Source organism: Choloepus didactylus, chromosome 7, assembly GCF_015220235.1.
Source record: "Choloepus didactylus isolate mChoDid1 chromosome 7, mChoDid1.pri, whole genome shotgun sequence".
In the NCBI taxonomy this organism is placed as follows: domain Eukaryota; kingdom Metazoa; phylum Chordata; class Mammalia; order Pilosa; family Megalonychidae; genus Choloepus; species Choloepus didactylus.
Window position 1 is genome coordinate 48067529 of NC_051313.1, and position 144179 is coordinate 48211707.

The following is a 144179-nucleotide window of genomic DNA, read 5'->3' on the forward strand; positions in this document are numbered from 1 at the left end:
AACAAGGTGGGGGGACAGAGGCATGTAGGAAATGTATCTGTGTATTTCATTGAAGTTTAATTGGTAGCAAACTAAATACTATCGTTATATATTTAGGGTGTTAAATTTTAACCTCACTGTAACTTCAAGGAAAATAGATGAAAAATATATCCAGATAAAAAAATTAAAGCAATAAGTATGGTAAAACACACAAAAATCAAATAAATATAAAAGTAGGCATTAATGAAGAATTGATTGATGAAAAATATTTAAGAAATACAAAGACAGAATAGCAAAATGGCTGAAGAAGCCTTGCATTATCAATAATGACTTTAAATGTAAATGGATTAAACTCTCCAGTCAAAAGGAAGAGGTGTGCAGAATGGATAAAAAAGCATGACACAATAATATGGTGTCTACAAGAGTCACCTTAAAGTCAAATATACAAGTAGGTTGAGGGAAAAAGGGTGTAAAAAATATGCTGTGCAAGTACTAACCAAAAGAGCTGGAGAGGCTATATTAATATCAGATAAAATAGACTTTAAATACAAAACAGTTATGAGGGACAAAGATGGCCATTGTACATGACAAAGGGGAAAATTCAACAAGGAGATGTAACAATTATAATTATATGTACACTATCAGTAGATTCCCAAAATATATGATGAAAATACTGACAGATTTGAAGGGAGAAACTGATGGTTCTTTATTAGTAGTAGGAGACTTTAATATGTCACTTTCAATTATAGGTAGAATATCAAGTCATAAGATCAGTAAGAAAATAAAAGACTTGAATGATACTGCAAACCAGCTAGACCTAACGTACATATATAGAACACTTTACCATACAAAAACAGAATACATACTCTTTTTGAGTGCACATTAATCATTCTCCAGTATAGACAACGTATTAGGTCAAAAAACAAGTTACAATAAATTCAAGAACACTGAAATCATACAGTGTATATTCCCTGACCACAACAGAATGAAGCTAGAAATCAATAACAGAGGGAGAAATGGAAAAATTCACAAATGTGCAAAACTTATGGGATGCAGCAAAGGCAGACCTGAGAGGAAAATTTATAGTTCTAAATGCTTACATTAGAAAAGAAGAAAGACTTCACATAAGAGTTCTAACTTACCAAAACTGGAACAGTTAGAAAAAGAAGAGGAAACTAACCCAAAGCTAGCAGAAGGAAAGAAATAACAAAGATTAGAGTGGAGATTAAATGATATAGAAAACAATAAATCAATAGAGAGAATCAACTAAACCAAAAGTTGGTTCTTTCAAAAGATCAATAAAATTGGCAAACCTTTATCTAGACTGACAAAGAAAAAACAGAATAAAATTAACCAAAATCAGAAAGGATAAAGGGAACATAACTACAGAACTCACTACAATTAAATGGTCTATAAAAGGATTTTATGACCAACTATATGCCAATAAATTAGAAAACCTAGATGAAATGGATCAATTCTTAAAAACATACAAACTATCTATATTGACTCAAGAAGAAATAGATGTCAAAAAGCCAATTACTAGTAAAGATAGATATTGAATCAGTAATCAAAAATGTGTCAACAAAGAAAAGCCCAGGACCAGGTGGCTTCACAGGGAAATTCTATCAAACATTTCAAGAATACTGAACTCCAAGTCTGCTCAAACTCATCCAAAAGATTGAAGAAGAAAGAACACTCCCTAATTCATTCTACAAGGCCAACATCACCCTCATACTAAGGCCAGATAAAATACCACATGAAAAGAAAACTACAAACTGATATCTCTTATGAATTTAGATGCAGAAATCTTCAACAAAACACTAACAAATTGAATTCAACAGCATATTAAAAGAATTATATACCAGGATCAAATGGAGTTTATCCCTAGTATGCAAGGTTGGTTCAATATAAAATATCAAATTAATGTAATATACCACATTAACAAAATAACATGAAAAAACACATGATCATCTCAATTGACACAGAAAAACCACTTAACAAAATCCAGCATCCTTTCATGATAAACCATTTAGAACACTAGGAGTAGAAGGCAATGTCTTCAAAATGATAAAGGGTATGAATGAAAAATAAACCACTGCTGGCATCATACTTAATTTTGAAAGACTGAAATTTTTCCTTCTAAGATCAGGTATAAGACTAGGATGCCCATTGTCACTATTGTGATCCAACATTTTATTGGAAGGTCTTTTCATAGCAACTAGGCAAGACAAAGAAATAAGAAGCACCCAAACTGGAAAGGAAGAAGTAAAATTTTCCCAATTTGCAGATATTATGCTATATACTGAAAACTCTGAAAAATCCACATCAAAGCTTTTAGAGCTAATAAATGAATTCAGAAAATAAGTGGGGTACAAGATCAACACCCAAATATCAGTAGTGTTTATATACACAAGCAATGAACCATCAGAGAAAAAGAAATTAGGAAAAATTCCATTCACAATAGCAACTAATAAAAACAAATACCTATGAAAAAATCTAACCAAGGATGTAAAGGATTTGTACACAGAAAATTACACAACAGTGCTAAAAGAACTCAAGATGAAGTAATGGAAGGACATTCCATATTCATGGATTAGAAGACTAAATATCATTAAGATGTCAACCTACACAAAGAAATTTATAGATTCAATGCAATCCCAATCAAAATTCCAACACCCTTCTTTGCAGAAATGGAAAATCTAATCATCTAATTTATATGGAAATGTAAGGCCCTGAATAGTGAAAGCCATCTTGAAAAAGTAGAAACAAGTTAGAATTCTCACAAATTTCTGATCTTAAAACTCATTACAAAGTCACAGTAATCCATACAGCATGACCTTACCTCATGCCATATACAAAATCAACTCAAAATGGATCAAAGACCTAAATATAATAGCTAGAACTATCAAATTCCTAGAAGAAAACATTGGGAAGCATTTTCAGGAATTTGTGTTAGGTAATGCTTTCTTAGAACTTTATCCCCAAAGCACAAGCAAATAAATAAATAAATAAATAAATAAATAAATAAATAAATGGGACCTCATCAAAATTAAAAACTTTTGTTCCTCATAGAACTTTATCATCAAAGTAAAAAGACAACATACACAATGGGAGAAAGTATATGGAAACCACATATCTGATAAAGGATTAATATCCAGGATATATAAAGAAGTTCTTAAACTTAAGAGTACAAACAACCCAATTGACAACCCAATGGACAAAAGGCTTGAACTGACATCTTTCCAAAGAAGATATACAAGTGGCCAGAAAGCACATGAAAAGATGCTCAATATTATTAGCCATTAGAGAAAAGCAAATCAAAACCACAATGAGATACTTTTTCTTACCCAGTAGAATGGCTGCTATTTAAAAAAATGTAAAATAACACGTGTTGGTGAGGATGAGAAGAAATAGGAACACTTATTCATTACTGGTGGCAGTGAAAAATTGTGCAACTACTGTAGAAGAGAGTTTTGTATTTCCTTAGAACTTGGAAAGCTAAGTATAGAACTAGCATATGACCCAGAAATCCCACTATTAGGTATTCACCCAAACAAAATCAAAAAGAGACTACAAGAGCTATTTGCACCCTGATGCTCAATCATGGCATTATTCACAATTACAAAAATGATGGAAGCTACCTAAGTGTCCATCAACTGATGAATGGTTAAATAAAATCTGGTATAAAAATAAAATGGAATATTATTCAGCCATTGAAAGGAATGAAGTCTTGATACATGTAACAACATGGTGAACCTAGAAGAAATCATCTTCAGGGAAATAAGCCAGACACAAAAGGACAAATAATGTATGATCTCTCTGATATGAATTTATTAGAATAAGCAAATTCATAGAGTCAGAATCTTGAATACAGGTTTCATTACCAGGGGATAGAATGGGGGTAGGGAATGGGAAGTTAAGGGTTAAAATATACAGCATTCCTATTTGGAATTATGGAAATGTTTTGGTAATGAGTGGTGGGAATGGATGGTAGCACAACCTATGAACATCATTAACAGTACTGAAATATATATCTGAATGTGATTAAAAAAGGAAATGTTAGATTGTACATATGGTATCAGTATAAAATTTTTAGAAATCATGGAATTATGTGACACAAACAATGAATCTGAAGTTAAATCATGGATCATAGTTAATAGTACAATTATAAAATTGGGCTATCATCATCTGTATCAGTTGTCCCACATCAATGTAAGGTGTTAATGATAGGGTGGTATTGGGAATCCTGTATTTTATGCATGATTGTCCACAACTTCTCTAATAAGGACAAAAATTCCTGACTACTTGAAACTCCATATAAATATAGAAAATAAAACATTAATCTTTTGACATCAAAAAGAATTGTGAAAACTGGAAAACAGTTGAACTGAATAAGAACTTTCGTTACTTTCCCACCCATTTCCAATTACTTGCTAACTTTAAGACCCAGGAATGAGTATGAATGGCTCTATTGGGACCTGTAGAAAGAACTGATGGGAACATACATGTGGGCTGAAGAACCATTCACTATAGAAGAGCCATAGAATCCAGGAGCTTGAACTGGTAACTGGTGTCCCTGGAAGAATTGGTATTTAGGGATTTATAGTTATTCAAGGATTAGGTTCCCTTTATCTCTGAAAAGTCACATTGTTGCTGACTGTGTGGCCTAAGTTTTTCCTGGCCCAAAGCTTTGATTGTGAGGGGAGACAAGTGTGAATGATGCTTAAGAAATGAAAAATTTCCAGTGATGCCAAAAGACCTGAGTCCCAACTGTTCCTTCCTTCCCCTCTTGATAAGTCCAAAATGCCCCTTAGCACAACTCTGTCCCCAGTCCTTCTATTACTATATTTTGTCCCATGATTAACACAACCTAAGTTTTCCCACACCTTTGATAAATATAACTCAGAAGAATTCTTGGAACAAAACCAAACTCTGACTTCCCCCAGTCTATCCCATGAATACTTTAGGCAGCTGGTTTCCTGTGGAACACTGATCCTGACCTTTTCTACATCACAACATTTTTAATAAAGCTTGAACTCATGGTTTTGGTTGGTTTGTCACCTTCCATACAAGAGAAGCTTTTGCAGCGGCCCAATAGCCCATTTTTACACCATAGGTCTGTAGGAGCAGAAATTATTTTGCCTTTCACAGCCTGTTGTATTCCTACTCTTAAGGGTGTCCAAACAACATGTATGCACTTCAAAAGCCAAAAGAGATAAACAATGTCTAGAGAGATCAAGTGAATTTCGAAATGCAAAACCCATGAAATATAATTATTGGGTAAAAAAGATGAACAGCTAAATGTTTGTGGGGGAGGGGTGCATATAAAGAGCAATTAAGAACGTTTACATGCAGGGGAAAAAGAAGTTGTGATTGTTAAAAACATATGCTCAAACTAAAAACTTCAATAACTGAAAAAAAACCATGAAACTAAAACTAATTACATGGAAGAGGAAATTAAAACAAACTTCAAAAATCAGAGAAAAAAGATGACGATTTATGAGAAGTGATATATGGCCAATAAAACCACTTGTGAAAAATAAGTTTTACAAAAGCAGAAAAAATAGAATATTAAGGTGAAGAAAACAATTAACAAATACTCAGAGGAAATATTCCTGGGCAGGGGACAAACCTGTGTTTGAAGAATTAAAAGGTTTATATAGTCGTAAAATATACATTAAAGAATTGACATTTATTTAGGCATCTTTTGGTTAAAATTCTTTATTTCTAAGAAAAAAAAATGAGATATAAACCTAAAGCCAGAGAAAGAGTTTTTGTATAATGAGAAAAACAGAAAGCATTGTACATTTCATATTAAATTTTGAAATCTGGAAGACAGCATAATAGAATCTACAGAGTATTGAGAAAAAGGACTGCAACACTATATTTAGTCAAGAATTCACTTATCTCTCAGGGAAAATGAAAGAAAAATGGATAATCAAAAAGAAAGAGTGCATATGGCTCTAGTAACTCCTTGGAAGAAAATATTTGAGCAAAGACTCAAATAAATCACAACAAATACATGAAGATGGTGGGGGTGGGGGGGATGATATGAAGGAGTCCATTTAGTTCCCAAATTGAAAACAGCTACTTCTCCCTAATTCTCTCACCTTGCAGCAAAGAGTGGACTAAAAGTAACTTAAAATTACTATTCTTTAGGGGCCCTTTTAAGACCAATTGGTCACCTCAGTTACAGATTTTCCTCTAGGCAACTTAGTTCCTAGGCTGCTCAAAGAAATACCATGAAATATTTCAGCTGAAACAATGAGAATTTATTTGCTCATGGTTAGAGTCTGGGAAAACGTCCAAATCAAGGCATCATCAAGGTGATGCTTCCTTTCCAAAGATCAGCTGCTGATGATCCTTGGCTCCTCCGCCACAAGGCAAGGCACATGGCAACATCCTTTGGTCTCTCCCTTCTCTTCTCCTAGACAAAAATTAAAATAAGTCAGTATATAAGGGGATTATGCATCCAAACTGTACTTGTGTCCTTGTGAATCACAAAGAAATACCCAGAGTAAATTGAGAGGAGGCCTTTCCCCTTTGAACCATAGTTGGCTCAGAAGTTGAGAAAAATAATTTTTAGAACTAGTAAAAACTCTTGCAGATGATTAGGAGATTGAATTTTCTACAAAGAAATATACATTTAAATTCAATCTGCTTCTTTCCTTAAGAGTTCATTTTTAAAATTTCTTTTTGATGCATAGAAACATTAATCTCCTATAGAGAAAAAATGCTTGTAGCATAGTTTGAATACTGAACTATTAGTATTGGTAGGAGCATGTCTTTCTGTCTTCCATACTCTTTTTTTCTCTTGGGCATCACAAATATAAACCATCTGGTATGCCAGATGCTTGCTTTTTCTTTTACACATGCAGAAAGTGTAGGTGGAAGGCCTCCAAAATCCCAGACACTATTATCCATTTTGCTTATCATCATCATAATTATCATCTTCCCAGCATTTTAATAAATGATGCGGCTTCTCTGGTTGGTAGTCAGTAAGATCTGTAGATACTGTTTACTTTCTTCCCCCTACAAGATGTCAGTGAAATTTTAGCAGGCCAGAAATCTGGAATATAGCTTATTATGGCTCTGTTGTTCGTAAGCTTCAACTTTATGGAGTATGTTCCATTTTAAACTAAGTGTTGACATAAATTTTATTGTAGTATTTATCAACCTGCCTCTGCATTACAGGGCTTACTTTTCTAAACCAAAAACAATTTGACTCAATTACAGATACTTTGGAGAACCTGTCAGCTTTTATTTTAAGTAGACATATTTTTCTAACTCCTTTAATTGTATCCAAATCTTTTGATCAAAAGACAAGAAGAATGTGTGTGTGTGTGTGTCTTCATGTCTGTGTCTTCATGTGTGTGAATGTGTGTGCAGACATGCAACAGGGAACTGCGTCCACATGTGGTGGGATATTGTCATTAAACAGGAACACTTAGCAGAGTAATTGCAGAGGGAAATACTAGGAACATGCTAAGCATATTTGTACAATGTTGGAATCCGGAATTAAAATATCCCTAGGCTAAGTAATTCATTTGTAATTGGACAATTTGTTGCAAGAGCTATTTAACAAAATATCCATAAAGGAGCACTGTGTTAATGAAGGTGCTATTTCCTTATAGTAGTTAGCCTAGGAAAGCCTCTTCTCAGTCATAAAGCAGCATAAGCACACTGAAGCCCAATAGTGGGCACCCACAGATTTTAATATGGAGTTAGAGTTTGAGGATGGTACAGTGACATCCAAAATGATAAATATGATTTTCAATGCCTTTGTTATATAGTGTTATGAATATTAAATGAAATAATATATATAAGGAGATTGTCCAGAATCCATGGAAAGCAGATCAATACATGCCTGTTGAATTTGAGATAACTTGAAGTTGGCTTTTCAAAGATTAGTAAAATACCTTATTTTAAAAATTGAGAAACTGAAATATCTATACCATTAGAATTATAATTACCAAAGTGTTAGAAGCAAGGAATAACACCTATATTTTAAGGACAATCCTCTGGAGGGTTATAGATGTATATAGAGAACAATGCAAATCAGTAGCCCTAATAGTGGGAAAAAATCAAGTCAATATAGGGTCAAAAGGAAACAGTAGGAATATGAGAACTATAAAGAGAATTTTAGTCAGAATGAACTTGTCTGCAATAGCTGCAAGAAGTGTGTCGTTTTATGTGGCTAGAGGGCGATGTAGTGGTGGTGGATATTTTATACCCCTAAAAGGAGTAATATCATCTTTCTCATTCTAAAAGTCATTTCAAATAAACATACCAACTTATTACAAAGTGTGTGTATGGTTCAGAATCACAGCTTTAGCACAAATCAACTAACTGCTCTGTCTTCCTTCTAAACACATTGCTGTCCTACATGGGAAATCTGGAGTTGCCAGAGCTTATCTAAAGGTGTTGCTAAAACATTAGTCAGAAGAATGTTTTCCTAATTAACCCAGTGTCACAGTCATTTATAAGTATATATCTATTGTAATTTACTTAACGTATAGATGCGTATGCAACTATATATCCCTAAGTTAACTAAAAGTAAATGCTATATTTCTCATTCTGAATATTTGTTAGGATTTTAATACTTCTTATTCTTAGATATTTTTGAGTTAAATTAACACTCTAAAATCTATAGAGACATCTGAATTACGTACTTCAGAGTGAATGATCTTATTTTTACTATTTCCCTCATGCAATAAAGCCCTTAAATGTATATTTTTTGCATGTGCCTGTGTGTTTCTGGCAGTGTGTGGCTGCAGGCAAACACAAACACATACATGTATATTGCCTTAACAACAGAGAAAAAATTCTTAATTTCAATCATTTTTATACTTCCTTTTTGAAGACCAATATTGAGTTAGCTGAATTCAACAGCAAAGTTGTTATTATAACCATATAACCACTCTGAAATGCAGGCATGTAAAATTCAAATGTTGTTCCATTACTTGGTCTAGTAATCCCTGAGGAATGTAATCCACCTCTCTGAAGCCTGGGGCTGCAGCACCCTTCCTGAACCACAGGTGGAAGATTGGTCTCTGCAAGCTCTGGGACATACTCACCCTTTCCACATCCATGGGTCATTCCACTCTCCTGGCCTGAGGTGTCTTTGCTCCAGATCTCAGCTTCCATGGTTCTGCCTTTGCAGTAATTTTTCCATCAATCTGTCCCTTTTCCATCCCTTTTAGTCCAGCCTGGCACTGTTTCCATTCATTCAGGTCTCACAAAGTACTTGTTGGTTTCACATGTAGTACATAGGGGTTCCAACAGTCACAGTAGAACTCTCCACAAATCTTTTCTGGATAACTCCATTTCCGAACCTGGATCACACTGAAATTGCTGACTGGTTAAATCCTCACAAGGGACACTATTCTCTGGGGACTCACTTTCCTGAAACTGATAATTTTCCAAATAATCAATTTCTGGTTTCTTTGCACCCAAGAGTTCAGTTCTCAGCTTATGCCTCTCATCTACAAGCTGCAAGGAGAAGCCAGGCTGTACTTTCCACATTTAATTTGTAAATCTCTTCAGCTAAGAATCCCAGCTCATTGCTTTCAAATTCTGTCTTCCAGCCAACACCAGTAATCAATTTGCCAAATTCACTGCCACTTTATAACAAAGATCACCTTCCTTCCATTTGGCAATAAAACATTCATCATCTCTGTCTAATGCCTCATTAGAAGTACCCTTAGCATCCACATTTCTACCAACATTCTCTTCAAAGCAACCTAAGTCTTTCCTATCAAGCATCTCTCAATTCTTCCAGAGTCTTCCCCTGACCCATTTATAAAGTCATTTCAGCATTTTTGGTATTTGCAATATCAGCACCCCACTTCCTGATACCAAAATCTGTTTTAATTAGCTAAAGTTGCCAAAATGCAGTATACCAGAAATTGTTTGGCTTTTACAAAGGGGATTTATGAACTTACAAGCTTACAGTTCTGAGACCATGAAAAGTCCAAATTAAGGCATGAACAGGCGATCCAGTGATCCCTCTGTTAGATGGCAAGGCACTTGGTGTCTGCCGGTCTCTTCCTTCTCTTCCACGTTTCATTGCTTTCAGCTTCTGGCTCCAGTGGCTTCCTTTCTGAACTTCTGTGTATGTCCTCTCTCAGCTTCTTTTCTTTCTCTTTTACCTCTGTGTCTTTTTCTCTGTTTCATCTTCTTATAAAGGATTCTAGTAAGAGTATTAAAATCCACCTGGGGCATGCTTCAACTGAAATAACCTCATCAAAAGTCCCACCCTCAATAGATCTACACCAATAGGAATGGATTAGCTTTAAGAACATGATCTTTTCTGGGGTCCATAAACCTCCAAACCATCACAACATGCTACCAAATACAGTAAGAAACAAGTACTACCATCATTATTCTGATTTTTTTTTAATAACCAAAAGGGTACACATGTATTTCTCTTAATTTCTTGCTTTTTTCCCTTTATGCTTATCCATTTTTCTCTTCCCTGTTTTTTTTTTTTGTTTGTTTGTTTTTTTGATGCTCCATCCCACATTTGGCACCCTAATTGTTATTGAACAATCAAGACCCTTAAGAAAACAGAAAGACAAAGGGACTTAATAATTAGAACTTTCATTTAATCAATAATTTAGGCTTTTACATACCACACAAAGGTCTTGCCACAATATCATCCTAGATAAACCCCTTATAACATCGTGTGGGTGGAAAAATAGTAGAGACAACCACCAGAATATAAAAGCTTTTAAATCAGCATATTGTACAAAAAGAATGCCATCTGAATGCTTTCCCAGATTCTTTTTTGAAACATCAGGATCCTGAAAATATGTTTTCTGTCAAAGAGTGGTAAAGTTTGCACAAAACAAACTATCTGTACTTTTATTTTATTTTATGTATTATTCTTATGAAAGTAAAGCAAGATTATTGTAGAACATTTATAATTTAATGAAAAGTATAAAGAATGTGAAATTATCGAAGATTCCATTACTTTTACACAGTCACTGTTAATTTTTTTCCAATTTCCATCCAGAAATGTTTATATCATATATTAGTACATTTTACAATTTTTGTGATCAATTTCTTTTTTTTCTAATTTTAAATAAAATATTCATTATACATTATTTGAAAAGAAAAATGAAAATTAGAACATTTAAAAGTAGCTTTAATTACACTGAACATCCATAACCATTATTAATATTATAATTAGTTTTCCCACACACTTTGCAATGAGTATATTTTTTTTTTAGTTCACTATACAAGTATTTACTGAGCATTTGTTTTCAAATGAATATATTCTCATTAATTCATTACACAGGCATTTACTGAGTAGACAGTAACAAGGTGTTAGACTCAGGGAATTTAATGCCAATCGAGACAAACATGATTTTATTCTCATTGAGATCACTGGATAGTGAAAGTTAAAACTAATTGGAAATTACAACACAAATTGAAAAGTAATATGATAAGTAGTTTATTGTTTAAAAAAGCAAACAAATCGTTTTTAAATCTTTCCTTCCATACCCAAAATCTTACTGAAAGGACAGAAAGGTTATTAACAATTCATTTAAGTATTAGAAAAGTACAAATGATGTCACCAATTAATGGTGGTAGTTATTTCTGGATGATAATAAATGGTTCTATTAAAAGGAAAGGAAGAACTAAAGAAAGAAACCCATAATCCACACACACACACACACACACACACACACACACATAATTTCTAGAGAATTGAACATCTTTCTCTACAAAGTCCCAGAAAAACCTCCAACATTAAAGTTAACAATAATAACAGCAGCAGAAAACAAACAAACAAACAAACAAACAAAAAAAAAACAACAATGTATGGAATTAAAACCATGGGAAAAATATTAGGCTTATTAAACTACTAACTGGAAAGCTGTGCCAATCATGCTTTCCTCATCAGAAACACAGAGAAGCAAAATAGAGATTTCTCCTGAAATCTATCTATCTATCTATCTATCTATCTATCTATCTATCTATCTATCTATCTATTTCTATCTACCTACCTATCATCTATCTATAAGGATGAATTGGAAACAATCTAAATATCCATCAAGTTGGAGAGTGAATAGACAAATTGTCTTATATTAAAACAGTGGAATGTTTCTCAGCAAAAAATATGTACAAACTTCTAAATACCTGTAGTAACCAGATTAATCTCAAAAAATATGTTGACAGAAAAAAACAAAGATGAAGAGTACATATGAAGTTCTAGACAAGTAAAATTAATCTACAGTGAAAAATATTAGTAGAGTAGTGTGCTGGTTTGGATGTATTATGTCCCCCAACATGCCATTATCTTTGATGCAGTCTTGTGTGGGCAGGAAATTATTGGTGTTGATTGGGTTGGAGACATTTGATTGGATGTTTCTGTGAAGACGTGATCATTCAACTGTGAATGAGATCTTTCATTGGATAATTTCCATGGAAGTTTGTCCCCACCCACTCAGCATGGGCCTTGATTAGTTTGCTAGCGTACTATATAAGCTCAGACAGAAGGCATGAGTTGCTACAGCCAAGAGGCCACTTGGAAGGATGCACAGGAGCTGAGAGAGTCGCTGCAGATGAGAGATGGTTTGAAGACTGCCACTGAAAGCAGACTTTTGCTCTGGAGAAGATAAGAGAGGAAAAACACCCCAAGAGTAACTAAGAGTGGCCTTTTTGAGGAACTGCAGCCTAGAGAGGAATGTCCTGGGAGAAAGCCATTTTGAAACCAGAACTCTGGAGCAGTCGCCATCCACATACCTTCCCAGCTAACAGAGGTTTTCCGGACACCATTGGCTATCCTCCAGAGAAAGTACACAATTGTTGATGCCTTATCTTGGACACTTTATGGCCTTAAGATGGTAACTTTGTAACCAAATAAAGCCCCTTTATAAATCCAATCCATTTCTGGTATTTTGCATAATGGGCAGCATTAGCAAACTGGAACAAGCAGTCACTTTGTAGGGGTGGGAAGCTTGAGGGGGAAGGAGCTGGAGGGCCATTATCAGAGTGATCTAAATGTTGATCAGTCACATGGGTACAAGCATTTTTACAAACTTATTGAATTGTGCACTTAAGATCTGCGTACAATGTATTTTAAAATGTGCAAAATTGGAAAGCATTCAATTTAATCATGATACTTAAAATTATTGATGGTATTTTCAGCAACATAAAAATGAATTCTAGAAAAAGTGTGGCATCAGATTTAAGAAGCAATAGCAAGGAAATTAATTCTGGATAAGTTTGAGTGAATTTTTAGTTCTCACTATAAGGAAAGATAGTAAACTAAGTCAAGTGATAAGCAATACAGTAGTAGGAGAAAAGTGAGAGAGGAGTGCAGATATATTGTCTGCACCAAAGACAAAGTATTTTATCAATAGCATATGACAAATTCCTGAAGACAAGTAAGAAATACAACAAGGAATAAAATAGGAACAAATGGTGAAAGGAATAAAAAAAAAATGCAAGGAAAAAAACAAATGTAAATGCATTATCAAAAGGTATACTTAAAAATGATTAATTTCATAACAAAAAAAACAAAAAACTATTGTTGACCCCTTAATCTGCCATGTTGGTTTTAGAACTAACTTGATGAGTTCCACAAATTATACATTTGGGGTTCAATTCAATTTATGGATAATTTAGGAAAACATGAAAGGAAATGATGCCCATTGTGATGGTTTGAAACTGGTATGTACCCCAGAAAAGATCATTTTCTTTTAATCCATTCCTGTGCATTTAGACCTATTGTAAGTGGGACTCTTTTGAATAGGTTATTCAACTGAGATGTGACCCACTTATTCAAGGTGAATCTTAATCCTCTTACTTTATAAGAGTCCTTTACAAAAGGATAAAACACAGAAAAATAAAGCCCCACACAGAAGCTGAAAAAGACAGAAACTAAGAGAGAGGAGCACATAGAGAAGCTGAGAGAAGAAGCTACTGAAGCTAGAAGCTGAAGCAACGAAACCCAGGAGAGAAGAACCAGCAGATGCCAGCCAGGTGCATCACCACGTGACACAAGTTCAGATATCACCTGATGATGCTTGATCTGGACATTTTTCACAGCCTAAGAACTGTAAGCTTGTAAGATAATAAATCTCCAGTGTAAAAGCCAACCCATTTCTGGTGTAAAGCTTTTCATCAGCTTTAGCAAACCAAATCATCCATATAATGTTGCGTATTTATATTATATTGATGATATGAGTCAAGTTTCTATTTTTGAAATCCCCAATGTCTTAAAGTAAATGTGAATATCATATTTTAATGTCATAACATTCAAATTTTGTAAACCTTATAATCAATTTTGAGGGTTAAAAAAAGTGGTTATTTAATTCATCAGAACAAAGAAAAGGTATATATTAACTTTTTAAATATTATAAACAATATAATTTTTGGATAATATATACTGTGGTGCCAGAAACATATGGTCTCAAGTTATATTATCCATCACTCAATGCATATTGTTTTGGAGTATAAAGGATTATGTTTTCAGATAACAGGTATCAATCAACTACAAGTGAGAAGTAATGTGTACTTAAAGCATAAAAGAGTGAATAAAAAGGTTTGAACATAAGAAAGGAAAATTTAATATAAACACCATTGCTTAAATGTATTGTATAGTACTATGCTGAAGACTTTATTAGTGGAAACAAATCTTATTAGGGGAGCAAAATTACTTATAGACTAAGAAGTGTATAAAATAAGACATTCTGATAAGTAAATTTGAATATAATGTATGCATTTTTAAATGGGTCAGAGAAATTAGAAAGGCAATTTATTGTTTCTCTATAGTATATATTTACTGAATTGTTAGTCCTTAATATTAAAATAAATATGCATCATCAAAGAAATATGTTTAAATGAGGAAAATGTATTTGATTCTTTGGATAAGAATGGTTGCTTATTAGTATAAAAGAACCAATGCAATCGTTCTTTTGCGTTGACACAGAGCATAAAACTGAAGGAAGATAGAGAAATAAAATGAGAAATACCATTGCCTTCTGTTTCTAGAGCTCCAAAAGACTGTCAACTCAATTCTCTTGATAAATGAACAAAGGCATGGTAGATTTATCTTTAAATGTGGAGTTCTATTTTCACTTGTAACTTTCAAATACCCTTTATGTAATCAGTACAAGAAACTATTACTATTTCTTTGTTACTAAAAAGAATCAGAATTCTCTCTCTTTGACCTACAGAATTGGCAGAATAGCCAAAACACAGGAAATCACAAGCTATTATTGGTAAATTTGTTTAATTAAAAGATGGCATAAATGAATAAATGAACTTAATTTTAATTTAGATTTAACAAAACTAGCTGTTAAATGGGTTTATTTAACAGAAAATAAATATATTTTCTAAGCCAGATGGAAGATAAATGCTTTCATAAAATGTCAAAGATCCACAATAGAAATTACAAATTTTGACTTAAATCAGTAAAGAAAGTAATTTACTGAAGGCATCTGTGCCAGTTTGGATATATTATGTCCCCTGGAAAGGCTGTATTCTTTAATGCAATCTTGTGGGGGCAAAACTGATTAGCCTGTTGATTAGGGTGGAAAATCTGATTAAATTATTTCCATGGAGGTGTGGACCCCACTCATTCAGAATGGGTCTTGATTAGTTCACCGGACTACTTAGGGGAGCTCTGGAGCTGGAGCAGAGAGAGACACTTAGAGATGCTTGGAGGTGTGGACAGAGAAACATTTGGAGATGCTAAGCTAAGAGAGGAAGCCCAGAGTTTGCCCTGGAGAAGCTAAGAGAGGAACCACAGATGCTTAGAGAGAAATGCCCTAGGAGAAAGAAGCAAGGGTACTCAGGAGGTGAGAGAGAGGGGCTAAGACAGATGCCCAGAGACTTTTGGAGAAAGCCATTTTGAAACACAACCTGGCAGCAAAAGAATAGCAGATGGCAGCCACATGCCTTCCCAGCTGACAGAGGTGTTCTTGATGCCATCAGCCATTCTTCAGTGAAGGTATCTTCTTTCTGATGCCTTAGTTTGGACACCTTTATGGCCATAGAACTGCAACTCTGTAGCCAAATAAACCCCCTTTATAAAAGCCAGTCCATTTCTGGTATTTTGCATAATGGCAGCATAAGCAAACTGGAACAAAGCTGCCCTCTCCTAGTTTCTGTGGAGCAAACTCTGGACTAGCATCTCAAAGTGTCAGCAGCATCTAGGTCTCCTGGCTTAGCATATTCCAATGCCTGTTCATCTCTCTGCTCTCTGTGTGAGCTCCCTTTAAAGGACTCCAGTAAACTAATCAAGACTTACCCTGAATAGTTGGGGTCAAATCTCCATAGAAACATTCAATCAAAAGGTCACACCCTAATCAGAAAGATTAATAAGTCTGCCCCCACAAGATTGTATTAAAGAATATGGCTTTTGGTGGAACATAATATACCCAAACCTGCATTACCATTCAAATGTCCTAACAGATTCACAGCATCCCAATTCTAAAATACTTTCTCTACAAATGGTTCAAACATTACTAAAGGGCAATGAAAGACTGATTACCTCCCTTTAGAGGCCTAAATGACAATATTCAATTTGAACTAAATTTGTGTAGCCCTCAACTACAATAGAGCTTCAGGACTGTTTGAGAAAATGAAGACAATCAAATAAAGAGCAGTATTATTTTATTTCTAACGAGTGTACTTCTCCAACTTTCATTTTGTTGGTTTCAAATAAGACTAAACAGTTTTTAAGGGTACTGATTAGGAAAAAGATCAATCATCTTATATAACAATAATACAATCTAAAAAATTATTTTGAGGAAATATTGTACAGAGAAGCCATACATTTAATACGATATTTTCTGCTGTTGCACTACTGCATATATTATTAAGTAGTGCTGTCTCATTTCTTAATCAAAAGACCTCACAGTGTAGAAAAGTAAAAGTTAAGAAACTGAATTTGTGAGATTTTGGTCTCTTCAGTAAGAAAAACTACAGTTGTATCTTTATTTTGCATTTGTCCCCTGAATTTTTTTTGTCCCATTGCAAGGCAGTGTGATATAGTAGAACAAGCATAGGGTGTGGAGTCAGAGAGGCCTTGGAGACTTCTGGCTTCTAGCATTTGCTATGTGACCATAGGCTGTCTACTTAAATGCTTTGAGCTTAAATCATGTATAAAGGTGATAATACAGAATGGCTATGAGGAATAAATGACTAGTAAATGTAGCAACAAAAGAGGTTCTCTAGAGGTGACTCCTAGGCATAATAATAGGTGTCCCTTGAATCTTTAGTAAAGTTTGGTGCTCTATAAAACTTGTTGCTTTGTCTAGTGAATCTGTTAGGACATTTGAATGGTAATGTAGGCATTATGGTGGAATAGGCAAAACATGGCCTTACAAAAAAGTAAAGTAAAATTTTTCATTACATCAAGCATATTTTTAACCATTGCTGAACTCAAGAAAAAAAAAGGGGAAATTCTAAGGGATTGAAAAATAAAGCAAAACAATAAAACTCTATGATCAGCTCAATACATAAAAAGTTAATAAAATCCAATACTCATTCATTATTAATAATCTTAATCTCTGAATAGAATTTCCTGTAATTAGCTACTTGAAAACCTATGAAAATTTACAAATTATTCAAATAAAAAAGAAAGTCTAGCAATGTGGGTTTGGATCTCTTAGCAGTGATTATTGCATAAAATGAAAATGCTGTTATTTGCAGGAGAAGCCAAGAGTTGGGAAAACAACTAGCTATGTGTAGATGTGTGTAATTTTTTCCACAGGAACATGAAGAAAATGATTTAAAGTAATTTCAAAGTTTAGTAAATAAACTTGCATTCATTAAAAAGCACTTTTTAGAAAGTTAAAAACAAGCCAAAACCTGAAGCAAACTAATAAAAATCATGGATATAAAAATCTAGTATTCAGAATGTATAGGAGACTACAATATCAAATGAAAAAGAAACATATAGCATTTTTATAATGGTCTAAAAGTGTAGAAAATTACATTATGAAGACAAGAAAATGAGAACTACACCATTCAGTAAACCTATTGCCACTAAGAGGAAGAAAATTGATGGGACTGGGGAGAAGACCACAGTTGCTTTCAATCATATTGATAATTTGGGGTGGACTCATGAGAGTTAATCATATGTGTTTCATTCGTAAGTTCCATGTAGGTTATATATGTATCAAATGATGCATGATAAAGCTTAAAATATTTTGTTGACTTGTTCATTATGAATGGTATTATTAATTTAAAATAGCATAATGTCTATTATTTTACTTTTTCCAGGTAAGCTATTTTGAAATATTCTCTTTTTTCTTTCAAAAAAGAAACCCAGGCTGATTAAAGATTAGCTCTACCAATACTAGGAAAAAAGAAAAGAAAACAAAAATCATCCATTCTTTTTGTGAAAACTGGCAGAAAACAAGACTAATTAAAGTTTATTTCATTTTAGCCAAAAGTTGTCAATTGCCATTAATAATTTATGAATTTAAGAAATAAATTAATTTAAATTTATAGAATAATATCAGAAAAGAGAACATGATATTGATCAATTGCTATGTGTATTCTTTACTGAATCAGTTGCTCTGGATAACTGTGCAACATCCAAAATCAGGGAAGATTTCTGCAAGGTCCTGAATGATGCCCAATTTCACTGTTTTAGGTGTGTCAGGATTGGGCAGTACCTGCACTGAAACAGGAGGCACAGAAGACAAAGAAAATGAGGAAAGAAGCTGCAGATTTCAGTTACAAACATTTTGAGTTTGAGGTTCCTGCCTTTTATCGAAGGGGACATGTCTCATATACAATTGAATATTCTACTCTGAAGTTTAAAATAGGCTAGGATATAAAGGCAGATTTGGGAGGAGTTAGCAAAAAAAGAAAGAAAGAAAGAAAATTGAAGCAATGGGGTCAATGAGACAGCCCAGGGAAAGTTTGTAGTATTAGAACATGTGAGTATCCAAGATAAAAAATTTAAGTAAGGATCACAGATGAAAGACTGGAAGAGCAAAGGGGGTCTACAAACAGGATTCTGTAAGAATGACCAGAGGTGAAAGAGCAAAAATAGGCACGTGGGTATTCTTGCCTAAAGCAAGGGAAAAGTATTCAAAATAGTCAGAGTAGTAAACTAAAATGCTGCTATGTGACTGAGTTGAAATGGGCAGAGAGGGCTTGCAGGCTGCCAGGAGGTGCTGAGGGATGGGCAATTCAGAGAGAGGCAGTATTTATATTTTTTAACACTGGGGCAACTTGAGTATTTTTAAATACTTGTGGAAATATCTAGGAGAGAGGAAGTGGCTAAAAATTGAGAGTCTGGGAAACTCTAAGAAGGCAGAAGTGCATATGAATCAGGGAATAGGTGAAGAAATTAGACTTTGGTTACAGAAAAAATATTTACCCATTTAAGTCAGAAGAAAAGGTTTAAAGACATAATATGTTTTATTATGTTTTTATCTATTAGAGGAAGCTAATTAACTGAAATTTATTTTTTCTGTGAATTAAAAAGAAAAATCATCTTCAGAGAGTGAGAGGATTAAATGTGATCGGAGAAGGAGTGAAGTTACTGGGGAGAAAAGGAAATGGACCTCAATAGGGAGCTTAAAAGGATTTTCAGGTATTAAGTCTAGTTTGATATCAAGGGTTCCCAAAAATGTAATGAAATAAGGCAGACCATAACCTTCACATATGTGAACAGGGACTGCTGAGAACTAAGAGCAGGGATCACTTTATTCAATTGGAATATGGTCCTGCATTCAACTTTACTCTGTTCATTTTTTAAAAATTATTCACCACATATACACTATACTCAATGGCATTGCCATCAGAAAGTAGTGAAAAAAATAAACCCCATTTCTATAAGTCAGGACATAGGTTAATGTTGCAAATTTTCCATTTCTCTTTAAATTCTCCTCCTACCATTTTACCATTTCCAGTCCTTAAATTATAGTTTTTATGTTTTGTTGTTTCCCTTACTATTCATTTAAAATTATGTGCTCATAAAGACATTAGGAGTCATATAATATATAAAAGGATAGAAGAACATATGTCAACAGATTACGTATATCAGAACCAAGCCTTATCTTCTTATATATTTAGACATTTAGAATTTTAGTATGCTTACAATTTCCAGCTTTTTAACAGTCTTTGTTGTAGGGTATATTTGCATAGTCTATATTTTTCCTGAATATTTTACCATTAGCAAGCTTTGTAATCTTAACATCTGTTTAATTAAAAAAACTCATACATATTACAATTTTCTGTACCTGTTCATCAAAACTACAGTATGTACAAAGGAATTTGCATAATTAGAAACAATTTGGCTTTTCTCTTAAACTATTGGAATGTGAGATTTCGACAGGTGATAAAAAGAACATCTTGCTATGTAAACATTTCCAGAAAATAAAGCACCTACTTTCTTGAACTTCAAGTGAAGATATTGGAATGAAACTTAAGAAACTTGAAGAGCTTGTAACTAATTTATAATTTATAGCTAACAAATGCAAATTTAAAATTTCCAGAAGATACAATTACATAAAATCCACAGTAAATAGAATCAATGAGTTATATTTTGAATGGAAAGATGAAGAATCATTGTTGTAAGCTAGTCATTGGAAATGCATAAGAACAGAAGAAATGTGTATACTACATTAGGAGATAAGTCCCAGTAAGCATGATCTTCAGAATTAATCTATTCAGATATACATTGCCAATTAAACAGCACAATGTTTTCTCAAATGTTTCCTGAGAAAATTTATTAGAAAATATATTTATTTGACTATTTTAGTGAGCTATAGAAGTAAAATACAATATCAGTGATTTTGAAGCCAAATTAAATATCTAGTAAAAGGACGATATTTAAAATATAATCATAAAAATGATTATCATAACTTCAAGATTTAATAATTCTACTTACCAATTAAACCAATGTCTAGATGAATCTGCAACAGAAAAAAATGAAAGAGGTTGTTATGTTAAAAACATTCCAATGACTTCCTCAATATGCTGATGCCAGATATACCCTGAAAAAACCTCCCCAACAGATTCAGCAAATATAAGGACAAATTCCACTTACTCAGAACTATGGAAGATGGTAGAGACTGGAAAAGGACTCCACAAATGCTGAATTGAAGAAAGAGAAAAATAATAATAGGAAACTTCCATCCCAGACCTGCTGGTCCTGTATCCTCCCTCTTCACACAGTCTTGCACAGCATGGAGTTCCCTAGAGATAGTGGTCAGGATCTCTCCCACTGGGAACACAGACTGTAGAAGAATTCATAGAAGTGACTTAAAACACCACTCATATCCAGGCACAGGGACACAAATCTGCAGAGACCTCAAGCAAAATGCAAGCTGCTGAGGAAAGCTGCATACAAAAGGGCTCTCAGGGGAAAAAGAGAGAGAAAGAAAGAGGGAGAGAGAGAAAGAGAGAGAGAGACTGAGGCAGAAGCTGGTGGCCAAGTGCATCACTCACTTAAGCCACTTACTGTTGGCAGTTCTCCAAAAATGCAAAATGGAAAAGCCTCACAGAGAAAACAAAAATAAAAAGGGAATTAATCTGAACTGCTGTAAGACTGGAGGGACTCAGAAAGTTTAAGGAAAATGGGGCACCGAGTGAGGAAAAGAATTTAAACAGATCATTGGAGCTCAGGAGAAGACTGTACAAAAACAAACAGAACAGATCAAGTTTCCTGGAGAAGGCGCAGAGGAAAGGAATTTCTGCTGCAGGTGAAACAATTACACAAAATGTGCAATCTGAAAAGTTGTACCACATATCTAGGTCAAGAATCAGATGAAGAAGAACTTAGAAAATCTGATCAGTTAAACTTGGACTTCTCTAAAGGTCCAGAATAAGTTGGACCAAGCATCAAAGAAAAGCTTTAACACAAATCAATAAACAATAAAATTCTAGACAAGGAGGAGAAGCTGACTTTCAGAGTAACTCATCAAGATAATCAGATGCCTAGACATCAGCAAAACATTATAAGCCATACTAAGAAACAGGAAGATATGGCTAAGTAAAGGGAACAAATTAAAAATTCAGAAGAGACACAGAATTTGGAACAACTAATCAAAGATATACAAACAAATCTCCTAAATCAATTCAAGGAAATGAAGGAAGATATACATAAAGAGATAAAGGAATATTAAGAAGACAATGAATGAGCAGAAAGAAGAATTTGAAAGTATAAAAGGAAGCATAACAGAAATTATGAAATCCAGTGAAAGTCACAATAGTAGAGATTTAAAATGCAGTAGAGGCATACAACAGAAGATTTGAACAGGAAGATTTCAGAAAACTAGAAGATTGGACTATTGAAATCATATAGTCAGAAGAACAAAGAAAAGTACAGAGAAAAGCAGTGTCTCAGGGGTTTGAGTGACAGCACAAAGTGCATAAAATACACATCATGGGTGTCCCAGAAGTAGAAGGGAAGGAAAAAGGGACAGAAAGAATATTTGAGGAAAAAATGGCCAAAATTTTCCCAACTCTTATGAAAGAAATAAATATACATGTCCAAGAAGCGCAATGCACTCCAAACAGAATAAATCCTAAGAGACCTACTCCAAGACACATGCTAATCAGACTGTCAAATGCCAGAGATACAGAATCCTGAAAGCAGCAAGAGAAAAGTGACTGATCACATACAAGGGAAATTGAATAAGACCCAGTGCCAATTTCTCATCACAAACCATGGAGGTGTGAAGGCATCACATACGATATATTTAAGGTACTGAAAGAGAAAAACTTCCAGCCCAAAATTCTTTATCCAGCAAAACTATCCTTCAAAAATGAGGGAGAGTTTAAAATATTCACAAATAAACAGAAACTGAGACAGTTTGTCAAAAAAAAGACTTGTCTTACAAGAATTACTAAAGGGATTTCCACAGGTTGAAAGAAAAAGACAGGAAACAGTGATTGGAGTAGTGTAAATAAATGAAAATTCAGAGAATATATATGCTATTGAAGTTAAGTTGATATCTTTTCAACTTAGTAGGTTATAGATTTAGGTTGTGCAATATAAACCCCAGGTTAACCACAAAGAAAATATTTCTAAAATATACAGAAACAGAAATAAAAACGGGATCAGTGAGATACATCATAAAAGATCAACTACAGAGAAAAGGTTGCAATAAAGGAAAAGAGAGACAGAAAGAGAGATGTGACACATAAAAACCAAAGGACAAAATGGCTGAAGTAAGTACTGCCTTTCAGTAATAACACTGAAAGTTGATGGAATAAACTCACCTCTTGAAAGACATGATTGTCAAAATTGATTTTAAAAAGAATGATTCAACTATATATTATTTATAAGAGACTCATCATAGACCCAAAGACACAAATAAATCAAAAGTGAAAGGTTAGAAAAATATTTTCTATGCAAATAGTAACCAAAAAAAGAGCTGAGGTAGCTGTACAAATATTAGACAAAATAGACTTTAAGTCAAAAGCTGTAATAATACACAAAGAAGGATACTATGTGTTAATAAAAGGGACAATCCATCAGAAGAAATAATGATCATAAATATTTCTGCACCTAACTGAAGTACCCCAAAATACATGAAGCAAACACTTGCCAAACTGAAGGGAGAAATAGATAACTCTACAATAATGTTTGGACATTTCAATACACAAGTCTCAGCAATATATAGAATATCTGGACAGAAGATCAATATGGAAACAGAGAACTTGAATAATATTCTATATTACTAGACTTAACAGACATATATAGAGCATTGCACCCTGTTCTGGTTTGCTAAAGCAGCTGTTATGCAAAACACTAGAAATGGATTGGCTTTTATAAGGGAGATTTATTTGGTTACAAATTTACAATTCTAAGGCCATAAAAGTGTCCAAACTAAGGCATCAACAAGAGGATGCCTTCATGGAAGAAAGGCCTATGGCATCTGGAATACCTCTGTCAGCTGGGAAGGCATGTGGCTGGTGTCCGCTTGTCCTTTGCTCCTGGATTGTGTTTCAAAATGGCTTTCTCCAAAATGTGTCCAGGCTTCTGTCTCTCTTAGCTTCTTTCTCTCAGCACCTGTGCATTCCTTGCTTAGTCTCCCAGGTGTTTCTCTCTAAGCATCTGGGTGTCCTCTCTTATCTTCTCTAGGGCAAACTCTGGGGCTTCATCTCTTAGCTTAGCATCTCTAAATTCTTCCTGTCTGCATCTCCAAGTGTCTGGGCCTGTGTCAGCCCCTGAGCTATCTTAAGGACTCCAGTAAACTAATCAAGACCCAAGTGCAATGGGTGAGGGTCACACCTCCATGGAAATAATCTAATCAAAAGGCTTCACCCACAGTTGGGTGGGTCACTTCTCCATAGAGACAACCTAATCAAAGGATCTCACCCATAATAAGTTGCTCCCACAAGATTGAATGAAAGCACTTAGTCTTTCCTGGGTACATAACTGTTTCAAACCAGCAGACACCGCAAAACAGTAGGATATACAGTCTTCTCAATTTCACATGGGCCATTATCCATGATAGACCACATTTTGGGAAATAAAACAAAATAAATTTTAAAAGATTGAAATTATACAATACATCTTTTCTGACTCTAGGAGAAATAGAAGACCTCAACAGACAAATCAGAGGTAAAGAGATTTAATCAGTCATCAATAACCCCCCAAAAAGGAAAAGCCCATATGCAGATGGCTTCCCAGGTGAGTTTTACCAATCATCCCAGGAAGAATTAATACTAATCCTCGTAAAACTCTTACAAAAAATTGAAGAGGAGAAAGCACTACCTAACTCATTCTACCAGGCTAATTAACTGATTAAGAAAATCAGTTAATGTAATAAACCACCTTAACAGGATGAAGAAAAAGAAACATGATATCTCAATTGATATAGAAAAGGCATTTGCCAAAATACAACACCCTTTCTTTATTAAAATATTTAGAACACCAGGAATAGAAATAAATTTCCTCATCATGATAAAAGGCATATATGGAAACCCACAGCTAATATCCTACTTAATGATGAAAGACTGAAAGTTTTCCCTCTGAGATCAGTAACAAGACAAAGATGTCACCACTGTTATTTACATTGTACTGGAAGTTCTTGCAAAGCAACTAGGCAAGAAAAAGAAATTAAAGACATCTACAATGGAAAGCAAGAAGTAAAAATTTACTTATTTTCAGATAATATGATCCTATATGCAGAGAATCCTGAAAACTCCACAGCAAAGCTACTAGAGCTGATCAGTGAATTCAGTATGGTGGCAGGGTACAGTATCAACACCACCAAATCAGAGTGTTCCTATACACAATGAACAATCAGAAGTAATCTAGAAAGAAATTCCATTCACAAAAGCACCTAAAATAATCATATATCTAGGAATAAATCTAACCAAGAATGTACATGGCTTGTACACAGAAAACTACAAAACATTGCTACAAGAAATCAAAGGAGACATAAATAAATGGAAGGAAATACCATGTTCATGGATTGGAAGATTAATTATCACTGATGTCAATTCTACCTGAAATGATCTACAGATTCAACACAATTCCAACCAAAATTCCAATAAGCTACTTTGCAGAAAAGGAAAAGCCAATTATCAAATTTATTTGGAAGAGTAAGTTGCCACAAATAGCCAAAATGATTTTGAAAATAATGAAGTAGGAGGGTACACGCTCTTGACTTCAAAACCTATTACAAAGCTACAGTGGTCAAAATAGTATGGAAATGACACAAGGATAGATATACTGACCAATGGAATTGAATGGAAATCTCAGATACAGACTCTCACATCTATGGCCAATTGATTTTTGAGAAGACTGCCAAACATACTCAATTGGGAAAGAATTGTCTCTTCAAGAAATGGTGCTGAGACAACTACATATCCAAATGCAAAAACTGCAAGAAGACCCCTATCTTACACCATGTACAAATATTAACTAAAATGGACAACAAACCTAAATATAAGAACTAGGACTCCTAGAATATACTGTAGGGAAGCTTTTTCAGGATATTGTGTTAGGAATGGTGTCTTATACTTTATACCCAAAGCACAAGCAATGAAAGAAAAAGTGGATAAATGGGATTTATTCAAAATTTAAAGCTTTTGTGCCTCAAAGGACTAGATAACCTACTCAATGGCAGGAAATATTTGGGAACCACATATCCAGTAATGGTTTAATATATAGAATATATAAAGAAATCTTACAACTCGATAATAAAAAAGACAGAATTTCTGTTTGGGTTGATTGTAAAGGTTTGCAAATGGATGGTGTTGATGTTAGACCCTTATTGTGAATAATTAAGAGCATAAATTATATGGGTGAATGTGGTTAAAAGGGGAAACTTTAGGTTATATATGCTACTAGAGTAAAAATTACAAGATAAAACAAACAGATGATGGACTATAATTAATAGTATATGTTTAAGAATATTCTTTCATGGATTATAACATATGTACAACACTAATACAAAGTCTTAATAATTGGATGGCATGTGGGGGAACATACAGCTAATGTAAACTATGGAAAATAGTTAATAGTACTACTCTAATATTCTTTCATCAATTTTAACAAAGGAATTACTGGTAAAAAAAAAAGTACAATTGTAAGAAAGTGCTATCTTCAATTGTAATAAATGTTGCACACCAATTCAAGGTGTTGCTGGTGGGGCAGTATATGGGAATCCTATATTACAAGTATGCTTATTCTGTAAACCCACAACTTCTCTAATAATAATAATAATAAAAGATTCCAGATCAATTTGCAAAACAAGGCCATTCGAAAATATTTTATTTTGTTTTCTCATTTATTTAATTCTTCATTATAAACTAATATTCATGAACTACAATTACAATGATTTTCCATGTGTCATGTGAGATGATTGAAATACTGAGAGCAGTTCTTACCCATACAATTCAGAAACACACTTGTAGGAACATACAATCTACAATAAAAAATGTTTTAGAACAGAGGTTTGCATGAAGGAACACATGAAATAGAGTGTGGGGAATTTCAGTTGCATATAGTAGATCTAGTGTTGGTCTAGGGGACTTCTGGGAAAACTTGATATTTTTATGAATGTTCAAGAGTTAACCATGTGCACAGATGGAAGGAGGAGAATATAAATACAATGTCTAGGGACAGCACATTCAGTTCATAATAATGTGCCCTTGGATAATTTTAAATATTTATGTCTGGAATATTAAATTTGAAAAGACATAGAACTTGAAATATGTGGAGACTTTTCACTAACTTGTTATGGAATAACACTAAATATCAAAGCCCAGGATATTGAAAATGGAAATTATACAAATCTAGAGGATATTTTTGGACACTTAAATTTTTTTGAATAATTCTAGACACACAAGAAGTTGCAAAAATAGTACAAATAGTCCTATTTACTCATCACCAAGCTTATCCCAATGGTGATATCTCACATAACTATACTGCAACATGAAACCAGGAAATTAACATTGGTACAATACTGTTAACTAGACTTCAGATTTTATTCAGATTTTACCAACTTATACAAGCAGTCATTGTGTGTGTGTGTGTGTGTGCGCGCATGTAATTCTAGTAATTTCATCACATATGGATTTGTTTGCTTGTGCTTTGGGTATAAAGTATAAGACACCATTTCCTAATACAGTATCCTGAAAAAGCTTTCATCACCAAAAAGAAACTCTCTCCTGCTAACCTTTCATATTGGCAGCCAACATACCATTCTTAGTCTCTGCAATAGCTCATCTGTTTTCCATCTCTGTAATTCTCTCATTTCAAGAATCTCATGTAAATGGAATCATACAATTTTGTGAGATTATAACTTAGCATAATATCCTTGAGATCAGTGGAGGTTGTTGGATGTATCATTCATTCATTCCTTTTCATTTCTGAGCAATATGCAGTGAAGTGGATATACCACAATTTGTTTAGCTATTTTTCCATTAAATGACATCTGTATTGTTTCCATATTTTGGCTATTTTATTCCAAAAAGCTTCCATGAATACTCATGCAGATGTTTTTGTGGGAATGTAAGGTTTAATTTTTCTGAGATAAATGCACAAGTGTATTTTAGTTTTATAAGATACTACAAAGTGGAGGCAGGGCAATATGGCAGTATAGGGAAGTGTAGAATTTAGTTAGCCCCCTAGAACAACTAGAAAATAGCCAGAAACAACTAGTAAATAGTCTGGAACAACTGTTTGGGTGACATCCATACCCTGACACACATCACATACCACCTGGATTGGGTGGAATGGCTAGGATCTCAACACAGAACTGCAAGAAAAGCTCCCAAACTGAGGAGCTGGCACCCCTACCCTTCTGGCATAGCAGGCTGAGTTGGAACAATTCTCTGTGGGAAAAAGAAGCAATTTCTTCTGGGAACAAAGGAAATTAGCTCAACTGTGCTCCAATTGCAGTTTTAATTAATGAGTTTGGACTACTGAATACAAGCTACAAGCACAGATAAACACAGAGCAAACAGGAAAGTAACCCTGACTTCTCTCCCACAGAAAGGAGGCAGGGTGATGAAAAAAAAAAATAACAATAATAAATAAATAAAAAGGCTTTTGGAGTTGGTTGAGCTCAGAATACTGGAAAAGGACTGTGTCCCCAGATAAGGGGCACAAAGAACTACGTATCAATTCATGTCAACACATGAAACTGGGTGGCTGTGGACTGGCTCTGAAAAGGGGATTTCTTTTTTCTTTTTTTCCTCTTTAATTCTAAGTACCTCATTAGATAAAGCCTCAGGTATTTTCAGTTGTCAGCACTGACCCAGTCAAGGGTGGAGTTAAGATACTTAGAGAGACAAAGGAAGAAGTCAAGTGAAGGAGATAATTTCCTAAAGGGCTTATCTCCATAAGAAAAGTGGGGGTGGGTCCCAGCACAAGTGCTGCCCTCCCTCAGAGATTTCAGACCACAAGGGCTGGGAAAAAAAAAAGCAAGAAAAGATACAGCTTAAGATTGGCTTCTGGTGCACCCTTAGTCCCTGGTAGTGACAGGATCAGCTGAGAATTAAAGACACCCTCCCCCTTTATGCCAGTGGGGAGCTGAGGGCTGACAAGTGCCACTGGCTGGGCAGGATAGAAAAAGTACAGAGTCTAGAGACCTCACAGGAGTGTCTGACAACCTGCTGGGTCTCATCCTTAGAGAAACTTGATAGTGATTACACCCTCTTCCTGAGATCTGGGTCCATCTGGTCTGGGAAAATCTGACTGGGGTAATTAAGGAAACCAGATGCCTAGACAACAAAAAATTATGAGTCACACTAAGAGAAATGAAGATATGGCCCAGTCAGAGGAAAAATCTTCCACTTCAAATGAGATACAGGAGTTGATACAACTAATTAAAGATGTTCAAAAAAATATGCTAAATCAACTCAAAAATCAAACTAAAGAGTTGAGAGAAGATATGGCAAAAGAGATGAAGTATGTAAAAAAGATATTGGGTGAACATAAGGAAGAAATCAAAAGTATTAAAAAAAAATCAGCAGCATGTATGGGAATGAAAGACAAAATAGAAGAGAGAAAAACTACAATGGAGACATACAATAAACAGCATATTTGAAGAGGCAGAAGAAAGGATTCATGAACTAGAGGACAGGACATTTGAAATCCTATACACAAGAGAACAGATAGGGAAAAGTATTGAAAAATGTGAGGAGGGTCTCAGGGAATTGTAGCATAACATGAAGTGCATGAATATATGCATCGTGGGTGTCCCAGAAGGAGAAGAAAAGGGAAAGAGGACTGTGCTGATTTGGATATATTATGCCCTGCCCCCAAAAGCCATATTCTTTAATGCAATCTTGTGGGGGCAGACTTATTAATTTTTCTGATTAGGGTGTGACCTCTTGATTGAATGTTTCCATGGAGATTTGAACCCACCCATTCAGGGTAGGTCTTGATTAGTTTACAGGAGTCCTTCAAAGGGAGCTCACACAGAGAGAGGAGAGACAAAAATGCCCCAGGATATGCTAAGCCAGAGGACCCAGATGCTTGCTGAAGCTTTGATATTCTAGCCCAGAGTTTGCTCTGGAGAAGCTAAGAGAGGACAAAATGCCCTAACAGCAGCTGAGAGAGACAATTAGAGAGACACTTGGAAGCTGATGCTTAGAGATGCTTAGAGATGCTTGGAGTTGTGGACAGAAGGACAATTGGAGATGCTAAGCTAAGGATGCACAGGAGCTGAAAGAGGAGCTGAAACACAGCCTGGTACCAGCAGATGTCAGCTACATGACTTCCCAGCCAACAGAGGTCTTCTGAATGCCCTCAGGTGTTCTTCAGTGAAGGTATCTTCTTGTTGATGCCTTAGTTTGGATACTTTTATGGCCTCAGAACTATAAATTTGTAACCAAATAAACCCCCTTTATAAAAGCCTATCCATTTCTGGTATTTTGCATAATTGCATTATTAACAAACTGGAACAGGAAAAGAAAGAATAATGAAGGAAATAATCACTGAAAATTTTGCGTTTTTTATGAAAGACATAAAATTACAGATCAAAGAAGCCCAGCATTTCCCAAACAAAATAGACACGAATAGACCTACTCCAGGACACTTAGTAAGCAGATTATCATTTGTCAAAGACAAAGAGAGAATTCTGAAATCAGCGAGAGAAAAGTGATCCATCACAGAATAAGGAAGCTCGAGAAATCTGTGTGGATTTCTCAGTAGAAACCGTGAAGGCGAGAAGGCAGTGTTATGATATATTTGAGATACTGAAAGAAAGAAACTACCAACCAAGAATTCTATATCTAGCAAAAGATTTCTTCAAAAATGAAGGAGAGGTAAAATGTTTTCAGACAAACAGACACTGGGAGTGTTTGTGATCAGGATACCTGTTCTACAAGAAATACTAAAGGGAGTACGACAGGCAGAAAGGAAAAGCAAGGAGAGAGAAGTTTGAGAAGAGTGTAGAAATGAAGACTATGAGTAAGGTACAAAGAGAGAGAGGGGAAAAATAAAATAAAATATGACATAAAATCCAAAAGACAAAATGGTAGAGTAAACATTATGTTGAGTGAAATTAGCTGAAACAGAAGAAAAGATACTGTATGGTCCCACTCTTAGGAACTAACATCGATGATCAAACTTTGAAAGTTCATGGACTATCAGGAACCTATAGTAAGAGGTTAGAGTTCAGGCATTTGATGCTGAATGAGTACAGAAGGTTCAAAAGGATTGATAGTATAGATCCAGAAATACATAGCACAGTATTGTGTGATGGTAGCACAATATTGTAAGTACTCTGAACAAAGGTGATTGTTAGTATGGTTGAAAGAGGAAGTCTAGGGGCATGTATGACCCCAGAAGGAAAGATGGAAGATAAAGAATGGGATTGAATAATTTAGCATAACCAAAAGTGGCCAATGGTGCTGATTAAATGCACAAATATAAGGATGTTTTTACATAAGGGAGAACAAATGAATGTCAACATTGGAAGGTGTTGAAAATTGGATGGTATAGGGGAAAATGCAATCAATGTAAACTAGAGTGTATAGTTAACAGTAACATTGTACAATGCCTCCATTAATTGGAACAAAGGCAATATACCAAAGCTAAATGTCTATAAGAGGGGCATATAAGGGAATGGTATGGGATCCTTGATAGTAGTGTGTTTTGTTGTCTGAACTTTTCAGTGTATTTTATTTCATTTTTATTTTCCTTCTATCTTTTATGTTTTTATTCTTCATTTTTTCCCCTTCTGCTCTTTATTTTTGGAAGAACTAGAAATATCCTCATTTAGATTGTGGTGAGTGCATAACTATGTGATTTTACCAGGAATCATTGATTGTTTACTTGGGATGGATTGTATGGTGTGTGAATAAAACTTTAAAAAATAAACAGAGGGACGCAAGTGGTGGAGAAAATGTGGGGAGATGTTGGTGGGTGGTAGAATGGTGAAGCCCATCTGGAGGGCAGTGTGGTAGTTCTACAGGAAGCTAAGAATGGGGTTGCCATATGTTTCTTCAACCCTATTATTTGGTATATACTTGGAAGAGCTGAGAGCAGGGATGCAAATGAACATTTTCACACTGGTGTTTATAGCAGCAGTATTCACAATTTTTAATGGAGGGAGGTGGCCTAAGGGTACATTGACTGATAAATAAAATGGTGAACTGTGGCATATACATACAATAGAATATTAAGCGGTGACAAGAAGTAATGAAATTGTTAGGTATGCAACTAGGTGAATGGACCAGAGGACAGTATATTGAGTGAAATAAGCCAGAAATTAAGAGACAAACATTATAATGCCTCAATAATATGGATTAAGTATAGTGTAAAAACTCAGAGAATTGAATCTGAGAGCATAGGTTAACAGGGGAAGGCTTATTGTAAAGGTTCCTAGATTGTAAGCTCTTACAGCGGTCACATACATTCATGGGTTGTAATGGTTGTTTCTAAATTCTGAGATGCTGAGCTGTTTGTGTATAACCTGGTTGGTCCCTGGAATTTCAGGTATCTGTATGACAGCTGAGACTCAGAGCCAGAATTTAGCAGCTAGGAATGTCAGCATTCCCTCATACAGCAACTATATAAAAAAGCTGAAAAAGAGATCAAACTTCTTCTGGGGATATGAATGAAATGGACTTGGTTGGGACTAAGGTGAATCAAACTAAAGAGTAAAGGATGATATTGACTGTGTTTTAAAACTTCAACTTTTATATGAGACCAAAGGAAGAGAAGTTTATTTGGTGCAAAAATCTACATTTTCTCTAGAATACTATATAATTTAATTTATGTGGTCAGTTTATTCAAACACCATAATTGCATGTAACCTTGCACAGGAGGTGCAATCTGGTTGGTTTGTACAGGTTAGCATGAAACTCCAATATATCACAGAGTAAATTGGGCAGAGAACAAAATGTATTTGTAAAAGCCCCTTGAGAGATTGGGGGAAAATATGGAAATATCAAACTTCCCAGCTGGGGAATTACTGATATTCTTGCAAGAATTGGGTAACACCAGTTTAGTAGCCTAAGCTACTAATCTTGGGGCTTGCCCTTACAAAGCTTGTTACTGCAAAGGAGAGGCTAAGCCTATTTATAATTGTGCCTCAGTGTCACCCATAGACAACCTCTTTTACTGCTCAGATATGGCTTCTCTCTCTAAGCCACCTCTGCTTGTAAACTCACTGCCATCTCCCCTATGTGGGACATGACTCCAAGGGATGTAAATCTCCCTGGAATGGGACATCACTCCTGGGGATGTGCCTGGATCCAGCATCATAGGATTGAGAAAGCCTTCTGGACCAAAAGAGGGAAGAGAAATGAAACAACAACGTTTCAGTGGCTGAGAGATTTCAAATGTTCATTTTGGAGGTTATTCTTATGCATTATATAGATATTCTTTTTAAGTTTTTAGTGTGTTAGAATAGCTAGAAGGAAATACCTGAAACTGTTGAACTGCAACCCAGTATCCTTGATTCTTGAAGACAGTTGTGTAACTATATAGCTTACACTGTGTGACTTTGTGATTGTGAAAACCTTGTGGCTCACACTCCCTTTATCCAGTGTATGGACAGATGAGTAGAAAAATGGGGACAAAAAGCAAATGAATAATGAGGGGAGGATGGGTATGAGATGTTTTGGGTGGTCTTTTTTGCTTTTATTTTTGTTTCAATTTTCATTTTTATTTTTTGGTATAATGAAAATGTTCAAAAATTGATTGTGTTGATGAATGCAGAACTCTATGGATGATCCTGTGAACAATTGATTGTACATTTTGGGTGATTGTATGGCATGTGACTGTATCTCAATAAAATTTCATTTAAAAAAAGAAAAAAGATACTAACAAGCTATTTTTCAGAATAGTTTTATCAGTGGACATTATCACTAGCAAAGCATGAGAGACAGTTTTTCCTTTACTCTAGATGGTATTATCACTATTTTATTAATTTAGTTATTCCCATAGGTATATAGTGATGTCACTTAGGTTGTGATTTTCATTTCTCTACTGACAACTGATGCTGACTATATTTTCAAATATGTTTTTTTCCCACCTATCTTAATTTATATGCTGTTAAGATAAATACCATACAATGGGTTGGCTTAATAACAGGAATTTACTGCTTCATGGTTTCAGAAGCTAGAAGACTTGCTTAGTCCCAGTATCAGTGGGTTTCCAGTTGGCCAGTAATCCTTGGGTTTTTTTGGCTTTCTCTTCATGTGCTGATGGTCTCTCCTTTCTCTCTGGGTTCCACTGACTTCAGCTTTTGCTCCTTCAAGTGGCTTTCTCTTCATAAAGCCTACAGTAATAGGATTAAAGACGAAACTCATTCAGTTGTTCCACACTTCAACTGAAAAGAACATAAAATGGGCTCACACCACAGGAAAGGATTAATTTAAATAGCAGTGTTTTCTGGGATACGTAATTCAACCTACCACACCATCTATATATACTTTTGAGTTAAATGTCTGTTCATGTTTTATGCCCATTTTTCTGCTTGAATTTCTTGTTTCCTACAGTTGAATTTTAAGAGTTTATATATTCTGTACATTAATCCTCTGCCAAGTATTTACTTTGCAAATGTTTTGTCACAGTTTGTAGCTGTTTTTTTTTTTTTCTTTCTGAATAGGCTTTTTCATGGAGCATACATTTTTAATTTTATAAAGTCAAATTTATCAGTATTTTATTTTATGGATTGTTTTTTTGGTATCCTGTTTAAGATCTCCACCTAGTTCTAGGATGGGAATTTTTCTTCTAAAAGTTTTATAGTTTTACATTACATATTTAAATATATGATCCATTTTGAGTTAATTCATTAATTTTTGTGTAAAGTGTGAGGTTTATATAAAGATGATTTTTTTTGCCCTCTGAATATCCAGTTATACCAGTTTGAAAATTCACCAATACTTCATTTAATTGTTGCTGAAAATTTGTCAAAATTCACTTGTGCATACTTGTTTGACACTATTTCTGGCTTGTCTGTCCTTTTCCATTGATCCATGTGTCTGTTCCTTTGCTGTATCACCCTGTCTTACTACAGATATATAGTGAATATTAAACTAGTAGAGTGACTCCTCACACTCTATTGTTTTTTTCAAAATTGTTTCTAGATACCCTAGTATCTTTTGTTTTCCATATAAATTTTAGAATAATTTTGTATATTTTTCCAAAAATCTATTGCTGGGATTTTAATAGGCATTGCAATAAAGCAAAGACTAGCTTAGGGAAGAATTGAGATCTTTTAAATATGACAAATCTTCTAAAACATGAAAAACTGTATGTCTCTCCATTTACGTATTTATTTCATCAGAGTTTTTGTAATTGTTCAGCACACACATCCTGTTCATGTTTGCTAGATTTATACAAAAACATTTCATTTTCTTTGGTACAATTTTAAATGATATGGTGTTTAAATCTTGCTTTCCACATATTTGTTGATAGTATATAGAAATACCGTGATCTTTGGATGTTTTCCTTGTATCTGTAGACTTGCTGAATTCAATAATTAGTTTTAGGACAATCAATTTAACTTTTGTATGCATTACTATTTGATTTTGTCCTCTGCAAATATAGACAGTTTTATTTATTTCATTTATAATCTGTTTTCCTTTTATTTTATTTTCTTGACTAAAACTTCTAGCACTGTATCGGATTAGAGTTACTAGGGCAGATATCCTTGCCACATTCTCAACCTTAAGGGAAAACATTTAGTCTTTCACTGTAGAGTATGATGTTAGCTGCAGGGTTTTTGTAAATATACTTTATCAGGTTGAAAAATTTTCCCTCCATTTCTACTTTGTTGAAAGTTTCTATCATCAATTTGTGTTGCATTCTGTTAAATTCTTTTCTGCATCAGTTTATATGAATATGTGATTTTTCTTCTTTAGATAGCTGATTATATATCTATAGATGGATTTGCTTTGCATGTATAATTTTTTGAGGGTCTTTGTGCTTATGTTTATGAGGGATATTGGTCTTTAGTTCCTGTTTGTGTGTGGTGTGTGTTTTAACTCTCCTTGTCTAGTTTTGGCATCAAAGTAATACTGGGCCCATAAAATTAGATTGGGAATATTCCCTGTTCTTTGATTTTCTGGATGGAATTGTGTAGAATTGGTACCAATTCATTTTAATGTTTGACAGAATTCCCCAGTGAAATCCTCTGGGTGTTGGACTTTCTCAAATATTTTTGTTGAATTACTTGAAAAAATTATATAGTGTTAACTCAGAAAGTACCCTGAAGGACTTTAATGGATTATTACAGAAGCCAGCAGATTCTTTCAGGCAGAGAATACCGCTAAAAAGAAAGAGAAATAACACACACATCAAGCTTTTTTCTTTTCACCACTGAAGCTGTGGAAACTTCATAATATGCTTATTGGTTTTCTTTTTTAAAAATATGTTTCAAATCAGAAATTACTTTAGAAAAATATCTTTTAACATAAAAGAATCTTAATTCATCTTTGTTGCATGGTTATCTCTGATGTAATTGGTGTTAGACAATAAGGGGTAGATATCATTATGTCCAGTTTTAAAAAGAGATAAGTAATGCACACAAAAGTTAAATTGATTGTCCATATATGCACAGGTAGTTACTGCTGAAATTTATAATTAAACCCAAATTTGTTACCTGTCTTTTTCATCTCTACATTCTATATTGAATAAAATATTTTATTTACTTTAACTGATTGCAACACAGTCAGCACATTTTAGAATGTTGTATCAATTATTTATTGCCAAAATAATGCTGTGTAACAAAGCATCCCACAACACAGAAATTTAAAGCAATAATTTATTGTTCTTTATGAGTTCCCAGAAAGGCTGGAGGAGAAGGAATTCTTCTTGCCTCAGCTGGTATCATTTATATGGCTGCTGGTTAACTAGGTGATTCTGCTATCGGAGTTTGTATGGTTCTTGACTGCACTGTCTTGGCTCTCTTCCATGTTGTGATGGTTAGATTCATGTGTCAACATGTCCAGGTGAGGTGCCCAGGTGTCTGGTCAAGCAAGCACTTGCTTAACCATTACTGCAAGGACATTTGTGTCTGGTTAATAAACCAGAAGGCTGGTTTATTAAATCATCAGTCTATTGATTGCATCTGTGGCTGATCACATCAATGAAGGGAGTGTCTTCCATAATGAGAGAATTCCCTCAGCTGGATTTATTCCAATCAGTTGAAGACTTTTATGGGAGAAGAGAGAGAGCTTTCACTTTCTCCTTCAGCCAGCCAGCCTCTCCTGGGGAATTCATTGAAGCCCTCATCAGAGTGCCATCTCACAGCCTACCCTTTGGAATTTCTCTTCTTCAGCTAGCCAGTTTCTCCTGGGGAGTTCATCCAAGACCTTCATCAGAGTTGCCAGTTTGCTGACTACCCTATTCAATTTGGTCTTGTGTGTCCTGCTCTACTGAATTTGGACTTAAGCTCCCCATAGCTGTGTGAGACACTTTTATAAAATCTCATATTTATGGATATCTCCTGTTGATTCTGTTTCCCTAGAGAACCCTAACTAATACACATGTGGGTTTCATTCTCTTGCAGGATAGTGCTGGCTTGTGGTCCAGGTAAGACAGAGGTCCAGGAGAGAGTTTGGAAGTGTTTCAAGTCCTTTGAGTCCTAGGTTCAGAACATTATGGTGATACTTCTGCCATATTCTATGGTAAAAATAAGTCATTTGACTATTTCAGATTAAAGGAGTGAAGAAATAGACTTCACCCTTGATGGGAGGAGCTTCAAAGTTGCATTGTAAGGACCTGAATATTGGGATGTGAAGAGAATTGGGGTAATCAGTCTATTATAACTGATATAATTATGCCATGCCTTAAGTTATTTATTTCCATGTTTTACTGTAATACTTTAAAATTATATAGTTAGTGGCACTCACATTTGTTAAAGTAGTCACACACTTTTATTAAAAGCAAAGACTAAGACAACAGTAAAAGTTTTCATACTGTGTTTTTATAAATTAGTGATTTTTATGTTTACATTTGGTTGGAGAAATTGGAATATTTCCATTTCTGACTTTTTATTAATACTGGTAATAATAATAATAATAGTACATTTTCTCTCCAATATGTATCTGGAAGTCATGCGCTATTTTTCCTCAATACAGTTACTTTCATAAAGTGCTCTCACATATACAGTATGTATTATCAGCATTAATTCTGTTCATCTTTAAGCTGTATGAGAGAGAAATAAAGCAAGAAAACATGGGCATCAGGGAAACCTCAGATCTGTAGTTGAATCTCAGCTTTCTTAAACTAGTTATCTCGAAGGCAACCTGAATCAATCTTTTCTTTATAATTTTCCAGGGTTGAATACTTAAATATAAAATCTCCAAATACACATTCCTGGAATATATGCTCTCTGCAGGATTTGAGCTGCATTTGGGAGTATATATATATTTTTCACTTTGTTTTCCAATCTGTACTACAGTGATGGACAAAGGTTTTACACCTCTCTCTTTATTCTGCTGAGAAATATGGAGTGCCAAATGCCAAAAAATTACCTGAGAATAATTTTCATCCGCAATTGTATCAGCAGCTTCCATTTTTACTGATTACCTATGCATTGCCTAGTATGTGCTGGCTATGTATGAATTTGTACAAATGAACCAAATAAGGAATTTTTTCCCCAGACTTAAGAAATGCTGTATACATTGGAATTATAATTGTTGGGGAGGAAAATAACATTGAAAGCTAAGGGTTTACATTTTTTCTCATGTAAAAAAGCCCAAGGTAGGGAATCCATAACTGCTACTGAAGTATCATGTCCTAGTTACCTTCTTTCACATCCATCATCTTTACTACATGGTTTCTACTGTCAAAGTCATACCATAGTTACATGTTTTCCATTGTGCTACAGATCTCATCTTTCCATTTCTAAAAGAAAGCAAGAGGAAAGACATGCTTCAAAATGGTTGTGAAACAAGCCTCTTTTTTTTTTTTTTTTTTTTTTTGTTAAAAAAGGAAAAAAAAAAGAGGAGCAACCTGATGATTCCCCTTATACTTCATTAGTCACACCAACCTGGAAGTAAAGCTGGGAAACTAAGCAAAGAGCTGTCAGAAGATAATCAGGATTCTGACTTTAGAGAAGTTAGGGAAATGGATTGTGCTCCAAATGCCAATTAACCAGTCTGTGTTCAGTAAAATCCAGCATCTGATGAATTATGACTACCCACACCAATGCTGAGGAAGTCATGGCATACTCAGCAGCCATCTCCCAGCTCTCACACAGTTTCCTTCCTTTTCTTGGTGTGTAGATGTTTCAATATGTTTCTAGTTTGCAGCCTGGCAGGTAGGGGGAGCTTAGGTCTAATGGAAGAGCCAGTCAGTATCTTGAACCCAAAACTGGATGCAAGCATCTCTAGCTGCTTTCCAGGGAGGGAACTCTGAACAAAAGTTCTTGATGCATTGTTTTTGCTCAGTGGCAGGGCCCCTTTCTTTTGGATTTATAATATTCCACACTGGGCAAAGTGGAGCATGCAGAGCTGCCATCTGTCTACCCTGACCTGAGAAGTTGGCCTCCCTAGGGGACTAGCCACTATGGGATCTCTTCCCTTTCTATTTTGGACCTTTTGTGCTAAAGCAATCATTTTCTGGAAGCCTTTGTTGTGCCTGTGTTTCCAGGATGAACCACACAGCAACTAGCTCTACAACCAATACCATGGAAACATGATTTTAGCCAGAACACCATCTATGTATGTAGAAATTACATATACCACAATTCTAGGGGGCACTATTAACTTAGACTATTGTGTATATAACAGATAGAAAGTTAGGCAGTACAGAAACTACACAACCATAGGTGGTATTTCCAAATTGATCTGGTTGATTTGACTGAAAATTCAAGTCAAAATCACTTTCACTCTCTCACTGAAGAAGTTTGTCACAGATGAAACAAAGATGATATGTGGGTGTTTGAGCAAAGCAGAGATTAAAAAGAGAAGAGGGAAGTTTGGAAGTTCAACTAGTTTTATAGAAAACATATCTGAAATGCAGTTAATTGTTGAGGATTATCAAATATTTGGGAGAGAAAAAAGAAATCCTCTTCAAATATTCGCCCTTAGGAAATTTCTGACATATTCTTAAATATATAAGACACTTAATTCTGATAAAATAAATAAAAAACACCACAACACATGCATATTCACAGTCATACAAATTTTATTTATTTGTTAGATAGTTTTAACACATCTATCACAGTTCTGAGTAGTTGAGCAGGTCAATTTTTTTATTGGCATTTTAGTTGAGATTGATTATTTGCAACTGCTGAAATTTTTGTAGTGAAAAACACAGTATGGGTGTCATGGATCAAACAAAGGCTGTCTCTGGCTTAATATTCTGCATTACTACTTCTGATCTGCTAACCATGGTGAGCATACACACTAAACAGTGAAACTAGGAACTGGCTTTGCTTTTAATTAGCTGTCTTTTTTATTTATTCTTCTAAGAGAGATATAGTCTGGTAGGTCTCTATAGGTCTGTTCTATAATCACTAAGCATTTCAAGGAGAAGTTGGTTTATTTTAAAAGTTCAATAGGGCATGACTATTTCTCTTCATTTTCTGAGGTAAAATAATTCACTCCTGTTCAAGTGTTATACGATACACCATTTCATTGAAAAGGCACAGAAAATTAATGAATTTGAAGGCACTTGAGCTATATTTTCAAACAGTAAAAGCAATGAACTATGCATACATTGTTTAGTTTCTGTTCAAAAGGTATTATAATTGTACCATATTTTGGTCTATGAATAAATAGAACCACATTATGGTGACCCTCAGTTCAATAAACATTTCAAACCACAAAAAAAATGGCAAGATGGCAGCATAGGGAAGAGTGGAATTTAGTTAGTCCCCTGGGACAACTATTGAACAACCAGGAATAACTGGTAAATAATTTGGAATAACTGCTGGGGTCAACAGTGCATACTGACACACTGTACACCAATCTGGATAGGGAGGAATGCCTGAGATCGCAGCATAAAATCTGTAAATAAAAACTGTGCAACTGTGCTGGGAGCCCCTCCCCCCATGGCAGGCTTACCTGCAAAACCTCATTGTGGTAAAGAGCAGCACTCTCTGAGCAAGTGAATATAGCTCAACTGAGTTCCGACTGCAGTTTTAATTAACAAATGTGGACTGCTGAATACCAGCTACAAACCCCCAACAAGCAGACAGAGGCTTTTAGTGATGACTGACCTTAAAGAACCAGAAGAATCATTTGCCCTGGGGGTATTACTTCTGGCTGATGAGTGAAACTGGGGGCCATATACTGGCTCTAAAAGGGGGCTCCCTTTTTCTCTCTCTCAACCTGAGGGTCTAGAGGAGAGAGCCACACCCATTTTCAGTTCTCATCCTCTGACCCAGACAAGGGTGGAGATAACAGAGTCAGAGAGACAATTCAAATGCAGAGGACAACTCCCTAGGGGGTGTATCTTCCCTAAGAATAAGGAGGTGTGACCCATCTTTCCCTTCGGAACCAGACCCCAGAGCCTGGGGGAAAACAGCCAAAACAGAAACTGAAGGGGCCACATCTCCTTACACCAGTTGGGGGCAACAGACTGACAAATGTCACCTGCTGGACAGGTTAGGAAAAGCATAGCAAACAGAAACCTCACAGGAAAGTGTCATTCTAAAAAAAACCCTGACTATAACACCATTCTGAGACCTGAACCTGTTCTAGTCTGGGAAAATCTGACTAGGGTAACCAAGGAAACAGATGCCTTGACAACAGAAAACTACAATCTATACTAGGAAAAACAAAGATACGGTCCAGTCAAGGGAACAAACTTACACCACAATCAAGATACAGTTGAGATATTATTTCACTTTAATGAAACAATCTATTAAATATTTTCAAAGAAATATGCTAAATCAAATAAAAAACCAGATAAACAAGTTCAAGGAAGATATAACAAAAGAGATGAAGGCTATAAAGAAAACACAGGGCAAACATAAGTTTGAAAAAGCTACTGGCAGAAACTATGGAAATGAAAGGCACACCACAAGAGATGAAAAACACAATGGAGGCATACAACAGCAGATCACCAGAGGCAGAAGAAAACACTCAGGAACTGGAGAACAAGACATGTGAAATCCTACACACAAAAGAACAGATAGGGTAAAGAATGGAAAAATATGAGCAACATCTCAGGGAATTGAATGACAACAAGAAATGCATGAATGTACCTGTCATGGGCGTTCCAGAAGAAGAAAAGGGAAAAGGGACAGAAGCAATAATAGAGGAAATAATCAATGAAAATTTCCCGTCTCTTATGAAAGACATAAAATTACAGATCCAAGGAGCACAGCATACCCCAAACAGAATAGATATGCATAGATCTATGCCAAGACAATTAATAATCAGATTTTCAAATGTCAAAGACAAAGAGAGAATTGTGAAAGCAGCAAGAGAAAAGCAATCCATCACATCGAAAGGAAGCTTGATAAGACTATGTGTGGATTTCTCAGTAGAAACCATGGAGGCAAGAAGGAAGCGGTATGATATATTTAAGATAGTGAAAAAGAAAAAAACTGCCAACCAAGAATCTTATATCCAGCAAAACTGTCTTTCAAATATGAGGGAGAGTTTAAAATATTCTCTGACAAACAGTGAGAGAGTTTGTGAACAGGATACCTACGCTAAGGGCAATACTAAGGGGAGCACTACAGACAAATAGGAAAAGACAATAGTGAGAGGTCTGGAACAGTTTTGGGCAATGGTAGCACAGCAATGTAAGTACACTGAACAAAGATGACTGTGAGTGTCATTGAAAGAGGAAGATTAGGAACATATAGTACACCAGAGGGAAGAGGAAAGGTAAAGACTGGAACTGTATAACTCAATGAAACCTAGAGTGCTCAACAATTGCAATAAAATGTACAAATATGTTTTTACATGAGGGAGAACAAATGAATGTCAACCTTGTGAGGTGTTAAAAATAGGGTGGTATTGGGGAAAAAATACAATCAATGCAAACTAGAGACTATACTTAACAAAAACTTTGTATTATGCTTCCTTTGATATAACAAAGGCAATATACCAAAGCTAAATGCATTTAAGAGGCAGACATAAGGGAGGGATATGGGACTCTTGGCATTGGTGATGTTGTCTGACTCTTTTATTTTACTTTAGGTTAACTCTATCTTTCCTTTCATTGCTTTTTAGCAGTCATGTTTTTTTTTTTTCTCTCTTTCTTTTTTTTTCTCTTTTGTCTCTCTGTCTTCTTTGACTCTTCCTCCTTCTTTGTGGAAGAACTGAAGATGTCCTGACATGGATAGTGGTGATAGTGGTGAATACATAAATATATGACTATACAGGGAACCATTGAATGTTTACTTAAGATGGAAAGTATGGTGGGTGAACAAAACCATCTTTAAAAAGAAGTGCATCAATGAAGAAACCTTGAGGGCCCTATATTGAATGATATAAGTCAAACACATAAGGACAAATATTGCATGGTCTCACTGAAATGAACTAATTATAATATATAAACTCATAGACATGAAATATTAGTTACCGGGATAGAGAACAAGGTTAAAGAATGGGGAGAAGTTGCTTATTATGAGCAGAACGTTCAACTAGATTGAACTTAAGTGTTTGGAAATGGACAGAGATGACAGTAGCAAGTTATTGTGAGAATAACTAAGAGTGCTGAATGGTGTATGAATGTGGTGGAAAGGGGAAGCTTAGAGTAACATATGTCACCAGAAGGAAAGTTAGAGTTTAAAAGACAGGAATGTGTAAAACAGTGACTCGTATGGTGAACAATGTCCATGATTAACTGTACAAATATTAGAAATCTCTTTCATGAACTAGAACAAATGTATGACACTGTAACTAGAAGTTAATAACAGAGGAATATATAGGGACAAAGATATACCTATTGCAAACTATGTATTACAGTTAGTAATATTTTAACATTCTTTTATCAATAGTAACAAATGTACTATACCAATACTACGAGTCAATAATGGGAGTGGAGGATGGCTAGGGGTATGGGAGGATTTGAGTTTTCTTTTTTTGTCTTTATTCCTTTTCTGGAGTAATGAAAATGTTCTAAAAATTGAAAAAAAATAATTGTGATGGATGCACAACTGTATGATGGTATCATGGGCAATTGATTGTGCACTTTGGATTTTTGGCTAATTGTATGTTATGTGAACAATCTCAATAAAATTAAATTAAAAAAAATATTGGAGAGAGTGTAGACTGCTTGGACCCAGAATTCACAGGTAGAGCCTATGGAGAACTAAGGATTTCCAAAGAAATAGAATGAACATATAAGTCTAAAGTTTAAGGCCTATTTTCTTTTAACTTAACAAAATAGAAGGGAAAAATAAATATCTCTAGAAGGTGCTTTTGAAAGCATTATTACATTGATTATATCCAGAGAGAATGCTGCCTAGAGGAAGGGAATATTTGGCTTGTTCAGAACATGAAAACTGAAATCTTTGTTAAACTTTACCAAGAGTAGTAATGCCCTATGAGTTTATTTTCTATGAAGAAAAATAAACCTTTTTTTTGAGGAAAAATGTGCAACAATGTATCTCCTTCTGCTCAGGTCTTTGGAATTAAGGTGAGTTTTATGTTTCTAACATTGAGTATTTAAATTAGATTAATTATACTAATTTTTCCAAACTCTTCTGCTGATTTTCATAATACATTTAATATTTTCTACTTGAATAAAATTTAGTAAAAAATACTCTCCAAAGTTTAAAGTCTTCTTTATTGTTGTACTTAGTTTATGTGCATGTGCTGTGTGGGGGTTGGGGGTGGGGGATGTGGGGGGTACTTCCAAATTCCTCTAAAGTTCTTTAGTAACTGCAATTTTCTAGAGGTACTTGAAATAATTTTTGTGGTTTAGAAAGTTCTTCAAATTATTTATTGTTTGCTTTCATTTTGTTGATAATGAAGAAAAAAATCTAGTAACATAGTAATAAATTAAATCAAAATTTCAATAAAAATGTTTTGGTTAATTTTTCTTTAAAATGGGTTTTATATTACTAATTTTGGAAAAAATAGGATGTAGTTTGGTGAAAATATTCAAATATTAATATCAGGTTTATTCTATTAATAATTTCTTATTTGTTTCTGTCAAAGATTATTTAAAACACTAAAGAGAGTGTTGCCCTATTTTGATGAAGTGCTAATTTCTAAAACCATGTAATTAGTAAATAACACAATTTGAATGTCACAATCAAGTTCACTAAATCCCACACAGAATTTATCCTGAGGAAATAATAATTAATTTTTATTAATAAAAAAATCTCCAATATAACCCTTATCAGCCTGGGATGCTGACTTCTATGGCTATGTCAAGCAGTTCCCTAACTCTGTTTCCTTTGAAGTTTGGTCAAGAGAAGACTCAGGCAGGAGATCCAAGGGTTACAGGTGAATGGGCGTTGCTCCATTGCATGACAATCTTCCTAAATCTTGCCCACATTTTTGCAAATAAATCATTTTTTTTTCTTTCAATTTCCCTTTATTTCCAGTTTTAGTCATCTGTTTACTGGTGAGGCCCTGACTGATAGAATTTGATTAAGTTTTATAGAAACAGATTTTTAATTTGTAGAAGTGAGAAACTGATCAGTCCAATTTGAGTGTTGTGCTTTATCTAATCAGGATAGATAGAATTATGGAGTTCTCCCCTACAACCCTGGCCAACTAAACTCACCCTTCATTAGTTTTGTTTGAGAGCAAATTATTAGTATAGATGGAGAAAAAGAGGCAATAATTGATATCTCTATTACAATATTTGTGACAAATTCTTAGTAATAAACTAGTATCAAATTGTTATTTGAATAAACAGCTTTAAAAATTTATGCCAGTATACCAGTTTACATTTCTGAAAGCAGTATAGACAAGTTCACAACTTTCCCTAGGCAAGCTTTGTCCGGTAAAACTTTCTGGGTTGATAGAAAGAACCATCACGTATCTGCACTATCCAATATGGTAGCCAGTAGCCATGTGTAGCTACTGAGCACTTGAAATGTGACTCCTGTGACTGAGGCAATGAATGTTTAAGTTTATTTCATTTTAATTGATATAAATAAAAATGTACACAGACATGTGGCTAATGGCTGCCATATTGGACAGTGTTTTTTGTTTTCTGTTTTTTTTTTTTAGTATCACCTTCTTTGAGGTGTGGTAAGCCAGATGCAATCATGAGAGAGAGACCAAAAAAGTTTGAAAATGTATATGCCCATGGTTTCCTGAGAGAGACAGAGGCAATGAGAGAGAGAGAGACAGACAGACAGAGACAGAGACAGGAAAATAGAGACTGAGTACACACCTTTATTGTGGTTTCTGTAGAGAGACTAAAGAAGAAGGATGAGGCAGGAGTAGCTAGTGTGGGACTATATATATTTGAAATGGTGCCCACCCTCTGGACCCACCTTGCTTCCTACCCCTCAGTTTGAGGTTATTTACTTGTAGGTAGGTAGGATTAGAATTGTCTAGGAGTAACAGATGTATAGGTGGCACTTGGCCATCTGGGGGCATCTTTAGGTGTTAAGCATCATCAATTTACAGAAGCCAGAGAGTAGGATAGTATAGCTCTAAGCAAACTTAATTTAAACATACAGTTAGAGTCAAATTAAATCCAACAAGAAAGACAAATCTTGTATATGTATACACATACACAAATACACACACGTATGCACAAAGTAAACTAATGCCTTTTTATTAAAAATCTTATTTAAATATATAGTAGAAGGCATATTCTTGATGTTTTTTAAAAATTGCAATATCCTTGGCTAAAATCTGGCATTTATTATTTAAATTATATTAAAGGCTAGCATATCCATGGCAATTGACATGAATTGTAGTGTTAGAGACATAGATATTTGTTGCTACTGTATTACGTCTAGATGTGTGTATGTTCTTTCATTAGTTACCTTTCTGTAAAATGTCATCAGTGAACTAGAAGAACTCTGAAGTTTCTTCCAAATTTCAAATTCCAGGTTTGTATTTCTCTTTTCTCTTCTTTTTCTCATACAATGCATTGTTAAAAGTATGAAGCCTCATAAAATTTTGTTTTATTGCTAGAATATATAAGGCTATTTCTGTGATTTCTATGTCTCTGATAAATGTTCTTTCAGGATATTGAGGAGAGGAAGCCCATTCTTTGCCATTTAAGAATAAGATTATAGAAAAGTTCTAGATTCCTTTAGAAATCTTCCTAGTTTACCCATCAATAAGTATTAACCTTTATGTTGCCCATAACACTTTGGTGGACACCTGTTTTAAGTATTCACCAAAAGAAAGGGTGTATACATTTCCATTCTTTATCTGAATTAATTGTTGCTTTTAAAATAATTGACAGAAAAAAATTGAGAACACCAAAAGATGGAAATATGGCCAATGAATATTTCTGTATTTCCTTTATTGTATGTGTTAGAGAATTTTCAGTCATTAGTTCTTTTCTAGAGATTTTTTTTCTTCATTTTTTATTTGAATGGTCAGGCATCAAAATGGTACTATGCCATATATTCTAACCAGGATGAAGTCAAGAAAAATTTTGCCCTTAGACAAGTGACTGAGGAGGACACTGTTAATTACTATTTATGTAATAAATAAGTACACAAAATATCAATTCTTTAAAGAAAATGGGAGTCCTGGCTCAAAGTGCTTTCTTAGCTTCAGTGTGTTTAAATTAGCCTGTGAACATGTTAATTCCATAACACCACATCTCTCACCCCCTAAAAAATGCTTACCCCATAATTCTGGGATTGAGTCTAGGCAATCCATATGGTTGCACTTTAAAACATAAATGTAAGAGATAGAACAGTGGTGGGTTGGGATCATAGTAAGACTACAGCTTCAGTCTCATTCTTTCAGGCTAGCTGGGTGATCTCGAACAAGGCCCTTAACCTATGTAGTTGATGCTATTTTGTTTATAAAGTGAAGGGAATTTGCTAATTGGTTCTAAAGTTTTATCGAGCTCTAGATTTTCTGTGATTCTCCAATGAGAGGAATCCAAAGATATTAGGGAAATGAAAGAGAGAAACATAGATTTTGGGAGAGAAAATGTTGCTGATATATATTCTTATTTCTTTAAATGTTGCTGAGATATTTATATGATCTCAGTATAACAGTTGCTACCATGTATTGAGGGTTTATAGTGTGCCAACTATTGCTTTAAATGTTTTATGTGAATTAATCTGTTTTATTTTCAAAAAAATGACATAAAAGAGATGCTATTTATCCACACATTATATTAATTAAAAAAAAAAACTAAAGAAGAGAGAAGTTAAGTAATGTGTCTAAAGAAATATTATGACTAAGGAAGAGAGCCAAGATTTTAACTCAGGCATTCTGGATCAAGATTTTTGCTTTGTACTCTAAAGCCCTGCACAAAAAAAATGCTCAATACAGGTTTGAGTTTATATTGTTTTCATTTTTCTTGATATGCTATAGTAATACTTATTGGCTTTGTAAGGCGTCTAAGAGTGGTTCAGAGATCAACTTTATACTACTAGATGTATAGATTCTGAAGTTTAACTGCTTTATCCTAGTTTTGCTCAGAAATATTTACCAGGGTCTGTTCTGATTAGACCTGTCTACTATACAAGAATATTTCTCAAAATTTTATCTATAGGTAGCCTACATTAATATGCATATGAACATTAAAATGAAGATCCTTGACCCCAACCTAGGTACATTGACTCATTATTTGAGAACTGAGATCCAGAAATGAGTATTTTAGCAGCCACTCTAGATAATTGTTATATACTCTAAAGTCTGAGCATCACTGCTGTAGAAGAATTTCAGAATTCCTAGTTTTCATTGTTCATTTTAGACTATCCAATAATAATTTCAAATATCAAGATACTGAAATATAAAGAAAGAAAATCAGTCACCAGCGAGGCAGGCAATAACATAGCTTTCCTCCATCCATCCAACTCCATTCACTCAAAAAAAATCTACACTGGCCATTTACTATTTCCCAGTTGTTACACCAGAAATTGGAGGTAAAGGTTCAGCCCAGTAGAGTTTACTATGAGATAATGACAACAAGGAGACAAGCAACCATTTTGAAAACATTTTGGTGAATGATATAGTTGAAGGAATAAGAAGATCTTCATTACTAAACATTAATTCTTCTAATTTTTCAATACCTGCTTGTGTCAGGTTCTGAATGGAGTGTAAAATAACTTTTATGAACAAGCCTAAACCATGTATGTTGGTTGAATCTGGTTGTTGCAGAAAACAAAACATTGGGCATGATTCTGATTCTGAATTTGATATACATTAGCAATGAGGTCTTGGACAAGTCAATTTCAACTGTAATACACATTTCCTATGTATTTCACAGATTTGCTGTGATGTTATGTAAGAAATATATATGAATGGATATTGGTAAAATGACATACTGAATATATTACCATTATCATCAGGAGTAGTACTCTATGAAACCCATTTCTCAAGTTCTGAAGGTCTTTGAAACGGAGCTCAACAACTGCAATTTTTTTGCTAGAATTTCTAGGGCTCAGAAGGAGTTATTTTAACTTTCACTCCTCACTATATCTATGGCAATAAGCTCCTCTAGGTTATCCAGCAACTTGAAATTCAGCATTAAACAGAGAATAGAACGTGTGCACAAGGATACTCTGTAAATCTATTAGAATCAAGCCTCGGTGCTGCCGGGTGGGCAATCATCAAAGAGTAGTGTCTTCAAAAATAAATTAGAGCAACATAGTATTGCTGCTTTTATTTATAGATGAATCGCTTCTCAACTGTGTTCTCTTAGCTCTTTGTGTTATCCTAAACTTGTTTCACTTTCTTTTCCCTAGTGAAGTTCAGTGTGATTTGGCTTTGTGAGAATTTTCTTCTTTCTTTCCATTGAGTCTGCTGAATTTAACTTCGCCCTAGTTACAGACTGATGAGGCCTCATGTGAGGGCGAGCTGTCTTTCTGTGGGTGGTGCCATGGCAAACTCATGGGAGAAAATAGTAGGTCAAATTTTCTATCCTAATACATAAAGTTAGTCTTTGTCGTCTTAATTTAATATCACTTTCCATTCTCCCTGGAATCTTAGTTTTTGTTTTTCTTTTCCATTCAACATCAACACTGCTAAAGCATCTTACATGAACTCCTATTACAGTGGTTTTGGTCATTTTATGTTGTGGAGATAGGTGAGTTTGCCTTTTGTAGATTTTTTTCTCTACCATAAGAGTTCATATTTTGGAAAGCAAAGTATTAAGTGTTCATTAGGCAACATCTATTTAGCAGAGAGGCAAAAATTTAGGATTTCCAGTATTAGTTGACTTTTCCAATTAATCAATACCCAATAGTAACTTTAATCTTTCCTCATGGACTCCAAGCTTCGAGCAATTTATAAAGTGGAGTTCTCATGGTCCCAATTCTATTCCTCATTATATTTTGTTTGTTTCTTTGTTTTTCCTTAGCTTATCAGTCAGGCATGATAGATTCTCCAGGCACTCTTGTATGTCTCCAGGCACATCATCAATGTCATTTATTGACTGCCAGATAAATACTTTGCAGAGCAAGATGTAAACTACTTCTCCGGGAAATCTGGCTCCACATACAAATATTTCTTTTCAAAAGCGTCACTTCAGCGTGTGCTGCTAATCAACAGCTCTCTCTGACAGATCTAGTGTTCTTTGAAAGAATGTTTCATGGGTCATGTAAAAAGAGTATACAAAAAAACAGGGGAGTAGTCAATGAGTCAGTAGACTTAATTAAAGACTTTTACCTAAGCAGATTTCAATATTAAATAGAAATGAATATTACACAGGAATATTAAATTTTGGATGTTTGTTATTTTACAGTAATAGGTCAGGCTGATTTGAGTTAACCCTGAGCTTGAATAAGTATTTAAAAATTTCAGACCAAATTACATCTTGATACCCTATTGAGGAAAATAAAATAACCAAGTAACTCTTAACCATACTTAGATGGTTAAGCATGGGGCAATCTATAATTGTCTTCTACTGAACATATTTTCATGTAATTTCAAATTCTATGAGGTCAAAATGTCAGCATTTGGTTCATATTGCAAATGCAATGTGGGTTTAAAATATTTTAACTTTTGATAATTTCCCAAAGAGAATGTAATGCATTTTATTGACTAATACAGAATTTTGTGATCCCATTAATTTTCATAGGACTCTCACTCTGCCCACCCTTGAATTCTATGGTGCCATATTGTTCTAATATTTTACCTACAGTCTGACAATTTCTTATTTCCTTATGCTTCCTCTAAGTTCTATTATCATCCTTGGTTTAAACACTTATGCAAATTTTGTCAAGTGTAGCAGATGCAGTTGGGGCTCAGGGCTTTGGTACATGCACAGAGTTTCATTCTGCAATCACCAACAGCCCTATAGCTAAGGACTTTGTCTGGTCATAGAGATGTTCTCCAGCAGCAGAATGGGGAATGACAGATGTGCTAGGAAATTGATGTCCTTGGGAGCAGCCCTCAACCAGTGACTGGCAGGTGTGGTGGATAAATAGCTTAGCCTCCTTGTCCCTTGGGAAGGCAGGGGGAGGATGGATCAATTTAGAAGCACATTATAATCCATATAGGCTATCTCACCTGTGCGCACATAAAGAATGTTTATTAACCCACTCTAAATTGATTTCCTTCTCATCCCTGTTTCACTTATCCACTTCCTTACCAGTGTTTCATGGGATTACTTCCCAGATAAAGTACTTGCACTCAAGTACTTTTGTTCAACTTCTGTGTCTGCAGTTACCTAATCTAAAACAATCAAGTTACTTAACTTCTTTAAGTCTATCAAAAACAAATGGAAATAAAATATTTAATTATGGATCTTTGTGGTAATTAAATGAAATAATTTATGTAAAGCATTTTGTATAGTAAATACTTTTGCACAAGATATATCATTTCCCTTCTTCTTTCCAACTATACCTAATATTTACTTATTCCAAATCATCTACTTATGAACACTGTGATAAATGTTTTAAGATTTTATTTTCACCCTTTCTCCCCTGTTCTCAAAAAAGCACATGCTGACGGACTGTAAAAAAAATATGACCTGCAGACATGGTTCATTTGGCCCTCACTGTATGGGTAAGCACAAGATTTTAGAATACAAACTGTTATCAACAATTAAGATAAGGAAATTTTACGTTTAAAATCAACAGAACACTTTGGGGCTTTGTCTAAGATCAAGTGTAAAAACAGCAGAAGATCTGAGAAAAATGAACCTGAGTTCCTACATAGCAACGGTCAGCTGATGTTAATATGTATCCACCTACATTGGATGAAGTATGTGCTCTTCCATTATCTCCTCAAAAATAAGGTTTCCTCTCAATTTTTACTCATAACATTTACATTGCTCTTTTTTCATAAGAAAAGTTAGAAATACAGTGAAATGTTTCCTATCACTATGTATATCTCAGAAAAGGGGACACAAACAGAAATACTTTCCTCTCATGATGTTATTGTTTGAAAAAATGTGGTAAATTGGTTAAGGAAAAAGGAGATGAACCCTTATGTTTTCACTTCACAGCATATGCCCTACTTCATTCACTCATGCCCGCAGTTTTGTGAACTCAGGTCTGAAAGGGGAAATTCCATAAAATCAGCCTTATGTTCAGAAGCCTCACATTTTGGAGTCTATATGTCATTTTAATATCCTGCTACTAAACTTCCTCTTCTACAATTTGAAAAGTCAAATTACACATCTCTGCCTTGTATGTATACTTCTCAGAAGTGATGGAAGATATCATTCACATACACCTATGTGATGGTTAATTTCATGTGTCAACTTGGTGAGGTTATGGTGTCCAATTGTTTGGTCAAGCTATCACTGTCCTGATTGTTACAGTGAGGATAATTTTTAGATGGATTTATATCTTTAGTCAGTTGATTGAATCTTTAGCTGATTACATCTACATTCAAAAAAGGAGATTGTCTGCAGCAATGAGAGGAGCTTCCTCATCCAATTAGTTGGAGGCTTTACAGTGAAAACTGAGGGTTTCAGCAGTTTCAGTAGTTAGAAGAATTTCTGCCTCTGCTTTAGTCAGCCAGCTTCCGGGGAATTCAATATTCAATGTCACCTTCATCAGTTTCCAACTTGTGTTTTATTCTGGGGTGATTGAATTTATATATACATGTATATATATCCTCTTGGTTCTGCTTCTCTGGAGAACCCTGACTAATACAACCCAACTCAAGCATGTTCTCTCTCTTTCTCTCTCGCTCTCTTTTTTTTTTTTTTTTAAGATTCCAGTTATCCAATCTATACCATTCCTTTTTTCTTTTCTTTTCTTTTCTTTTCTTTTTTTTCTTTTTAACCTGTGTTCACTATATTAGTTAAGATGTAGTTAAAGGTACCACAAAAACGAGACTCCAAAACACAATGGCTTACAGATTCTGGAAGTTTATTTCTCTCATGTATTAATCTCAAGGTAAATGGTCTGAATGAGGTGAGCATTTCTATTCAACACGGTCATTAATTGATCAAGATTCCTGACATCTTGTTACTCTACCATTCCCTAGGGTATTTATCCTCATCTTCATGGTCATTAGAATTCTTAGCATCTTTGTTACAGGAAGATAAAACAAAATACAGAGGAGACGATATTCATGGTTAGGACAGACTAGAAGTGGCAAACTTCATTTCTGTCTATATTCCATTGATAAGAACTTAATATGAGTGCTGAAAGACTAGAAATACTTTTTCAATGTAAGAATCCATAAGCCCAGTTATAATTCTAATACTTAGAGAAAGAATAGAAATTTATGGAAATCTAGTGCTGTCCACCATTGTAGCATTATTTTCCATATCAGGAATGCCTTTCCCACTCCTTTCTTTCTCTAACCTTGGCCTTGATCCCAACTTGAATAATAACTGTTCTTTAAATTGTTCCAGATGGACCAGTTTGTATTTCTTTAAACTTATGTAGTTATTATTGGCACAACCATCTGGTATACAAATGTGTTAAGAACTTCTCTGTGTCCAAAATGTGCTAGATTCCTGAGGTTAAAAAATGTCAGAGATTCAAGGTTTAATATCAAGGAGATCAAAGATTCATTCTACATATTTTAAATTTCCATAATTCGTTATCCTCTCATTTGTTCTGTATGTGATTTGTGGGATTTTTCCCCTAATTCTATCATAAATCTTCAAGTGTCTTAAATTATACAGTGCTATTTTAGGTAAAATATCTGGAAATACACGGGAATTGTAAGGGTTTTAATATATGAGTTACTAAATAACATATTAAAGGCAGAGAATTTTTGGTCATAGTTTAGCCTGGAAATGAGGAGTTGAGAATATTTCACATGGTTAGTCATAGACTGATGATTTTGTGATTTTTTATACTTTAGAAATTTTTTTATTGTTTTTATATTTTTAAAAAGGACAAATTTGTTCTCCTTTGCAATCAATGATCACAATATTCATTTACTTTCTAAACCCTTAATAAAATGCCCCCAGAACCAGTTTTCAAACTTTTAGACATTTATGTCTAGTGAAATATTTGTAATTATTTCCTGAAGCAATTCCAAAATGTTTATCTATATCCCACTATTCCTTAAATTATCAAGGATTTAATGAATATCCTTAAATCATAAACACAAATGAATTACTTTTATAATTTAAAAATTCTGAATATAAGTATACACTCATCTATAACAAGAAAGATAAAATGTCAAAAATAAATGTTAAATATTTGTAACAGGGCTTCTGGGTAGCTATAGACAATTTTGGTATTGCAGTATATAGAACCTCTCCAAATTTCCTCCTCAGATGATAAAAAATGTCTTTACATATACGAAATGTTATGGAAAATCACACCATAAATATTACTTGAAGACAGATAATAACAAAAGGTACAAAATAATTTTGGGTAAAATGAATATATTCAACAAATGCCAGCACCAAGGTGTCACATGCTGTCACTCCATCCCTTGCTATGGGGATTAGTGGTAAGCAAGAAAAATTGTGGGGAAGAGGGAGAAGAGATACTAACAAAAAGTGTGAGGTTAAGTCGGCATGACAACCAGAAAGATTAAATCTGCAAACAACAAGAAAACAAACAAAAAGGGGCAGATAAGAGTATAACTGCAGGGAAGTTACTTCAAGATATGCAAGTCTGAAAGGACCAGATGCCAAATAAAGGTCAGGACATAATGATTTTAAAAAACAGTAACAAAAACAGCTACCATAAAATGGCCAGTAAACAATTTAGTGATGGACTCTATTTAAAGGGACAAGCCCGATAATAAAGAACAGACCCAATTTAAAGGCAGAGAATTCCAAACACACAACCACTGGAGAAGATAAAAGGTAACAAGAAAGGGAGAAGTGCTATTTAGCAATTGAGTATTTAAGATGAAAAGAAGAAAATATGGAAGATTTAGAGTGATGCAAAACAAAAAACCCCACAGATTGGGAGGATTCACCCCCTCCCCCCACCAAAATGAACAAACAAATAAAAAATAAAGCAAATAAAATGCAACACATATATTTATAAATATTATCATAGAGTTGAATCAAAAGGTATCATCCATAACAATAAATGTGAATGGTCTTAATTCTCCTACTAAAAAAATGATTTTGCTCCTAAAATGAAACCCAAATATATGATATATATTAGAGATACAACTAAAACAGAGTGTAAAGTAGAGAAAGGCAAACTTAATGGGGTAGACATAAGTATACTAGGGAAATGGAAACAAAAAGAAAGCACAAATGGTATCCTCATATCACACATGGTAGAATTTGAACTCAGAAACATTAAAAGAAGGGCACATTTTAATGCTTAATTTCATACCCCATAATAAGAATATAGCATTTATGAATATTGGTGTATCGAATAACATAGCAACCATATTTATTAAGCAAAACTTACAAGATATGCAAAGAAAAATAGAAATACTTTAATAATGGAGACTTTCATATTTTGCTTGCAGTGTAAGACAGGTAAAAAATAAATAAGGAGATAGAAAGTTGAAACAACACTCAGTATGGTTCATCTTATAAATCTCAATCAGTCTGATGAGTGATCAGTCTTATGAATTGTAATTGGATCTAAATCAGGCTTTAATTCCTTTTAACAGACAATATATATTCTACTCTAGACCCACAGCTCAGTCACAAATAGAGAGCATTAAGTCACAAAGAAAATAAAGGTAACTTCCACAAGTTAGAAATATTATATCAACACTCTGTGATTGAAGTGCAAATAAATTTAGAATTTACTAACAAAACAAACAAAGGAGCCACAAAGGCCCTTCCACTTGTTAAATTGGGGAAGGTGTGTGAGGGATATGCAGAAACATGCTGTATTATTTTTTGCAACATTTCTATAAGTCTATTTTCAAAATAAAAAGTTAATCAAAAATTTAAAAAAAACCATGGTAGTTGTATTATTTAGATTTTGTTGTGTAAGAAGCCACCTCAAAAGAATAAACATATTTGTCTCACAAGTTTATGTGTGCCAGTTTGGATATATTGTGTCCCCCAGAAAAGCCATGTTCCTTAATGCAATCTTGTGGGGACAGACTGATTAGTCTGTTGATTAGGGTGGAACCTCTTGATTGAGTGTTTCCATGGAGATGTGCCTCACCCAACTGTGGGTGATAGCTTTGATTAAATTATTTCCATGGAGGTGTGACCCTGCCCATTCAGGGTGGGTCTTGACTAATTCACTGTGGTATTTAAGAGAGAAGCTGAGCTGACACAGACCCAGATGTTGGCTGACACTTGGAGATGCTTGGAGATGCAGACAAAAAGATATGTGGAGATGCTAAACTAAGAGATGAAGTCTAGTGTTTGCCCCAGAGAAGCTAAGAAAGGACCCCCAGATGCTTAGAGAAAAACACACTGAGAGAAAGAAGTAAGGACACACAGGAGCTGAGAGAGAGGAGCTAAGACAGAAGCCCAGAAACATTTTGGAGAAAACAGTTTTGAAACACAACCCAGGAGCAAGGGACCAGCAGATGCCAGCCACATGCTTTCCCATCTGACAGAGGAGTTTCAGATGTCATTGGCCATTCTTCAGTGAAGGTATCTTGTTGATGCCTTAGTTTGGACCTGCAGAACTGTAAATTTTTAACTCACTAAATCCCTTTATAAAATCCAATCCATTTCTGGTGTTTTGCATAATGGCAGCATTAGCAAACTGTAATTGGTTCAACAAATTTAGGTCAGACTTAACAAATGTAGGTAGTTATTTTGGCATAGACTGGACACAATAATGATTTTGATCACTTACTGCTTGTCTGAGGACACTGCTCTGGTAGTGGCAGGAGGTCTCAGATGGGACAGTTTGTGGCTTCTCCAAGGCAACTCTCATTCTCCAGCATGTTGGCCCAATCTTGATCACATGGTAGCAGCAGGGTTCCAAGAGAGAATGTGGAATCATACAAAACCTCTTGGGCCTTAGCTTTGAGCTGGTACACTGTCATTGCTACCACACTCTATTTGCAAAAGGATATCAGAAGATCTGTCCAGATTCAACGTGTGGAGTTACCGAGCCCACCTTTTGATGAGAGGACCCACAAAGTCACATTTCAAAATGACATAGACACAGGGAAGAGTGGGGAATTATGTCCATTTTTTCATTTATCATGTAGGACACAAACACAAATATTTTTAAAGCATATTCAGTATTTTTATGACTGTAAATGCTTCATGTATTCATTCAACAAATATTTGAGTCTTTATTATAAATCAAACACTATTCTAGGCATAGAAAAATAATTATCTACAAGGTATAAAACAAATTCTGTCAAAGCCATAAATAATAATAAACAACACAGACTCATCTGTTAAAGTAAAAAATTAAATAGTGGCACATAGCTTCTGATGCTCCCCCAAAGATCAATACCTACAAATATGCCCTTAAGTAATCCTCTCCCTGTTAGAGTGGGCTGGAACTAGTGACTTGTTTCTAAGGGATAGAATATGATGTAGGTGATGGGATGTCACTTTTGAGATTAGGTTACAAAAAGTCTCTGACTTCTGCCTTGATTACTATTTCTTGCTTCTTCTATTTGCTCACTCAGATGAAGCCATCTGCCATGAACTGTGCTATGCAGAGGGCCATGTGACCCAGAACTGAGGGAGACCTCCAGCTGGCAGCCTTTGAAGAACTGAGACCCTCCTTCCAACAGCTTGGGAGCAACGAGTCCTGCCAAGAAGATATTCAGGTGAAGATTAATCCATAGAAAGATAAAATCTGGAGAACTGGACTCTCATACCATTAATTGTTCACAAGAATGTAAACAGTTACATCCTCATGGAGGAAAATTTGGTCATATCTATCAAAATTTAAAAGCCGTGTAGTCCTTGAGTTTTAATATTGATTATAAGAACAAAACTACATAATTGTGTGCAAATTTATGTATCAATGAATGGTCAGTGTAGAAATATTTACATAATAAAAATATAAGAAATTACCTAATTATTAATCAGTTGAGAATGGTTAAATAGATTAGAGAATGTTTACATAGTGAAATATGTGTCACTGTGGAATAATGAATTATAATGCGGATAGGTTATTACATGAAAACAATCAGTTCCAGAACTATAATGTGATGTGTCATAAAAAGTACAAAACTACCAGAGGAATTTAGAGAGAAAGACTTCATTTCTTAATGTATTGCATTTTTTTCTTGGCAATTTAGATAGTGTTGCATGCATAAAAATTTTCCTCCGCTCTCTGAAACACTCCTTTATCTTCCTAGAGTAGTAAGTTAGAAATTTTAGGAGGAAAAAATGTTGCATAAAACAATGCTCTTACATCTTAAGATGAAATTTTAAGCATATGTTAAAAACCTTATTGAAGACAATTCACCTAACATATAGACAATTTTCTTTTTAAACAAAATTATTATTATATAATAACACCCTGATAAGATAATTATCATGTTATTTTCTAAGTGGACAATTCTGTAACTGCAATGACATTGAAAACTCCTGAAGAAAACAAGCAAAGGATTTTTATTTTAACAAGAGTAATACTCTTCACTTATAATGATAAAGAATCACTACTTTTTCAAAAGAATTGCAAAAGAATTCCCACAAAGCCAGTGCATTTTGTGCTTTCATTTACTCAATGGAGTAACATGGAAAATTGGAAAGTTTAATTTTTATTTATGAGTGTTTAAGAAAAAATGGTTACTGAATAGTTACAGCCATGTATCTAATACTGATTTTATCTAAATGGAAAGAAAAAATGTAGCATTTAAGTTATTATATGTATAATTTCTCTTGTTTTACTTCAGATGAAATGAATGATTGGGATTAGTCAGACAGGAGGGCAATATGAAAACAATTACTGTATATGAAACAGATTTTGTGATTTTTTTCCCTCCAGCAAAAGATTTACCAACTTAATTATAATTTGCTAACTTGTATTTTAAAATTAATTTTAATTCTCCCAAAACTTGCCAACTGGTAGGGGGAAGTTGAAGGTCAAAAGCTCATATGGTGTGGTCTTACATTGGAATAATTTTTAGTTTTCTCATAAAGTAGTTGTTACGGTTTGCTAATGCCACCCATTATGCAAAATATGAGAACTGGATTGGCTTTTATAAAGGTGTTTATTTGGTTACAAAGTTACAGTCCCAAGGCCATAAAGTGTCCAAGGTAAGGCATCAACGATAGGGTACCTTCGCTGGAGAAAGGCCATTGGTATCCAGAAAACCCCTTTTAGCTGGGAAGGCATGTGGCTTGCATCTGCTTGCTCCCAGGTTGCATTTCAAAATGGCATCCTCCAAAATGTGTCAGCTTCCACAGGCCATCTTCAAAATGTGTCTCTCAGCTGCAGCTAGCTATGCGCTCCTTCTGTCTAAGCTTTGGCTGCAGTGACCTGATCAAGGCCCAGGCTGAATGGGTGGGGCCACACCTCCATGGAAACATTCAATCAGAGGTCTCACCCTAACCAAAGGTGTCACTCACAGTTGGGTGGGTCACATCTCCATGGACACAACTTAATCCAAAGGTTCCAACTTAATCAACACTAATAAGTCTGCCCTCACAAGATTGCTTCAAAGAACATGGCTTTCCCTGGGGGACATAATATAGCCAAACCAACACAGTAGTAAAGGTGGATAAATCATATATAGGGAAATTGAGTCAACTTAGTAATGTAATTATGTTATAATGATGCATATTTTTAAAGCAGTATACAAATACACTAACATTTTCCCACTCAAGGAAATTTTGAAGAGACTGACTGGCAGATTTTGGGTAATGAGACAAGTGTGGCAAAGGGTAGTTGAAAGTGGGAACCAGGAGAGATGAGATCAGAGAGATAACAGGGGAGGGATCAAAAATCACTTCAGAAATCTTGGAATTTTACTACAACTGAGATGGCACAACATTGGAGAATTTTGAGCAGAGGAGTGAAATAACCTTATAATCTTTGGACATTGCACTGTGAACAATTTGTGTAGCAAAAAAGCAGAAACAAGAAAACCAATGAAGAGGCTATTGCATTAATCTAGGCAAACATAAATGGTAAGTTTTATCTGTGTGGTAGCAGTTAAAGTGAAAAAGGTGATTGCCTTCTGTGTATATTTTCAAAGTAGAACTATCCAAATTGCTGACAGATTAAGAATGGCATTGTCTCATATTCTTAGACTCACACTTGCTGCACACACTTGCAAATAGAAAATATTAGAGTCCATAATTGGTAAGAACATAAACAAGTTTTAATGCTAGCTATACCCCTAATAGAGGTACACATGAAATTCTGGGGTGCTATCAAATTAGAGGAAATTTTAAAAGCAGAGTCCCAGATGGGTGCAATGGGACTTTGAGAATATTGAGACAATGGAGCTATATAAATATAATAAGGCATATACAAACTGTCTAGTAAAATTTAAAAAAAAGCAGACAAAAAAGTTTGAACATACAGGAGAATCTGGAGGCTCGTTAGCATATAGAAGCCTATGTAGTCAGTATCATGGTGACCAACCAGATGACTTCAGATATATGATGTAAGAATTAGTCGATTTTGCAAGATAACTAAAATGAGTGAAATTCAGGGTTAATATCCCCATTCAGCAAAGAACGTAATATTTAGCACTATGCCAAACTCAGGGTTTAAGGTAAGGGAAAAGCTACAGTGATTGGAATATGTTAGAAAAGTGTTATAAAGACAAAGGCAAGGGAAGAGCATACAAAAACAGAAAAAGGGCAGAAATCCTTGGAAAATGAAATTATCAATCTAAAGATCTTTAACATTTTGAAACTAAACATGCTGGATCCCAAAAATGAAGGCAGAACAGACCTTGCAAGTAAGGACAAATTGCTGTTATGTATGCACATAAGAAATATAAAGAAGGGGCTTCAGTTAGTATAAATGTTTTCCAGTGCATGTGCAGATAAAAGTAGGCATTAGATTAAGGAGGAAATATAGGAAAGAATAAGCCTCTTGTTAAAAAGAAAAGGGGGAAAAAACACCTTCAAGTGATATATGAAAGGTACAAAATCACCTATTTTTTCACTTTCTAAAAAAAAAAAATGTGTTAGAAAAGCTATACACTTAGGAATTCTGAAACTGAATCAGAAAAACAGTCTTCATTACATATTTGAAGCTCTTTTCTTTTTTCTCTCTGTTTTTATTTTATGGAGAAATATCGTTTCAAAAAGCAAAGTTATAATCATCACAATATATGAAAAAATTGAAGGAGGAAGGACTCTCATCGAGGCAGTCATAAAAACATGAGTTGCTTTGTCTCTGGCTTTTCTTTTATTCTTGTGGTCACTCTTGAGACTACCCAGTGGACTTTAGAAATTCCTAGAATACATTAAAAACACCACATATCATCATATTGCTTACATTATAACAAATTCATATTATTTAAATAATGTTTCCCTCCTAAATATTTAATAATTTGCTCAAAAAAAGAAAAGACAAAGTGACATGAAGTAAATGAGTGGTTTATTTCTGGTAGGGACTATGGATTCACGTCTGATTTGAGAGTTGAGTACTAGGTCAGCAAATGATCAACATTATCTTCTTCCCCTGTTTCTTTGATTGGACAGCAGATGTAGTTGTCTAGCATTTAGGACTACCTGGTATAAAAACTAAATGCATTTGAACACCAGAGTCTTTTCAATAAGGTGATAGTGGAGGGACAAAGCAATGTCCCTTTGTCATCTGTCATCTATTACAGAGAATGGCAGTTCCATCTCCTATCTCAAACTCCATCTTAAACACATACTTATTGAGTTAAACAGTAACTCACATGTCACGTAACTGTTAAGTCAGTCTCTTACTTTTTAGTTTCCCTTTCATTTTCTCTCTCCTTTTCAAGTGGATGGTTAAACTTGATTAAATAAAATTTGACCTTATGTACAAGTTCCCTTTATACAAGCTCTTTAATTTAGGTAATTTTACTTCTACATTAAAAAATAAATGACAGAATGCCTCTTTTAATCATATTTCCCACCTCTTGCCCTCTATTATAGTCATCTGAAATTAAGCAATAAAATTCTAGAACTTTTCAAATGTGCATGTGTTATACATGTGTGTGTGCATATACACATTTACTTTAAAACTTTATTTTAACATTGAACCAGATACTTTCATAAATACTTAAAAATTAAACTAGGCAGAACTTAGTTTAAATAACTGTAAGTTCATAAACTTGCAAATGAGGACAATGCTGTATCTGAATTAATAGGAGAAAAAAAATGAACAGCCTATTTCTAATTATCTCCAGTATAATCCTTTTTTACAAATTAATTTTAATCACTCCCTATATGTAAAACAAACCCTTTGATCAAATAAGCAATGCTCTTGTCCTCTTAGTTTTTCTCTCTTTTTATGAAATCTCCCAGTTTCAATACCTATTCCCATTACTTTTTTCATTATTTCTCTAAATTTTACCATCTTTTATTCCCTAGCTTACTTTCTTATAATTCTTCTATCATTCAAAGAAAGCCCCAAAGTCAAAATGTCACATTTAATCTACTATTCTATCTCTAACTGTATTTTATGAGTCTTTATTTTCTTTTTCAATTTGTAAAGTAACACAACACTAGTTTTATTTTTAGTTTGAGCTTCAACACCTTCAAGTTTGTGGGCAGTCAGAATTGTTAGTTCCATTAAGAGTTGTTAACAACTAGCACCCTTTGAAACAACACCTTTTCTAAATTTTCAATTATGATGAGCAATATATAGATTGAATAATCTGTATTTTACCTTATATGAAGCCTCATCTTGGAAGCTTGATCTTTATATTAATATTCATAGACTCTCAAATGTACTTTTAAAATTAGAATCAAATTTACGTTTAATATTTTAGTTTTAGAAATATGTATAAGCACAGCAATCCCCCTAAAACAAATTTAACATAGAAGAGTTTATAAATTAAATTTAGCTCAATGGTTTCAGGTTTCTCTTTAGGATTTTCAAGGGATGCAACTAGTCTATGTTCTGATGTGCTCACCAGCATCAGGGTTCTCTCAGAACCATGCACAATCCCAGCCACAGCACAAACTTAGATGGGGCCAGGCAATTCATGCCAGCCCAATCCTAGTATTTTCTGGTAGTGTTGTCCTCGAACTCAAGTTTTTCTCATACTCTTATTCCCCATTTCTTTCCCTCTTCTGACTTAATCTCTTACTATCTCCCCACAACTCTTTTCATTGTGCCCTTTATTCAATGACAAATATACTTTCTACCTCTTCAAATGTTTAACTGAACAGTCCTGTCATCTCTTTGCCTTACTGAACAAAGAATCAGGACATTTTTTCTGCACTCCAGCTCAGGCTTATTGTCCTTCTTATAGCCAAATACTACTTTCCTCTTTCTCTGAAACATCATTTTGTTTTGAGACCAACTCCACCCAGTTTCTAACACTTCTTATAACCACAAACTATAAATCTCCCAATCATATTTCCTCATTTGCAGAAGACTTTGAAAATGGCTCACATGCTTCCAAAGCAGGGCTTTAAACTCAGACTTTAAACTTCTGTTGAAAGTTTGTCTGTTGTTTTTGCATACTGGGATTCTGTGAAAGCTTTCTTCTTGTCCTATGCTTCGTCAAGGCAAAAATGGCCAGTGGTTTTCCTGTCCTAAAATGGAGTTGTCAATATTTGGATTATTCTTTCATTAGGTTTCTTTACACCCTTAGCTTTGGTTAGAATGTATTTTAACTTCCAGATCATGTTTAATCTCTTAAATATGCCTGTTTTAATTCTGAGATATTATAGGTAGATCAATGGATAGATTAGATTGGTAGGTAGATAGATTGATCATTCGACAGATAAATAGATAATCCTTCCAAATACTTGGCCTTTTTTCCCTTGAATCCCTTATTTACAAAAATTACCTGTCCACCACCCTAACTCTGCCACAGACTCCTAAGATTATCAAAAATTTCAATTTCTCCATAGAGTCAATTTCAGGTATCCCACTCTCTGACCACACCCTATATTTTTCCAGCTCATTCCTTCTAGTAAACTGATTCCTACTATCTTTTGATCCTACCAACACTCCTAATCCATTGATACTACCACATTTGTTGCCCTAGTAAAACTATGTGCCTGACCTAACTCTCTTCTATTTCCCTGCACCGGGCAACTGACAGTGCCTAAAGAAAAACCCATAATCACACATACTTTAAAATCATGATCAAATACCCCAAGAGCAACTAAGAGTGACATTTTTGAGGAACTGCAGCCTAGAGAGGAACATCCTGGGAGAAAGCCATTTTGAAACCAGAACTTTGGAGCAGACACTGGCCACGCGCCTTCCCAGCTAACAGAAGTTTTCTGGATGCCATTGCCCATCTTCCAGTGAAGTTAGCTGATTGCTGATGTGTTACCTTGGACACTTTATGGCCTTAAGACTGTAAATTTGTAACCAAATAAACCCCCTTTTGTAAAAGCCAATCCATCTCTGGTGTTTTGCATGCCAGCAGCATTAGCAAATTAGAACAGATTTTGGTACCAGAGAAGTGGGGTGCTGCTGAGTTTGCAAATACCAAACATGTTGGAACAGCTCTTTAAATGGATACAGGGAAGATTCTGGAAGAATTGTGAGGAGCTTGATAGAAAAGGCCATAACTGCTTTGAAGAGATTGTTGGTAGAAATATGGACTATGAAGATACTTCTGATGAGGCCTTGAGCAGAAGTGATGAATGTGTTCTTGTAAACTGGAAGAAAGGGGATCCTTGCTTTAAAGTGTCAGAGAATTTGTCAAAATTGAGTCCTGGTGTCAGATGGAAGGAAGAATTTGAAAGTGACGACCTGGAATACTTAGCTGAGCAGATCTCCAGATCATGTGTGGAGGATGTAGCCTGACTTCTCCTTACGGCTTATAGTAAAGTGCAAGTGGAGAGAGATAAACTTTAAACGGAACTCTTGGGTTCAAAGAAACCAGAAACTGATGGTTTGGAAATTTCCAGGCTTCCAGGGGGTGGAACCCCAGAAGCTATAGCCCCACGTGAGGATTTAACCAAACATGGAACCCAGCCACCATTTCAGTACAAGCCCAGATTGGAGAAGGAGTTAAGCAGAAAGGATTTGTGGAAAGTCCTATTGTCTGATGCCTTTGACCCCTGTGTGCTTCATGTGAAGCCAACAGAATTTTTGTGAGATCTTTACAGACAGAGATGCTGCCAGTCTAGACTGGAGGAGACAGACAAGGAACAAATTGAAGGACAAATTTCTTCAAAGACAGAGCCATGGAGGTTGAGGTCTGGAGTCAAGAGGTCTCGGGCTGGGGGAGCAGAGTGGTATACATGCATGGAAAGGGTGAGTTTGCCCAGGAGGTCGAGGGTGGGCCTTCCACCTTGATGTTCAGGAAAGGTGTTGCCACCTCAGGCCTCAAAGAGGGTGGCGTACATTCCCGGGGATTGGGGGGATCCTGACCATCACTCCACAGTTCTGGAGGGGTTGAGCATGTGCCCCGGAGATGGAAGAGAATCCAGGTGCTTCCCCAATGATTGAGAAGAGTGGGGCCAAGAAGGTTGTCTCTTCAATATGTGGATATGTTGACGCACTCACCCCAGCATTTGGAGAGAATAGGGCTGCCACGAAAGCCTTTGAAAAGGGTTAGACTCCCATTCTCTTAAGCTCCAAGGATACAACGTCCTTCTGTTAATGACTCTCAGAGTTTGAAATCTAATGGAGTTTGTCCTGCGGGTTTTAGGAATTGTTTTGGTCCCTTAAACCCTGTCTTCCTTTCAGTTTCTCCTTACTGCAATGTGAATGTTTATCCTATGACTGTCCCTCTTTTGTGTATTGGAAGCAGATAAGTTCTAAGTTTCACAGGTACAGAGCCAGAGGGGAATGTTGCTTTTGGACAGACCATGCTTGTAACTGATTCTCAGGGGATCTTGTACTTACCTATTGTTACTGGAATGATTTAAGGTTCTGTGATATTGTGATGGGATGAACATATTATGTATAAGGAAAGGTCATGTTATTTTGGGGTCCAAGGGGTGGAATGTGCCAGTTTGAATGTATTATGTTCCCCCAAACACCATTATCTTTGATGCAGTCTTGTGTGGGCAGGAAACGTATTGGTGTTGATTGGGTTGGAGAGTTGTGATTGGATGTTTCTGTGGAGATGTGATCACTCAAGTGTGGATGAGATATTTCATTGGATAATTTCTGTGGAAGTGTGGCCCCACCCATTCAGCATGGGCCTTGATTAGTTTACTGGAGCACTATATAAGCTCAGACAGAAAGAGAGAGCTTGCTACAGCCAAGAGGGACACTTTGAAGAAGGCACAGAAGCTGAGAGAGTAGCTGCAGATGAGAGACAGTTTAAAGTTGGCCATTGAAAGCAGACTCTTGTTCTGGAGAAGCTAAGAGAGGACAAATACCCCAAGAGCAACTAAGAATGACATTTTTGAGGAACTGCAGTCTAGGAGGAATGTCCTGGGAGAAAGCCATTTTGAAACTAAAACTTTGGAGCAGACACCAGCCACATGCCTTCCCAGCTAACAGAGGTTTTCTGGACACCACTGGCCATCCTCGGCAGTGAAGTTAGCTGATTGCTGATGACACCTTGGACACTTTATGGCCTTAAGACTGTAACTTTGTAACCAAATAAGCCCCCTTTATAAAAGCCAATCCATTTCTGGTGTTTTGTATTCCAGCAGCATTAGCAAACTAGAACAGATATCTAATGGGACATAATAATGCCAACTAATCGTGTTATATGTTGCTTCTCTTTTTATTTCCCTGTTCACCTACTCCAATAGATCACACCTTTTCTTCTCTCCCTAACCCTCCAACATGTCCCAATACTATTCTTACTCTCAGATAATTCCCTTGCTTTCTGTTTTCTGAGAAAATTAAACCCATCACAAGAGAACTTCCTCAGTTCCCACCTAACCAGCCATTGTATGTGTATTCTATGTTCTTTTTCATTTTCATAGTAAACTGTTTATGGTCCTACCTAAAGTCAATCCCTCCATTTATATATGACTTTAATCCCTCCAGCCAACTCAAAAATATTAATGCAGGATTCAATCTCCTATCTCAATAATTCTTTATTCCTACATTCTCATTAGTATGAAAGCATGATGTTTGTTATAGCTGTCATCTTAAAGAGAAAAAAAGCAAATTTCTTTTGATGTCTCCAGCTACCGCCCTCATTTTTGCTTCTATTGACAGGAAAAGTCCTCAGAGAGTCACATATTCACTGTTTCCAATTCTTCTCTATCATCTTCCTTACAACTAAATTCAATCTGACTTTTGTCTCCACTATACCATCTTTATTATGCTTGTCAAGGTCACCACTGACATTTCCAAATACAAAAGTTTTCTGAATCTTCACTTTATTTTATTAGTAGATAACATTTGACAAAACTCAACATTTCCTGTTCTCTTGATTTTCAGCATACTCTATTCTCATTTTTATGCTGCCTTATATTTGTTGTCCTTAGACTTTTCTTTCTTTGATCTCTTAATGTTGGGTTATCCCAGGTTTCAGTCCTTATTTTGTTTTTTTTTGTTCTTTTTACACCCATTCCTTTGGTGATCATATCAAGTCTGATAGCCTTAAATACAATCTGTATGCAATAAAACTCAAATTTACTACTCCTCTTGAATGTCTAACTGATATCTAAACTTACCAAGTTCAAAGGACAATAAGTGTTCTTAACCTTGAAATCTGCTCAACCCATACCTTATACATTTCAGTTGATGATGACTCCATCTTCCAGTTGCCCAGTCCAAAATTCTTAGAATTATTTTTATTTTTCCTTTTCCTCTCTCACATTTCACATATAATCAAATAGGAAACTGATTGGTTCTACCTTAAATTATTTCTCACAATATTTCTCACTACCTCCATCTTTATATCTTTCTCTTAACCATGATGATCATCATCTCTCTCTCAAGGATTATTAAAATAGTTTTCTAATGGGTCTTCCTGTTTATGCTGTTGTTATTTTGCAATCTATTTTCAATATAACAGAGAGAGTGAGCCATCTGATTTATAATATCATGGCACTTCTGTTCTCAAAACCCAACAACAGTTATTCAACATTGTGCTGGATGTTCTAGCCAGGGAAATTAGGCAAGAAAAAGACATAAAAGGCATCAAAATTGGAAAGGAAGAAGTGAAATTTTCCCTGTTTGCAGATGACATGATCTTATACACAGAAAATCCTGAAAAATCCACAACAAAGTTACTGTAGCTAATAAACAAATTCAGCAAGTAATGGGGTAAAAGATTAATAGACAAAGTTCATTAGTGTTTCTACACACTAATAACGAACAATCTGAAGAGGAAATAAAGAAAAATATTCCAATTACAACAGCAACTAAAAGGATCAAATACCTAGGAATAAATTTAAGTAAGGATGTAAAGGACCTGTACACAGAAAATTACAAAAACCTGTTGAAAGAAATCAAAGAAAACATAAATTTGCATTCAGGGATTCGAACACTAAATAATGCTAAATATCAAGTATATGCTTGTTTTACATATTGTGATTTACAGATTGCTGGGGAAGTCATGGACATAACTAGTGGCCATCTCAAAGCCCTCATTTACCTCCTTCCATTCCTTTGTGGGAGGATGTTTCAGTATGTTTCCATTCCACAGTCTGGGAAGACATTATGTTTAATGGAGCAGCCTGACTGTACCTTGAACCCAAAAGAAGGAACAAGCAGCCCCAGTTGCTTTTCATGGTAGGAACTCTGTGCAAACTTTGTTCAATACACACTTTTTGATCAGAGGTAGGATCAAATACCCAATCTTAGGGCAGCACAGGTGTCTCTCATCTCCAATGCAAAGCAGGGTGAGCTCGTGGCCAACTGCTGACCCTGAACTAAGCATTTGGCCTCCCTGGGGGACCAGCCACAATGCAATCTCTTTCCCTCCTAATTTGGATCCTTTGTACTGAAATTTGGTCCTTGCTGAAAATTTCTGTTGTGTCTGAACCTGTGTTCCCATTACAAACCATACAAGAACTCACTCCACAGATACTTGGCAAAACAAGCAGAGTGCCTAGGTAAGTATGGAATGGGTTGATTTTTGGGTGGTTCCTTTTATTGCTCTTGCATTACTTTTGTGCAGGAGTGTCCTGGCCAATGCAGGATTCATGGCTTTATGGGATCAATTGAAAAGTTGCCCACCCAGCCAGCCCAGGTAGGGGTACTGATCTGTGGCTTGGGGACACAGAGCATACTGTCTTTGTCCTCTGGGAGAAGGACTACAATAAATGGGATGTTGAAAATCCTCCACTGGATGCCAGGGAGTTGACTAGCAGGTTCCATACTGAGATCAATGAGGTTGGGGATTCCACCACTTACCCAGTGTATACTCCATTGGCTCATGGACTTTTATGTGTGTTCTCCATTTGGAACCAGGCATACCTGCACTCATGTCACCCAGATTGATCTTGAGGTTAGTGGGAGGCCAGTAAATTTTCAGGAGACTATTAGAACTGAAGATGGGCAGATATTTAGGAATAAATTTAACCAAAGACATAGAAGACTTATGCACAGAAAACTACAAAAAAAAATTGCTACAGGAAATCAAGGAAGACCTAAATAAATAGAAGGACATACCATGGTCATGGATTGGAAGATTAAATATAGATGTCAATTCTACCCAAATTGATTTATAGATTCAATGCAATACCAATTAAAATCCCAACAACTTCCTTTGTAAAATAGAAAAACCAAGAATCAAATTTATTTGGATGGGCAGGGTGTCCCCAAATAGCTAAAAATATCATGAGAAAGAAAAATGAAGTGGAGATTTCACACTACCTGACTTTAAAGCATATTACAGAGCTATAGGGGTCAAAACAGCAATGTACTGGCATATAGATAGATATACTGACCAATGGAATTGAATTGAGTGTTCAGAAATATACCCTCTCATCTACAGACAATAGATCTTTTTTTTAAATTCAATTTTATTGCGATATATTCATATACCATACAATCATCCAAAGTGTGCAATCAGTTGTTCACAGTGCCATCACATAGTTGTGCATTCATCACCTCAATCTAATTTTTGAACATTTTCCTGGTACCAGAAAAAGTAAAAATAAGAATAAAAAATAAAAGTAAAAAAGAACACCAAATCATCCTCTCCCTCCCACCCTATTTTTCATTTAGTTTTGTCCCCATTTTCCTATTCATCCATTCATGCACTGAGATCGGCAAGACTTTCACAATCACACTGTCACTCCTCGTAAGCTGCATTGCTATACAATCATCGTCAAGATTCGAGGCTACTGGTTTTAAGTTTGATAGTTTCAGGTAATTATTTCTAATTATTCCAATGCATTAAAATCTAAAAAAGGGTTATCATATAGTGCATAAGAATGCCCACAAGAGTGACCTCTCAACTCCGTTTGAAATCTCTCAGCCACTGAAATTTTTTTTCATTTCATTTTGCATCCCCCTTTTGGTCAAGAAGGTGTTCTCAATCCCACAGTATAGGGTCCAGTTTCATCCCTGGGAGTCATATTCCACATTGCCAGGAGATTTACATCTCTGGGTGACAGATCCCATGTAGCGGGGGAGGGCTGTGAGTTCACTCACCAAGTTGGCTTAGCTAGGGAGACAGGGCCACATCTGAACAACAAAATGGTACTCAGAGAGAGACTCTTGGGCACAATTAAAAGCAGGTTTGGCCTCTCCTTTGCAGTAATGAGCCTCATAAATGCAAGTCCAATGATGGAGAGCTTGGCACATCAAACTTCAGTCCTCAATGTTTGTGAAGACATCAGCAACAACCCAAGTGAGGAAGCTAACACTTCAGCATTTTCCCCCAGATCCTTGGGGTGGGGGGCTGCATATATTTTTTTTATTCTCTGTCCACATTACTTTGGGGTGTGTTGCTATCTCACACTAACCTATGCAAACCTACCAGGTCTCACTTCCTATTAAAAGTTCCCTGTAATTATGGTATTTGAACAAACTGTACAAGTTAAATTGTTTAGGAAATATAGATCTTGCATCAACTAAACATCTCTTCCCTTGGCCTCACATGGAATTTGGGGTTTTGAAAAAAAATAGATGCTTAACAAGGCATTCAAGTTGTCTCAACTGGGACAGTGCAGCCTCTTCAACAAATGGTGATAGGAGAACAGTATATCCATATAAAAAGAATGAAAGAGGGCCCCTATCTCACACCTTATACAAAAATTAACTCAAAGTAGATCAAAGACCTAAACATCAGAGCTAAGACCATAAAACTGTTGGAAGAAAATGTAGAAAAATATCTTAAAAATCTGGTGATAGGAAGTGGTTTCCTAGACCTTACACCCAAAGCATGAGCAATGAAAGAAGAAATAAATAAATGGTTTCTCCTCAAAATAGAATACTTTTTTGCATCAAAGGATTTCTCTGGAAAGTAAAAAAGGCAGCCTACACAGCGGGAGACAATATTTGGAAACCACATATAAAATAAGGGTTAAATATACAGAATATATAAAGAGATACTACAACTCAACAACAAAAAGACAAACAACCCAATTAAAAAATGGGCAAAAGACATGGACAGACACTTTTCCAAAGAGGAAATACAAATGGCTCAAAACATATGAAAATTGCTCAAAAAATACCTAAACTTTTCACTAGCTATTAGGGAAATGCAAATCAAAACCACAATGAGATATTACCTCACATCTACTAGAATGGCCATTATTAAATACACAGAAAACTGCAAGTACTGGAGAGGATGTTGAGAAAGAGGTATGTTATTTACTGTTAGTGGGAATGTAGACTAGTGCAACTGCTCTGGAAGGCAGTTTGGCAGTTCCTTAGGAAGTATAGAATTACCATATACCCAGCAATCCCATTACAAGTTAAGTACTTAAAGGAACTGAAGTCAGGGATATGAATGGACATTTGTACACTGATGTTTATAGTGGCATTGTTCATAATTGCCAGGAAATAGAAATAGCCCAAATGTCCATTAACAGATGAGTGGATAAATAACCTGCAGTATATACATACAATGGAAGATTATGCAGCTATAAGATGGAATAAAGTCATGAGGCATACAACAACCTGGATGAAATTGAAGACATTATGTTGAGCAAAATTAACCAGAAACAAAAGGACTGTATGGACTCACTAATATGAACTAACTATAATGAGCAAACTCTGAGAGTTAAAGTTAAGAACACATATTATCTGGAGATAGAAAGAGGGTAGCAATTGGGCATTTGATGCTGAAGGAGTACAGAATGTTCAACAGAATTCATTGGAAAGAGCCAGAAATGGATAACACAGTACTATCTGATGGTAGCACAATATTGTAAATATAATGAATAAAGCTGAGTGTGAGTATGTTTGAAAGAGGAAAGATAGGTGCATATATGACACCAGAATGAAAGATAGAGGATAAAAACTAGGACTGTATAACTTAGCAAAACCTAGAGTGGTCAATGATGACTAAATTTACAAATATAAGATAGTTTTTACATAAGGGAGAACAAGTGAATGTCACCAATGCAAGGTGTTGAAAATGGGGTGGCATATGGAAAAAATACAATCAATGCAAACTATGGTCTATAGTTAACAATAACATTGTAATATTCTTCCAGTAGTGTAACAAAGGCAATATACCAAAGCTAAATCTTAATAAGAGGGGATAAAAGGGAGGAGTATGGGATTCTTGTTTCTGTTGTTGCTGTTCCTCCACTTTATTTTTGTTTTGTTTTTTTTAATTTTTCCCCTCTTCTTTCTTTATGGAAGAAATGGAAATGTTCTCATATAGATTGTGTTCATGAATGCCTAACTATGTGATTACACTGAGAGTTATTGATTGCTCACTTAGGATGGATTGTATGGTGTGTGAGTAAAACTGTTTAAAAAATAAACAGAAAGATACAAGTGCTGGAGAAAAATGTAGAGAGAAGGATGCACCTATTCACTGTTGGTAGGTGTGCCAGTTTGAACGTATTATGTCCCCAGAAAAAGCCATATTCTTGGATGCAATCTTGTGGGGCAGATGTTTTAGTGCTGATTAGATTGGAATCCTTTGAGTGTTTCCATGGAGATATGCCTCACCCAACTGTGGGTGATTTCTCTGATTGGATAATTTCCATGGAGGTGTTACCCCACCCATTCAGGGTGGGTCTAAATTAAATCACTGGAGTCATATAAATGACCTAACAAACAAAAAGAACTCAGTGCAGCTGAGAGTGACATTTTGAAGAGGCACTACAGCCAAGAGGGACACTTTGAAGCATGCACAGGAGCTGAAAAGAGAGAGTAGCTGCAGATGAGAGACAGTTTGAAAATGGCTGTTGAAAGCAGACTTTTGCTCTGGAGAAGCTAAGAGAGGACTGATGCCTCAAGAGCAACTAAGAGTGACATTTTTGAGGAACTGCAGCCTAGAGAGGAACATCCTGGGAGAAAGCCATTTTGAAACCAGAACTTGAAGCAGACACCAGCCACATGACTTTCCAGCTAACAGAAGTTTTCTAGATGCCATTGCCCATCTTCCAGTGAAGTTACCTGATTGTTGATGTGGTACCTTGGACACTTTATGGCCTTAAGACTGTAACTGTGTAACCAAATAAACCCCCTTTTATAAAAGCCAATCCATCTCTGATGTTTTGCATTCTGGCAGCATTAGCAAACAAGAACAGTAGGGAAGTAGAATGGTGCAGCCCCTCTGGAGGACAGTGTGGGGGCTCCACAGGAGGCTAAGTACAGGGTTGCTGTATGATTGTGCAACCATGTTATTAGGTATATAATTGGAAGAACTGAAATCAGAGACATGAATAGACATTTCAACACTGGTGTTTATGGCAGCATTATTCACAGTTTTCAATGGATGGAGAAGGCCTAAGGGTACATCAATGAGTGAACAGAGGGACAAACTGTGGTGTATACATACAACAAAATATTGAACAGCTGCAAGAAGGAATGGGGTTGTGAGGCATGCAACCATGTAAATAAACCTTAGGGGATTATGTTGAATGAAATAAGTGAGAAATAAAAGGCTTATTATACATGTTCCTGGATTGTAAGCTCTTACAGCAGTCACATCTATTCATGAGTTTTAACTCTTAATTCTAAATTCTGAAATGCTGAGCTCTTTGTGTATAAACTCATACTTCCCTGGAACTTTGATACCTAACTCAGAGTTAGATTTCTGAGGCTCTGAAAGTTGGCATTAGTCCACACAGCATCTGTTAAAGAAGCTAAAAAAGAGATCAGATTGCAATTAGAGATATGAATGAAATGGATTTTCTTAGCTCTAAGGTAAATCAGAATATAGGGTAAAGGATGATACTGACTTTTTTAAAACTTCAACTTCTGTGTGAGACCAAAGGAGGAGATGTTTATTTGGTACAAAATTTATATTTTCTGTAGCATGCCATCTAATTTAACCTATATGGTCAGTTTATTTAAGCAACATAATTACATGGCACCTAGAATAGATAATGAGATCTTGTTATTCTGTACAGGTAATGTAATACCCCAAGACATCCCAGAGTATTTGAGGCAGAAAATAAAAAAGTAATTGCAAATTCTCCTTGAGGACTGGAGAAAAATGTGGAAATATTAAATTTCCCCACCTGGGGAATTCCAAATATTCTCACAAGCATTAGGGACTCCTAATTTATTAAGTCAAGCTCTTGATCTTGGGGCTTGCCCTTACGAAACTTATTCCTGAAAAGGAGAAGCTAAGCCTACTTATAATTATGCCAAAGGGAACCTCTTTTGTTGCTTGGTTGCGGCCTCTCTCTTTCAGCCAACTCTGCAAATAAACTCACAACTATTCCCCCTATATGGGACATAACTCTCAGGGATGAGCCTGGACCTGGCATTGTGGGATTATGAATACCTTCTTGACCAAAAGTGGGAAAAGAAATGAAACAAAATAAAGTTTCAGTGGCTAAGAGATTTCAAATAGAGTTGGAGATCATTCTGGAGATTATTCTTACACATTATACAGATATTCCTTTTTAGTTTCTAGTGTATTAGAATAGCTAGAAGGAAATACCTGAAACAGTTGAACTGTAATCCAATAGACTTGATTCTTGATGATGATTGTATAGCTATACAGCTTTAATTGTGTGACTGTGTGATTGTGAAAACCTTGTGACTGACAGTCCCTTTATTCGGTATATGGACAGATAAGTATTAAAATAAAGACAAAAAAGAATAATGGGAGAATAATGGGTATGGGATATTTTGGGTGTTCTTTTTCTTTTTCTTTTTGGAGTTCTGAAAATATTCTAAAATTGATTGTGGTGATGAATGCACAACTATATGATGATACTGTGAGTCATTCACCATATCCTTTGAATAGATTATATGGTGTGTGAATACATCTCAATAAAATTGCAATAAAAAGAGAACTGAAGACAGGGACCCAGAGGTGAAAACAAAAGTACGAGTTTTTATGGAGAAGGACATTTGGATATGAAAGACAGGTATGCACAGAATCTTGGAGAGGATCTTCTTTCATGGCTATCTCAACTTTAAAATGAGAGCACCACTATGACCCTGATCAACCAGGCTAAATGGAGGAGTCTTGGAAGCCTCACATCCATTTTCATCCTCCAAGAAACACTTACTCAGTTGGAGTTAAGGGAGGAGGAAGCAGGAAGTGGTGAAAGAACAGCTAATGATACCCCCCTCCCCACTCCATGGTTATAGCCTGTTTGGCTAGATTTTTCAGGGAGTAAGTTGAGTATATCCCATTCTTTTGACCTCCCCCAAATTCCAATTAAGCCTTGGAGTAGTGAAGAGGAAGCCATGGTCAGGATGTTACAACTAGGATTTGCTGCATGGGTATTCCTCCCCCATTGGAGGGAATAAGCCCTTCACCAAATACCCATTTCCTGGTAGACTACTGATGATCTTATTAGAAAGAGGCCTACTGAATGGAATGACATGCTAGTTCTTCTCCTCACCCTGGGGCTTCCTCTGGGAGAGGCAATTGACTGGATTTAAAGTACCTACCCTGCTTGGGGCAAGGACTCAAGTATTAAGAGGGTGGCCACTGTGTAAACAAACTACAGAGGAAGATTGGTGGGTAGTGAGCAGTCACTTGTTAATCTGGCAGGTCCTGAGATCCACAGGATGGGTCAGAGGCTGTCCCTTCCTCTAGGGGTCCCACTCATGGATCCATGTTTTAGTGGCTACTAGAGCAAGGTGTCCTGGAGGGCATCATAGATGAGATCTCCAACGGAGAATTTTGGGAAAAATAAAAACTAGGAGGGCCATGGGCTTAACAATGACAATCTGTCCCTGTGTGAGCTCCTTCCCACAATCCCTGAATATGGGGAGTAGAAGATTTTGAAGATCTCCCACCTCTCCCTCCAGCCCCAACTGAGAAATTTGGTCCCTATGCAGGACCTCTTTATCCAGACTTAACTAAACTGAAAATGACCTGAGTGGGGTCAAGGGCCACACACCCCCCCCCCTGTGGCCCAGGACATGTACAATTTGGAGGGAGTGAACAAACCTTTAAAGAACTTTTGGATACCAGCACAAAATTCACCATCTTTCTGGGAGATGCAAAGAGGAAGGGGCAACAAAAAGCTTTGGGAGATTTTGGGAATTCTACATGGGGATGGAGATGAGAGGTTAACACTATTCTCTGTGTTGGTACTTTTGGCTTCTTGGATGTGCCTGTGGTTTTTGTTTCCCACTGGAGAATGCATCATAAGGAGCGATATCCTGCACCACTGCACATCTCATTGACAGTTGTAGGAATACACTCCCCCCTTTCAGTGAATTCTGGCCATGATGGTTGGGTGAGTGATGGACTGTATCCTCCACTTCCCACCCCCTGATGGCCCACATGGCCCTATCTCCTTGCCTCAATGTCCAGCAGTAGCGATACCACCTCCTTGTGGAGAAATGGACATTACTGAACTCATAAAGGATCTTCTTTCTGTAGGTATTCTCTGCTTCACCATCTCTACATATAATATTCTGGTGTGGCAAGTGAAAAATGCATGGATCATGGAGGCTGAGTGGAGACTATTATATTAGGGTTCTCCAGGGAAACAAAGCCAAAAGGATAAATAATGAAATATTATGAGATTTACAATAAGAATTGACTCACACAACTGTGAGGATGGGCAAGACCAAATTCCATAGCACAGGCTGCAAGCTGTGAACTCTGATGAAGGTTGTTGATGAATTCTCAAGAAGAAGCTTGCTGACTGAGGTAGAGATGGACATGCTTCCTTCTGACTGATGAAATCATCATTCTCACTTTAATGCTTTCAAATTATTAATGACACTTCTTTCATTGTTGAAGGCAATATCCTTATTTGATTTTAGATGTAATCAGCCACAGATGCCATCAATGTACTGATGATTTATATTTCTGAAATATCCTCACAGTAACAATTAGACCAGTGCTCACTTGACCAAAACACTCGACATCACAACCTAGCCAATTTGACTCACGAGCTCAACTATCACAACTATACACGAAAAATATTCCATTCCCACTGGGGAATGGAAGAGAAGCAGGCCCTACAAGAGGTAAAAGAGGCCCATTCAGTCTCTCTGCCTCTAGAATGTTAAGAACCTGGACTTCCATTTGAATTACAGATTTCTGCCAATCTGTACTCAGATCCATGCTGACTGGTCCCTCTGTCAGATGAGGGAATTTGCAGACCCCTGGGATTTTGGAACAAGAACTTCCAAGACGCAACCCAGTGCTACTATCCCTTCAAGAGACAACATCTTCCATGTTTTTTGGACTTTGTGGAAAAGCAAAAGATTATCAAGAGCTCAAGTCCTCCTAAAGCCAGAAATCCTCATCCTGTCCTATGTCTTGGGTAATCAGATCCCTCACTCAAGCAGTGCACAACAACAAAGTATCATCAAGTGGAAATGGTACTTTCAGAATCACTCTGGTCTGTGACCCCAGGGAGTGACACACTTGCATGAATGGGTGGTGGAGGTCTTCTTAACAATGATCCTGTTGCAACACCAAATGAAAACCCTTTGCTTCCTGCATTGGCATCTTGAGGACCCCAACTCAAGGATGCCCCACCATATGCTCAGCACTGGTTTATTGGTGGATTGACCAACCTAAAGCCATCTAGCACCCATTTTGTGTAGCCAGTATTTCTCTTGCCTCAGGCAGACTATATCCTACCTCTGGCACTGGAAAGAATACCCAATGGGTTTAACTGCAATTGGTCCTATTATCCCTAGTATACTCAGGCCCAAGCACCTCCTTGTACCTGTTTATTGATCATGGGCCATTGCCAAGGGGTTATCAGTCTGGCCAAGTTCATAGAAGGAACACTAGTGGAGAGTCAAAAGTTCCCCAGTATGGGGAAAGGACCTCTGGAAACAATGGATGGCATGGAAAGGCACCATCTATGTTACCCTGTTGATATGCATGCCAAGGTCCTGAATCATGATGAACATCATTGGAATGACCTAGACAATTAAGGATTCACTGGGCTACTTTTCACCTCTGGCAAGGCTAGAGACCATCCTGGGTGAGAGGTGGAAAATGAGCCCTGCTTGGAGGATGCGGACAATGAACTTACCTCAGTGATATCCATGAAATGTTCAAACTTCCCATGGCTGCTTCTGCCACTGGGTAGATCTGCTACAGAAATGGACATTTCTGACACAGTGAAATTATGGACTCAGGAACACAGAGTACCTGTTTCATTGAAAGAGATTCAATGTGCCCTTTACCAATGTGAGAAACTGATTGTAGAGGGTTTATTTTATTATTATCACAAATACATACATGCTATATTAAAATAAACATGGATGTATAAGTTTGTGTTTGTAATAGAAATATAATAGTGAAATAATTGTTCCAAAAGTGATGTTGTGTCTTTAACAAAGCATCACAATCTTTTAGAAGTTTTGAAGTTTTATGAATTCCTAAAGTTACAAGGTTCTGGTATTTTAAATATAAATAATTTATTTTTAAAATTAAAGTGTTGGTATTTTAATTCTTTGGGGGTATATTTTATTATTGGCAATAGTAATTGCAGATAGGATTTTACATTGAGAAGAGAATGAATTTTCCCTTTTGTAGATGCTCTTTTTTCATCTTAACTAAATTTTCCCTATGACAATGGCAATTCTAATTATACTGATTTACTTTTATAGAGTTTTATCAACATTTTAAATCTTATATAAAGGTATTCTTAGACAAGGCCATGGAAAAATCCAAGAAAATATATTCAAGCCATTCATTCTACTCCATAGTTAGAAATTACTGCAACAATTTGGCACCTGGGTTATACAGCTAGGCCAAGGTAAACCTATCATATTTTATTCTGAATTGATATCACCACTTGGGGTGAAAATGTCAACATAAATAATATTTGTATATTTTTCAGAATACTTGATGTGTTAGGGAAGAAGAAATGGGGGGAATCTGTTTTGTGATAGGTTGTCAAATAAAACTGATTCCACAGATTAAAAGAGTAGAGGCTATTTGATATAAATAGCTTCTCATATTAGAAGATGTTATATTAAGGGTTTCAGGATTTACAGAATAAATGATTACTCATCACAGAATAGTACATAGAAAACATATTAGAAAATAGATAACTGTCTCAGATTTCAATGCATAAATCTACCTTTGCTGAAATTTAATTGCCTTATCTAAAATATTTGAGATTAAAAATAATTGTTTTATCACAATATATTCATATTTAACTTCTGCTTCTATTTTTATATGAAGAGAGATTAATATTTTAACTTCCAATAAATGCTGTAATTCATTTTTTATACCAAGTCTTTGTGGTTTTGCTATTTTTTTTATCTAGGCATTGAAATAATTAGCAATGGGTTTAAGCATTAAAAAATAATTTGAATATAGCTGAACAAGGGGAATGACAGCAAGTTCAAATCTTTTTAATAATTTGATATTTAACATTACATTAGGGTTTGATAGAATATTCTTAATTTAAGCCACCAAAGTACATTCAGATGGAGATTGACCAACCATTTACATTGCCTTTAATTTTTTTTAAATCATTATTAATACAGCTGTCCTCTGGGGGAAGGTGAACACTGAGGAAACAGAATTGGTACCTTTCATCCTCTAGTGGAATATTCATGTCTGCTCTTCCATTCTCTTCCCCTCCAAATTCTCACAAAAAGTGACTAGGAATAATAATTTTCTTTTATGCAATTTGTACACAGAAGAATAAATTTATAATCATATAAACAACAGCCTGCAATGCTGCTACATTAGAGACAGTAGCTTCTTCATTACCTATGATCATTCTGAATAGACGCAGAACAAAAATGTGACATATCAGTATTAATCCTTAGTTTTATTGCCATGAACTTTGAGGAAGGAGAACTTTAATTATTTTCTAATTAAAGAGTATAATTAGTGTTTTTTAAAATGTTACATGATTTACTTTTAGAAAAAATAGTATTTGTATTTTTATAGGCTGGAAGTTTTTACAAGATGAATTTAAATAAAAGACAGATGGCTTTTTAACAAGTACCTATTTATTAAATAACAATGGTAGATAATATACTCTATGATGGTGAAATAAGTCCAATTCATTTTACCCATCTCCAAGACTGATTACTTTCAAAGATTGAAGTCCAAGATTACATACACACAGACACACACATACATACACATGCAAATACAACACATATATCCATCCTAGAAAAGTTGATCATAAGGCTTAGTTAAGCTTATATCTAGTGTGAGCTCAAAGTCCAGGGTTAATTCCTATTCCCGTGTCTTTACTTTCAAAATGTCTTAGATATCAGTCCTTTCCTGGAGTTGCCAAAAATGAAGAAGGTCAGATACCCAAGACAGGACAGGCTTTTCCATGACATGATTCAGACATTCAATTCTAAGATGTCCAAAAGCTGAACCTACACTCTCTTGTATCAGACTAGCAGGGTAGTTAAAACTGCAGCTACCTGTCATGACTCATTTTAGTATTCCATTCCAGGTGCATAAAGGAGTTGCAATATTATTTCACCTTCTATATTAGTATCTTAGGTATTCATTTTTAAACTGCTTAAAATAAAGAAATAAGTATTTTTATTTAGATTTTTTGCAAGAGTACTTTATTGGAGTTTTCAAAGCCAAAATAGTTAATATGCAATGATCCCTTTAGCTTTTCCTTGGCACCAATTTCCCATTCCATTGCTTCAGAAAACCATAGCCTTTGCATAATGTCTTCCTACTGTACCATTTCATTATTTTTCAGCTAAGGAATTTAACTTTAGCTCTGTAATTTTGGTTCTGTCAAGATTGCAACTGTTATATCTCCTTGCATTGATTCTGGTAATTCCAATTAACCAAGTTTGTTTCATGCAAGACTTCCCCATAAGGAAATCCTTTCAAGTAGTAAATTGTATTTTTAGGTCACTAATGAGAAAGATAGTATTGCTTAATCCCTTATGAGTCTACCCCCTCCTTCTTCCCTCCTTCTTCCCCTTCCCCTTGAATATATGTGTGCTTTTCTTTAATTTTCTGTATTTTCTTTTCTTTTATAATTTAGACCTGTTTCGCAATTAAGTCAATCCTTATTAGAAAGCACATTACAATAAAATTGAAAACATTCAGACATGTTTTTCAAAACTTATGATCTGCAAAATACATGAAGTATAATGCAAGAAAAATATCCTATACCTGACAGCCAATATAAAAAAAAATTAACAATCCTATGTACTCTCTCCAATTACACTGCCCTCCTAGATTCCCAAAGGTAATTGCTGGCAAGAGATAATTATTCTCCTTGAATTTCTTTATATTTTCCTACGAGTGATTCATCCTATGAATAGTTATCAAAGCATATATGTGCATGCAAATAATTATTCTTCCTCTTAACTTTCAAATATTTTATACTTAACTCTTTGTGGGAATCATCTAAGTGTGAACTTACAAAGCAAATAACTCTAACCTGGTTATTTTTATTGCTCAATAAGATTAAAATTAATGCACATATTGCATTATAAATAATATCATGATGGTCATTTAGTGTCCTTCCATTTATTTACTGTTGAACAAATAGTACCATTAATGTCGTTATACATTTTCACTTGTATTCCCAAGGGTCTTAACTCAAAAATCACCAAAATGAGGAAATAAAACTTTTATTTGCTTTTAGAAAGCTGGTCAATCTATTCTACTTTTCTCTAATTCTTTAACATTAATCCTAATTTGTCCCAAAAGTCATCTCTATATCAGGACTATTAGATCAAACTTTTTCTACTATAATTTTTAAAACTCTGAGAAATAAACTAAACTTCAAAGACTCTTTAAACAATATCTAAAAGTTCTTCCTCTTTCCTTAGAGTAAGATCTCTTTTTATCCACAAACTAGTTATCAAGACTACTATTCAATTACAGTTTCCAGTTTTGTTAAACTAGAGAAGTTCATTATAATTTTTTAAAATAATTCTTGACTCTTTATCAGGGTTAGATATTCCTAGGCTGTACATATAATGAACAATTCATTTCCAAATTTTACCATGATAAGAGGGAAATCATAAGAAAGAAGAACAATAAAAGGAAAAGAAGTGACAAGAAGATGGTTTCAGATAAATACAACTTATCATTGTAAAATGCTATCTACTCTTTCCAAGAAATGGAGAAAGCTTAGATACAGGAGACCCCATTTTGACCACAACCACGCAAGAAAGTTATTATAGCTGTTTTAAATGATGTGATTCCTTTTAAATGATCTCTTTTTTTTATACAGACATACAGACAATCTCCTAATGGGGACATCTTGTCTTTTTCTTCCAACCTACGTCTCAAATGAACAATCTTGTTCATGTCAAAAAAATGAGGTTAAGCAAGGTGGCTGTATACCAGATCAAGATGCAAAATTAATTGCCAGTTCTATGCACTAGAAATAACAATTTGTATGATAGAAACAATAATAGATTTAAAATTATAAAATAATCCAGAATTATTTGAATAATTGTTCATTCAAGGTTTGGGGGTAGAGCATTGAAGATGACATTGAAACATCTTAACATTGGGAGAAAACACAGTACTTTCATTCATATATGTTGGTAGTAATAGTTTGGAGTGAATCACACTGACAAATTAGTGAAACTTTTAGTCTCAAATAGAAAACAATGATTATAGTTGTTTGCAACCAACTAAATTATAAAATCGATGATTCTGTGATAATACTCAAAAAAAGGGCAATAATATAAAGTGAGCTAAATGAAAATACATAAATGCCAATGATAGGTAATTGATTAATGCCTAAATGTCTAAGTTTTCCAGGGTTGCTATTACAAGCAATTACAGGCTAGTTGGCTTAAACAACAGAAATTTATTGTCTCACAGTTCCGGAAGTTGTCAGTGGGGCCATTCTTCCTCTTAAAGGGAGAATATGTTTAATCCTTCTTCTCCAAATTCCAGTGGGCAGCCAGCAATCCATGGCATTCCTTGGCTTGTGGTGACAAAATCTAACATCTGCCTTCTTTACATGCAATATCAATCTCTGTCTCTCTGTCTGTGTCCAAAGTGATTCTCCTTATAAAGACACCAGTCATATCAGATTATGGTACACCCAAATCCTGTTTGGCCTTATCTTAACTAATTACATTTTCAAAGATTTTGTTTATAAATAAGTTCACATTTATAGGACTGGGGCTTAGGAATTGAGCATATCTCTATGGGGGGCACAATTAAATCTGTAACAACAACTATAAAAAGTAATTATAAGTACATTACTCTTTGCAAGTCTGTATATGACCATAAGTTAAGAACTAGAGTCTTAACCCATGGAAATGTATTTGCAAGCATTATCCTTGGTATAGACACACTATATAAACTTTCCATGTAAAAATGTTTTGAAAGATTTAAGGGGCCTTCAGTATACAGGAATTGAGGAGGAAGGAATATGTTCCTGAGGCAACTGAACATCACCTCTGCTCTTCTGATGCAATGAGATTAATGGGGCTATTCAGGTTGTTTCAAAATGAGAAAAGCCCAGTATATGTAAATGTTATCTTAAATAGAAATACATAGTCTTAAATATTACAGTGCAGTGGGATAGGAAGAATCTGTCATCTTTCTTAATGCTGCTAGTCTTAAAGGCAACAGCATGGGGGAGGGGCTAAGATGGTGGAATTTAGTCCCCTGAAGCAACTAATAAACAACCAGGAACAACTAGTAAATAATTTGAAATAACTGCCAGGGGACAACTGTGACTCTCCACACATTGTACACCAACTGGATTTGGAGGAATGCCTGAGATTGCAGCATAAAGTCTGTAAGCAAAAGCTGCAGACCCACACTGGGAGCCCTGCCCCCCATGGCAGACTGAATTGAAAACCTAGCTGTGGTAGAAAGCAGCACTCTCTGAGTAAGCAAATATAGCTCAGCCCAACTCCAACTGGAGATTTAACAAACAAATGTGGACTGCTGAATACAAGCTACAAAACTCTAACAAGCAGACAGAGGCTTTTAGTGACAACTGACCTTGGAGAGCCAGAGGACTCCACAGTCCCAGGAAGGGGAGCCAGAGGACCAGGTGTTGCCTCTGGCTGATGAGTGAAGCTGGGAGGCCATAGACTGTCTCTCAAGGCAGGGAGTTGTCCCTTTTTCTATCTCTTGACACTGAGGAATGTCAGTGGAGAGAGCCTCAGACATTTTCAGTTTGCAATGCTCTGACCCAGACAGGGGTGGAGATAACAGATCCAGAAAGACAAAGAAGCTATTCAAATGCAGGTGATAACTCCCTAGGGGGTGTATCTTCCCTAAGAGGAAGGAGGTGGGGCCCAGCTCTACTACCAGTCTTCCCTTCAGAACCAGACCCCAGAGCCTGGGGGAAAACAATCAAAACAGAAACTAAAGGGGCCACACCTCCTTACACCAGTCAGGATCAACAGGCTGACAGGCACCACCTGCTGGGGAGTTTAGGAAAAGCACAGCAGCTAGAGACCTCACAGGAAAGTCTGCCAATCTCTAACACACACCTGCAGGGAGACTTGAAACTGAATATACTCCCATTCTGAGATCTGAACCCACACTGGTCTGGGAAAATCTGACTCAGGTAACCAAGGAAGCCAGATGCCTAGACAACAGAAAACTATAATCTACACTAGGAAAAATGAAGATATGGCCCAGTCAAAGAAACAACTTACACCTCAATCAAGATACAGTTGAGATATTATTTCACTTTAATGAAACAATCTATTAAAGATTCTCAAAGGAATATGCTAATTCAAATCCAAAACCAAATCAATGAGTACAGGGAAGATATGGCAAAAGAGATGAAGACTATAAAGAAAACACTGGGTGAACATAAGGTAGAAATCAAAAGTTTGAAAAAAAAAGCTGGCAGAATCTATGGAAATTAAAAGCATGACACAAGAGATGAAAAACACAATAGAGACATACAACAGAAGATCTCAAGAGGCAGAAGAAAACACTCAGGTGCTGGAAAACAAGACTCCTGAAATACTACACACAAAAGAACAGATAGGGAAAAGAATGGGAAAATATGAGAAAGATCTCAGGGAATTGAATGACAACAAGAAATGCATGAATGTAACTGTCATGGGTTTCCCAGAAAGAGAAGAGAAGGGAAAAGGGGCAGAGGCAATAATAGAGGAAATAATCAATGAAAATTTCCCATCTCTTATGAAAGACATAAAATCACAGATCCAAGAAGCACAGCATACCCAAAATAGAATAGATATGAATAGACCTATGCCAAGACACTTAATAATCAGATTATCAAACATCAAAGACAAAGAATCCTGAAAGCAGCAAGAGAAAAGCAACCCACCACATACAAGGGAAGCTTGATAAGACTATGTGTGGATCTCTCAGTAGAAACCATGGAGGCAAGAAGGAAGTGGTATGATATATTTAAGATACACAAAGAGAAAAACTGTCAACCAAGAATCTTATATCTGGCAAAACTGTCCTTCAAATATGAGGGAGAGTTTAAAGTATTCTCTGGCAAAAAGAAAATGAGAGAGTTTGTGAACAAGATACCTGCTCTACAGGAAATACAAGAGTGCAGTACAGACAGATAGGAAAAGACAGGAGTGAGAGGTTTGGAACACAGTTTTGGGTGATGGTAGCACAGCAATGTAAGTACACTGAACAAAGATGACTGTGAGTATGGTTGAAAGAGGAAAGTTAGGAGTGTTTGTGACACGAGAAGGAAAAAGGAAAGATAAAAACTGGGACTGTATAACTCAGTGAAACCTAGAGAGCTCAACAATTTTGATAAAATGTACAAATATGTTTTTACATGAGGGAGAACAAATGAACATCAGCCTTGCAATGTGGTGAAATAGGGTGGCAGTGAGGAAAAAATACAATCAAAGCAAACTAGAGACTACAGTTAACAGAAATATTGTATTATGCTTCCTTTAATGCAACAAAGGCAATATACCAAAGCTAAATGCCTATAAGAGGGAGACATAAGGGAGGGGTATGGGACTTTTGACATTGGTGACGTTGCCTGACTCTTTTATTCTGCTTTAGTTTAATTCTGTCTTTCCTTTTGATGCCTTTTAGCTGTCATGTTTTTTTTTCTTTCTTTTTCTTTTTCTTTTTCCTCTCTACCTTCTTTGACTCTTTCTTTTTCATTGTGGAAGAATTGGAGATGCCCTTATATAGATAGTCATGATGATGGTGAAGACATAAATATGTAACTATACAGGGAACCATCATTTGTTTACTTAGGATGGAAAGTATGGTGGGTGAACAAAGCCATCTTAAAAATAAAAAAAAAACAGGCTGGTGAAGAAACCTTTAGGGCACTCTACTGAGTGAAATAAGTCAGACACATAAGGACAAACATTGCCTGGTCTCACTGATATGAACTATGCAAATTCATAGATATGAAATATAAGTTGCCAGGATGATGTATAAGGCTAAAGAATGGGGGCAGTTGCTTATTATGAGCAGAATGTTCAACTAGGTTGAACTTAAGTGTTTGGAAATGAATAGAGGTGATGGTAGCATGTTATTGTGAGAATAACTAACAATGATGAGTGGTGTGCATCTGTGGTGGAAAGGGGAAGCTTAGAGTCACGTATGTCACCAGAAAGAAAGTTAGAAGTTAAAATCTGGGAAGGTATAAAACAGTGAATCTTATGGTGGACAATGTCCATGATTAACTGTACAAATATTAGAAATCTCTTTCATGAACTAGAACAAATGTATGACAGTATAGCTAGAAGTTAATAATAGAGGGGTATAGAGGAAAAAATACACCTGCTGCAAACTAGGTACTATAGTTAGTAGTTTTTTAACATTCTTTCATCAATAGTAACTAATTTACTATACCAATACAGTGAGTCAATAATGGAGGGGGTGGTAGTTAGGGGTATGGGAGGATTTGAGTTTTCTTTTTCTTTTTTTCTTTTTTTTTTTTTTTTGGTCTTTCTTTTCTGGAATAATTAAAATGTTTCACAAATTGAAAAAAAAGGTTAACTGTGGTGATGGATGCACAGCTGTATGATGGTACCATGGGCAGTTGATTGTGCACTTTCAATCTTTGGATAATTTTATGGTATGTGAACAATCTCAATAAAATAAAATTTAAAAAAAAAGCAACAGCATGTCCAGGAGAACTGAGGGGAAGAGTACACTTCTGTTCTTTCAACCTATGTTTTGGTTTGATAAAGCTGATGAAATGCAGTATACCAGAAATGTGTAGTCTTTTACAATGGGGAATTATTAAATTTACAACTTACAGTTCTTTGGCCCTGAAAATTTCCAACTCAAGGCATCACCAACATGATACCTGGACTCTGAAGACAGGCTGTGGCATCTGGACACCTCTCTCAAATGGGAAGGCACGTGGCTGGAGTCTGCTGGTCCTTTGCTCCTGGGTTTTGTTGCTTTCAGCTTCTGGTTCCAGTGGCTTCCTCTCTAAGCTTCTGCGGGTCCTCTCTTAGCTTCTCCATGGCTTTTCTCTATAACTTCTCTTAACTTCATCTCTTAACTTCTGTATGTGTTTTATCCTTTTATAAAGACTCTAGGAGTATGCATTTAGTGGAGAATTAATTATTCCAGGAAACTAGAATGGATTAGTTAATGTGGTTGAGTCTGAAGTTTATATGTAGTTCTGTGTTGAAAGGTCAAACTCAAAATAATTGCTTATATATCTCTCACTATAATATAGAATATATATGTTATTACCAAATAAAGTATACCAGTTCTGCAGGGAGACATTTCTACCAGTGTTTATTTCTAATGCAAAATTCATATGTGTATATTATAAAAGGAACATTAGTGAACCTACTGAATGAGATATACTTTAGTTTTATTTATAATAAAATACTTATTTACATACAATACTTATTTTTAGTGAGTTAATCCTTGTTTCTGTGAATTATCTTACATTTTCCAATAATGAAAAAACTTACTACCAATTAATATTACAAGAATTGCAAATATTTTCCATGAATGAGCCATTTTCACAGTAATAATCTAGCAATTGAATATAATTAAGGCAGATCTATAACCATAATAGTCACTGTTTAAGCAAAATAATTTAAAGAGAATTAAAATATAAAATCCAAAGGATGAATAATGTAAAAAAAAAATGTCTAATTCAAGTTAGTATTGGTTAAAACTATATTTTTATCAAATTTGCGTAAGGAATATTACAATTAAAATACATTTAATTCATTTTTGGCTTGTTGTTGTAACCTCTCAAAATTCCCACAAACAGTCCCAATATCCAGAAGTAGAGATGACAGATTCTTAAGAATTAGTATATAGAATTTGCCTACACTGTAGTAACCATTCTAAACTTCCAAAGTTGGCTTCTTTTGTCAATAAGTTTTTGAGTTAATTTTTCTTAGGTGTCGGTGTAATTTGAAATTCTGATAAATAATCACTTGCCATTATTATGCTACTTTTCTCTAGAAGACTTGCTTTTCAGTATTGTTTCCTAACTTTGAATAAATGGATCCTAAAAAAAAAAAAAAAAGCTGTTACTTTTGGATGAGTTGTAATAGTTGTGAGAAAGTGAAAAATGTCTCTTGCGGCAGGCAAATCATGAAGTTCCCAAATAAACATAAATTATGTTCATTCAAGTCACTAGATAGTGACACTGGGCACATTTTAATTTTAATCCTTCACTTTTTAGATTAAAGTAATAATAATAATAATAGTAATAACAGTAATAATTAAGAAGAAGAAGAAGAAGAGAATACCCAATCACCAAATTGCTCTCAGTTCTTAACAATATCCAGTCCTTAGATAAACATTTTCCTTCCCTTTCCTTTCTTCCTTCCTTCTTTCCATCTCTCCTTCCCTCCTCCCTCCCTCATCTCTCTTTCTTTCTTTTGATGTTTTCCTGTGTGTCTTTGTTCAATGGGCTTCAAAACATGTGTTAAAAAGTTTTCAGAATAGCCAATGAATTTTTTTTTTTTTTGGCTTAAACAATGGGAGCTTATTGGCTCATGGTTTTGAGGCCAAAAGTCCAAAATCCAATGAAAATTAGATTTTGCCATGTGCTAATGGAAATTAAATGCATGACTATTTTCCCTACTCATTTTTAAATAATAATATTTATATTTAAACTATTAGAGTGTCTTGAGTCTATTAAGCCACTGTTATACACATTTTGTCCATTTGTCAATGACCTTAACTTGAATCATAAATACTTCAGTGGCAGGGTTAACAATCACCCTTACATTAAGGTTCCATGTTTTGAAGAAAGGTAACATGAAGACATAGAGTTCTTGTAAATAATAAGCATTTCATTCTACTGGCATGCTCCTGAGGTATATTTTAAGATAATACATATATATATATTTTTTTCTTCAAAATGTTCTGCTGTCAATTCCTCTGAATAAATGCCTTTCTCTGTAATATTTTGACTGTAAAATCAGGCTTATTAAAATAAGGAGTATTTTAGTTTTAGCTCAAGCAATCATTTCTTGTTAGACATTAAACTAACTACAATCTCAGATATATCAAAATGTATTATGCTCTGCCTTTCACTGACTACACAATGTAGTTTTATTCCAGTAGTAATAATGGTAATAACATATATATTCTATATTGTAGTGAGAGATATATAATTTGTCAGGAATAAAAATTCAAAGTTAGTTACAAGATGGACCCCAATAGCTGCATTATTATTATCATTATTATTTTATGGTTCTTCCTTTGTATTTTTTAAATGAAAGGTTTAGAACAATTTTAGATATGCAGAAAAATTACAAAGATGGTACAAAAATGATCATATACCCCACACCTAGTTTTACCTATTAACATCTTTCATAAGTATGGTGTATTTGTTACAATGAATGAACCAACATCAGTATGTTAATATTAATTAAAGACTCAGATTTCCTTAATTTTTACCTAACATTCCTTTATTCTTCCTTCCCACTCAGGATACATTACATTTAGTTGTCTTGTCTTCTTAGGCTCTTTTTGATTAGATAGTTTCTCAGACTTTCCTTGTTTTCAATAGCTTTGATCATTTTAAGAACTGGTCAGTATTTTACAGAATGCACTTCCACTGAAATTTGTCTGTTTCTTCTCATGATTGGAATAGAGTTATGGGTTTTGGAGAGGAAGGCCATAGAGTTGAAGTGTAATTTTAATAGCATCATATCAAGGAAACATAATAACAATGTGATTTATCACTATTGATATTGACCTTGATCATCTTTCTGAGGTAGTTTTTGTCAAGTTTCTCCAATGTAAATTTGCTCTTTACCCCTTCTTTCAATGCAGCTTAATATGGAAGGAGGAGAGAGTTATGCTCTACCTCATTGAATGCAGAATATCTAGAAAAATTGCTTGGAATTCTTCTGAACATAAGATTTGTCTATTCTTCCCCACTTTATTTCTTTTTTGATTATTTAATTATATCAGCAAACTCATGGATATTTATTTTATACTTCAGCTTATAATTCACTACTACTTTTTCTTTTGTAGCTTAAATTGTTTGTGATTTGTCCATCTATATATATATATATATATATGTATATATAAATAGATTAATCACTTCCTAACTTACTAACACTACAAAATGTTCCATGCTCATCTTTTATGTTGCCTATCCCAGTCCCAGAACCAACCTTTTCTCCAAGGAGTGTCTCTTCCTTTTATGAAAGAATGGAACTAGAAACTAAGGTCTACATGCTAGAGTTATGCTTAAGTATTTAATTTTTTGTGTTATTAATATGACATTTTGAAATTAATTTCAAATTGTTCATTTCTGGTATATGTATAAAATCAACTATTTGAGTCTTAATATTTATTGTGAGTTTCTTATAGACAAAATATAGCTGGGTTTTGTCTTTTTCATACACTTTGATGAGTTGTCTTTAAATTGGCATATTTATATCAATAACATTTGTAATGAAATTTATATAGCTTAATATCTGGCAGGTTTTGACTATCTTCTTTTTGTTGCATTTATTCTTTATTTCTTTTACCCTCCTCCTAATGATATTTAAGGCATCTTAAGATACTTAAACATCTTAATGATATTTAGTCTTCCAATCCATGAAACCAGAATGTTTGTCCATTTACTTAGGTCTTCTTTAAGTTAATTTAGCAATATTTTGTTGTTTTCTGTGTACAAGTCCTTTAAATACTTGCTTAGATTTGTTCGTAGATATTTGATTCTTTTAGTTGCTATTTTGAATGGAATTTTTTTCTTGCTTTTTCCTTTTCATTATTCATTGCTTTTGTATAGAAACACCACTGAATTTGGGGTGTTGATTTTGTTACCTGCCACATTGCTGAATTCATTAATCAGCTCTAGGAGCTTTTTTGTGGATTTTTCAGGATTTTCTGCATATAGGATCATAACATCCCCAATCAGGGAAGTTTTACTTCTTCCTTTCCAGTTGGATGCCTTTTATTTCTTTTACAATTTCCAGTACCATGTTGAATAACAGTGGAGATAGTAGGCATCCTTGTCTTGTCTCTGATCTCATAGGAAAAGCTTTCACTTTTTCCCCATTAAGTAGGATGTAAGCTGTGGGATTTTCATACAGCCCTTAATCAGATTGAGGAAGTTTCCTTCCATTCTTAGTGTTCTAAGTGTTTTTAATAAGAAAGCATGGCGTCTTTTGTCAAATGCCTTTTCTGCATCATGGAGATTATCATATTTCCTTCTCCTTCTCCTTCTCCTTCTTCTCCTTCCTCACTGGGTTAATGTGGTGTATTACACTAATTGATCTTCTTATGTTGTACCAACCTTGCTTGCCAGGGATAAATCTGACTTGATCATGGTGTATAATCCTTTCAATATGCTTTTGGATTCAGTTTGCTAGTATTTGTTAAGGATTTTCACACTTATATTCATAAGAGATATTTTCTGCACTTATATTTTCTTGTGGTACCTTTATTTGACTTCCTTATGAGGATGATGTTGACCTTGCAGAATGGGTCAGGAAGGGTTCCCTCCTCTTCAATTTTTTGGAAGACGTAAGACAGAATTGGAGTTATATATTCTCTGAATGTTGGTAGAATTCCCCTGTGAATTGGACCTGGGCTTTTATTTGTTAGGAGGGTTTTGATTAATGATTCAATGTCTTTACTAGTAATTTGTTGTGTTCTTCTATTTCTTCTTGAATCAGTGTAGGTAGTTTGTGTGCTTATATGAATTTGTCCATTTCATCTAGTTTATCTCTAATTTATTGTCATAGAATTTTTCACATATCCTCTTATAGTCCTTTTTATTTCAGTGGTGGTGGTAGTAATGTCCCCCTTTCTATTTCTGATTTTCATTATTTTTATTCTCTTTCTTTTTTCCTTGCAGTACAGTGAAAGATTTATCCATTTTATTGATCTTTTGAAAGAACAAGCTTTAGGTTTTGTTGTCTCTATTGTTTTTGTTTGTTTTGTTTTGTTTTTTGCATTTATCTCTAATCTAATCTTTGTTCTTTCCTTCCTTCTGCTCGCTTTGGGTTTATTTTTCTCTTCTTTTCTTGCTCTCCCAGTTTTGAGGTTAGATTTCTGATGTAAAGTCTTTCTTCTTTTTCAATGTAAGGATTTAGAGCTACACATTTCCCTTTCAGCATTGCCTATGCTGCAGCCCATAAGTTTTTGAATGGCTTATTTTCATTTTCATTCTCCCCAAGATATTTCTTTATTTTGCTTGTGAATGATTTCCTTTTAAACCCTTTGGTTGTTTAAGAGTATGTTTGTTTGTTTGTTTTTAATTTCCACAATTTGTAAATTTTCCTTTTCTCTTTCTGTTATTGATTTCCAGCTTCGTTCGATTGTGGTCAGAGAATACAAATAGTATGATTTCAATATTTTGAATTATTGAGACTTTTTTTGTGATCCAACATATGGTCAATCCTGAAGAATGATCTATGTGCATTCAACAAGAATTTATATTCTATTTTCATTGATTGTGATGTTCTATACATGTCTGTTAGGTTTAGTTGGTTTGGTTTATCATTCAAGTCCTGTGCCTCCTATTGACCTTCTAACTAGATGTTTATACATTATTGAGAGTGGTGCATTAAAATCACTTACTATTAATGTAGAACCATCATTTTCTCACTTCAAATTTGTCAGTATTTGCTTCATATATTTTGGAGATCTTCTGATAGATGTATATATAATTATAATTGTTACATCTTCTTGTTGAATTGTCCCCTTTATCAGTTTACAATGGCCATCTTTTTCCCACGTAACTATTTTTGGCATAAAACCTATTTTATCTAAGTATATCCACCACAGCTCCTTTTTGATTACCACTTACACAGAATATTTTATTCCACCCTTTCACCCTCAACCTACTCATATCTTTGACTTTAAGGTTAATCTCTTGCAGACAGCATATAGTTGTGTCTTGTTTTATTATTTATTCTGCCTATCTCTGTCTTTTGACTTGAAAGTTTAATCCCTTCATCTTTAAACTCACTACTGATACTATGAGACTTTCTTCTGCCTTTTTACTATTTAGCCTTTGTAAGTCTTATACCTTCTATTCCTCTGTCTTCCATTAATGCCTACTTTTATATTTGTTTGCTTTATTTGTGTTGTACTCAACTGAGTGACTTGCCACTTCTATATGGGTATGGTTTTTGTCTATTTTCCTTGTTGTTACCATGGGGTTAAAGTTTAACATCCTAAATATATAACAATAATATTTGATTTGCAGTGTTTTGAAGTTCTCTGTAATTATATCTTTCACCATTCCCTCTACCTCTTTCTCTCTTTCTCCTCCTTCCAGGCTTTCCATGATGCATTTCTTGGTGTGCCCAATGCTTTCTGCTCCTCAGCCTAACTCATTTCAAGTGTCTCATTTTTTAATTCACTGATTCTTTCTTCTGCCAGCTCCAGTCTGTTTCTGAAGCCCTTCGGGTCATTTTTCCTTTCAGTTATTCTGTTCTTCAACTCCAGTACTTCTATTTGCTTCCTTCTTAAACTTTCTATATCTTAATCACTCATATTCTTCATTAATTGTTTCCCTGATATCCTTTAGTTCTTTCTCTGTCACCAGTAGCTATCCAGGGACTGGACCCCACAACAGCCCACCACAAGAATAGGTGATGGGATCTGGTAGCCATTGCCAGTAGAGAGCAACTTACAGTTCTTTATCTAAATTTATCTTCCTCTTTCTCTTGCTCTCCCTAGATGCTATACAGTATTCTTCTGGTCTCCAATTTGTAAAATTCTTTAGCTATTCCAATCTGCTTTTCTCTGGATGGAAAGAAAGAAAGGAATAAAAAATAGCTGATTCAAACATTTCCTACAAGTTCAATAGTTGTTCTGGTGGAGGAACTGATTCTTGAAGTGTCTTATTCCACCATCTTCCCACAATCATCCCAATACTATTGGTGTTTGTCAGGTTTCTCCACAAAAAAAATATGATACACAGAGAGAGGAAGAGAAAAAGGGGGTGGGGGGAGTGACAGAGAAAGAGAGATTTCATGGAATTGGCTCACATGACCATGGGGGCTAGCAAGTCCAAATTCCATAGTGCAAGTCATATCCTGGAAACTCTGATAAAGGTGATGCTGCAGTTAAGTCCAAATTTTCCAAGGTAAACTGGCTGTCTGAAGTTTAGGTGGGAATTCTTTTTTCAGACCTCTGGAATCCTCAGTTCTGTCTTTTAAGACCTTGAACTGATTGGATGAGGAGACTTTCTGCATTGTTGAAGTCAGTCTCATTTGTTGAATATAGACGCAATTGACTGTAGATGAAATTAACTGGTTATAGCTGCAAATCTATCTATGATATACTCTCACAGTAAACAATCAGGCCAGTGCTTTATTATTAGCCTAAGAAATTTAAGTCTAACAATAAAGATAATATTTTAAACTAATTATTTTCATTTATTTATCAATGCATTCACTCAAAACAAAGACAACAATAACAAAATACATGACAATTGCTAGGTGCCAGAAAAAGTATTTCTTTCTACTCATTGATAAAGATAGTTCATATGAGAGTTTCAAATTGGCAATCTGTATGATTAGAAAGGGAAGGAGTTATTTCTAACTGTAGGAATCAGTGAAAGAATCATTGAGGAGGATTCTGAGTGATTCAAAGTCTTGTGGAACCATTAATAGGAAGAGAAGCAGATGGGGGTAAAAGAAGCTATTTTCAAGCTTTCTTTTAATATTTAATACACAAAAAGTATAGAAGCTAACAGCAACCAAGTAAAATTACTAAACTTGTACTGCATTTTGCTATTAGTTCTTCTGCCCTTAAGATAATATCCTATTATTGTATTTTGTTATAATCTTTACGGTAGTTTTCAATTTTTCTAATTTTCATTGAAAGAACTTCAACTAATATAAAAATCCAAGAGTCAAATGCATGATTAGCTGACTGATTTTACTGAAATTAGTCCATTAGCTGCATTTATCATGAAAAGTAAGAAAATGAATGGCAAGTCCTTTGTATTTGAAATGAGATAAATGAGGCAAAGAAAGGCTAAATGAACTTAAATAGATTTTATTTTGAAAATTAGAATTTTTGCAGTGAAGGCCCTTTCCAAATGTTCCTTATTAGTGCTCATTTTCCCCTTCTATTCATCTGTGAACAAAAGAGAAGAATAGTGTAGATCATCTGGACCATGTCTTAGCTTATTGGTATTTTACATCTCATGTTATTTTTATTTCGATTTTATACATAGTACTCATTAATAGAGGGGGTGGTACTTATATAAGACATTTGAATGTGTGGTACAAATCTCCATATACTTGGTTGTAAATTCATTTGAAAGTACATTGTGTAAGTAAAGCTACATTTTCTTCTTGCTCCATTATAGCTATAAGTTACAAAAGCTTTTCATATAGCCATAGATGGATTCAATTATATTCTGTGAGAAAATCCTCATTTTCAGCCACTTAGTATTTATAACTTTCTGTGAGAAAAGCCTCTTTTACTTCAACCTCTGATATGTGAGAGTTAACTCAACTTGGCAATACTTTTGTTACTTTGTTGAGCAACACCATTTTTCTTTTAGAAAATGTTTTAGCTACTAAAACCACAATGTTCTTAAAATATCAAATTTCTTCTTTAAAGAAGAAAGTTATGAGTTTTGTCTCTTAGAAAAGACCTTATTCATGAAAATGGCAATATCATGAATAATTAAATTTGAGATGAACAAAATACTGTAAGCACATACATTAATTTTGGCTTTTGTTGCCTCATTGCTGTTGTTACTGTTGAAATTTTTATATCATGAAAAGTTGAGCATAATATTAACTACCGTTATATATAAGCCACTTTGGAAATGTTGGACAAGAGTTATATTAAATTCTTCTAGTGTTGTCTGTAGTTTGTATAACTATAATTATCCTCAATGATGTAAATAATGTATTAAACTCCATGAACTATTCTCAAATTATCTCAATTATCACTAAAGATAAAACATGCTTCTCAAATAAAAATGTTTGTATGTTACGTTTATTACATTTGTGATGTTGCTTTTGTCTACCATTTCATATATAAGTATTGTTGGTATTACTATAAAATGGTAGATTACATAGCTAGATTCTAGAGGTGAGGATTTGCTCTGGATTGGGGTGGCAAAGAGTTGAGTCGGGAAAACTGTGATATCAATAGTGAAATAATACTGGCTTAGTGAAGATATACAGAAAGTTAGACACCAGAATAGAAGGTATGCAGGTTACAGTGGCAGAAATTAGCGGACTAGTCATAAGTTAGGATTCTGGAAACTATTTGTGAATCCCTGGAAATAGATTATACAATTCCAGGATTAAAAACTTATAATGTTAACCCAGTCATAGAAGAAAATTTCATCTTCTAAAAGTGAATAAGCTTCTGAGAGGATATATAGGAAATAATCAAGACTCCAAACAGAGAAGAAACTGAGTAGACATTTTTTCTTACTGTAGGATTTCATAGAAACACAGTTATAAAATTCAGCCCTATGAAAGTCATTGCTTTAGTGATATAAAAAAGGGTTTGGAACCTAGTTATGTTCTAGAGTTGTAACAACAAAGTCATATTTCCTGAAGATGTTTCAATAATAAAGATTCCAGGTTTGATCAAATCGGACCATTGCTTAAGAGTAACAGACTTTCCTTTACTATCACCATCCAGGACAAGCAAAAACACATCATACACTTACTACACTTACAATCTACTGTTATGATAAATAAAACATTCAGCCACTTAGAGCATCTGGGTCTCATAAACAGCAGAGTAACAGGGTTTTTATTTGTTGGTTTTTCTCAAAACCACCAACTAGAAAACTTTTATAAACAATTGTTTATAATAGAGGAAAGCATTGTAAATAGTTGGAAAACTGTTATAAACAATGGCAAACAGTGGAAACTGTATGCATAATGCAAATTGTGTTCACCAATTAATGAAATGAATTATCAATTTTTGTGTTTTAACTGGTATAGGAGGAAGACTGGTACTGGGAAAGTTATCAAAACAGAGATTAAGAAACTGGGCTTATAGTTTAGTTGATTGCTTTTTGGTTAACATAAACATCAGTGGATTGATTATGAATGCATAGTACTAGACAACTTTTGAGCAATTATCATCCTTGAAAGATACATGACATACTTAAATGTTAAGCTAAAAAAGAAAAACAGTCACCAAGGAATCAGTTTAGTTGTTAGTAAATATGCCCAGAACAGGCAAACTTGCTGGTGTTCATTAATTCTTTTCCTTTGTAGATTGAGATATGGGATAAAATCAACTGGCCTAATGAAAGAAGGGACAAATAGGAAAGAGTGGGACTCTCCTATTTCATGGAAATAATTCTACTGAAGGCCATCTATCTGTTCTCTAGCACTCTGCTGATTGAGAGCAGCTGAGGAGTAGCCCTGTGTAAGCATGATGACTTCTGTGGCTCCACTGACTAAGATCAAAGGTGGTGATTCACTAAAGACATGTTATAAAAAGAGGTGATCTGGAATAATAATCCACAATGGAGGTAGATCTGATAATTTCTTTTATCCTGTATAAATAGGAGAAAGAGAGGGGGAAAGGCTTAGGTCTATCACAGACAATTCATTTCAATTTTGTTAATTATGAAAGGAATTAATTATTGTAGAATGTTTTAGTTATGAATAAACATAGAAAATATCTTATGAAGTTCATTTTTCAGGCAGCAGATAATGTTAAAATCTTGGAATATTTATTTCAAATACATTTAAGTAAATTTGGTTACTTGAGTTCATTATATACCATCTATCTACTATATCTGTCCATCCATCCATCCATCCATCCATCCCTCCCTCCCTCCCTCCTACCCTTGTTATTTTAATCATTAACATAACAAAGCTTTTCTTTTCATAACATTAGAAACTATTAATAATACTTGTATTGGTTGCCTGGTATCCATCACATGCATTTTTTCATGTTATAAAATGGAATGCTTTCATATTTTTGCTGTATAAGTATCAATGAACTCTTAAAATATTTCTACATGCAATGCTTTTGATGAATATTTTGCTTAGGAAATTAATTTTATTTCTCACAAGAAAATCTGTGAAGTGGGTATTAGTATCATCCTGATTTCACATCTGAGAAAACGGTGACAAAAAAAGAGGGTGACTGATTAACCATCTAGTAAACAGTTGTGGATAGAGTAATGGCCCCCAAAGAAGCTCATGCTCTAACCTCTGGAACCTGTGGATATGTAACATACATGGCAAAAAATGACCTTCCATTGAGATAGTGAGAGTATCCTGGATTATCCGGGTGATCCAAATCTACTAAGGAGAATTTTCTCTTGCTGCAGTTTAGAACATTCAAAGTTTGAGGAGGATGAAACCCAGCACTGCTGGATTTAAACATAGAGGAAGAAGCCATGATCCATGAGATATTGGTGGTCTCTAGAAGCTGAGAATGACCCTACACCAATAGCTAGCAAAGAAATATGGATCTAGGTCCTATAGCCTCAGGGAATTGAATTCTGACAACAACCCAGAATCTCCAAAAGGGAATGCAGCAACTTGATATAGACATTGAGAAACAGAGTAGAGAAACCAGCTGAGTCTACTAGATTTTGACCTACAAAACTGATATAAGAAATTTGTGTAGTTTTAAGCCACTAAAGTTAGGGTAATATGTTACAGTATTGATATAAACTTTGGAGTCAGTACTCAAACTTCTTTCCCTTTCTTTCAAATTCTAGGCAAGTAATTCAAGTTGGACCCTTATGCTACTTTTCAATTTTCCACAATGTGATTTCTGCTATGTACTGATTTCAATCAAGATTAAATTTATTATTCCATTTTTATTTTCTCATTGCTTTTTTCTTATGTTACCCACTGGATTTTCATCTCACTATATTCTTGTTTCATTGGCATATATTCCTACATTTTAGAGCTTCTATTCCACAACTATCTTCTTATATTTCATTGAAGATGACAAACATTTTTAAAGCTGGCCTTCAAATTTCTATGTTTTTCAGAGTAACAAAAGCATGACATTAAATAAAATTTCATGTTTCAAATAATTAATTTCAATAGTTGGTTAGAAGTGCCATACAATGAAAATATTAAAATAACATAAAGGATTGTATTTTCCAAAAAGACTCACACAAACTAGAGTTCTTACCAACAATTAGACTTTATGAATAATTTTAAGAATACAGGTAACTGCAAGATCTAAACAAAGCAGGAAGAAGTTGAAGATTACCAGAACTTTCCACCTTAGTATGCACACTGACCAGGATTTGTTCAGTATTTACATAGAGGTAGCTTTTTCAGTCATTAAATATCTCTACTGTTTACTTTAATAGTTACACAGCATAAAGGACAATTTTCCAAGGAACCTCCCAATCCACAGTTTTAGGTTTGTTGACCCTAATTAATTCCAGAGATGCATGGAACAGCCTATTAAAGCATTCCTGCCAACAAATGTCATCACTATATTTGCATGAGGTCTGTCTTTGGTATTTTTATAATTAGACCAGTTCACAGCCTCTTTTTCTTTCCTGGTGTTATACCCCCTTTGTAAAGAGAAAGAATGGACTGCAGCCTTGCTGTTAACTATTTTCTACCCATAAATTTATGTATTTATTATAAAATTGATCAATTTGCTTTCTTAAAAACTGATTGCATTTGGCATGTGTATTGTCCATGTGCTAAAAAATGCTGAGGTAGAAACTTTGTTAACATTAATATTAATTTGTGGTTTGATCAAGTGTTCACAATTACTAATTTTTATCCCCTAATTTCTAATAGCTAAAATTTACTCAGGCTTCTTTCCTCTTCACAGGCTCCAGAACTTTGACTTGTTCCCAAGCCTGAGCAAGCACTAAAATGAAAAGCATGCTCTCCCCCTCCTGCCCCCTGTTGGCTAACCAGAGCAAGACCTATTTCTTGTCAGACTGACCTGATCATGTTGCCCACTCTCCTTGCTTGCCCAACTTCCCCTTTTTGCTAACTCTACTTATGCCTCCTGTGCAGGTTTGAATGTATTATGTCCCCCCAAAACATTGTTTTCTTTGATGTAATCTTGTGTGGGCAGAAATATCAGTGTTGATTAGATTGTAATTCTTTGAGTGTTTCCATGGAGATATGCCCCACCCAACTTTGGGTGATGACTCTGATTGGATAATTTCCATGGAGGTGTTATCCCACCCATTCAGGGTGGGTCTAAATTAAATCACTGGAGCCATATAAATGAGCTGACAGAAGGAACTCAGTGCAGCTGAGAGTGACATTTTGAAGAGGAGAAACAGCCAAGAGGGACACTTTGAAGAACACACTGGAACTGAGAGAGGAGCTTCAGCTTACAGAGACATTTTGGAGATGGCTGTTGAAAGCAGACTTTTGCTCTGGAGAAGCTAAGAAAGGACAAATGCCTCAAGAGCACCTAAGAGTGACATTTCTGAGGAGCTAAAGCCTAGAGAGGAACATTCTGGGAGAAAGCCATTTTGAAACCAGAACTTGGAGCATACACTGGCCACGTGCCTTCCCAGCTAACAGAGGTTTTCTGGACACCATTGGCCATCCTCCAGTGAAGGTACCCAATTGTTGATGCATTACCTTGGATACTTTATGGCCTTAAGACTGTAACTGTATAACCAAACCCCTTTATAAAAGCAAATCCTTTTCTGGTGTTTTGCATTCTGGCAGCATTAGCAAACTAGAACACCACCTTATAAAATAAAAGCCTTTTTTCTATTTGATTTTGAGACACTTGCAGATTTCTGAGATTGGAGCAGTATCTTCTATCTTTACCTAAGTCTGAATTTTTTTTTATTTGACAGTCACTACCAGACAATTTCAACTACTGCACTTACCAAATTATTCAGCAAAATTACATATATGTATATATATGCTTTCAGTTTTCACAATAGATTTGTGTACTGTGAAGAGAAGACAGTATGTGTAAATATTTGTATTACTCCGAAGAATTTACAAGCATTGATATCTGGAGTCAGACCTCATAATTTCAAATTCGAGCTAGTCACTTAGTGGGCAAGTCACTTAATCATTCTCATCATTGTTTCCTCATCTGTATGATGGGAATGTAAAATGCCTCATATGTTTGGTATGAAGTTTAAGTGAAATATTTGTTGAAATTTAGCAGGTTAGCTCACAAATAGGAAATAATTCAAGTTTAGTTATTGTGGTTGTTTGAAGCTATATGTACCCCCAGAAAAATATGCTTTTAAACCTAATCCATTCCTGGGGGTGTGAACCCATTTTAAGTAGGACCTTTTGTTGAGGTTAGTTCAGTTAAGGTGTGTCCTGTCTCAGTCGGGATGGGTCTTTATTCTATTACTGGAGTCCTTTATAAGAAAATGAAATGCAGGCAAAGAAAGAGAAACACATAGGAAGCAAGAGGCTGTTCACAGATGGAACCAAAGAGAAGGGAGAGACCAGTAGATGCTGCCATGTTCCTTGATATGTGACAAAGGAGCCAAGGATTTCCAGCAATCAGCCTCAGAATGCCACAGTCTTCAGAGAGAAAGCATTGCTTTGATGATGCCTTGATTTGGATTTTCTTTTAGCTTCAAAACCAATTTATTAATTCTTATTGTTTAAGTCAATCCATTTCATGGTATTTGCTTGGGCAACTTAGGAAACTAAAACAGTTATTATTAATATCTTAATATTTCTCCACAGTATCTGGTGTAGAATAATAATGTAACAAAAGATGTCTTATTCATAACAAATAACTATCCTTTACTTTAAAAATATCTAGAATCACAAATAATCTGATATAAATAAATAACTAAATAAGAATTTTATTATTTTTATAAGAAAATTTATTTTTTATATTTAACTCAAATACAGATAAATCACAAATATTAAAAGCACAGTTAGTGGCATTACAGAAATGAAAATTATTTTTCAATTTGTCGTTTTATGAGTATTAGCAACAACAAATGACATAAAGAGATTATTAGTAAAACAACCTCACCCTTTAAGTGAAACACTAATTATGTAGCCTAGCATAGTAACCTATTTTTTTTTTTTCTGATCTGAGTCCCCAACATCTAATGGTAAATAAATCTGAAAAGAGCTGTATATACTTGTGTATTCTGTGATCAAGAAGGAAGGAACTCCATGTAATTAAAATGAAACTACAATCAACTGAATTAGTCAGTAATTGAATAATTCTAGTAATTCAACAGTTTGAAGAACTCTAGTCTTATAATTTTAATGTTAAAGACAAATTCTTGACTATATACTAGATTAGGAGTGAACTACATCATTGTTTCTTAGGTGCAAATACCAGTGGATTAATTAGGAATAGATTATAATTGAATGCTCTATTTCCTTAAGCAATTGAGTATATTTCCTTCAGCATATTTCTGTAACAAATAAAAATAATAAAATAATTAAATATTCAGTTTTACATCCTGAAGGAAAATATATTTGAATAATATATATTAAATTCCTATCTAGAAAAACTCTTGTCAGATAAAGTTAGATAACTTAAGTAGAAAGTTAAATAGCAATCTCGAATGTTAAAAAACCAAAACCTAACCAAAGAAAAAAACAGATGGTTTTCATGAAAAAGATGTTGCAAAGTTGTCAATTCTTATATGAAAAGAAGTGATTATTTAAAGAGTAAGCTATTGGTGATGATACTACTGTATTGCTCAAACTATCCTGTTAGATAAAATGGTGGCAATCTTTTAGTTTTGGTTTCATGACCCCCATAATAGACTTAAATAAAAGGTTCCAGTGGACACTGATGTATTATTTGGCATCATTTAATAAAAAAATAGCTTTCTATACAGATCCTTCCCTAGTAGGACCACTTTCAGATAGATTTTGGCCTGTTTACATACCATTGACAATCCTGTAGCTTAAAAAAAAAGTTATCATTGCCCTTCTCTGCCTGTGCTGGTATTAAAACCAGATTACTCTCTGAAAGTGTGAATTACTAGGACCTGAAGATGACTGCAATTCTCTGCCCCCTAAAGACGACTACTTTTATTTGCTTGATGGTCATCATCATGATATCAAATTTGTGATAAAAGTATAAAAATTATATATCTAAAGAAAAACATGCTTTATATTTCATAATACCAAATCTTGTCTTTGTTTTGATTAAATTATATTAAACAAATAAATATTGTGAATATTTTTTTATTAATGAATTAAATATTTTAATATGTATGTAAAGTATATGTTTTCAGTGAAGATTAATAAAATTCCTTAATCCTCTGCTGCGCAATAACAACTCCTGTTAAATCTGTAAACATGAAATGAGAAGATAAATAGATATTCAAAGTATTTAGATTACTAAAGTTGATAGTGTATTATTAGAATCATGATGATATTGAAATATGTTTGCTTCTTCCTAAAAGAAAATAAAAATTTTCTAGTTATTATTTTATCTATTTTAAACTTTCCTCTTTCAGATTTGTTTTCAAGACTATTTTTTACCTGAAAATATTGTGTCAAAATTATTTGCATGCATGTGGTGGTTTGAAACTGTATGTTCTTAAGGTTAATTCATTACTGTGGGTGTGGACCCATTGTAAGTAAGACCTGTTGATGAGGCTATTTCAGTTAAAGTATGACCCACCTCATTCTGTATGGCTTTTAATCTGCATACTGGAGTCCTTTATAAGACAATGAAATTCAAAGACAAAACAGCCACAGAACTAAGAAGCTGAAAGCAAGGAAACCTAGAAGATAAGGGAGAGACCAACAGATGCCATCATGTGCCTTGTCATGTGACAGAGAAGACAAGGATCACCAGCAGCCAGACTTTGGGAAGAAAGTGTCATCTTGATGATGCCTTCATTTAGACATTCTCACAGCCCCAAACTGTAAGCTAATAAATTCCCATTGTTTCAAGTCAACCCAATTCACGGTATCTGCTTTGAACAACCTAGGGAACTAAAACAGTACATTACCAATTTGTTGTCTAGTTTATATATGGATACTAAAAAGCATGGTAAAGGAATTATTCAGAAATTTAAGTGGTTTTCTTGGTGGTAACATTTGATTTTAGATTGATTATTCATACAAATAAATTCAATGGAAAAATAGATTGTAAATATAGTCACTGTTTTCAAGCCTATTTATTTTTATAATTAGGTATAGTCAACCTTTTGCAATAGGATTGTCTCAGTTTTCTCTACAAACACACATTTTGAGCATATACCAAATGTCATAAAAGATTGGGGTATAAATCAAGGTCCAAATCTCAGTTAATTTTGGATTCCAAGTCTCTTCTGGGCTTAGCCATAGGCTCTGTTTCATAATCAAGGTTGTACTGGCACAGATTCCCAATGACCATCTTCTCCCTGCTGGTAAAATCCCAGTGAATTTCAATAGATTTCCGATTCTGACTAACTGCACTATTAGGTATGTCTGTATTTCATTTACTCATGGGGCCTTGGCAATTAAGGAGCTTCTGTGCAAATTACACTTTTCATTTATGAATTTCCATTGGCTAGAGGAACCATATTTCTCTCATAATTTCATCCCTTGTTCTTCTGCTACCAAGATTATAGGCCATTCCCCATTAGCTGAACTCCCTCTCCTTCTATTTGGAAGAGCATAATAATAAATCATCCTGGGGTCAGTGAATGCTTTTAGCCATCTTTCCTGCCTAGCACACTGTCTAACCATTTGTTGAGATTGTTTTATCCATTTTTCTAAAGTTGGGTTGTATAGGCTGCCATCCTTTCCCTTCGTCCTGATATGATACTCTTTTTAAGTGGCCAAAGCAGGTCAATAAAACTTTTTCCTCAGTATGTGTTTCTTTTTAAATTTGGCTTTACTTGAGATTCAAGATACATGTCAATGTTGGTTTACCTTCCAATCATGTTGTAATCTGAGTAATAGAAAAGGGTAGATTGATGCAAACTCCCCAGGGACCTGTATTCCATTGAAGAGCAAGAGGAAACACTGGAGGAGAGGATGGGAAATAAGGGAAATTTTTTTGCTGTGTTGGGTGAAAGAAGAAAAGCAGAAAACATGGCAGAGGAGAAAGCCAGGGAAGGAAGGGAAAGTGATAAGATAGAATGGGGGAAGGAAGGTTAAAAGATAGGATTTTTCGATGCCTTAAGAATAGGATAGTGAAAACTATTTCCTCATCCTAAATATATATAAAATCAAATGTAGTAACTGTCCTGTTTCAGGGCAATCCTATCACAGAAGGAGATAAAAAGAGAAGGTCAAAATATAAGTAGCATAAGAAGGTATAGATATAGCTCTAGATATATAGATTATAATGCTCCAACAGAAGGGAAAGAGGCATAACATTACTAGATGACTTTGGGAGTTTTCAGTTAACTTAGACATGGAGACTAAGAATCTTAAAAGAAGGGAGAAAAAGATTGCCAATAATTTCTGATCTGAGTTAGAAGAAAATCCAAACACTTAGACTATGGCAGTGGTCATGATTCAAGTTCACTTCCAAGCATGGGTGTTAATAAGCTTCTTGTAGCTCCGGGTGAATCTGCACAAAAATTGGAAGTGATGGCTATAAAAACTAACAGGAATAACAGAATTGACTTTTCTGCATGATTCTCTGACACAAATTGCATGTGAGGGGAGAAAACTTTCTTATATTACATTGCATTGCATGCTAAACAACAGGAATCATATAATCATTAGGAAAATCCAACACAATATCAATAGTAGAGAGTAGACTCACAGCATAAAAGTAAATATGAGGCTATTGATAATTGCGAAGTGTCATAGTCCTCATTTTGGTTGCTAAAGAAGTCACTATAGTTTTTTATTTGATTATATTTCTCTTTATATATATAAAACATCAATATTATAAAAATTCTACACAAGAGCAAGAATTCTCTTTCAAGGAGTATAAAAATTCTAAATTATAAGAAAGGATTTTGACATGGCTTGTTTCTCAGTAATTTTTCTTTTATATCAACACATGAAATGGGGTTTGTGTTATCAACCATGGTACCTTAGATTTGATGAAAAATAGTATTTAAAAGTAAGATGAGTATTTGAAAGTACTAGATGAACAAATGGGCACTCTTTATTAGTTGGTATGCAGCAGGGATGACAATCTCGACAGAAACATCTTCAAAATTATTAAGCAGAGAAGCGATTTTATAGGGCTTGGGGGAAAAGCAGGTACTCTGAGAACATGCAGCAAAATATCTGAGAACGAAAAACAAAATGAAATTTCAAGCACTCGGGCATGTAAGTTTATAGCAACCTATAAAATAAGTAAGCAACAACAAGAGAAAATAGACATTATTAGTTTCCTTGAGAAAGCTATGAACAGATATTTCTCAGCAACTTAGCTTTAACTCAGAGACAAGTGAAATTTTTCAACTAAGGTGAATGAAACCTGAGAGGTGGGCAGAAGTTATGAGAACAGGGGCATTTAAGATAGTTCTGGAGAATACTATATTACATAGTAAGGATTGAGCAACATGATGGCATAACAGTATATATATATATATATATATTTTTTTTTCCTTACCAATGCCTAGAATGAATAAATGAATGAATATATGCAAGGAAATATAAATGAGGTTAGTATCTAAAATATAGATTATGTTTTCCTGGCATCCACACATGCATTACAGCTGAACCAAATATTCTGCATTGATTGTCCTAGATTTCAATGGCATACATGAAGACATAACTAATTGTATGATTCAAAATGTATGTAAGATAAAGGAGAAGGAAATAGATGAAGAGGTGGGGGAGGAAAAGGGGAAAGGGAGAAGAAGGAAAGGAAACTCTTCTTCTAAAGAAGGAAAATAATTTTAATCCTGTGGTCAGATATCTGTTTCTCAGTCAGGTTATTGTAAAGAAGATCTGCAATTTTGAGAATGGACTTCTCAATAATATCAATATAATATAATATAAAATAAAACAAGTATTGCTTGAGACATTCCTCAATTTTTCCAATGATATAATGTCAAAACGTAATTCAGTAAAGTAAATTTCATGACATTGTGAATGATGCCATCTTTTTACTTCACACTATGTTGATTTGAGGTCATGAAGAAATCTATGTTCTTCTACTCAATTTGTTCAGGGTCATTTATTCACATTATGTTTCAGACAATGTGATATGAGTCAGAGAGATATCAAACAATTGATGTCTTGGTTCTGGCCCTCAAAAAACTTAGCATGTTCTCAGTTAATTTTTACTGAACACTTGTGGTCTACATGGTGTTATTAGCTATTCCACAAAACATAAACAAAAATACAGAAAACATTTAATTTTATACAGTATAACTTCATAGGGTGCAACAGAATAAATGAATATAAAACATATACCTTAGTAAAATATAAATGTTAAAGAATAGTAAATAATTTATGTAGATTCAGCTTGAAGATATTTCTGAATATCGTATTTTCCCAAATTGTATAAAGAATTTTTAGTTTCAAGATTTTAGATTTGTTGATTCAGATTGTTTGGATAATTCGCTAAATTTATATAAGCTTCATTATTTTGTTATACCTTTGCTTTAATAACTGCTATGTAAGCTTTATTATATAGCATATATGCTATACTATATCCTGCTTCTTATAGTAAAGCTCTAGTCTTATGAAACTTGACAACAAAGTGATTCTGCAAAGTGATATATGCATTATACCAAATTAGATAAGCACTTAAAAATTATTCTTTAATGACAGTATTGGTAAAATATTCTCTATATGTTTATGCTGTTTATAGAATACAATATTCTGAAAATCAAAAGAATATATATAAAAACTGATTATAATCACTATTCTATTTTTTAACCAGTCATATTCAATTTTTATTCCTAAAATGATCATTAAAATATTATTCTATGGATTTATGCTTTGATGGTCAATTATGTAAATATTATGTGCTTTCTAAAACTGTAGATTTTAAATTACAATAAAATTTGTTCCTTTTTAATTATACTTTTGTGTTTTAGTGATGGATGTTCTCAATATGCCATTAAAACATAACTTTTCTATATATGCTGTATTTTCTAGGAATAGTAATATCCATTTTTGGAAAACTTCGTAGGTGATCTGACATATTCACCTGTATTCAAAGATCTTGTTTTGAAAGGATTAAGTTGAATTTTCTCCTTTATGTCTTGTATAACTAACATGATTATCTTTGATGCTTCTCTTCTTTTTACTAGCATTTCTTTCTTTCTTTGTTCTCTTTCTTTGGATTTTTGTAAAGGATGCGTTCACCTTCATATTCATTTAATTTTTGACTATGCCTTCCTCTGCATCTTTGTTGTCATATTCCTGATGTCTCTTTGTGGTTTTCTTTTTATCTAAATATTCTATTCCATTCAGCTTCTAATCTTTTAAGCCAATTTTAACAGCACTATCTCTTTTAATCTTCTCTTGGTGTCCCTTTTTGTTGTGGCTCTTGATCTTTTGGATTAGTTTCCCACTTTATCAAAAATGACTCCCTGTCCTGCTTTGTTTTTTGATTAAGAACTGTAGATGAAAATTATTTTATAATAACTGGAAGAAAGTTAGCAAAGATTTAAAACTTTTTAATGACATATACTAACTCATTCATATAAGGTAAGATTCTATTTATTCATGAGGTGTTCTCCGGTCTTGACTGAAATATTTCACATGAATAGCAAACCATTACTTCATCTATGTGCTGTCTTCTGAAGAATAAAAGAAACATTCCACAAAAGGGCATATTGGGAATGGGACAATCCAGTTAATAGTTAACTACAGTGTGAAAGGAAAAGGAAAGCATTATTCTCCTTTTCCATATAAAACATTTTTTTCTTTATATTCTTGGACATATACATTTGATATTGTAAATAGCTGTGGTAGCAATATTTATTAAAAAGCCATTAATGTATGGGATGGCATTTCTAAATTGTAATTGAATGCAATAGTAAACCAAAAATCATTGGGGATATACAAATCTCAAATATTTCTAGAAACAGAGAAAACTAAACACAAAAAGTTAAAGCACAGTATTGCAAACAAAAGGAACTGCAGGATAACAACTTTTGGCACCAAATGTTTGTAATTCATTAGAGTGCCAAACAAGCATGAAGAATGTGTTGCTACAAATGAAAAGAGTTCATATTTTCAAGCCCACATAATCATTTGGCCACTGGTGTGTGTGTGTGTGTGTGTGTGTGTGTGTGTGTGTGTGTGTATTCTATTTGCTAATCCTAGGCATTGCTAGTTATATAGCACAGCAGCAATATAATAAATGATTTTGAATTTGGTTTTGTGTATAGCTTTCAAATTCCAAACCACATTCATACCTTACAGAAAACCTCCCATGAGCAAAGCACTGTTATGTTTTGATACTAAAAGATAAAGCCTAGTTCCTATTGCTATGGTGTGGGAAATCTAGAGGGGAAGACAGACAGAGAACTAAGTGCAAACTTGGGGCAATGCTACATAGAACAGGGAGGAATGAAATGCTCTGGGAATATAGACCAAAGAGAGATAGAATATAAATTCTATTTGATATGGAAACTTTACTTATTGAAAACTAAATAATTGTACAGATATAGAATTCATGTAGGATTATTGAACATCTTTGTTTTAAGAACATCTTTTCATATATTTTGAAAAATACTTCAGCATTTTGTCTAATATTTAATTTCTGCTTTCATTTATTTTGTGTTTGTTATTGATAGTTATCAATAAGCACAATAAAATATTTTATTATGAAATAATGTATTTTAATATGTTGCTATCATCATCATAGTCTACATTTTCCCCCAGACTTGGAAAGATTGCCAATAAAATTTGTCATCAGAGGTGCAACACAGGGAAAACAAAACCTCTTGTGTCCAGGGACGTAAATATTTAATATTTCTCTTTCAAATTCAGCAGGGCCCACTTACATTGTTCTAACTTTGTTTCATTGTTCTGGTTTAATCAATGCCCAAGGCATAAACCAGAATTCTTTATTGTGCCTTAAGTTTCTGTTTAGAGATGAGTAGCGGTATACTCTTGAGGGGGTTTGCATGGTGGCTATGCATGCTGAATTAAATTTGAATGAGTAAATAGATATGTGTGTGTGTGTGTGTGTGTACATATATACATATAAATATATATATATAAATATACCCTCTTTACTATATTGTCAATTTTTTACTTTCTTTTAAGAATTTCTTACCAAAAGCCTCAAACATAAGTTGACAGTGAAACTATTCTGTATGATATGTAGGTGGCAATGTAAAATGCAAAATTCACTTTTTTCACATTGTACACATTTTTGCATATAGTGAGTGGTGATTACATGACACTATGAACACATTCTTTGTCCACATTCTTATAATCAAATGGAACAAAGAGTGAACCTGACTGTGTGAAAAAAATAATTATGAGCTCAAGGTATCTCAGGATGGAAATGAGATAATGAAAAATCAAGCTGTCTTAAAAATGTAGGTAAAAACCTCATTGATGGATGGTGAAAAGATGCTAACCAAAGTAATTTCAGAAATTGCGTGGAGTCTGTAAGACTAAAGGCAAAAGAAACTATAAGAACTAAACTCTAGTTAATAAAATAGATGGCGTGGGTTAAAAATCCTGAAACCAGTACCATGTATACTAGAAATGAACAATTAAATAAATGGATGGAAGGTTGTAGGAATAGGTTTCTAACTCTTAGAGTTGGAAGTTACAGATAAGCATGGGGAGGAGGCTAGAATGATCCATGTGGCAATAGATTACAGTTGGAGACACCATTATTAACTCATTTTTGGATAAATACAGATACAGATGGTTACATACAGACATGTTTATAAATACCTGTATATACATGTGTTAGAAAATAAATATATATTTCTTGCTCTATCAGTTCAGCGGGTCTAGAGACAATGACACTCCAGTAGCAAACAAGCATGTCCAGTGCCAAAATCTTGGCACTATTCTAACTCCTTTCTCCAATAAAACTGCTTCATTATCCCAGTCTTCCTCTATAAGAAAAAAATCAGAGACCCACGATGATAAGTAACACATTAAGGCTCCATATCACTGAGGTCCAAAATAACATCAGTCAATCCTTGGTTCTTAGTTAGCACCCTCTATAATTCTCATCAGTGATTTAGATTTTTCCAGAATCCTCAGGTTTCCTCTCCATCCTTCAACACTTTAGCATGAGGCTTTCCTGTGAGGTGTCTCATCCTTCTGTATCTTCTCACATCATTTATGCTTTATCCATAGCTTCTAAGAGTGGCTCCTTCTCATCACAGCTGTCTGTTCCCTGCATGTGCATGCTTCCTTTCTTTTCCATTTCCTCAGATATTTATTTTACCAAAATTACTTCATTCTCCCATGTAGTCAACTATTCCCTTTCTAGTTACTTTTTCTTCAAGTTAAAAGTATCTTTCAAGTGAATTTATCAAGTAATATCAACCAACTAACCAAGCAAACAACAGCAGCAATAATTAACAAGCATGTCTTCCCCATTTCCGCACTGTCTACTCATTGATTACCTTACTGCATTTTGTTGTCCCTCAAGAAAAATCCACTTACCCTCTTACATCTTCAGTTCTAAGGGGAATGACTACCATATTTGTTATTTTAATTGGTCTGTCTGATGGTGTTGACACTACCTGTTCTGTACTTGAGACTCTTTTCCCTCTTGTTTATTTTGACATCATTCATTAATTCACTCCTATTTAATGAGTGTCTACTCTATGTTCATATTATTCTAGGCAATGAGTTACAGAAGTGAACAAGAAAAAGTCCAACAGCTCATGGAGCTTACAGTTTTGGGAGGCACAAAAACAGTAATAAAAGAAATCAATTAATGAATTAATTTAAAATTTTTTCTCAGGTAATGGTCATTGTCATGGAGGAAAAGGCCAGGTAGTAGAAAAGAAATTGCCTGAGGCTTGTGTGGTTTAGAAAAGATGGTTAGAATTTTCTCAGAGGTAAATTTGAGCAAATATCAAGCCATGCAAAGATATGTGAAAGGGTTATTGGGAATAGAGCACTGCAGGTACCAAAGTACTGGAACAGGAACAAACTTGGAATTACTTATTATGAACTTGGAATTATTGATTACCAGTAGAGAAGAATGGGAAGCCCATTATTTTCCACTTCATTGAGATAGTGAGCAGGTACGCTCTCTCTCAGAAGAAATCAGAGAAATAGAAAAGATCCAGATGATTGACAGAGCCTCACATTGCAGGAACATGATAACTTATTGTATTCTGGATGTGGTGGGGATGAAGTAAAGTAACAATTATTTTAAAAGATCGTCTTGGCCTTATATGGCATTGACTGCAGTGAGAAAGGGGTATATATAAGCAGATTAGTTTGGAAGCTAGTGCAGCTACCAGGTGAGAGATGATGGCAGTAGATGTGGAGGTGCTGAGAATTATATTTCTTAAGATAGACTCAATACAACTTAATGAGTTGGATGTAGCATGTGAGAAAAAGAGCAATCAAGGATGACTAAAAACATTTTTTTCATCTGATCACTTGAGCAAATGGTGTTTCAGTTTACTGAGATGAAAAATGCTTGTGGAAGTGCAGTTTTACGTCATATGAAGCTCTAATGTACCATTTGATAAACACGTAGAAATGTATAAACTGTTGAATATATACATTTGAAGCTCTGGGGTGAGTTAGTAGCCAAAAATGTAAATGTGTGAATCAAAATCTTAAGGAGGTATTTAAATTTGAGGGATGGGTACAGTGAAAAAGATCAAGACTGAACTCTCAGAAATCCAGTATCTGTGGTCTAGAAGAAGGAGAATACAGCAGGGGACACAGAGAAAGTGTCCAGTGAAAAAAGAAAGACTAGGGAAATGTGGTGTCCCAGAAACTAGGAGACTATAAATGTCTTTTAAAAAGTATGGAATAATCAGTTGCATCACATTCTCTTTGGACTCTGTTGGGGAAGTCACGGAAAAGCTCAGCAGCCATCTTCAAGTCCCCACCTACCGGCATCCTTTTCTTTGTGTGCAAATGTTTCAATATGTTTCCATTCCTCAGTCCAGGGGAGAAGGTCTGTCCCATGAAAAGGCCTGAACAAACCTTAAACCTGGAAACCCGGTACAAGCAGCCCCAGCTGCTTGCCAGGGAGGGAACTCTCAGTGGCAAGCTCCCCTCCCCCTGAGTGTATGAATACCTGACCCTCCAGCAGCACAGATTTGTCTCTCCTGCTGAGGCGAAGTGGGGCATGAAAAGTTGCCAACCGCCCACCTTGACCCTGCACCAAGTACTTGACTTCCTCAAGGACCAGCCACGTTGGAATCTCATCACCTGCTCTTTGGATACTTTGTGCTGTGTAAGCAGTAAAGTGCTCATTTGCTGAAAGTTTCTATTGTGCCTGAGCCTGTGCTCCCATGATTTATCCCATAGCAACTTGCTCCACAGACTCTTTCAATTCTGAATATTCTCCTCAGTTTTTCTCAATTCACCTCGGCCACAAGCCATTTAATTATTTTATTTTCCTTTTGGGTTCCTGGCCCCTTTCCTTTGAATTTTGCTTTTCTCCTTGCCAAGACAGTTGGAGGAGGAGGGAGGGATGGCAACACTATTCTGCAGTTTGTATATATCCTGCTCAACCATAATTTTTATATTTTAATCTGAACTTTTGTATCCTTAAACAATTTAAGGTCCAAGTATATATTTTTGTTCAAAAAAAAATTCATATAAATAAGATCATATGGTACATCTAATTCTGCAACTTTATTTGTAACTCAGTTTTATGCTTTTAGAGGTTTATCTGACTCAATGTAAGTAAATTTAGTCCATTCATTTTAATGTCTGTGCACTTTGCTGTATAAATATACCACAATATAGTAATGAATTTGCATATGAAGGGCATTTAGGTTGTTTCTGATTTTTTATATTTATACATTAAATTGTTTAAACACTATTGCAGTGAACATATGGCTAATTGTCTCCTTTTGCACATATATGTGAGTTTCTAACCCTCTACCTAATCATAGAATTATCAGTTTATTTGCAATATTTTGATTCACATGTTGAACAAAAGGCTTGCAAAGGGAAAAAAAAAGCTGCAGCCATTTTCATTGAAGATCATTGAAAATAGAGCATATATTTCAAGCTTTATAATTTACTGAATTTTATATTAAAACCCATTTCTAGTTGTTAATCAGTAATGAAATTTTACACATTCATTAGGCAAGTACATCTTAAATGAACTATGTAACACCTTACTGCTATAGATAAAAGTTGAAATGGCTATAGAGTATTTTTTTTTTAAGACAATTGATCTAGACATTATATTGTCGGGCATGTAAAATATTTTGAAAATTCAGTAATTTCATAAAATACAAAAACTGAATTACATTTGCAAAATATAACCTTAATAAAATATTCAAGAGTAGACAAAGTTCTGGCCTGATGTAGTTGATAAGCTTGATGGCTATGCTTGTTTCAGTGCTGCTTATAGTGAAGTGAAAGTAATAAAAGTATCTTTGGATAATCATATTTGAAGCATGATATGAAATTTTCCATTGTCAAATGCATGAAATTTATCTATAAATATATCTATGGGCTATATCTATATAATATAACCTATAAAATTGAGAACCATGGATCCTTTCTCAAACTTAGGTCAAATACTCTGCTCAAGTGATTAAGGGAATACCTCAAATACTAAGACCATTTAGAAACAAAGGCAAAAGAATAAAAGTGTTTTTACATTCTCAGAATAGTATTTTTATAAAAAGATTAAAGAGCATCTTTTTCTTTCAGAAACCTGTGCACTGGAAAATCATATCAACTGAAGGTTTTGGATTTTTTCTGTTAATGTTAAATGGGTTAATATTTTCTTGGTAACATAACATTTCTTTTTCCTTAGGCTTTTCCCTTATTATAACAAGGTAGCTAACAGCAGGTATGAAAGTTCAAAGTAAATATGTGAACAGTTGAACATTTTCTGAATTTCTTTTTTTCTTCTCACAAACTATCTTCCTAGTGGGAAATTTTTTTGACTTTTTAAATTAATCTTTTCAGAATTATATTATTTCCCCCATTTCAATGAAGACTTCCCTTTCCAATCATTATTCAAGAAATACGAACCAAAGTATTTTATTAAATTTTAGCTTTGTATTATAAGACGGCACTGCAGGAATATACCAAGTACTGACTAATTCAATCCTAAGATTGAATATTAGGAATGAAATGACTGATTAGTTCATTATTTTAGATGGCCTGCTGTGTCAGGAGCTGGTTAAACAGTGTTAAGTTTCCAGCTTGCCTACAGTGTTCCAGAAAAACAAAACAAAACAAAATTCATCTAGATATTATAACTTTTGCTTCCTTTTTCTCCTGTACATATGTACATACATACATAAATTCTTTTGAATATATATGCATATATATTATTTTTCTTTTTGTTGGAAAATACGGTAGTTATGCTAGAAAAGAAATTGCAGTTACCTTCTACCCTTGTGTTCCCCTCATTACTTTCCTCTCCATTCTTAGTTCTCCACCAAACTACAAATTCAATTCTGAACTGAGGATTCCTTGGTCCTTCAAAGCCCCAAATATAAAACTGGGTTTTGAGTAATTTTGAAAGATAGTTTAATTTTAATCTTATAGTAATCTAATTTAGTGAAACAACTAAACTCAGTAACTCCCACTGTTGGAAATCCACTCTAAAAATAATTGGTTTTATTAGTGGGAAATAGCACTATAGAAAAGACTTTTCCCCAAACATCTTGGGTATCTCTTAGATTCAGTTTATCATTAATGAACACTAATTTGTATGGTAACACCTTTGCTTTATTTAACACAGATCGACCCAAATTTAAAGAGATAAGCACTGTCAAGATTTTTTTTATTTGGTTTGGTTTACACTATTTACAGCTTTGGGTCATGGTATATACTTGTTGTTTAATTTGAGTTCACTGAACTGTAATGTGTGGGTGTGTATATGAAAGCTGTTAGAAAAGTCTTTCTTAATAAGTTCTGTTAGGAGCAATCTGTTCATGTTCAAAATATAATCCCTGTTACTTGCTTTGTGGTTCAAGGTGTTAGACATATGGACACCATATCTATGTATATTTGCCACTGTAACTCAAATCAAATAATATTTCTTCTCCCTTCTGTCGATCATTATAACAGTAAAATAGAAAAAGTGTGCCATTTTCACCTTTTTTCAATTTTTAATTTTCATTTCATTTTTAAACAATGATCATTTGATATTTCATTTCACACATTATAATCAAGAAATTATTGTTAATGCGATGTTTACGTGTTTCCTTTCTTTTACTACAATATTTGAAATACTTTCTAAATTGAAATTTTAGAAAATATGCAATGATGGTTTAAATATTAATGATTTTGGATAATTAGATTAATTGAGGAATTCTCCAATGGTATTTTGGCATGTATAAATTAGTATACATGTTTTGAAATAGTATTTTAAAAATTGAAAAGCCCTAAAATCCATATAAAGTCCATTCCCATATTTTTCAAAAAAAAAAAAAAAAAGTAGTTGTAAAACTCTAAATACTCAACACTACTGTCTTATCTATAAAGTACATTCACCTCTAATATAGGAAATGATGAGCAATGACTTCTGGTAATTTAATCATCTGGGGAGCTCACATAATTTTTTCATATTCTATAGAAGAGAGAGAGAAAAAATTTGTTTTGATTTAGTCTACCTTTACCTTGAACATATAAGACAATACTGAGTTTGATGTTCTCATTTGACAGATGAGAAATTTCCATAGACTGTAGAAAAGACTTTTAAGTTTCCAATTAATTTCACTCTTTTATTAATGGCAACACTAAAGGTGATTGGCAGGTTGCCATTTGCCAAAATGGGAAAGAGAACTCAATAAGTCAGTGTTCTAAGGTATCATTTTTAATCTTCCAGTATAATTTATCTGAACTTGTTTGTTTCCCTTTATAAGAGCCTGTTTCCAATTTCCTGATGTTCTTTCAATCTTTTTTCTTTTCTTATTTCCCACATATTCTGTTTTATTACTCTCAATATCACCCATCTGAAATATAAACGTTATCTCTGTTTCTCTAAAAAAAGTCTTCAATATTTTAATACTTTCACAAGCTTTTTTATCTATATTCTCTCCTTCTTCATAGCCATCTTATATTGATTCACTTCAGAAATTTGAATTTTGACTGTGAATTTGGCTGTAATAATATTTTATCTAAGAATATATTTATGAGGTCTTAATACATGTCACAAAAGCAAGATGCTACTTTTGTGTAATTAGTACCATGAACATTTGGGGAGTATCTACTGTACAAAAACAACCATGCAATAAACAAATTGCTATGACCTGAAATTTACTTTTCATCTGACTGACAAGTAAAATAATGAATCCCACAGGTGATATTAAATATTTGGCTGAATTTCAAGAATATATTCATTGATAATGATTTCCTTAATAAGAACCTCATTCATAAGAATATTCCATTTTGGAAAATTACACTATTGCCTCTCCTTTGCTAAGCCAAAATCTTTTTCTCATCCCAAATCCTTTCTTATTTTCCCTCAGCTGTCATAAATAAACCATTAATATTTCTGGCCTTGCAACATTCATTATACTGTCTATCTCAAATGTCACCACACCAATCTGAGTCACCAACATCTCCCGCTAGATGATTTGAAATATTCCCCTATTTGACGTCCCTTCTTATGATGTTGCTGCATCAGGAATGCACACTCTAAATACCAGGCAGAATGATTTCTTTAAATTATATTTACATTGTAGGCAGTTTGTTTATCTTTCAGGTCAGTTTTCAAATGTCATCATACCAAGGTGCTTTCCTTGGTCACCCAATATAAAATAGGTCTGCTACTGTTATTCTCTAATAAATTTATTTATGCATCAAGAGCACATTTATTTTTAGTCCTATATGACTTGTTTCCAGTGTTTAAAGATAATTTTCCATAAAAGATAAAAAGATGACTGTCATATGAATAAAAAAATGAACATGGATTAAAGATTTTATTCTATTTATTATCAATTAAGGAATCAAACAGAAGTTATAACAGATTCAGAAGAGAATCTGAAGAACAGACACATTTATAGATCAGTAGTATTGAAATAAATATGAAAATAGAGGCAAAATGTTTTTCCACAGGCTGGGAGGAAAACACCAGACCACAAAGAATTTGCATGTGTATCAGTTGTCTACCCATTGCAGAATAAAGTTCCCAAATAGCTCAAGAACAATGAATGGGGATAGTATCAGATAGTCTGGAAGTATGTGCTGTATGTAGACAACACATAGTTTTTTAGTGAAACACAAATTTCTTGCTATAGCCATATAATGCCTTGTGAATAGCTGGCACCTAAAAAATCTCCTTGAGGGGCTATTTCTTCTATAGGGCAATATAAAATTTATTCTATATTTGCAAATACTGGAAAGTATTTTATTGTTTTGCAGTGGTTATAAGTCTAAATAAAATGATTTTATTTCCATTTGAGATCTTATGAAAAAGAAAAAAGAAAGTTAGCTCTGTAATCTATACTAAACCAAACATAAACTGCATTAGATAATTTGCAAAGTGAAATAGACTTTAGGAGCAATGTAGTAGAATTATTCATTTTGTAGGTAAGGGAAAATTTACCAAAAAATGTCAGCATATAAATATAAATTAAATATATATGTAAATATAAATATAAACGTGTGTGCATAATGACCGTACTGAATGAGTCCTGTAAAATGAAAGACTACCCAAATGATTATTTAGACTATTAATAGCTCTTTAACTTTTAATTAGCTGTAATACTGATCCTATTAAATAGCTTCCAGGTGTTGACATAATTTTTGGTGTATTAATAAACACTTTCCTAAGCTTCATATACTTGAGCTGCTGAATTAACAAATCACGGAGCTCTCTTACTTCTGAATTTGTTATGCGAGATGGCAAAATTTCATGTTATTTTTGCCCACTGAGTTTTTAGATTTTTATTAATTTACCTGCCTTCTACAAATATATAAATCATGTTATGAGCTATGCTAGGTGGGAAGTTTGTATGTAGAAGGGGAAAAAAAAATAGTCATGGAAAAAATAACAAACTCAATGATATGTATCATGGTCTTTGTTTTCTAATCAGCCTTCCAAAAATGGTAGTGGTTGTAAAAATTAGAATGTGAATGCCTTCTATGTATTAGGTATTTATTATTTCCAATTTGATTTGTAGCCTCATTTGAAGTTTTAGTGATTTTCTCAAAGACACGAGGGCTTTATGAGATAGAGCACAGGTGTACCCCTTCTGGCTTTACTGCTTTCCATTCTAATATACTGAAATATGAAGTCAAGATAGGTTATTACAGTGCTTAAACTGAGTATTGTATGGTAGATTAAATTTTAATAGATTTCAATAAAAGAGTTGGAGTAGGCATTAGGTCACAATATTGTTGTGCTCTCCTTATACTAGATGTAAAATTTTTAGTCACTCTTTGAGTCTTCTTATATTTGGGCAATAAGCAGAATAAAGTGTTAATGCCATATATAAAGTGTTAAGTCATTATATATGAGCCCTATTCTCAAAGTGTAAAAACCTAATGATTTTTTTTGATGATCTCTGAACCGTTAAAAACTAAGTAGCCATATTTGTTAAGGTATAATTTTCAAAAAGGTAAATCATGATTCTTCTGCATATATAAAATGAATTCATGCACATGATTTTATTCAATTTGTTAATTAATGTTGGAACCAGCAAGGTGCTAAAATCAGTCCAAATAACATTTGAAAAGCTAAGTATATATGAACGATTTAAGAGTTCTGAGTTACATAAAAAATTGGTTAATATTCAACAAGGCCATAAAGTGTAACCTTTAGAATGCTCTGTTTCACCAAACAGTAATTATTTTATTCTCTTTGGGATAAAAATCTACATGTTAAGCTCTGACCCTTCAGAGTTTCAAAATAGCCCAGATAAAAAAGTCAAGCTCAGCATTGCACTTAAAAACATCCAGTGATCTCTTTAGCCTATTTTTGAGCTTTGGTTAATTTTTCTAACATTTCGATAATGATTCACAGGGGAGTTACCATAAGCAGTTTTATCTGGAATGCTTTCTTTATGAGTACTGCTCTGTGTCTGCCACCTGAACTTATACTTCAAACATCCTTCTCATCTTTGGCCTTCTGCATGAGTACTTCCTGTAACCTGCCCCCTTCTCTGCTTTCACCATGATAGTTTGAGATATTTTTCTTGATCCCCTAAAATTTTTTTCATAATTTCATTTTAGCATTCATATTACATTATAATTTTTGAGCCATAAATTATAGTTTATCCCTTATATATGCCCAGCATTTTGAAATATGCCCGGTGCATAGTTTGTAGTTTATTTTTAAAAATGAATGAATGACTACAACCATTTCAACTCAAGAAAGTTCATGATTAACATAGTTAAATAGCTGAAAGAGATAGATAGATAGATAGATAGATAGATAGATACATACATACATACATACATACATACATACATAATTCAAGTGTGTTAGGGAACCCAACATATATCCTGTGTCAATAAGGAGACAATCTATAGTCAGAATTTTGGTGGTGAAATTGAGTCAGTTCCAAAGAACACTCCTCAATATAATTTATCTGTCCTAATCCCCATCACTTTAGGGCTAAGAAAAGAATGGCTGGTGGCATCTTTTTGTGTTAGCCAACCAACATTAATGATTTACCAGGCAGTTTAACTTATCCTCTGTTTTAGTTTCTGAGGCTGCTGAAAGCAAATACCATGAAATGGGTCAGGTTGAACAATGGAAATTTATTTGCCCACAGTTTTGAGTCTGGGTAGATGTCCAAATAAAGGCATCATCAAGGTAATACTTTCTCCCCAAAGACCAGCTTCCAGCAATCCTTGGCTCCTCTGCCACATGGCAAGGGACATGGTGGTATATGCTTGTCTCTCCCTTCTCTTCTGGGTTTCATAGATTTCAGCTCCTTCCTTCCAGTCTCCTCTCTCTCTCTCTCTCTCTCCCTCTCTCTCTCTCTCATTCTCTCTCTCTCTCCCCACCCCCAGCTCTTCATTCTCTTATAAAAGACTCCAGTAATAGGATTAAGACCCATCCTGGTCCATGCCTTAACTGAAGTAACCTCATCAAAAATTCCTACTTACAATGGGTTCACAACCACAGGGATGGAATAAATTTAAGAACATATTTTTCTGGGTACATACAGCTTCAAACCATCACATCCTCCAAAATGGATAACACTACAACTTTAGGACTTCAGTGGAGAATTCAGTTTAAGAATTTCATTTAGTTTTTCTTAAAACACAGGATTTCCCTTTCCTAAAAACAAAGCAGTCAAGGGGTAAGATTAAAGGCATGCAAAATGTATAGATTGCATAAACTAATATTTGTACACCACCATGCACAAAGTAAGCCAGGAAGCATACTCTAATCAGGAACAATCACATATTAAAATTCTGATGTGGAAAAAGACCTCTCTCTCACCAAGTAACTTCTGCCCTTAAAACAGACTTCATCCTTGGCTGCCTCTGTGGAAGGCCAGCGACAGCTGTAATACAGCATTTCTGTATAATAATAACTAGGCAATGACTAATAACATGAAAAAAGCTCAAATCAATAAAGGAAAACTAAGTAATCGGAAAAATCTAGCATGTTACTACTTTTTGAGAAAGTGCTTCTTCTTAGTTTTCACTGGATACAGAAATAAAAGGTGAGAATATTATCTGAAAAGAGCTAATTTCCCTTTGTTGGAGAAAATAAGTTTACTTATGGCTGATTTTCAATTATTTTGCATAGGAAATATGCTTACATGTCTTAGTTTGCCAGACAGCTATAGCAAATGTCCCACAATGGGATGGCTTGAACAAGAAGGACTTATTGGCTCAGAGGTTTTAGAGGCCACAAGTACAAATCAAGGCATCTTGAGACCAAGCTTTCTCTTGGGGTCTGTGGCAGTCTGGTGATGGCTTGCTGCAATTCATGGGGTTCCTTGACTTGCACCTCTGCCTCCATCATAGAGTCTGGCTTCTCCAACTCTGTCTAAATCTCCTCTCTTTATAAGATCTCCAGTAATATGGTTTAAGACTCACCCTGATAGAATTTGACTATACCTTAACTAATAGTAACATCTTCAAAAGGTCCTATTTACAAATGGGTTCATACCCACAGGAACATGGATTAAGATTACAAACATGTTTTTGTAGGGTAAGTGTTCACATAAATGATGTGATATTTTCAAACTATATTTAAATTAGGCAGTGAGAGTCTAAAACAATAGTTAGTCTAAGAAGAATAAGAATTAGCTTTAATCATTTTTAAATAATAAGAATAATGCATATTTAAAGGCCTTGCATCCAGGATACCAATATTTTATTCCAAATGAAGTACTTTGGTCATTGAAGTTCTGTTGTGGAAAAGATATAGTTGCACAGAGATATTTCACTTTAAATCATAGACATTTTAAAAAGTATATTGAATATGAGATCTCATAATAATACATATAGTATGCTGGCATTCTGAAAGGGAAGGGATTTGCATCCTGTAATGGCTGAGAGAGTTACAAGAAGCCAAACAGTTCAGAGAGAATGAGATAGATCTAGGAAATAGAAGGCCAACCACTAGCACAGTGTCTGTGTTTAAGGAGCTCTCAATCAGTGGAATAAATAAACAGACCCAATAGGCTGACTTTCTCAAATGCAGTATCCCTTTCTTTGTACTTTACTGATTGAAATAAGGTATATCAGAAAGGTAACATTTAACCTCATTTTTTAAGCTGAATTGTATTATTAATTCAGTAGGAGAAGGAGTTCTTTTTAAACCTAATTATACTCTATTAAAGAAGAAAAATGAATATTTCCTTTATCTTTGCATTCAGGTTTATTTTTCATTTTTTTTTGCCAAAATAAGGTTTTTATCTAAGTGTGATAAGATACACAGAAAACAGGTAGACCACTTTTAGTCACATAAAATATGTATCAATATTATACAACTCTGAATACTCATCTATAATCAGACACTACTTAATCACTGATATATTAGTTGTATATCTATTGATTGACAGGTACATGTAGGTTATCTCTAGAGCCCAGTCTGTTGTCACTGTTTTATGTAGGATTTCTTCACATACAGATTCAGAAAAGCAAGCAGTAACTGGTTAAATGAGTTTTCTCTTAGTTTTCCACCTAACTTTAAATCAGGCTATTATTTTAGTGATGTATTACAGCTTCAATAAGGTTTATATACAAAGAAAACCCTGTGAGGAATATGACTGACCTAAATTTGTCAGTTCCCAAATTCCATTTGCCAGAAATACCAATAATCGGACTTATCAGTTGAGATTATTATATTATTGAAATAAAATTATTTATTAATGTTCCCAAAAGATGCTACATTAATATATCAGCAACCAATAAAAATAGATTAATTGAAACCCAGCAGAAATCTGAAAATCTGGGGCATAGTAAAATAAATACTGATGAGAAAAAGGATGTTTGGGGTGGAGAAGGGAGGAGGGAGAAGTTTAATGCCCACATGAGGAAGTTGCAAAATCATTTTTTATATTAAAACCAACTGATAAATTTTAGAAAGGTGTGACAAAATATTACTGATTTCCAGGTGTAAAGTATTTTGAATAAGCTTACTATTATTAGGTACAATTGTTAATAAACAAATTTATTCTTAAATATGTAGTAGTATTTTTACTGGTGAGCATTCAGAAAAACTGAATCACACATACACTGCTGGTACTAATACAAAATGGTACAGCCACTCTGGAAAATATTGTCAGTGTCTTACAAAATGAAACATATATTTATCATATAAACCAGGAGTTGTAATTTTGGGAATTTTGGAAATGAATATTTATGTTTATACAAAAATATATACACAAATGTTCATTGCAGCTTTATTCTTAGTATCCCCAAACTAAAAACAACTCAAGTATCTTTCATCAGGTGAATGGTTAAACAGTCTGTGGTGTATCCATGTCATAGTATACCACACAACAGTAAAAAGGAATATACTATTGATAGATACAACAATCTGTAGGCATCTCAAGGGTATTATTGGGGAGTTAAAAAAAAGCCTCAAAAGCTTATATAAGACCTCTAAAAAAGCTGAAGAGAAGAAAATCAACAACTTTTCTTTGACCAATCAGAAAACTGTAGTCACAGGGGATACCTGTCATCCTGCAATCTACAGAAAGAAGCAAATCCAGGAGTCAAGCCAAGATATGCTCCCCTATAATAGAAGCTGCTGGAGCCATAAACTGGTAAAGCCATTTAAATTATAATTTTAATGAATTGCTGGGTGGGGTATAGTGTGAAAGTGAGAAACTCCTGGGGGTTGCAGTTTTAGGGGAAACCCAGTACTGTCCACTTTCACCAGTTTTACCTCTGGGAACCCCACCAGGGTCTCATGATAAAGAACCAAGAAAGATTGTCTGTTAGTTCTGGCAAAGGAAGGGAGAAGTAACCGTTGTAAAATATTCCCAAAGCATTATCCTTAATTAAGTCCTAATCTCCAAAGGAAATGACTTTTACAGATCATTATCCCACTGGGATTTACCAGAGGTTAGCCTCCTGTAGTCTTCCTGTCTCAACGAAGATGAGCAAGAAATCTAAGAAAGATGTGCTGAGATTTAATCATTAGGTTGTAGAATTCTTCCCCTCCCCCACACTTTTCATCATTTCAGCAGGGGCTTCAGTATAGTAACAGTGGTTTGCAGCAGAAAGAGTCATAGAGTCTGCCTAAGGAGGAGGTATTAGGGGAAGCCCAAAGAAAAGAATGGGGACAAAAACAAGGACAGTAGAGAATTTGAAGCCACCAGCTCCTACAACCATAGCAACATTAAATACAGCCCAACCCCTTAGCCAGATTAACATAAAATCTCACATGAAAGGCCTATTTACTTCAGTTTCTGTTATCCAATTAATCATGTCTAGTTTCCAGCTAAAAATGACAAGGCCTGTTAAAAGTCAAGGAAAATCACAAATTGAAGAGGCAAAGCAAGCATCAGAACCAGACTCAGATATGACATAGATTTTAGACATATTAGACAGGAATTTAATCTAACCGAATAATATGTCAAAAGGTTGCATACTGTGTGATATAACTTATTTGAAATAAAATTATAGAGATGGGAAACTGTGTAATGGTTGACAGGGCTTAGGGATGGGGGTGAGTAGGATGGCTATAAACACATAAGGAAGTTTGTGATGATAGAACAGTTTGTATCTTGACTGTGGTTAAAAAAAGTGCAGAGCTAAATACACACACTCACACACTTGTGAACACACAAATGAGTGCATGTAAAACTGGTGGAATGTAAATAAATTCTGCAGATTGTACATATATTTTTCTGGTTATGATATTGTACTATAGTTATGCAAATGTTACCACATGGGAAACTCAGGGAGGTATACACAGGGCCTCCTTGTGCATATTTTGCAACTCCCTGTAAACAGTAACTATTTCTAAATAAAAAGACTTTAAAAATTTAAAGAAAAATGTATGTGAAATATAAAAAATTCAGAACAGGGAGTTTAAGCCCTGTGCATCAAGGTAATTTTGATATTAAAATCAACCAGTAAAGGTAAGCAAGAGAATGAACTAAAACATTGGTTTTCATTATGAAATATTTTGAGTAAGCCTAATATTAGTAGGTTCAGTTGTGAAATATGTGAATTTGTTTTTAACACATGTAGCAGTATTTTTATATTAAAATAATACTATAGTTCAAAAGTACCTTAGTTAGATGCTCTATATTCAATAGAAATGCTACTTTTGTCAAGTATTTTGGAAAATTTTTGTTTATTTTTAGCAGTTCTCTACAATCTGATGAATCATGTTTTTCACCACTCTTGGCTCTTATTGTCACCTCCTTAAAAAATGCAATCCATACTCTTAACAGTTAAAATACTGATACCACTAAAGATACTCAGAAGAGTATGCTGAAGTTTTTGCAGTTAATTGTTCACACACACACAAACAGCAATTGGATTATCATTGCAAAAAGTGGAAGATTCCTGCTAAATGTTATTTAAAAAACACTATACCCATGTGCTGGTTTGAAGCTGTTATGGACCTCAGAAGAGCCATGATCTTTTAATCCAATCCTGTGTGGTGGGAACTTTTGATTGAATGTTTTCATGGAGATGTGACCCACACAACTAGGGTTGAGAACTTTGATTAGATTATTTCCATGGAGGAGTGAGCCCACCCATTGAAGGTAGGTCTTGATTAGTTTACTGGAGTCCTTTAAGAGAGTTCATGGAGAGAGAAAAGCTTAGAGAGACTTTTTGGAGAGAAGCTAAGACATATAGTCTAGAGTTTGCCCCCAGGAGAAGCTAAGAGCTGACAGCCCCAGATGCTTGGAGACACCTTGAGATTCAGACAGAAAGATATTTGGAGATGCTAAGTTAAGAGATGAAGCCCAGAGTTTGCTCTGGAGAATTTAAGATGGGACCCCAAGATGCTTAGAGAGAAATGCCCTAGAAGACGGATCAAGGATGCACAGGAGCTGAGAGAGAAAAGTCAAGAGAGATAGAACCCAGAGACATTTTGGAGAAAGCCATTTTGAAACCAGAACCTAGGAGCAAACGGCCAAGAGATGCCAGCCAAGTGCCTTCACAGCTGAAAGAGGTGTTCTGGACACCACCAGCCTTTCTTCAGTGAAGGTGTCCTCTTATTGATGCCTTGGTTTGGACACTTTTATGGACTTAGAATTGTAAATTTGTAACCTAATAAACCCCATTTATAAAAGCCAATCCATTTCTGGTATTTTGCGTTCTGGCAACTTGAGCAAACCAGAACAACCAGGTACAGTTTTCATCACTGATATGTGGTTTAAAATAAAAGTAAAACAGTGATTACTTTTTTTCTCCACACCCAAATCTGTAAATTCTATTCAAAAGAATACAATTTTATTCCAAAGAAATAGAAAGTTGCTGAAAAAAAACAAAGCAACAGAATTCCACACAAACTCTTTTTTTCAAACTTAATTTTGGAGTGTATTTTTGAAATTTATTTTCTGTTATAGCCAAACAAACTAATGGAGCCATATTATAAATATTCATCTTAGAAGAAACAAGGAGGATGTTGGCTACTCTAAATTATTTTTTCCCTGACCTGCTGTTGATTGTGCTGCAGAAGGACAACAATCCCATTTTGATTCAGCCAAACACTCCTATTTGACTAATGCCTCACACTTTTTTTGGGAAGTATAAAAGGTCTCCTTATATGTATATTTTTCTCTTTACTAGGGTTGTAGTGGTGAAATGCCTTATTATACCTTATTTCCATGATTTAATATTTCATAGTTGACTGTGTTTCAAAAAACAAAACTATTCTGAAATTTGCATAGCATAAAAAAAGTAAAACAAATTTACCAAAATGCAGATGTTTCATATTCATAATTGTGTTGATGGACATATGCAGAAGTAGGTGTGGAGTAGGGCAGAAGGTGAGGCATTTAACAATTTTTTAAATAAAAGAAAAATTTAAATTTACATACATTTAGTGCAGAAAGAAATTATAGAGTACCCCAGTTCAGTAACATTAAAATAATAAAGAAGGTAAGACTAAGGAAGGGGGAAGCAAAAGAGAGAAAGTTGACAAGTTTGGAAGTACAGGATAAGGATAATTTAGTGAAGATTTAGGAGACATTCCTTACAAAACTACAAGGTGATGTACACATTACAAAGTATGAGCAAAAATGGTAGCAAAATAAATCACAAATAAAATATATTAATGTAGCAAATATTTTTTTTCAGTTTAGAAAAACAAAATTTTATATAATGTTTGGTTAATATTAGCCATCATTGTTATCAGTATTGCCAATAATAATGCTGATACTTACAATGATTTACACATATCATCAGAAATAAATAAAGTGGTCTGATAGGTAGGATTGCAGTACTGCTTTTACATATAGGAAAATAGATTCAAAGACTTTAAGCAAGCAACAAGTGTCATAAACACTTGAGATACTCATATGATCTGAGCCAAGTTCTACCAGGTTTCAGATTCTATATTCTTTATATACATAGACAGTGCATGTAAATTAATTTGGCCCCATTTAGGCTTTCAGTAATATCTATTACTATCATCCCTCTTAAACTTAGTTTTCCAGCAACAATGAATGATTCCCCTTTAGGTTCTCAGATATTTGCAAGGTTTCCAAGTTTAGTGAAATACAATGCTTTTCCCTTCCTGAGATGCTCATAGGGCATGCAATAATCTAGTTGTCACTCAGACATAATTTGAAGCTGGTAACATTTTGTATATTGTTAGAGTCATTATAATTATGTCAGATGCTTTTCTTTCTACTGTATTATTATCAAGTACCCATGGTAAAGAAAATTTTTTCATCTGTATATCCTAGGCCCAACTGGTTTCTTGGCATATAGAATAGTCCAAATGTTGAATCAATTAATAGATGAGATGCAAAGTCACCACAAATCCATAGTTTTACTTAAAGGCTTTTATCTTTATAGCCGGGTAGAATTAATCAATGTAACAGCATGCCAATCATTTATTTGCAGGGCAGCCTGTACACTCCTATGCTATTAAGTAAAAAGGTAAATGTCCTGCAATTTTTCAATTGAAAAATGCTCTACAATTGAGCTGTTTTTGTGAATATCATATATTATCTTATTTCATTACATAATATCTGTGGAGAAAAAGGACTATATTTATTTTACTGTGGGCCTTGGTTTTGTAAGATAAAGTAGGACAGGATAGTAATATTCTCTATTGTAAAGACAGTGTAATCTTGAGTAAATGGGTCCTGATTTAACAAAATGGACTCAAATTTTACATGTGATCTCAAACAACACTCCACATTCTTACATGAGATCATTTTTAGCAAAAAAAAAAAAAAAGGAAAAGAAAATGAAAATGAAAATGAAAATGAAAAAAATCAGCAAGAAAAGAAAATAAATGACCTACTTTTTGCTATGAATGCTCATCCAGGAGAAAAGAAAGCTAATCATTTGACAATCTTGAACACATTTACCATAAATGCATGTTCTGCAGGCACAACTCTTCCTCATCTTCTTCAGCCTATTTTTAAATTAAAATGACATACAAAAAAGTGTTTTAGTAGTAGCATTTTATAATTTAGTGACTTTAACAAAGTGTAGAGGCAATTGGTATTTTTCACTGGCCTATATTTCTCCTAAAACAGTATGTAAATTTCGACTTCCACATCTAGTCAAGATGCAGTAAAAAGAACTGAATTTATGCTTTTCTGTGAAGAAGCAACAACAACAAAAACAGATAACATATATGAAAAAATAGTTGCAATCATTGGACATTAAACAAATAAAGGAAGGGAAATAAATGAAGTAACTTCTATAATTTCCCCAAGTTGTAAGCTTGAGAGAGTTTCTAGCCCATGGTACAAAAAGAGGAAAACCAAGTAGAACCAAGATAGAAGTCATCTTGAGTTGAGAATGTAGAGCTAAGGGAATGGAGAGACCAGTACGGCTAGAGTATGCAAGAAAAAGAAACAAAAGAGATGACAGCACAGTCAGAAAACTCCAAAGGCAGAGGGGTACCCACTTGAGTATTCAGGCTGATGCATGCATGTGAGGAGATTATCCTAGTCTGGGGAAAGAAATATCCAAAAGGAATAAAGTTAACAATGTTCAATACACAAGCATGGCTGGAAATAGTGCCTGTTCCCACCAAACAGACTGGAAAATCTCATGGTTAATGGGTTATTGGGTATAGTTCAGTGAATGGCCTTGCTTCAGTAAGGGGGGATAATTTACAACATTTCCCTTGTTTGGCCTAACAATATTTGAAACCTAGACATGAAATGATCAAACTATTCCCAAGCAAGCCAACTGAATTCCAGAACCAAGCTCAATATAAACTCATAAGATACATATGACACATATTATTATATCCAGAATCCAATAATACAAAACTCACATTATTTATCATCTAATAAAAATAATAAGACTTAAATAAGCAGTAAAATAAGATCCACAAAGAGGAGAAAAATAAATCAACTGAAAGCAAGAGCTGATACAGATGTTTGAATGAGCAGACAGTGACTTAAAATATATTATAACTGCATAGCACAACTTCAGAAAGTTCAGTAAAACATGGAAGATCAAAAAATAAAAGAGTCAAACAGTACTTTTAGAAATTAAGCTACAATATAAGTGGAGAAAAGTATACTAGATGGGATTAATGGCAAATTAGACATTGAAGAAGGAAAGATCAGTACAGCTGAAAAATAGAGCAATAAAACTAGGCAGAACTAAACACAGAAGGAATACAAAAAATTAGAAAGAAATAGTCCATCAGTGAGCTACAAGACAACTTCAAACAGTGTACGTATGTGTAATTGTAATCCACGATGTGGAGGAGAGAGGGTGGGGGGAAAGAAAAGATATTTGAAAAAACAATGGCTAAAATATTTACAAATTTGATGAAAACTATAAACCAACAGGAGCTTAATGAAATCCAAGGACCAAAGAAAGAAAGAAAAATAAATAACAACACTAAGGTAGATTATGATCAAATTGCTCAAAAATATTGAAAAAGAAAAAAATATATTAAAAGCAGCCACAGGAAAAAAGACACATTTTATACACAGGAACAAAGATAAGGATGACAGCAGAATGTCTTCAGAAACAGTAAAAGTAAGAAGACAGTGGAAGAATATTATTAAAATTAAATAAATGAATATCAATATTGATTTCTAGATCCAGCAATAATATCTCTTAATAAGAAAGATCAATGAAAAGCATAAAGACACTGAAAGAATCCATAATTATCAGAACCATACTATAAGAAATGTTAAGGGAAGTCCTTCAGGAAATAATGAAATATTAAATACATGGAAATACAGATATACACAAATGAATGAAGAATATCAGAAATCATAACTACTTGTGTAAATATACAAGTTTTTTCTTATTATTTTATTTTTAAAATACAATTAATTTTCATATAGAAAAGTAGTAACAACATAATATAAGGATTGTAATATGTGAAAATAAAACATATGAAGAAAGTAGTATTAAGATCGGGAAGAGAGAATTGCTAGTATATAATTATAAGATTCCTATACTTGAAGTGCTATATTATTACTTAATGTAAACTGCGATAAATTAATGTATACTATAAAAAGTACAGAAAAAAATAAAATCTAAAAATTGAGTTACAAGTAATAAGCCAAAAAGAGATAAAATGAAATAACAAAATTATTCTATTAAAGAAAGCAGAAAAAGAGAGAATAGATGAGACAAATAGAAAATCAGTAGAAAGATGATAGATATAAACTTAAATATATAAAAATCACATTCAATGAAAATCATCTAAACAACCAGAATAAAAGGCAGCAATTGAGAAGTTGTGTAAAGAAACAAAATCTAAACTGAATTTAATTAATATAAAAAAAAACTAAAAAGAAACAAAATCTAACTATACATGTCTACAAGAAAAAAACTTTAAATACAAAGACACAAATAAAAATTCTAACAAAAGCTAACACTAATGAAAAGAAATCTAGAGTACCTATGTTAATAGAAAAGTAGATTTCAGAGCAAAGAATATTAACATGAATTTAATAGGACATTTTTTAATGCTAAGTGATAAAATTATTAAGAAGATACCCAAATCCTAAAGTTTTATACATCAAATAACATAGCTTCCGAACATATGGAACTTAACCTCATAGAGATACAATGAGATATAGACAAATCTACAATTATAGACAGTGATTTCAATATCTTTTCCAAAATGATACTACAAGTAGAGAGAAAATCAGTAAGCTATAGAACATTTAAAGAATAATATTGGCCAAGAGGTCCAAATGACTTTTATTTTGTAAACAACAAACACTATGGTTTTATTTTATATGCTCCCTTTAAGACGCTTCATAGTGATGCATAGCCATGACCCAATTCTTGCACCTACTACATCCACAATATTTTTCAGGTATAATGAAGTATCTTAATGATATCCCTGAGTCTTAAGGGCTTCCCTGAGGTGTTAGCATTTATACCAAGATTCTTGATATAAAATTTAACTTTATGTTCAAGAAAGTTTTGGTATTTGTTATTTTATTATATTCTTTTTAAATGCAACTTTATAGAGACATATTCACATAATAGATAATCATCCAAAGTATACAATCAATGATTCACAGTATCAACATATATAGTTGTGGATTCTTTACCACGGGCAATTTTTCAATATTTTCATTACCAAAAGTAAAATAAGAGAAAAAAAATTTAAAAGAGAACACCCAAATATCCCATACCCCTTATCCCTCCCCCATTATTTATTTGTCTTGTCTTTGTTTTCTTACTCATCTGTCCATACACTGGATAAAGGGAATTTTAGTCACAAGGTTTTTGCAATGACACAGTAATGACTTAAAAGCTATATAGTTATACAATCATCCTCATGAATTAAGGCCACTGGATTACAGTTCAACAGTTTTAAGTATTTCCTTCTAGCCACTCCAACACACCAAAATCTACAAAGTGGTATCTATAATAAATAAAAAAATCTCCAGAATGACCTCTTGACTCTATTTGAAATGTCTCAGCCACTGAAACTCTATTTTGTTTCATTTCTCTTCTTCTTTTTGGTCCAAGAAGATTTTCTCAATCCCATGATGCCAGGGCGATCCTCATCCCTGGGAGTCATGTCCAACATTGCCAGGGAGACTTACACCCTTGGGAGTCATGTCCCACATAGTGGGGAGGCAGTGAGTTTACCTGCAGAGTTGGCTTAGAGAGAGAGCCCACATCTGAACTACAAAAGAGTTTCTCTGGGGATGACTCTTAGGCATAATTATAAGTAGGCTTAGCTTCTCCTTTGCAGGAATATGTTTCATAACGACAAGCCCCAAAATTGATAGCCCCCAATGCTTGTGAGAATACCAGGAATTCCCCAAGTGGGAAGTTTAATATTACCACATTTTCCCCAGTTCCTCAAGGGGGCTTTGCAAATGCCTTTTTATTATCTGCCCAAATTACTCTGAGTTATATCAGGGCTTCATACTAAACTGTACAAACGAACAAGATCTCACTCCCTATTCAATGTTCCATATAATTATAGTGTTTGAATAAACTGACCATACAAGTTAAATTAGATAGTGTGCTACAGAAGATATAAATTTTGTGCCAAATAAACATCGGCTCCTTTGGTCTCACAGGTTTTAAAACCTTATCAGTATCATCCTTTACACTTTAGTAAGATTTGCCTTAGTCCTAACCAGGTAAGCTTCATTGATAACTTTAATTAAAATCTGATCTGTTTTTCAACATTTTTAACAGTTGCTGTATGGGGTAATACTGACTTTCGTAGCTGCAGAACTCTAGCTCTGAATCTCAGGTGTCACACAGATACCCAAAGTTCCAGGGAACAACCAGGTTGTACACAAACAGCCCAGCATCTCAGAATTTAGAAATAACTGTAACAACTCAGGAATAGGTACGACTGCTGGAAGACCTTACAATCTAGGAACCTTTACAATACACCTTCTCCTGATAGCCTATGCTCTAAAATTCATTTCTCAGAGTTGGCACATTATAGTTAGTCCATATTAGTGAGGCATTATAATATTTGTCTTTTCATTTATGGCTTATTTCACTCAATATACTGTCCTCAGGATTCATTCATCTAGTTGCATGCCTCAGAAATTCATTCCTTTCTTGCAATCACTCAATATTCCATTGTAGGCCAACACCAGTTTGCCCTTCTGTTCATCAGTTGATTTACCCTTAGGCCACCTCCATCCATTGAAAATTGTGAATACTGCCATCATAAAAACCAGTGTACAAATGTCCATTTTTGTCCCTTCTTTCAGTTCTTCCAAGTATATATCTAATAATGGGGTTGCAGGATCAATGGCAACCCTATACTTTGTCTCCTGTGGAACCACCACACTGCCTTCCAGATGGGGTGCACCATTTTACTTCCCTACCAACAGTGAATAGCTACCTCCCTCTTTCCACAATTTCTCCAGCACTAGTATCTTTCTGTTTATTTTTTAAGCAGTTTTATTCACACACTATACAAACCATCCCAAGTAAACAATGAGTGGTTCATGTTATAATCACATAGTTATGCATTCACCACTACAATGTCTATGATGACATTTCAATTTCTTCTACAAAGAAAGAAGAAGGAGGAAAAAAATTAAGAATAAAAAAAATTAAATAAAAAAAAGAGAAACAACAATAATTCCAAGAATCCCATACCTCTACCTTATATCCCACTATTATTGATATTTAGCTTTTGTATATTACCTTTGTTACATTTCATGGAACTATATTACAATGTTACTGTTAACTCTAGACTCTAATCTGCATAGATTGTATTTTTCCATATACCATCTGTGCTGGTTTGAATCTGTTAAGTACCCCATAGAAAGCCATGTTCTTTAAAGCAATCTTGTGTGGGCAGAGCTATTGTGGGTGGAATCTTTTGATTAAGTTGTTTCCATGGAGATGTGAGCCACCTAACTGTGGGTGAGACCTTTTGATTAGATTATTTCCATGGAGAGGTGATTCCACCCATTCAGTGTTGGTCTTGATTAGTTTATTAGGGTCTTTAAGAAAGCTCACAGAGAGGAGCTCAGAGAAGCTGAGGGAGACATTTTGGAAAGAACCTAAGATATGTAATCCAGAGTTCACCCTTGAGGGAAGCTGAGGATAGACACAGACCGAGATGCTTGGAGATGCAGACAGGAACACATTTAGATATGCTCAGCTAAGAGATGTAGCCAAGAGATTGCCCCAGAGAGTCTAAGAGAGGACCTCCAGATACTTAGAAAGACATGCCCTGGTAGAACAGGCAAAGATGCACAGGAGCTGATAGAGAAAAGCCAAAAGAGACAGAAACCCAGAGATATTTTGAAGAAAACCATTCTGAAACCAGAACCCAGGAGGAAAGGAAAAACAAATGCCAGCCACATAACTTCCCAGCTGACAGAGGTGTTCTGGATGCCAATGGCCTTTCTTCAGTGAAAGTATGCTCTTGTTGATGCCTTAGTTTGGACACTTTTATGGACTTAGAACTGTAAACTTTTAACTTAATAAATCCCCTTTATGAAAGCCAATCCATTTCTGGTATTTTGCTTAATGGCAGCTATACCAAACTGGAACACCATTCCATTTTTAACACCTTGCAATGTTAACATTCATTTTTTTCTCCTTCATGTAAAAACATTCTCTTTCTTTACATCCCATAGCACTTTTCAGCCCTTAATTATTTGTCCCTAGTATTTGTGTGGTACTAGTAAAGTATTCCTATTAATTATAGTCCCTAGTATGTAATGGGCATATTTTTCCCATATACCATTCTGTTGTCAACAATATGTACCAGTGTCATACCTTAGAAGTATATCATGCAAGCACCTATCTATATTTGTAGTACTGATCTGTGGTATATATGCCTTTAAATAACTCCTTTCAATCCTATTTGCCTTCATTGCAGCTCTGATATTATAATCCCATTAATAAACAATTATCATCCCTATGAATTCCCATGTTTTGAATTCACCCTCATTAACATATATGAACATATTAGATAATCATTCCCTCTTCACTAGCTTCTATCCCTAGGTCCCCAATATTCTACATTATAAGACATTGATTTTACATTGTTCAGAGGGTTCATGGTAGTGGTAACATACAATATCTTTTTGTGTCTGACATTTCACTCAGCATTATATCTTCAAGGTTAATCCATGTTGTCATATGGTTCAGGACCTTGTTCCTTCTTAATGCGGCATAGTATTCCATCATATGTATATACCACATTTTGTTTATCCTCTCATCTGGTGAAGTACACTTGGGTTGTTTCGATCTCTTGGCAAATGTGAACAATGCTGCTATGAACATCAGTATACAAATGTCTGTTCATGTCATTGCTTTCAGATCTTCTGGGTATATACCAAGTAGTGAAATTGCTGGACCATAGGGCAATTCGATATCTAGTTTTCTGAGAAACTGACCAACTGCCTTCCACAGCATCTGAACCATTATACATTCCCACCGGCAATGCATAAGTGTTCAAATTTATCCACATCCTCTCCAGCATTTATTTCCTGTTGGTTTAAAGGCAGTGATTCTTATTGGGGTGATGGTATCTCATTTTAGTTTTGATTTGCATTTCCTTAATAGCTAGTGAAGAGGAACATGTTTTCATGTGTTTTTTAGACATTTGTTTTTTTTTTCCCTTGGAAAAATGCCTTTTCATATCTTTCGCCTATTTTATAATTGGGCTGTTTGTACTATTGTTGTTGAAGTGCAGGATTTCTTAATTTTGGTATAGGGTGTGAAGTAGGGGTCTTCTTTCTTTCTTTTAGTTATGGATATTCAGTGCACCCAGCCCCAGTTGTTGAAGAAACTGACCTCTCCCAGTTCAGTGGATTTGGGGGCCTTATCAAAACCCAGGCAACCATAGATTCAGGAGTCTATTTCTGAACTCTCAATTCAATTCCATGGATTAATATGTCTATCTTTGTGCCAAGACCATGCTTTTTTGGACTACTGTGGCTTTATACTAGGCTTCAGAGATTGGAAGTGTAAGTTCTCCTACTTCATTCTTTTTTTAGGATGTTTTTGGTGGTTTGAGGCCCCTTTGCCTTCCAAATAAATTTGATAACTGGCTTTTCCAAGTCTACAAAGCAGATTTTTGGAATTTTGATTGGAATTGTATTCAATCTGTAGATCAGGTTGGGAAGAATTGACATCTTAATGGTGTTTGCCTTCCTATCCATGAACATGGAATATCTTTCCACCTAATTAGGTCTTTTTTTCTTTCAGTGAAGTTTTGTAATTTTCTCTGTAGAGGTCTTTAACATCCTTGTTTTATTTTATTCCCAGGTAATTGATTTTTTTAGTTGCTATTTTGAATGCAATGTTTTTTTTTTATTGCCTCTTCAGTTAAGTCATTACCAGTGCTTAGGAATATTACTGACTTATGTGAATTAATATTGTATCCCAATACACTGTTGAATTTGTTTATTAGCTCAAGTAGCTTTGTCATCGGTTTCTTAGGATTTTCCAAATATAAGAACATGTCATCTACAAATAATGGCAGTTTCATTTTTTCCTTTCTAATTTGGACACTTTTATTTCTTTGTCATGGCAAATTGCTCTGGCTAGAACTACCAGCACAATGTTGAATGATAGAGGTGACAGTGGGCATCCTTCTCTCATCCCCAGTCTTAGACGGAAGGCTTTCAGCTTCTCACCATTAAGTACTATGCTAATTATGGGTTTTTCATATAGGTCCTTTATCATTTCAAGAAGTGTCCTTTAATTCCTACTGTTTGAAGTGTTTTTATCAAAAAAGGATGCTGAATTTTGTCAAATGCTTTTTCAGCATCTGTTGAGATGATCAATTATTTTTCTTTTTGATTTGTTAATACATTGTATTACATTGATTTTCTTATGTTGAATCACCCTTGCATGCAAGGAATGAACTCCATTTGGTTGTGGTGTATAATTCTTTTTTGAAAATGCAATTTTATTAAAATATGTTCACGTACCATACAATCATCATATAGTTGTGCATTAATCACCACAATTTTTGAACACTTTCATTACTCCAAAAAATAAAAATAAAAGTAAAACAGAATGCCAAAACATCCTATACCCCTCCTCTCCCCCTAGTATTCATTTACTTTCTGTCCCCATTTTTTTACTCATACAAATGGGTAGAAAAACAATATTGTGTTACCATCACACTATTTTGTGCTATCCATTTCTGGATCTATGCAGTCAATCCTCTTGAACATTCCATACTCCTTCAACACAAATGCCTGATTTATACCCTCTTTCTATCTCCTGATATCTTCATTTCTACACCCATACACTGGGTAAAGGGAGTGCGAGCCATAGAGTTTACACAATCACACTATAAAAGCTATAGAGTTATACAATCATCTTCAATAATCAAGGATACTGGATTGCAGTTCAACAGTTTCAGGTATTTCCTTCTAGCTATCTTAATAAACTAAAAACTAAAAAGGGATGTCTATGTAATGCATAAGAGTTACCTCCAGAATGACCTCTCAACTCCATTTGAAATCTCTCAGCCACTGAAACTTTATTTTGTTTCATTTCTATTCCCTTTTGGTCCAGAAGACTTCCTAAATCCTACAAAACCAGGTCCAGGCTCACCTCCAGGAGTCATGTCCCATCTTTCCAGGGACACTTACACCTCTGAGATTCATGTTCCATGTAGTGGGGAGGGCAGTGAGTTTACCTGCTGAGTTGGCTTATAGAGAGAGCCCATTTCTAAGGAACAAAAGAGGTCCTCTGTGGGTGACTCTCCAGCACAATTATAAATAGGCTTTGCCTCTCCTTTGTAGTAACAAGATTCGTAATGGCAAGCCCCAAGAGTGAGGGCTCAACCTACTATGCTTGCAAGAATATCAAGAAGTCCCCAGCTGGGGAAGTTTAATATTTCCACATTAACTCTGCTATTGTATGTCTCTATTGTGTTTTTCATCTCTTCTATGGTGCCTTTCATTTCCATAAGTTCTGCCATTTGGTTTTTCAAGCTTACAAATTATTCTTATGGTCACCCAGTGTTTTCATTATATATTTCATTAGTTTCATGACATTTTCTTTCAACTCACTGATTTCATTTAGAAGATTTGTTTGAACATTTTTAATTAGTTGTTTCAACTCCTGAATATCAGTTGAGGTGTTAGTTTGTTCCTTTGATTGGGCCACATGTCCCTGTTTCCTGATATGGGTTGTGATATTTTGCCATCTAGGCACCTTATTTTCTTGATTGTTTTATTCTGGAAGATGTTTCCTCCTTTTGCCTAAGATTTTCTTGTTGGCTGCCTTTGATCTCTACCTTTTCTTTCTCTCCCTGGCCAGTTGTCAGATTGTCTTTGCCCAACAGTCTTTGCTCCAAAATTCAGGCACCCACCATGGCCTACCATAGAGAGGTGATGTAGACACTTGAAACCTAAGCCAGTTCAATGTGTGTGGTAATACAAATCTTCTGGCTTCCAGTGTTGGTCTGTTTTCTGCTGGCCAGGAAGACCTGGGTTTGTTTTAGATATCTGCTTTAAGAGTTGAGTCTTCCACATTTTTGAGGTAAACAGGGCTGGTTTTCCACACAGGGCATGTAGACCAGCTCCATTAAGAAATGCTCTGAACTCTTTTTTTTTGTTTGCTTGTTTGTTTGTTTGTTTGTTTGTTTTTAATGTTTCAATTCCCTTGTACCTTCTGGTCTGTCCAGCAGATGGTGCTCTTTGGTGACTTAATCATCCTCAGAGGCTGTTTTGCCTCTGAGCACAGGCTTCATCTCCACAGTTGAGATGAAAATGCAGGATGCCAGTGCCCTCACTTCGCCAGCCAAAATCTGGCTCAATGTGGGGCTCCACCTGTGGCAGAGGACTCTCTCAGCTGACCCAATATTCCACCCATCCTCAAGGCAAGGAAACAGCTGCTGGCTACTGGTTCCCTCAAGGGTGGGGGAAGGACTTTCAGACCCAGGGCTGGAAACACAGTCTCTGTCCACATAGTCTTTGCTAATCATTCTCTACCCTCTTCATTTGTTCAGTTATGTCTTTGGGTTTTAGCTCTTTCTTGTTGTTTGACATATGCATTTAGAGCTACAAATTTCCTTCTCAGTACCACCTTCACTGTATCCCACTGGTTTTGATATGTTGTGTTTTTATTTTCATTTATCTCTAGATATTTACCTATTTCTCTTACAATTTTGCCTTTGACCCACTGCTTGTTTAGCAGATTTTGTTTAACCTCCATATATTTGTGAAATCTGGTTCTTTGGTGGTTATTGATTTCTAGTTGCATTCCATTATGGTGAGAGACTGTGCTTTGAAAAATTTTAATCTTTTAAAATTAATTAAGGTGGTTTGTGTCCCAGCATATGATCTACCCTGGAGAACATTCCATGGGTGCCAGAGAAGGACAAGGAAATACATTCTAAATATTTGCTTAGTCTGGACCTTACCTATACTGCACTTGATCTTGGCCAAATGACCAAGAAGCTATGGACCTTACATATAATTATAACCATATAATATGTCCTCTTTTGTGACTGGCTTCTTGCAATAATCATATTGCTTTCAAATTTCACCCATGTTGTAGCATATATCAGTACTTCATTCTTTTTATTGATATATCACATTTTGTTTATGCATTCATCAACTTTGTTTTGTTCCAACTTTTGGCTATTATTAATAATGTTGTTATAAGCATTCATGTGCAAATTTTATTTTATTTTTTGTAAATATGTTTTACTTCTCTTGGGAATGTAACTGGCAGTGGAATTGCTGTGTCCAATGGTAACTCTAGTTTAAATCATTTGAGGAACTGCTATAACTGTGTTACAAAGTGGCTGCACCATTTTACATTCCCACATCAGTGTATGACAGTTCACTGTTTCTCCACATCCTCATACAGTTGCTATTTTTGTAGACTCTTCTATTGCTCCCTTCAGTTTAGCCAATGTTTGTCACATGTACTTTGGAGATCCTTGATTGGGTGCATAAACATTTATAACTGTTAGTTCTTCTTGGTGAATTGTTCCTTTTATTAATGCATAGTGTACTTCTTTGTCTATTATGACATCTTTGAATTTAAAGCCTATTTTGTTTGATATTAGTACAGTTAACCATGCTTTCTTTCAATTGCAACTTGTGTAAAATATATTTTTCTTCACTTTCAGTCTCTTTGTGTCACAGGGTCTAAGATGAGTCTGTTGTGAACAGCATATCAATAGGTCATACTTTTTAGTCTATTCTACTAGTTGCATCTTTTAATTAGAGAGATTAATCCATTCATATTCAAAGTCATTACTGTGAAGGGAGTTCTTGAACCAGCCATCTTACCCTTTGGTTTTTAGTTGTCAGATCTATTTTTTTCCTCTCTCTATTTTTTTCCTGTAAGTTACACTTACTAATACTCTTTAATTCTGTGCCCTTCTCCAGACCTCTCTGTCCTTTCTTCTTTTCTCAGCCAGTACAGCTCTCTTTAATATTTCTTGAAGTGCAGGTCTCTTGTTAAAAAATTGTTTTAGCAGTTGTTTGCCCATTTAAACTCTCCCTCAATTTTGCAGGGGAGCTTTGCTGGATAAAATGTTCTTGGATGGCAGTTTTTCTATTTCATAATCTTAGATATGTTATATCACCACCTTCTCACTTCCATGGTGCCCACTGTGTAGTCAGTACTTGGTCTTATGTTGTTTCCCTTGTATGTGGTGAGTTGCTCCTCTCTTGCTGCTTCAGAACTTTCTCCTTCTCATGAGCATTTGACAACCTAATCAGTATATGTCTTGGAGTGGAATCATTCTATTTGGAGTGTTTGGGGCATGTTTGATTTGCATATTTATGTCATTTAGAAGCATTGGGAAGTTTTCCCCAACTCTGTCTCTCTTTTTAAATGCAATTTTATTGAGATATATTCACACAACTTACAATCCTTCAAAGTATACAATCAGTTTTTCATAGTTGTGTTTTGATCACCCCAATCAATCTTTGAACATTTTCAATACTCCAAAAAAATAAAATGAAAATTAGAATAAAAAAGAATATCCAAAACATTCGATTCCCGTCCTCCCCCCATTGTTCATTTACTTTCTTCACACTCATTCATTTTTTTAGTTTTCCAAAAATTAAAAAACAAACAATAAAAAAGCAACATTTTAAACAAAACCAAAACAAAGAATAAGAAAAAAAAAAATCCAAAATAATGGCATTGCTTCCAACATGTTCCTAACCTACCCAAGGAAATAAACAGACTATAACACAAAAAAGGAATAAGAAAAACAAATAACCTAAAATAATTACATTTCTGTGAACTTGTTCCTACCATACCCCCCAGAAATTAACAAACCTTAGTCATTCCTGAGCATTCCCAGAATATTAAGTTTACCATCTGTAACTTTTCTTATTAGATTATCATTCCCTCTTCACTATTTGCTGTCTGTTGCTAGGTCCTCTACATTCTACAATGTAAACCATTTATTTTACATTTTTCACAGTGTTCACATTAGTGGTAACATACAATATTTCTCTTTTTGTGCCTGGCTTATTTCGCTCAGCATTATGTCTTCAAGTTTCATCCATGTTGTCATATGTTTCATGACATTGTTCTTTCTTACTGCCACATGGTATTCCACATGTGTATATACCACATTTTGTTTAGCCACTCATCTGTTTGAAGGACATTTGGGTTATTTCCATCTCTTGGCAATTGTGAATATTGCTGCTATGAACATTGGTGTGCAGATATCTGTTCATGTCACTGCTTTCAGATCTTCTGGGTATATACCAAGAAGTGTGATTGCTGGATTGAAGGATAATTCTGTATCTAGTTTTCTAAGGAACTGCAAGACTGTCTTCCGGACTGGCTAAACAATTATGCAGTCCCATCAACAATGAATAAGAAAATCAGTCAGTGTAATCTTATGTGAATAGTCAACATATAACTGCCAATAAAAATGGCTCCCATGATCCATTCCATTTTCTGGTAGATTGAATTACACACCCCCTCAGAAGACATGCTCTTAATCTTCATCCATATTCCTGTGGGTGTGAACCCATGCATAAATAGGACCTTCTGCATTTGTTATTTGTAGTTAGCATGTAGTCCAAACAAATCAGGATGAGACTTAATCTGTATCATCATAGTCCTTTGTAAACAAAGAAATTTGAGCACAGTCAGTCAGAGGAGCCTGAAGCCAGAAGTCAGTGGAAACCAGAAGAAGAGACACATTGTTCCTTCTTATTGCTGCATAGTATTCTGTTGTGTGTATATATATCACAATTTGTTTAGCCACTCATTTGTTGAAGGATATTTGGATATCTGTTTGTGTCACTGCTTTCAGATTTTCCAAGTATATATTGAGAAGTGCAATTGCTGGACGAAAGGGTACCTCTATATCTAGTTTTCTAAGGAACCACTAGACTGTTTTCCAGAATGGCTATACTGTTATACAGTCCCACCAACAATGAATAAGAGTTCCAATTTCTCCACATCCTTTCAAGCATTTGTAGTTTCTTGTTTGTTTAATGGCAGCAATTCTAATTGGTATGAGATGATATCTCATTGTGGTCTTAATTTGCGTCTCCCTAATAGCTGGTGAAGCTGAACATTTTTTCATGTGTTTTTTGGCCATTTGTATTTCCTCTTCATAGAACTGCCTTTTCATAT